This window comes from Gossypium raimondii, chromosome 7, assembly GCF_025698545.1.
Source record: "Gossypium raimondii isolate GPD5lz chromosome 7, ASM2569854v1, whole genome shotgun sequence".
Classification (NCBI taxonomy): Eukaryota; Viridiplantae; Streptophyta; class Magnoliopsida; order Malvales; family Malvaceae; genus Gossypium; species Gossypium raimondii.
This window is the reverse complement of record NC_068571.1, coordinates 46,370,437-46,473,261: the sequence shown is the minus strand read 5'-3', so window position 1 is coordinate 46,473,261 and position 102,825 is coordinate 46,370,437. Positions and strand designations below refer to the sequence as shown.

At 32.6% G+C, this 102,825-nt stretch overlaps 8 protein-coding genes across 9 annotated transcripts; 2 read left to right on the top strand and 6 right to left on the bottom strand.

Annotated features, from left to right (window-relative positions):
* Positions 1 to 1,851: 1,851 nt before the first annotated feature.
* Positions 1,852 to 5,086, top strand: LOC105787310 (protein REVEILLE 7). Of its 2 annotated transcripts, none has more exons than XM_012613695.2 (7): positions 1,852 to 2,033; positions 2,293 to 2,358; positions 2,872 to 2,988; positions 3,114 to 3,225; positions 3,315 to 3,376; positions 3,561 to 3,980; positions 4,076 to 5,086. In XM_012613695.2, the coding sequence occupies exons 2-7, from the start codon at positions 2,347 to 2,349 to the stop codon at positions 4,724 to 4,726; spliced, it is 1,374 nt and encodes a 457-aa protein (XP_012469149.1). In that variant the 5' UTR covers positions 1,852 to 2,033; positions 2,293 to 2,346; the 3' UTR covers positions 4,727 to 5,086. The 2 variants fall into 2 exon arrangements, with proteins under 2 accessions (XP_012469149.1, XP_012469140.1); XM_012613686.2 differs by having other exon boundaries at positions 1,852 to 2,057.
* A 10,579-nt stretch (positions 5,087 to 15,665) lies between these two features.
* On the top strand, positions 15,666 to 17,552 carry LOC105787352 (guanine nucleotide-binding protein subunit beta-like protein). Its single transcript, XM_012613712.2, has 2 exons — positions 15,666 to 16,634; positions 17,286 to 17,552. The coding sequence occupies exons 1-2, from the start codon at positions 15,753 to 15,755 to the stop codon at positions 17,385 to 17,387; spliced, it is 984 nt and encodes a 327-aa protein (XP_012469166.1). The 5' UTR covers positions 15,666 to 15,752; the 3' UTR covers positions 17,388 to 17,552.
* A 3,292-nt stretch (positions 17,553 to 20,844) lies between these two features.
* LOC105787364 (protein C2-DOMAIN ABA-RELATED 4) lies at positions 20,845 to 21,965 on the bottom strand. The gene is made up of 4 exons (XM_012613719.2): positions 21,819 to 21,965; positions 21,495 to 21,733; positions 21,317 to 21,412; positions 20,845 to 21,236 (listed from the first exon to the last, which is right to left on the bottom strand). Exons 1-4 carry the CDS (start codon positions 21,820 to 21,822, stop codon positions 20,937 to 20,939), a joined length of 639 nt encoding a protein of 212 aa, XP_012469173.1. The 5' UTR covers positions 21,823 to 21,965; the 3' UTR covers positions 20,845 to 20,936.
* A 7,177-nt stretch (positions 21,966 to 29,142) lies between these two features.
* On the bottom strand, positions 29,143 to 34,279 carry LOC105787370 (uncharacterized). The gene is made up of 7 exons (XM_012613724.2): positions 33,855 to 34,279; positions 33,582 to 33,667; positions 33,160 to 33,222; positions 32,970 to 33,071; positions 32,668 to 32,733; positions 30,060 to 30,135; positions 29,143 to 29,825 (listed from the first exon to the last, which is right to left on the bottom strand). The coding sequence occupies exons 1-7, from the start codon at positions 34,225 to 34,227 to the stop codon at positions 29,320 to 29,322; spliced, it is 1,272 nt and encodes a 423-aa protein (XP_012469178.1). The 5' UTR covers positions 34,228 to 34,279; the 3' UTR covers positions 29,143 to 29,319.
* Positions 34,280 to 41,022: 6,743 nt separating this feature from the next.
* On the bottom strand, positions 41,023 to 43,775 carry LOC105803507 (probable inactive receptor kinase At2g26730). The gene is made up of 2 exons (XM_012635733.1): positions 42,482 to 43,775; positions 41,023 to 41,594 (listed from the first exon to the last, which is right to left on the bottom strand). The coding sequence occupies exons 1-2, from the start codon at positions 43,773 to 43,775 to the stop codon at positions 41,023 to 41,025; spliced, it is 1,866 nt and encodes a 621-aa protein (XP_012491187.1).
* A 6,881-nt stretch (positions 43,776 to 50,656) lies between these two features.
* LOC105787371 (ubiquitin-conjugating enzyme E2-23 kDa) lies at positions 50,657 to 55,206 on the bottom strand. The gene is made up of 7 exons (XM_012613725.2): positions 55,059 to 55,206; positions 53,772 to 53,862; positions 52,315 to 52,394; positions 51,596 to 51,710; positions 51,417 to 51,469; positions 51,183 to 51,311; positions 50,657 to 51,023 (listed from the first exon to the last, which is right to left on the bottom strand). The coding sequence occupies exons 2-7, from the start codon at positions 53,813 to 53,815 to the stop codon at positions 50,887 to 50,889; spliced, it is 558 nt and encodes a 185-aa protein (XP_012469179.1). The 5' UTR covers positions 53,816 to 53,862; positions 55,059 to 55,206; the 3' UTR covers positions 50,657 to 50,886.
* A 6,952-nt stretch (positions 55,207 to 62,158) lies between these two features.
* LOC105787377 (protease Do-like 9) lies at positions 62,159 to 66,104 on the bottom strand. Its single transcript, XM_052633965.1, has 9 exons — positions 66,092 to 66,104; positions 65,674 to 66,009; positions 64,454 to 64,653; positions 64,183 to 64,363; positions 63,855 to 64,046; positions 62,755 to 63,269; positions 62,592 to 62,642; positions 62,399 to 62,503; positions 62,159 to 62,289 (listed from the first exon to the last, which is right to left on the bottom strand). Exons 1-9 carry the CDS (start codon positions 66,102 to 66,104, stop codon positions 62,176 to 62,178), a joined length of 1,707 nt encoding a protein of 568 aa, XP_052489925.1. The 3' UTR covers positions 62,159 to 62,175.
* A 5,249-nt stretch (positions 66,105 to 71,353) lies between these two features.
* LOC105787387 (protease Do-like 9) lies at positions 71,354 to 76,455 on the bottom strand. The gene is made up of 9 exons (XM_052633597.1): positions 75,700 to 76,455; positions 74,732 to 74,931; positions 74,462 to 74,642; positions 74,137 to 74,328; positions 73,220 to 73,452; positions 72,099 to 72,200; positions 71,938 to 71,988; positions 71,745 to 71,849; positions 71,354 to 71,647 (listed from the first exon to the last, which is right to left on the bottom strand). The coding sequence occupies exons 1-9, from the start codon at positions 76,274 to 76,276 to the stop codon at positions 71,549 to 71,551; spliced, it is 1,740 nt and encodes a 579-aa protein (XP_052489557.1). The 5' UTR covers positions 76,277 to 76,455; the 3' UTR covers positions 71,354 to 71,548.
* Between the last annotated feature and the right edge of the window lie 26,370 nt (positions 76,456 to 102,825).

Here is a 102,825-nt window from a genome sequence, read left to right as displayed (position 1 = left end):
ATTTAACAAACTATTAAGCTAACCACTATAATTCCTATTTTTAATTATATTATTGAATTTATCATTTTAAATAATTTTATAGTTTATAAGATTTATCACATTTATAATATTTTTAATTTTATTAAAATAAATACTTAAAAATTAGTTAATAAAAAAGTTATCATACTTATAAATAAGAATTTTGATTCTATTAAAAGATTGTTACTAAATAAATTTATATAATAAAAAATCAAATATTATATCGAATTAATTTATATTTAAATTGTTATGTTTTATAAACCAAAAAGAAAAAAAGATTATAATAGTTTTGTTTTAAATAGTAAATTTTAATTATTTATATAATAGCTAACTTTAGATTTTATATATACAATTTTATAAGTAATATTTTTAATAATATAAATTATATATTATCTACGAATTATTAAGAAAAATAAATAAAATTCGAATCAACATATCAAAAAAATATATAACTTTTACAAATGTTCTAATAATAATTAGAAAATTTTATTAGCATATATTTGAAATATCAAAATAATTGTATATGTTAATTATTTTAATTAGTTATTATTTTATTTTGGTGAAAATTAATTATTATTTTGAATAATGCTGTGTTGCATTAATCGCATGAAATAAAATTAAATGGTATATTGAATGTATTAAAATATTTAAAATTTTATTACAATATTTGAAAGATTAAATAAATTAATATATTTTGATTATATCCAACAATTAAATACGTAAAATTGTAATATTAGAAGTCATTTATTATTGTCTAAGTTTCTAATTAAGTTAGTGTTAAGTAATAAATAAATATAATTATGGGAATGTTTTGGGTAAAAGTATAGTGAGATCCATGTTTTGAGTAATAAAATGTACTTTACCCTCAATAAATGGGTAAATTAGTCTTTTTATATTAAAGCAAAGAGTAAATTAATTTTTTAAATTTAATTCATTTGTATAATTTAAAACTGACATAGTTAACGAGAATAGAATAGGTGCTATGTGTCCGTGATGCAAAAGTATATATAGATAAAATTTTTAACGAAAAAATCAACTTAGTAGAGAGAAAAAAATACAATCTACTGCTTTATTTTCGCGGAAGGATTTTGTTTTTATTTTTAACCTAACAGAATAATGACATGGGATTGAATAAAAAGCGGAGGAATCATTGATTTGAAAACTTTAATTAATTCACTTTCTACTGTCTGGAAACTGGAAAGAGACTACTAAAATCTAACAAATATATATATACATGGACGGTATTGGTTGTAGTTGGTACGCGTGGCGTTAGGGCAAAGGAGAGCTGATGTGGCAAAAAGCACAGAGGAGGTGTGGTGGACCCCAGTTCAGCTCATCAAAGACGCCCTTTATGTCACAAGCACTTGGCCAGCCGTCTTTGTCTCTCTCACTCTCTCTCTCCGTGATATTTTCCCCCCATTTCTTTTTGCCCCTTTATTCCTTCCCCCATTTTATCTCAAGCAAGTGCATCCCACGCGCTATCACTGGTGGGACAGAGAATCAGAGACAAGAAACAAGCGGGAACGTGAAACAATCGCGCGTGAAATTGAAAATCATAAAATATCTGGAAAATGCCTACATTTATCATTTATCCATTCATCATCACATCAATATCTTCCACAAAAAATATATTTTTAAAAAATAGAAAAGACAGTGTAAGTAAAAGATGCCGCGTGTCGAGGGACCCGAGCGTTCTCAGCCACAAGACTCTAAGCACTTCTCGAATTTTCCATGGAAATGAAAAAAATAAAGAAAATTCAAAAAAAATTGTATCTTACGTGTCACCTTTCCCTGCTTTTATACCCAATAAGACCAATAACTTGAAAAAAAAAAAAAACCTGTATTTCCCTTTCCTTTTTGCTTTCATTCTCTCTGTAATCTATCTTCTAATTTCGAGTCTTCCTTGAATTTTCTTTGCCCTTTTTTGCTTTTGAAGTACACCAGTACCACTCTTTATTTTTTTCCTTCATTTTCACTGGGAATTTCTCTGCCACAAGTCGAGATTTCATTTCCAAGTAATTTGTTTTCCTTCTTTACTGGTACGTTTGTGGATAATATTTCATTTGCCTTGATATTTTTTCACTGATTCATTGGCGAGAAGAGAAGTTCTTCTTCTTCTTCTTGTAAATTTCTTGTTAATTTTGAAAGAAAAATTCTGAGTGGTGGTTGTGCAAGTTGACTTCGTTGGATTATTAAAGGTTCTTATTGTTATTGTTATGTATAGAGAGATTATATGTACTAAAGAGTGGTTGTTTTGGTTTTGCGGAGTTGCAGGGGTTATTCTAGTGTTCACTTCGCAAGATTTGAAGCAAAATCCGTTTCCGTGTGATGGATACTCAGGTATATAGAAACAGAAACCTGTTTTGTTGTTTATCTGGCTTCTACTTGCCCAGTGTTTTGTATTATGGACTCTAGTTGATTAATTGGATAAGACGGTACAATTTGCAGTGTAAATCCTTAAGTATAATTTGGTTTGCAGGGTAAACTGAAATCGGTGGAATTTTCCTCTTTTATCTTTTCAATCCTAGATAGATTTGCATATTAAGACTTGTTTTTTATATTGGGAATGGGATGGTGGAGGATTCAAATCCATTGCTTTGAGCCAAATGCTCTTCTCAGGTGTAATTAGTTGTCATCAATGTGATTGCTTAACTTCGGTATGGATTATTGCAAGTTTTGGAATCACATGCTTTTCCTGTTCTTTTGAATGGTGTGTTTTCTTCTTATGCGTAAATATATCTTTGTGGAAGTGAATATGGTTTAATGTGAATTATCATAGGTTTTAGTACAAACAGTTGTTACTTGAAAGTGAGATCTTTCCTTGTTTAATTGCTATTGGAAATTCTGATGTAGGACCAAATTGAAGACAAAACATCGCCCAATGCTTTTAAATCTGGCATATGTCCCCAATCTAAGACATTGAACCAGTTGCAGGAGTTATACACATTTAATCATGATCACACACCCAAGGTTCCATTCTTCATGTTACCTGTTTAATTATACTTTCCTTTCAAGACTGCTTCCAACATATTATTGTTAATCTTTTCATGGCTATATGCTCATATCTCACGTTTATTTCTTTCCTGTTAAAATAGGCTAGAAAACCCTACACTATAACTAAACAGAGGGAGAAATGGACTGAGGAAGAGCATGAGAGGTTTCTTGAAGCTTTAAGGTTGTATGGTCGTGGCTGGCGTCAAATAGAAGGTAAGTGCACAATGAGTTGAACTGATTTACTTATCTTTGCCATGTTCACTATGGTTTGAACAGTTTAAGTTTCTCTTATTTTCATGCAGAGCATGTAGGCACTAAATCTGCAGTTCAAATTCGAAGCCATGCTCAAAAGTTTTTCTCTAAGGTTCATTGCTTTGAGTTCATTACAAGATTTCCTTGATTAAGTAAATGTATTATATCTTTTATTACCAAGATTTACTTCATTAAGAAAATGCATTGTATGTTTTATTACCTTGCAATGTGTATAGTCATAGGCAGGTTCTAGTCAGTCTGTTTCTCATATGCATACTTTCTGATTGTTGTTCTAGGTTGTCCGAGAGTCAAATGGTGGCTTTGATGGTTCCATTAAACCAATAGTGATACCGCCTCCTCGTCCTAAAAGAAAGCCAGTACATCCATATCCCCGCAAATCTGTCGATTTGGTCAAAGGAAAATCACCATCATCTCAACCAGAGAGATCTCCATCCCCTAACCAATTTTTCAGAGAGCAAGATAACAAATCACCAACCTCAGTTTTATCTGACGCAATGGGGTCTTCTGCCTTGGAGCAACAGAAAGGATGTTCTTCCCCAACTTCTTGTACTACAAATTTGCAGTCAATCAATACATCCCCTGTTGAAAAGGAAACTGACTATGCAACCTCTAACTTGGCTGCTGAGGAAGAGAAACGCTCTTTGTCATCTGTGAAAATATTTGGTCAATCAGATGCGGAGAACATTCTGTCCATGGTAAAATTATGGTGTTAAATCTCTGCCTTTATTTTGTAAACTACTATTGCTAACCTTTATGACTCTAATTTCTTTTTCTTTCATGTATGATCCAGAACCTCAATGCAGATTTCAAGGACTTTGTTTTTGGTGAAGGCAATGCAGCACCTGTTATACCTTCCACTAGTATTAAGCTTTTCGGGAAAACAGTTCAGGTGAAAGATTCCCCTAAACCTTCCATAAGTGCAGAAAATTTTGAGTCACAAACATCTAAGACCAGTCGAGATGATGTTGATGCTGTCAATAAAATGCTAGTTCAGGCATTTCCTTCAACACACTTAGACACGAGTTTGTCACACGGTACAGTTATTGATAATTGGAATGCAATGCCTTCTAGAGCTAACTTATCTACCAGTGATGCTCCTCTGCCATGGTGGGCCTTTTACCAAGGTGTACCCTTTTGTTACATTACTTCATTTAATCAAAACCGCTCGGATTCTAGTGTTGGAGAGAGGATGAAAGAGAAAGAAATTCTAAATGAAGGATCCTGTAGTGGTTCAAATACTGGTTCAGTTAGTCATGTAAGTAGGAGGGTTTCGGACTGCATTGATTCCGAAAGCCAACATCCTTGTCTTGAGGGAAAAATGTCTCCCCAAAGATGTACTAAGGGGTTTGTGCCATACAAAAGATGTTTAGCAGAAAGAGATATGACATCATCTGTTGTGTCTGAAGGGCAGGAGACACACAGAGCCCGAGTATGCTCATAGTAGCTGGCCAGCTATGTTGTTCCGATAGTGAAATGTCAAAAAGCTTTTAAGATAGTTTAGATAGTGGGAGGATGACAATTAATTATTTGAGATGTTCCTTTCCAAAGATAATATTTTTAGGCAAAAAGCTTGAATGGGTCGTAGACTATTTTTAACTGCTTCTGTATATAGGGGCCCTTCAGGTGACACATTTGAAGCGGAGGAGCTGCTGGCTTGATTCTATACGTCTATGTTTAGAGAGTTGAAACTGTGTTTTTTGCAACTTAGGCGTCATGTGTATATGCATGTCATGAATGCTAACTTGTTTTGCCGCAATTTTTGTATCTTTACATTATCAATGATTCCAGAATTATTCTTTCCCTTTCTGTCATCTTACAACAACATAAATGTTAATCCGTTCTTTATGCATGGTTCATAAATATTAATGATATGAGCTTTAGTCTATCATTTTTATCTCCCTTTTGAAGTTTGACGCAACTACTACCAGTCTACAACTATTCAAATTGTCCAATTCAAACCAACTTCCCTATTACTTCTTAAGCTTCTCGGTAGTTTCAACTTTACGAATTGAAAAGCGTAGTTTACCATGTTTGATGGACATGATCTCCAAGGCCACCTTGATGGCATCAAACTCGCTCCACTAAAACATGTTGAAGGCAATAAACCACCGAAACAAATCTTGTTTACCGCATTTGATTTTGTCAAGATCGATTCATCCCGCAAGCCATGATAGCTTCTGTTGATAGCCCAATTGCCTCGACAATTGTTGTTGCTTGATACTCTACAAAAAGCATGGGCTCTTTTATATACTCTATATGCAAACAAAAGTCGCATACGAATCTACAACTTCAGTGATCAACTTATTAAAGTTACAAAGTAAGCCAAGAGTGTTGTAGAATATCTATAAAAATTACGATCATCACAAATGAGTTAGCTCTTACCGATAATAGTGGTATAGGTCTAGAATATCGAAAAGTTTCTGCTAATATTTGAACCCATTCAACACCAATCAAATATGAATAACTTTTTCAAAAACTTCTTAATGATGAACTCTTCTCCAACAATAGGAGAAATAAATGTCTTCTCCTATCAGTGCCATCATTTTACAACACAATACCAATCCTTCTCAATATTCTCACAATACTCGTCGCAACAATTTGCTCAAACTTTTATCACCATAATTTTTTCATCCTCAACAAGTTCCTTGCCGCACACAAGTTCCCAATAATTTGTGATAAATATGGTCAAACTATATTGTGTATCGCTCCAAGCCTTATAATCATTAGGATGCCAAAGCCAATTTTGCATCTCACAATGCACAATGTGCTGCATCTTAGATTCTAGATATTGGCACTTCTCATCATCTCACTGCGGATCTTTAATCTCTTGACAATGCTAATGAATATAAAGGCAATGAAGAAAATACTATAAGAGATGATAATATTATTCCTATTCACCACATTGGTACTACTAATGTGCAACCATTAATTCTTCTTTTAAACTTAGCAACATATGCACCTTCAATTAAACAGTCTCTCGTTTTTGTTTCCTAATTTTGTAAGAAGAACCAAACATAAATTAATTTTTTTTTTCCATTTCATTTTTTGGTGAAGTATCTAATTTCAAGAATGCAATTGATGCCCATCCAAGTAACAATGGACACTATATGTAGCCTAACTTTACCCCTCCTAGGTAATATTTTGCTACAAACAAGAGCTCCATTTCCCTTTGGAATTAAAGACTGAGTGACCCAATTCTCACACTTTTTTTCATTTTAAATAAAAATTCTTTACACTTATCTACATAAAAAAGAATTATTTTTGTAATGTTTGCTCCTCAAATAAAAGTCATAAATTTACATTTTTATCAAAATACATTACAAAATGGTCAATCTCTCAAATGATTTTTTTGCGATTTATGGGACCATCTCCTGTGCTTTTTGGTTGATAAACAAATATATTTGGTTATAAACACTCAAAAATAAAAAATGAAGTTTAGTCAATTTTTTTACAAATTTCATCCTTCGGTAGAAAAAAAAATTCAAAACAAAAGTTTTATCTTTTTATACCGATGGTGAAAGGGAGTTTCAAAGTCTTGACCTTTATTTTTAGTCTCATGATGTAGAACATTTATTATCACCTCCATACATGCCACAAAGAGTTGCTATAGTTGAATGATAACATTGTCACATCCTAGAAACAACAAAAACCCTCTTAAAACCAAGTTTCTCTTCTGTCTGATTTTTGTAGTTTTACCTGTCATCATGTTGTATATTTGATTAATCATCTTCTTACCCCAAACCTTCAAAATGACTCACCATATAAAAAAAAACTATTTATAGAAGAACTCACTTTACACAAACTTACGAGTTTTATGGTGTCTTTGATATTCATGGCTAAAATCATACACAAAATAAATTACAACCACACAGAAAACCTTTTGTATATTTAGGTTTCTCCTGAACTTACCATTGTAATTATTGCTTTGACCCGGCCACCTCCAAAAATTGTCTCATGATGTTCAATTATTTGAAGATAATTTTTCTTTTGCAACTATTTTTTTTCCAATTTCAATCAAATATTGATTGGTGCACACTTTTAGCTACCAAAAGCACACCAAATCTTCCTCATATATCACTAGACTCTTTATATATCTAGCACTGATTATCATTGACAATCCACAACCATTAGCTTCCCCAACACTCATTGCACAAGGTTCTTCGTTGCCTACTAAACAATAGTTGTGTCAATCGACTTCAGGTACATCTTCTCCCTCTTACTTCAACCAACCACATCCACCTAACTTAACTCAACCTCTTCTCACTTATAGTCGACAACCTAAATTATCCAATTCATCTCAACTCAATTCTCACACGCAAGTCCCAAAAGTCACAAGATGATTTGAAGTTGTTTCGAGCTTTAGAAGACGGTTTTTTTTTTACTTGGGATGCTCTAGACCAAACCCTAAATTTGGGCAACAAGCTAGATGCTTAGAACTTGAAATATTTAACAAAAAAGATGATTAATTGAATGATAATGGACAAATGAAATAAAAACAATAAGTAAATAAAGGAAACAAAAACTAAAGGTAGAAAATGGAATAGATAAATCGATGGAGATGGATAGATAAATAAATATTCGATTGAGCCCTTCGAAAAATATTCTTGACAGATTTAATCAACAGTTTTAACTAACTCTCCAAAAACGAGTTCTTGGCAACCTGAAGTGTGAAAAACTTCCCCCAAAATATTGAATATGATTAAATAAAAAGAATATTTTAAATAAAAACAAAAATTGAATCTTGCAAAATAAAATACTCCAAAGAGTGCTTTATTAAAATAATCAAAATTGCCTTAACTAATGAATAGTTAAAAACAAACTTACAATTTAATTAAATTTCTAATCTGGCTAAACAAGAAGTATTTCTAGTTTAACTAAACTTTCTTGCTAACTAAGAAATATAAAACTTTTAAACAATTTAAAATACTTAAAATATCCTAAAATTTAGAATAAATAAATATAAAAATATAAAATTAATAAATACAATATTGGGTTAATACATAATCAAAATTAAGCCTTAAATTTGAAATCAATATGATTTAAACACGAATCAAAACAAAAAACTAGTAATTCTCGTAATAATTCTGTTCAAAAATTTTCGCTTGCGTAGTCTTCACTAAAATTGTCATAACTTGAGCTCTAAAACTTGAAATCGGGTGATTCAAAGTGCATTTTGAAGAGAAGAGATAGATCTTTCATCGGTCACAGGACATCTTGATCCAAAAATACTTGGATTCCATCCAAAAATGTGTCTCAATTCAACTAATTTTCTAGAGTAAAAAATTGGCAACTTTAGTGGATTGATTGAATTGAATTAATTTCTCCCTATTCACGCATGTTGAATCAATCATTGACGCTCAATAAATTATCCCAAGCATGTTAGCACCCACGATTTTCGATTTTTAACCAAGACTTCAAATAATTGAATTCGTGATTTTTTTAAGCTCGATCATGTCTCTTTTAAGCTTATTACATCCGTTTGTCACGAACTATTGTACAATCAAGTTCATTTTCTCTTGAATATGCTTCAATCTTGTGCAAGTGATTGAACCTTAACGTCGCATATCATCGTCGGATCACTGTCAACCTCTTGGTGCCGAACCACCGCCAGTTTCTTGCTGGTTTGGCCGGGTCGAATTTGCATCGTATCGATTGGTCTGGATGCATCATAGTTCTTCGAGTTCCGTCAAAAAATTATAGGTTACAAAAATCCTATGTTTATTTTTCGGCTTACATATTTTATTCTAAAATAATAAAATTAAGCTCTGCGTGGAGATGATAGTTCATGATCTAATTTATACATGCCCGAGAAATTAATAAAATTACATTTAATTTTCTAGGAATCACAATTTTAATAAAATTACTTTATCATACATAACAATAAAATAATATCATACGTTCATTCACATATATTCCCTAAACATGCATACAATAACAATAATATCACATCTTATCAAAATTAATCACACACGAAGAAGAGAGAATTTTGGTCTCAATTTATACTGTAAACATAGCAAAACTTAACACTCTGATACCAATTATTAGAAAAAATTCAATTTGAAAACGACTTTCTTATATAGCGAAAAATAAAATTTTTTAAAACCAAGCCGATTTGTGATATTTATAGCAATAAACATTTTACCGAAACCACACCTATGTTTTCGGCTAAACGGATCCTTGTTGTTTCCAAATTTCAACCGAATGACATTCTTTGTTATTCTTGTACTATGAACTACTTCGAGAATGGGCTCGAACGATTTGAATCAAACACAACCAAAAATAGTTTACTTTACTTTCAGTGTGAAAGCAAAACTTCTTTCAATAGAAACTGACAGAATTATTATTCCGAAAAATAGAATTTATACTTAGAGAATAAACTCTCACTATTTTTGGGCAGAATAACAATATCTCAAAGTTATGTGTTTAGCGCTACCAATATCATTTATTTATAGGGAGAAGAGCTAAAACCCTTGTTGAGTTGTAGAAGTCTATTTAAATAGAAAAATGAACTTTTAGTCTAACTAGGATTAGGTAGGGCGGAAACCCTAGTTAAACAAACTAGGGTTTGTCATCCCTCTCTTTAAACATAATAGGTTTTTGGGCCTCTCCAATATCAGGTCCAATTACAAGTACTTCCTGGAGTTTTAACCTAGTATTTTATAATTTGATCCAACCCGATATTTGTTTTTCTATTTCTCAAAATAAACAACTTAAATAAATTAGTTTCTCAATTAAATAATTTTCTCAACCCAATTTTAATTGCATTAAAATCATGACGATTTTACCGTAAAAGAATCTATGAAAAATATATTTAATATTTTTACATTCAATGGATTTACTACGACCAAATGATTTATTTCTATTTTCGAACTTCATTTAATTCAAAAACCATAAATTCATTTCCAAGTCATTTTCATTTTGGAGAAAACCATATTGATTTTCAAATGTTTCTCATTTCTCTATTTTTGTCATTTCTATCCATTTATGTTCATTTGATTAAACATGTAGCTCATTTCTAGTTTCAACGAAAGTAACTCGATTAGTGCTCGTCCAATGACCTTGTCATAAGTGTGTTACCTTCGTAGAATATCCTTAATCTCTTTGGGATAAATTCATTCTCCTAATATGATCTTATTTTATCTTATGGTAACCATTACAACTTCCTTCATGAAAAATAAATTACTATCAAATAGTAATCAAATCATTCATCACAAATACGAAAGATCCGTGGCCACATTTACTTTTCATCAACCATGTAATGCCAATGAGAGGATATCATTTACCCATGTCTCGGGCTATGAATTCCACTGTTGTGAATGATGTTACATACTGCAGAAGTCGCACACCCAACACACCAGCTTTTGGTTCCTTATCTATTCGAACTCAAGCTTGTACTTATATTAAAGTATGCGAGTCACACATACATAGTCTGTCATCCACTCAAGATTTAGGTATGTTACACCTTTAACGGAACAAGTGACTAAATCCATAAACGAATTCATGATCTATTCTTCTTGGGTCCAATCCAATTACTGTCAGTCTAGTCAATCACATCTATGTCTCTATTTTTTAGGAGTCATTTGCTCTGATGCCCAAGATAAGGTATGTACCCAATTGGACTTGATAGACGACATATTAATCTTTCAATCAGTTTGCTCATTTTCGATTAGATTAAGGACATGTTTAGGTTCGTCTACTAATATAAGCTTTCTTTCCATATTACAATCCGACCACGTAATATCGCTTAGTATTAGTTTAAACATTAGATGACAGTGAGCCAATTTTTGTTTCTATTTTGCTTTACATGCAAAAATCACATAAGGAAAATTATACAAAGTATATTAATGTAATCCATGAATTGTATTATTAACCAATTTGTTCGAAAAAATTACAAGTTTATAAACAAATATACTACACTCAAGGCACCAGATCCAACAATCCTTTAATATGTCTAATATCGCTTTGGCAGAATCACAACTCTCTGGTTGCTTATAAAGAGTATTGGTCATGTTTGCCAACATATAGTAACGAGCTATATCATTAGATTCTTTCCAGCAATTTCTAGCCTTAACTTGGTTGGTCGAAGGGCAATTATCATCAAGAACCGTATTGAGTTTCTCATAGCTTAGGACAATCACGAGGTTCATTTTCCACTCCTTATAGTTATTTCCATTCAAATTTGTTCTCAAAAAGGATATTCAATAAATGATTTGGTGTCATTTTTAATAGAAATTAAAAAAACGTTCATTTATTAATATCTTTGTGTTAAACAAATATTTTGAAAAACTTTTGCGACATTCAATATGCATTAAGATGATGCATGCGTCTTACATTACACCTTAAAAAACATTTATAAATCGTTGCAATGATAATTTCTACACCCATTGAATTAAGTAATCTTGGGGCAATATTAATCAACTAGTAAGAACATGGATTTTCATCCAATTAATTATTGGATATGGTTCCTTTAATGTAATATTTTGTCTATATACACTTGTATTTTTTGAACAAATTAATTTAATAAAATTATCTATGAATTACATTAATAACCTTTATATATTATCATTAATGATTTTTGCACGCAAAGCCAAATGGAAGTAAATATTGACTCACTAGTTATTTAATGTTTAATTAATACTAAGCGATATTATGTGGTCGGACCATAATACGAAAAGACAACTTATATAAGTAGATTAACCTAAACATGTCCTTAGTCTAATCGGAAATAAGAAAATAGATTGAAAGAATAATATTCTGTTTATCAGGTCCAATTGGGAAGATGTTTTTTTTGGGCGTCAGAGCAAATGACTCATAAAAGATAGAGACATATATGTGGTTGACTGGACTAGCAGTACATCGGACATGACCGAAGAAGAATAGATCCTGAATCCGTTTATGGATTTATTCACTTGTGATGTTTGTAAAGTGGCACATCTTAATCTTGAGTGGACGATGGACTATATATGTCTGACTCATATACTTTGATTTAAGTAAAAGTTTGAGTTCAAATAAATAAGGAACTGAAAGCTAGTGCGTTGGGTATATGACTTCTGCAATATGTAGTATCATTCACAATAGTGAAATTCATAACCCAAGAAATGGGTAAATGGTATCCTTTCATTGACATTACATGATAGATGAAAAGTAAATGTACTCATAGGTCGTTTATCTTTGTGATAAATGACTTAATTACTATTTGGTAGTAATTGATTTTTATGAAGGATGATGTAATGGTTATCATAAGATAAAATATAATCATATTAGGAGAATAGAATTATCTCAAAGAGATTAAAGATAACTTATGATGGTAACACACTTATGACATGGTCATTGGGCGAACACTGATCGAGTAGCTTTCGTAATGGTATGTAATTAAGGAGAGCTTAGTCATGATACTATAGTGGAATGACTTCGTGACTAAATGAGTTTATAATTAATAGGAAAAAAGTTGGAACTTAAGTATAAATCATTTGATCCCTAATTATATATGTTCAATCAGCCCCTTCGCTAGCTTGTTGAAACCAAAAATGAATTGCATGTAGAATCAAATGAACGTAAATGGATTGAAATGATAAAGTTGGAGAAATGAGTTACATTTGGAAATGAATGTGGTTTCTTACTAAGTATGGAAATTACCTAAGAATTAATTTAAGTTTTTCAAAATATTATTTAATTAAATAATTGAAGTTCGAAAATAGAATTAAATTAATTGGTCGTTGTGAATCTATTGAAAATTAAATATATTTTCTCATAGATTCTTTTACGATAAAATTGCCATGACTTTAATGTAATTAGAATTGGGTTGAGAAAATTACTTAATTGGAAAATTAATTTATCTAATTAAATTAATTTAATAAATAAAATTTATTTTGGGAAATAGAAAACATGTATTGTGTTAGATTAAATTATAAAGTGCTAGGTTAAAAATCCAAAAAGCAAATATAATTTGACCAAATACAAGAAAGGCCAGAAACCTCACTCCTAGTAGATCTAGGAGGCTAGTTTTTCTATTAGATAAATATTATTTCTTTCTACTAATTCAACCGAGATTCTTCTATCTCTCTATATAAATAGATGACATTGGTAGGGCTAAAAAAACACAACTTTGAGATATTGTTCGAAAATAGTGGGAATTTATTTTCTAAGTATAAATTTTATTTTCTAGGAATAACAATTCTACCAGTTTCTATTAAGAGAAATATTTGCTTTCCTACTCGAAGTAAGAAAATTGTTTTTGGTTATGTGTTTGATTCATAATTGTTCGAGCCCACACTTGAAGCGATTTGTGGTACGAAAATAGTGGAGAAGGTTGTTTGGTTAAAATTCGGGAAAGCCTAGGATTTGTTTCGTACAAAACACATGTACTTTTCTAGAAAAGTTTATCGCTATAAATATCACAAACCGGCTTGGATATCAAATTTTTAATTTTTCGCTGTAACAAAAAATTGTTTTTAAACTAAATTTTTTCCAGCATTAATACGTTAACATAATTCCTTAGGTATTCACATGTACTAGTAATCATTTCTCGTTTGGTCATCATTCTAACTTAAGTAGATCTTCGTGACAAAAAAAGAAAAAAACTTTCTTAGTGAATTCCACATGATAATACCTACCTTAAGACTTGACAAATTATCATATGCTATTACAATAGTTATCTCTTTTAAGGAAATCTCCTTGGAAATCTCCTCGGTGAAATCCACATGATAATACTTACTTCAGGACCGACAAATTATCATGTCATCACAAGAGACCATTGATGGAAGCCGGAGGTCTTGTTTAGAGACCTTCTCCCACACAATCTTTTAGAAAACATGCAAGGTTTTTATTTTTGGATTCAATCATGAATGATTAAAATGTCATGACAAGTATACGTGACATTCTTTTCCTCAACTATATGACATGCTTGTCATGCATATGCATGAACTCATTTTTTTAGTCACTTTAAATATCATCATGCTATCTTTGGGTCTTATGGTGAAAGCCAAATCTCTTGGTTTGGGTTTCTCAAAATCCAAAAGACTAGAAAAATAATCAAAAGGATCTACTATCGAATCGTCATAACCACCACGGGTCATTGTTGTCGCCACTGATGCCACCGTCACTGCCATCGATCAGTAGTGGTCAACCCACAATTAATCTTTTTCCTATTGGTTGGGTTGGGTTTGCGTTATCTTGATCGATTTTGGATATGTCTCGGTTCTCTGTGTTTCACCGAAAAATTAGATTAAAAAACCTTAAGTCCATTTCTGGCTCACATGAATAATTCTAAAAAATAAAATAAAACCTACGTAAAGTAAAGTTGATAATCCATGATCTAATTACATATCTCAAAATTTATTAAAACCTAAAATTACACCTAATCTAATATCTAGAAATCAGAACTTTGATTAAATTACTTTATCATATATATAATAAAATAATTAATTACATTCATTCACATACATACATAACCTAAAACATGCACAACCTAGTAGCACAAATGATGGAATTTTTAACATAAGAGCCAAGTTGCACTTTTTTATAACATACAATGACTAATTTGTTTATTTTTAAGTAAATGGGCGAAAGACAATCCAACTCGAATATAGGAACTTTCATGATTCTTTTATGGCAAGTTTCATATGTCGCATAGCCCAATCAAAATTTTAAATTAAAGTTTTTTTTATAGAATTCTTGCAATTTTAATAATTAGACTGATATTTTCAAATAAAAAAATGAGGATTGAATTTTTAATTTTAGAATACAAGAACCAAATATCAAATTTTGTCGAAGTATAAAAACTAAATGAAGAATTAGGATTGTTGCCGGTTCTAGATTCTTTTAAGTGCTAAAGTTTAAGTCCATTATACATCGTGGGTCTTGTGTTTTAGTTATATAGTGTTGTCATTAGACCTGTTTATGGGCTGGATTATCTGCTCAGGTCCGAAGATTCGCCCGAAATTTGGGAGGGTTTAGATAAAAATATTAAGTCCGAAAAATAGGCTTAGGCAAAAAAATTAGACTCGTTTAAAATATGGGTCGGGCTCGGGCTTGAACATTCAAGGCTTGAGTTCGGCCTGGCCCAACCCATTTTTAAGTTTATAATATTTTATATTATGTTAGTTTTATATATTATGTAATTTAGAACACATTAAAAAATAAATATACACTAAATATATAATACTATTATAATATAAACATTAAAATAATGTTAAGATTATTATATAAAAAATTATTAAATTATTAAATATTAAAATAATAGAAACCAACCTAAATGGGTTTAGATAATTCTTTTGTAAATGCTGTTGAGTTTTGAATCGAATTAGATAGAGTTAAAAAACCCATATTTCCAAAACCCTAAATCCCTATAAAGCGGAACTATATATACTTGTTATACCCACTCGTTTTCTCCTCTTGAGCTCTTCGGCCTCTCACTGTTTTCCTTCAAAACCCTAATAGCTGTCCTCTCCTCCTGAACGTGTTAGAAAATGGCTGGTTCTGAGGGATTGATTCTACGTGGCACCATGCGTGCCCACACCGACATGGTGACAGCCATTGCTACTCCCATCGATAACTCCGACATGATCGTCACTTCCTCCCGCGACAAATCCATCATCCTTTGGCACTTAACCAAGGACGAAAAGACCTACGGTGTCCCTCGTCGTCGTCTCACCGGTCACTCTCACTTCGTGCAAGACGTTGTCCTCTCTTCCGATTCTCAGTTCGCTCTCTCTGGTTCCTGGGATGGTGAGCTTCGTCTCTGGGACTTATCTGCCGGTACCTCAGCTCGCCGTTTTGTCGGCCACACCAAAGATGTTCTCTCTGTTGCCTTTTCAATTGACAACCGTCAAATTGTTTCGGCTTCTCGAGATCGAACTATCAGGCTTTGGAATACCCTTGGAGAATGTAAATACACAATCCAAGAAGGTGACGCTCATACCGACTGGGTTAGCTGCGTTCGTTTCAGCCCAAATACTGTCCAACCCACCATTGTTTCAGCTTCATGGGACAAGACTGTTAAAGTTTGGAACCTGACCAACTGTAAGATTCGTAACACCTTGGCCGGACACTCCGGTTATGTGAATACGGTGGCGGTTTCACCTGATGGGTCTTTGTGTGCCAGTGGAGGAAAAGATGGAGTGATTCTGTTGTGGGATTTGGCTGAAGGAAAGAAGCTTTATAGTCTTGATGCAGGTTCCGTCATTCACTCGCTTTGCTTTAGTCCTAATAGGTACTGGCTTTGCGCCGCCACCGAGCAGGGTATCAAGATCTGGGATCTGGAGAGTAAGAGCATAGTGGAGGACTTGAAGGTTGATCTTAAGGCAGAGGCTGAGAAGTCTGACGTCACTGACATCGGAAATAAGAAGAAGGTAATAATGCTTTCTCATCCTTTGCTATTCTGTATTATGGGTTTTCCTTTTTGGTTTCAAGATGATAAGTAATTTGAATGCTATGTTTTGGTTGGAAATTTTAGGTGCAACTTGATTTATTGTGAATAATTGGCTTTTGGATTTTATGATGATGGTATAGATTCCTTGTTTTTATGAACTGAACTTAACTTGTAGATGGAAATTAGGCTAGGCTGCTTGGTCAATTCCATTTTACCATGAGCTTGTTTATTAAGACAATCAAGTTAGATACCCTACTTGTTTTTATGAACTGTACTGAATCTGTTTCTTGAGTGCATAACTACTAGGTTTTATCATGTTTGTGAATTGTGAATTGTGAAATGTGAATATGGAGTTATTTGCTCGTCACATATTGCGGCATCTATTTTGCTAATCAGGTAAAAGTACTGTAGTAGTAGTCGGATTAAATTCACCTAAATGCTCATGTTTCTTTTGTTCAGTTTTTTGTTTCTAAGCATGCCATTGTTAGTATTTGTACTTTGACAAGCTTTTGCCCTGAAGTTGTGATGTAAAACTTTCTTTAAAATCATTTGTATAATTCTAGATTGGTATTTGGTTTAAGAGTTCATTAATTGTTAGGAAAATGATGGAATTATTTTCCATGTATTGCAGGTCATATACTGCACAAGCTTGAACTGGAGTGCCGATGGAAGCACCTTGTTTAGTGGGTACACTGATGGTGTAATCAGAGTTTGGGGGATTGGTCGTTACTAGATATGCTTGTCTTGAGTTAAGATTTTGTTTCAAATGTCGGAAGGTTTTTTGGTTTATTTTCTTAATATGGTTGGATATTGAGGCCTTGCCCACTTCTATTCTAATTTCGTTTGGTTTATTTAATTACTGGCTTAGGTTTGAATTGAATGGAGTATAATTTTCTCAGTTTTGCTTCCTTCCTTTTTTATATCATGATTCAATAATAAGATTAGTATTATGTGAAAAACTCGTTAAAGTGTAGTTTTTCTGACATCTGTGTTGCCTTTGGTCCGTCGACATGGTTGCTAGGCTGGATCCAACAGTGGTCCTCGATTAGAACGGGTTTCGTAGCCCACTCTCTCGCCTATGAGATCACCGAAAGGCATGAGCGCTCATTGTTGGGCATTTGGTTGGCCATTTAGGTTTACAATTTGGACATGAAGTCCATTTATGGAAAATGCCTCGTACGGCTTCACATGTCCGCTTGCACCCTTGACAATAATTGAAGGTCACAAACTCAACCACACACCATGGCTAACAATTTGCACAACTTAAGTTGATCCTTCACGAACTTGGGTATAAAAGAGGGGACTCTCCTTTCGGGATAAATGTTATCTCACAACACTACAACTCAGTATTGTAGATGGTTTTACCTTTTCTCTTTTTGAAATGAATAATATTATATTTTAGAAAATGGGAGTTAATTAATATGAGTAAATTAATTAATTAATTAATTATGTGGGGACGGTGAAAATTTTTGTTGGTAACTGTATGAATAGTGAAGAAGAGTTCACCCTATTTTTGGAAGAAGAGAAAACAGTTCATGTCACAAGAAACATCCCAAGAGTGAAGGGAAAAACTCTTTGGAACCCTACCATATTCCAGGGTTATTTTCACTTATATTTTTATGAAGCGGTACTATGTGAAAATCTTTAGGGAATGTCTCGAATAATGATTATTTTGACTTATTCTAAATGCGAGTTATTCTCAATGTAGAGATTATTTCGAATAAGAGTTGTTCTGTGGTGATGCGTTTTTTTGGTAGAGCTTGTTCTAAGTAAGGACTAGTCAAAAAAAAAAAATACAATTGGTTTAAATACAAGATGTTACAAACAATGATTGTTCTAAACATAGCTATTCTTGAAACGCCATTACTCTAAACATGATTTGTACTGAACTTTAGTTGTTCTCAACAAAAGTAGTTCTCAATTAATGACATTAGATGACAACTGTTCTAACTAAAGCCCTATTCTGAACATAATTATTCTTGAACAACTTTTCACAATAACTATTATTCTAAACAAGAATTGTTGCTCTAGAATAAATAATAGGTGAAACAACAATGCCAATTGTTCCACACTTGGTAGCATGATTTCCTAAAATATAATATTGTTTATCTTAAGGAAGAGATAAAATGTTAATAGCCAAAATTGAGTATCTATATTTTGCCCCTAGATGAGAATTCTTAAGAGAAGTTCTCATGCAAGAAGAGTGTAGAAAAAATAAATAAAACAATTTTATACTCGTAAAAAGTTCATGTTGTGTAGGAGAAGAAAAAAATTGTGTTTATCACTTTGTTGTGCCGTGCATGAATTTTTGTTTTGATGAGAGAAAAGAAGAAAAAAAAACATGCATAAAAGCAAGTGTAGGGGTGAGTGTTTGATTGAATCGAGTAAAAGTTTTCAAGTTAATTGAGTTGACGAATCCTATTTTATCATCCTCACTCAATTTTAAATTTTTTCGAATCGAGTAAAGTGAAACGAAACTCGAGTCGAATTGAGTGAAATTATTCGAGTTAAATTAAAAAATTAAATATGTGAAACTAAAATCTTGTTACAATATAACTAATTCCATGTTAGAGAACACATAAATTTTGAAACCATATATATTTGAAAACTTTTTAAAGCAAAATAAGAAAAAAATACTTGAATTGTTAATTAACTTATTTAGGTCCCAAAATTATTATTTTCGAATATTTTAAAATTTTAACTTTCCTTATATACTTTTTATATTTTTTAAAATATACATTTTGGAAATTTTATAAATATTTTGAAATATTTTGCAACTTTTTTTGAGGGAGACCAATTTGTTCATTTTCAAAATTGACAGGGATGAAAATGGTATTTACACCAATCTGTTATTCGAATTATTCGAGTTATTTGAGTTTTAAAATTCAACTTGACTCAAACTCGAAACTCAAATTTTACTAATTCAAGTTGACTCGTAAAAATCGAATAACTCGATTCGATTAACTCAAATTTTTCTTCGATTTTTTCAAACTGAATTAAATTCTGCTCACCCCTAAACAAGTGTATTATGGGAAAAAAATGATAATATTTTCTCTTAAAAAATGGAGAACATGCTAGAATGTTTCTCTAGAAATTTTAGAATAACAAGTTATATAAAAATATTAATAAAAAAATTGGAAAGAAAATGCAAGAATTGTTTTGAGAATTTTGAGAAGAGTAAGTTATAGTATTTTGGAAGAGCATGTCTTTTTTATTTATTTATTTAAATTTAGGAATAACTTGTTATTGCTTTTCCTAAAAAATGAGAACAACTAGGTAAATTATTTCCACTTAGTTATATAATTTTGCTAAATAAATAGGAATGTTTTCTTATAGCGCTTTCCTAAAAAAAATGGGAATGCGTCCAAAAGAATTAGTTATATTGCATCACTAAATAAATATGAGACATCTCATTATAGTGTTCTTGGACCAGAACTAGTCAAAATCGGCATGTATCATATGAAATAATGCACTAAAAAGTCTACAAATCGTTTTTGGACCAGAAGAGTGATGATAATGAAAGACCTCGAAACAATCTTTTCATCATTCCCGCTAACATCTAAGGGAGCATGATGACGGGCATTCTATTTGACACCGGAAGGTCCCATGACACCCTCTACCTTCAAACGATGGAAGAAATGAGAATATCACGAGTGGAGCTAACACCCGCACGCGTTCTCTTGGTGGGAGTAGGGAATGTGGAGATTCTCTCAATTGGAAACTTGGTTCTTCTACTCACCTTGGAAGAAAGCCCGTGGATAACAACTACCATGGTAAACTTTCTAGAAAGCAATTTCTAAGCAATACTGATGCTTTTAATGGAAACTATTAGATATTTAGGTATACCACAAATTTCCTTTTCCTACTCGTGTGTGAGGACTTTAGTCTATACCAAAGTTTTTAATAGATACCAATATTTCTAATGATATATTAAAATTTTAACTGTTTAATAAATATATATTAATATATAAAATATTTTAGATCGATATGATAAAGATATATCAGTTAAAAAATTTACATGTATGACAAATCCAATTATATCAATAAATTCAATAATTAAATCATTAAGCTAATAGAGTTTTAGCTCGATTGGCATTGATATTCTTGCTAGTACAAGAGGACGTAGGTTCGAGCACATTATCCTCCTATTTATAAGTGCTGGAAATTAACATGATAAAGTGGAAAGAAAATTATTGAATTACGAATATAATGAAATGAGATAAATAAGTGGACAAGTGTAGAAAGGTAGCGTAGAAATCAAACAAATAAACATATATAAAAATCAAAAGGTTTTAGAGCCAGGGTAATGAATCCACTGCAGTTGGATCTCCACTTCCCCACACTCCACATTTCTCAATCTAAGGAAGAGGTCTTGGATGATCTTCCCTTCATTATTCACGTATATGGCACTCTCATCCACCAGGCAGTTGTCGGTGTCCGGTTTCAACCTTGATAATACTGTTCCACTTGGTATTTCTTCCAAATTCGTATACGTTTTCAAAGCTTCTATGAATGACCTCACCTCGAACTCTGAATCTCCCATTTTGTCATCCTTGCTGAACGTGTCATGGTCGTAAACAGTCTACAATTTTGTTCAAAGGCTTAATATATGATGCATGGGTTTATGTTGAATGAATTGGTAATCTTTATTTGCGTACTTACCAGACTGACTGGAATATCAGGATCTGTTATTGAAAGAGTTAAATCATCATTCCACTCAGGGTTTACATCCTTCTTTACTATACGAGTCTTCAATCTCTGCAAACGAATATATACAAAACATATAATTAAAGGTGTGTGTATAACATCATCATCATCATAATAAGAAGAAGAAGAGAACCTGGTTGCCCATCTTAACAACTACATAAGGATCGCTGCTACGGACATCACGAACGGCAAGGTTAACGCCCCGTTTAACGTGAACCCGCAGCAAACCCATCAAGTTGTCCATCACAGACTCACTCGATTCTAGGTCTGCAGCTCTTGTTGCGCCTTCTATTAAACTGTGCATTTTCGCTCTTAATCTCCTCCTCCTTTGTACGGCCAACTGAAAGACGTTTCTCTTTTCTTTCTCTACCTCTATCCAACCAAAGCAGATCATTTAAATAAATAACTAAATCTTTTAATCGATAAGTAACAGAAGGAGAAAGGTATGAAGCATTACTCATTGTTTTTGGTTTTCTGGGATCCACCTGGGTTGTTTCTTTATTCAAGCACCTGATAGGCAGAGAATGAGATAATTTTATAGGAATGATCAAGGAGCTTGTCAGTTGGGAGGTATGGATGGTGGACCCAAATGCAGAATAGGGGATGTGGGGGGATAAATATCAATGGAGGATGACCCAGAGATCCGGATTAGTATGCTCTTGGAAGGGAATTGGTCCTCCTATTAGTCCGCTCCTTCAGTTTACCTCCGACAAACCATCACCAACGCCTAAATTACACTGTTTTTGCGGATCAATCTATCATTCTTCCAACTTTTTTTCTTTACTAGAACATTACATTATTGTTATGGTTAAAATGTGTCAATACTCCATGTATTTTTCAAAAATTGGAAATTTAGTTCATGTAATTATATTTTTAGGAATTTTATCTCTTTATTTTTTTAAATTTAGATTTAACTGTTAACATTATTAATTTTTTGTTAAATTGATTATTGTGACAAATAAAAAATCACTGGATAGCCATGTAATTAAAAAAATGTTACAATTAACTCAATTTAATAAAAAATTAGTAATATAAATAATTCAGCTCAAATTTTAAAATCTAAAAATAAATATAAATTTTAGAAAATATAGGGACTATAGGCATATTTTAACCTATTGTTAATAATAACCACCTCTCAACCACTAGGACCAACAAAAAGACTCACCTAGACATGTTTAAAGGTCCCATTATTCATTAAAATTCAAAGATTATCCTGAAATATAAAAGAGTTTCAACAAAATTATAAAGCTTAGAAGATGGACTTATGTAGAAATTTGGACTCATTTTTTATTGAGTCGAGCCGTGGATAAATTTTTTTATCTGATTTTAGATATAATCTCTATATTTTATTATAATCTTAGATAGATTCAAACCCCATCCTTAATAACTAAACCTAAAACCTAATTCTTATTCCAACACTCATTCAGCTCTCAAACTTATAATTTGTCCATCCCCTGTCACTGTATTTTTCACAATCACGATCATTTAGGGTTTCAAATTACCTTCTGTTTAATGGTCTTATTCCTTCATCCATTCCACCACTAGTCCGTCTATCATCCATTCGTCTGACCATCTCTTTTCGAGGTTTGTATTTTAGCCTCTCTCTTTTTTAATTGTAAATAAATGATGAAGAAGAAGGACTTAATTGGTTTTTTTTTTGTATTTTTTTTTCAAATTTTTGAAATGATTCTCTAAAATAAAAAATAATATTGTTATGAATAAGGGAAGAAGATGAAAATAGAATGAAGAGGAGGAGTATGAAGGTTGGAAGGAGATCGTGGTTTCTTGGAGAAAATTTAGAGATTTAGAACGAGAATGAAAATGAGAGATTATCTGGTTGTTTCATACTTTTATTTGCTGATGTGAATGACTAGCAATTAATTATTTCGGGTCTCCATAATGTTTTATGTGAGTAAAGTTGGTTGAATTGGGATAGACGAATTATCTAGATTCGAATATGTTCAATTTTTTAAAAAACATAATCAAGTTTGTAGAGTACGTTGTTGAGTCGGTAAGATAACACAAATATAAATTTATTTGTAATACCTGCTTTGCATCCTCGCAAAATATGATGTCTTTGTCCTTGGGAGAAGCTCAAAACCCTGAAAATCGAAGGTCTGATTTCTTTTGAATTATTGTAGGACTTCTCTTTCATTTTAATTTTTAGGTTACATTTAATCACAATTTCTCTAATTAGATTACAAAATTTGTTTAGAACTTAAGTATTTTTTCAAATTTAAAGATGTTTTAAATAAATTAATAAATTATTGATTGAGTCTTAACATGGGTATTGTTGTGCGCTGAAACGTATTATCCTTCTATTTATGGGTTGGAGAGGACTATGAATAGTTCTAAACACTATGTTAAAAAGAACAAATATGACCAGAACCTATATTGAAAATGTTAAAAAAACTAAAAAATCGAACATTTATGCCACACATCTTAATTACTATTTTATAACGATGTAATTAAATTCTTTAAACTGATTTAAGCTCAAATTAACTCCTTTACAATTGAGTTAGACTTAAATAAAATTTTAAATCCATATTTTTTATCAGATAAATCTGAATTAACACATTATTTCAATCCGAATAGACGTCTAAACCCAATTGAAGGCTTTTATATACATGCTACATAGACAATCATAGGATCATATCAATGTCCACACATCTAATATAACTTTATTGTTGACTCTACAGTGCAAAGTCATGTCATATCCCATCGCATGATAGTAAATCAGACAATGACCTAACTATCAACCCTATAAAGTAGACAATCTGTCCAGATCTACCCACCCAAATTCTCCCTCTATGAACTCTATATATATCGAAGAAGACTCTAAGCTATTACTACGCTGTCAAACTCTGCTCAAACAACACTATAACTCTTCAAACTTGGGTTTTAGGAAATGATCATTATGACCTTATTTACGAAGTCAAAATTTCATTTATAGCTCATGTACAATTTACCACATACCAAGTTTATAGATTGAACAAGATGCTGATAATAACATATTATTAATCTTTAAATTCTTTCATGGTGGCCTGTTAACAAATTCTTTTCATTTGAATCATGTGTCGACTTTATTGACAACTTTATAAAATTAACATATTATACACATATTTACTACATTAATACTATATTTTGTAAATTTACATAAATTTTAAATCACATGGCATTCTAAAGCAACTAAATTCTCATAACACAATATTAGGGATTTTGACACTTTATGATCAAGGGTCATTAAGTTATAACTTTTCAGATCACTTATTTTCAAACACTTTAATTCATAGAATTCACACACATAGATTTCAATATCATTTTCATATATTTTCCTAAGCATAATAGCTTAAGATAAGTACAGTATCTAAGAGTACTTACCTCTTGGATGCTTATTATCTCAAGATCAAAATTCTAAACACATGAATCCATCTTCAACAAACTTGGAATATTTTTCATTCTCAACATTTTCTCATTTTTCGTACACACAAAAATATAACCAAAATTAACACAAGAGCTTTCCAAGCTTTCACATGGTAACCAAACTCAAATATCAAGTTAAGAGAGGTGAAAAACATCATCTCTTACCTTATTAAAGATCTTTCTCTAGTTTAAAACTAGTTTTTATTCCCGTGTGATACATGGGTCAATTGTGTATATTACCTTTATAGTATTTTTATATATAACATTAGCTTTTGTTTAACAACATTAATGAATTTCCTCAAGAAAATCGAAAAGTAATGTAATTCAAAATATTTTAAAAACATATAACAAATTAGTAGTAGTTATATTAATGTCTTTTAATCTTAAAAATATTTAATATTAAAACAATATGGTTCGAGTAGTAATATTAATTTATTATTATAATTTAAATAATATTATTAAAATTTTTATAAGTCATTTATATTATATATTGTTAAATTTATTTTTTAATGTTAAAATTATTAGTATTCAAATTTTTATAATATATATTTATTTTGCTCTAGTTTAAACAATGAATGTAAATTAAATAAATATTATAGAATAAAATTGTAACTTAAATGAAAATTTGTGCAATCTTTAATTATGCCGGGCTGACTGTATTTTTTTACCTTTTATTTTAATAAATATTATAATCTTTAATTACCTTTGGCTAAATCTTAGATGGGCGACAAGAGATAGTTTTTCATCTGTAGAGACTTATAGAGGTATTCACTAGAGGTGCTCATGGTCCGGGCCGGGCTCAGAAAAAAATTTCGGCCCGGGTCCTAGGCCCGGGCCCGGCCCGGCCCGAAATATGGGCCTAGAATTTTGCCCAGGCCCGGCCCGGGAAAAAATTCATAAGCCCGGCCCGTTTTTTTAAATAAATACCAAAAAATTATTTTAAAAATTAAAATAAAAATTAAAAAAAGTATTTTAAAAATATTTTAAAATTAAAAAAATTTAAAAAGTATTTTAAAAAAATTTTAAAATTTAAAAAATTTAATAAAAGTATTTTAAAATTAAAAAATAAAAAATAATAAAAATATTTATTATATTCGGGCCGGGCCGGGCCCGGCCCAAAAAAGTTGTGCCCGAGGCCCGGCCCGTTTTTTAATCGGGGCTCGTTTTTTTGCCCAAGCCCATATTTCGGGCCTATATTTTTACCCAAACCCTCCCATATTTCGGACGGGCCGTCGGGCCGGGCCGCCCGGCCCATGAGCACCTCTAGTATTCACCAACTTGGCTCGATCGATAATTCTAGTTTTTGGAATTCAATTTGGAAAATCAAGGCGCCTCAAAGGGTTAGGGTGTTTATTTGAATCTTGTGGAAGAATAGATTAATGACTAATGGAGAGAGATTAAGGAGACATATGGCGAATGAAAGCCATTGTCTGAGATGTAGCAATGTATATGAATTGGGAATCCATGTTGTTCGAGATTGCACCTTTTCTAGGACTGTTTGGTGGTCAATTGAGCCAACTCATGCTTGGGTAAGATTTTTTTTCTTTGCCACTGGATGAATGGATCTTATGGAACTTGCAGAACATTGGAGATTGTGATAGTCAAGAGATAGAATGGCGATTTTTTTTCCCTATAATGTGGTAGCTTCTTTGGAAATATTGGAATATGTATGTGTTTTCTAGTAGTCACAGTTGTGCTCAAGAAATTGTGAATATAGGTGTTAGTTGGACGAAGAGTTACTTAAGGATGCTTGCACTTGTGTTACATGTTAATCTTATGGTTTCTGCTATGCAGTGGTCAACTCCGAATAAAGGTTGGAGTAAACTTAATACATACGGGGCAGTGTCGCTAAACAGATCTTATGTTGCCATTGGGGCAGTGATTAGAGATGCTGATGTTAATTGGTTATGGGGATTCTCAATGTTGCTAGGTAAAGACACAATTTTTAAGATTGAATAAAAAGCTATTCTAAAGGGTCTATGCTTAGCATGGGAAAATGGGATTCGACAGTTAAAGATTGAGTGTGATAATGCTCTTTTGGTGGAGACGATTGTGGGTGGTGGAAGCAAGATTACGCTCTATTCATTGAATGATAAATCTAAGTTAAGGTTTGTATATGCCATATTCCGAGAGCTCATGCTGACCATGGGGCTAAGGTTACGACTACAAGATTCACAAAGGTCCAAGTGTTTGAAGAACCACCTTGCTCTGTGTTGGATTTAGGGTGGGTTTAGATGGGTGATTGGGTGTAGTACGGTGTATTTAGTTTACTTTTTGTCTCACACTACAGCATCGCTATAGTATCTAATCTCATCGCCACCGCTATTTTTACACTAATTACAGGTAAACACACAGTCCATTTAAACTCACCCTTAATTCAGGCAAATTATATTGATTGTATAAGAAACTAATGTGTTTTCTTAGCAGTGTTGCTTAAAGCTGTTTTATTTTACCAAATAAAAATATATGAAAACTTGTGTTTATGATAATCTATAAGATTTTTTTAATGAAACATATTAATTACAGTTGTCATCATATTAATGTGCCAAATGGTAGCATATAAACTGTGACACATAAATTTTGTTTCTATTTTCTATAATCTCAAATTGATATAATATACATATATGATTTCTCTCTCAATACCCAACCATACACTTGCTGAAAAAGGAGAATTTAAAGGTGGAAATCTAACAAGGAGATTAGTTTCTAGGTGATTTTGACAAAAACTCAAAGTTAAAAGGTTGAGTTCTTGAGAAAATTGAAGAGAAAAGTAAGGAAAATGAAGAGAGAGAGAGAGAGAGAGAGATCCATGGGAAGATGAAGATTTGGCTAAGGGAATGAAAGGGATGAGTTTTCATCCTTCTTCGGCCAATTTTAAAAACCCCGAATTAAAAATATCCAAGTCAAAATACTGACATGCAATCTACATTCCATCTCTCTATTTCATTACACCCAATGGCTTACATTTAATCCAAATATCAAATATCATGTCAAAATAATAATTCCAATACCATGTAAAGGATTAAAATCTCATAATTCACAATTAGTTCTTAATATAAATTCTTGGATGGTGAAAATTACAGTTTCACCCTTCTTTCGATAAAATGAAAATTTTACAATTTAACTCCCGTACTTTCTAATCTTTTTAATTTAGTCTCAAAAGTGATTTTCCTCGCATCAATACACATTCTAATTTATTCCCATGCAAAAATAATCAATAATAATCCATATTTCTTTTTTATTATCAAAATTTTCACTTTAGTTCTCAAATTTATCCTTTCTGCCACATTTCTACATCCTTAATACTTTTCATGACTTCCATTTGAATATCAATTTCCCTCTCATGAATTTTCTTTATCTTACTTATTTTCCAAAATCCTCGGAATTTTCATTGTATTATCGAAATTTTGGGGTGTTGCAAAGGTTCTTAACTAGGATGATTATCCATATAAAGGCATCAACTAAATCGTTAACCATCACTACTTAAAGTTGGTGTATATAATATAATTGAACCTAACAGTTTGTGAAAATCTGAGCAAGGTTGGTAATTATTCAATTAGGTAGCTAGTGTCAACTCTGGTATCATCCCTAGAATTCTACTAACCTGACTTCATAAAGATTAGCAAATAAGTACGACTTGAATAAATAGTCCAGTCAAGATATTAACCAATCATTTACCTATTTCAGTTAATATGCCATTAACCTATAATTTCTTTAGTTTGCAAAAAGCTCTGGTCATAAGAAATCACCGAAATTAGTCAAATTGATCTTTAAGGGTCAACCTTATTTCCCTACTACCACATTTAATTTTGTTTTAGGCCTAAAATTTTTATTTTTGATGGTTTTGACATGTATCAATAGTGAAACTTTAGATAAAATGTTAAAAGTTAAAAACTTAAATCTCAATGTCAAGTTCAAAATCCATCGTTTACATATTTCAAGTTAAAATTTTCACTCATAAATTTTGTATAAATGTATAAAAATACAAAAAATGTATTTATTACTCTAAATATATATTTATTATTCACAAATTTTATCCTTTAGTTCTTTTTTAACCCTGTTGATGTAAAATTGACTAATAACATACACTTAAATAATAATAATATAGACACAGAACACAATCTCAATGATAAAGAAATTTTATGTAAATAATTCATATAAAATAATAAATTTGTTAAAATTGTAAAATCATAATTAAAATGGCATAGTTAAATATTTGAATGTTTAATGCGTTAGATTCAAAACTATAATAATATTTATTTATGATTTAAATTTTGAATTTTAGTACTTTCTCTAATATTATGTTAACTTATGATGCCAGGTCACACTTAAATATAATATAGATTATAGATTATAGATTATCGATAAATAATAATAATAATAAAACCACAACAGAATGTACAACCACCAAATTCGCAATCTATACACTGCAAAATTAGTATATGGTTACCAAACTCTGCATTCTATATACACTACAAAATTAGTATGATCCCATATTTATTATCAATACAATTTGGTCCTTCTTCAACACCAACTCAATCAAATGAACACAACTCATCTAATTGTTCATCAGTCCATTGCGGAAGTGAGCCTCTTGAAATTGGTATATCTCTTCGTTCCTTATCTGCATCAATAGTTACACTCTCTCGCTCGTTAGCAATGCCAAACAAATTTGGATCACCACTGCTTTGCTTGCTTTTCAGGTGATTGTCTCTCCCTACCACATTCTGTGAACCCGGCTGCTTCTTGACCACAACATTTTCCTCAAGGCCATTGATGCCGGCTAGCAATGCAGCTTTTTCCATTCCATTGGTGATAACCTGACTTGTTGAGGGTTCCTTTCCTGCAGAACCATTTTGACTTCTATTTCTTCCATTAACACAGCATCTGCTTCCCAATGTTGCGTCTGCTTCATTTCCATTATCATTCAGCACTCTCCTTCTCATATAACCAGTCTGTCCGAGGTTATCCATAACATTCGCATTTCTGTCTGGTGACAGACTGGACACTTTCTGTTGGTTCCAAGTCTCTTTGGTGTTTCCTGTAGCAACAAACATGGATTGACAAGTCAGTAACATTCGGGTTTACTTTTTAGAAAAAAACCAGTGGCCTTGTGGTCCATCCAAAGAGTCCCAGATTAAATTAGCTAAAGAATTTTTCCTTGTGTAACCTACTACTGAGTAGAGAAACCAAACCAAGAAATGATCTATTGTCCTCCAAGAAGGACAAAAACCAAACATTTCCCTGGTTAAACAGACAAAGAAATGTCACTGACCAATGCCATTAGCAGTAGATATGACCCTTGATGTATGATTCAGTTCTGACAGAGGCTCAGTATCCTTTGGTATTGCCTGCAAAATTAGTAAATTATATTAGCAAGTAGTAGTGTAAACATGCAGAGTTTCTTTTAATGCAAAATGTAGACTCAGATTTTTCTTCGGGCTTTAGATGTTTAAGAAGTCTACTTAATGTGTTTGGAGTTTTGAACGTCAATGGTAATGGAAAAATATAAGACCAGATATCATATTATAAACAGTTAAGTCAATGGCTGTGGCCTAAAGTAGTGTAGTTTAGGAGAGAACAGTACTAAATCAATAGAATTAAGGCTAAAAACAAGATAGAAGTTGGAACAGTTAAAAACATAGAGTATAAGAACCTCTAGTTTCTGTCTATAATTCGAAGAAAATAATAATTTTGTTGCTGTAAATATTTTCAGCTTATTTATGCTAGGGTTGCAATAAAGATCTAATACTAATCCTAGCTTGAAACCCTAGACAACTTATAATACTAGCCCTATATTTAAACCCTGAAGTTAACTTATATCCTGTCTATGATATGTCTAATAATTAAAAAATAAAGCTGAAATAATAAAACAATATAAAACAATTAGCAGCTCTTGCGTCACTCCCTTTGGATTTCTAAAGGTTGTTTGTTCAGTTTTAACACCTCGACAGCCCCAACCCCCTTTCTGCTACTCCATCAATCCTTCCAGACATAGGCTTTCTTGCAATCTATCACCAAACATGCTTTTCAGCCATTAAAGCATGCCCTCGTGCATTTTCAATGTTGAATAACCAATCACTTGTATCTCATCTTGATATATTGGTTCAACCCTGCTAGATAATAAGATGACATCTGTTCATTACTCTCATTCAACCTAAAATGGAAAGATTGTTAAAATTAGAATTATTCTCCTCAATAGACAATCCTTTTTGCTTAATGAGTGAAGCTTCTCATACAACTCCATTCCATAATCAGTTGGTAGAAATTGCCTGTGCAATTTCGCTTTCATTTGTTCCAACGTACTGACGTTAGGCATACCTTAGCGTGCATGTTGCTCAACTTCCTTCCACCATTGAAGCATAGTGCCTTTCAATTTTAGTTTCACAAATGTCAACTTCCTAGCCTCCACCAAAGGTTTCCACTCAAAATAATTCTCCAAGCTAGCTTCCCAATCAAAGTAATTTTCCACATGCATCTTACCAAGAAAATTAGCAACTTCGATCTTAAATCTGCTCCCATTTAATACAAAGGCATGTACAACCACTAATCCAATCCACTTAGTACAGCACGATTTGCGGTCCAACATCATGAAAGGGGTTTGCTTCCTCACCGATATCAAATTCATCAACAAGACTACCTTTTGGTACATTAAACTGGTTGTGGGCACCTCTCTTGTCCTAGCATAAATTTCACGAGACAATTCTTCGGTCCCACATCATATCTCACCCAATTTTGTTTCTTGACCCTGATTTCCTCTTCTCCAACCTCTACCACATCCAACCAGGTCTTAATAGCTAACCATAATATAACCTAGGATCTATTTAGGCTCTAATGCCAAAATTTAGTGTGGTTTAAGAGAAACAGCAGTAAATTAATAGAATTAAGGATGGAAAAGGAGTAAGACAGAAGTTGGAACTCTTGAAAATGTACAGTTACAAACAAAACGCTAGCTTTTGTCTATAATTCAAAGAAAATGATAATATTGTGGCCGTAAATATTTTACAACTTATTTATACTAGGGTTAAAATAAAGTTTTAATCCTAGCCCTAGATTTAAACCCTAAAGATAACTTTTAATCCTAATTAATAAATAAAACTGAAATAATAAAATAATATGAAACAATAGCAGCTCATGTGTTATAAAGATTTACAAACAATAAGAAACACAAAATTTTAATTAGTAATCACAAACATTGACTTCAAAACTATGCATAAAGTGGAAATTCTGGCACACTCTTCTTTGAACATATTATTACCTTACGTTACATCTGACAGTCAACTTATAAAGATCATACACCAAGAATCAAGCCAATTAGATATATCTGATAATATGATGGTTCAAGTTGATCAATAATGCAGTGTAACCACTGAATAATTTATACTAGTTAAAGTTCAGATGATTTAATCATCCTCACATAACTTTGAAACTAAAATGTTACAAGGAACCATGATTAAGTGCTGCACACATGTATTATTTGATCAAGTGTTGCACAAATATATTGCATCATAAATGACACGATTTCTTAACATAACCACAGAGTATGAACTATGTTCTAAAACCAGCTAGTATAGATACAAGCACGAAAATTCATAAGCATGTTGTGACAAGGACTACTTAAAGCACCCATATTCAGCACTTGCTGAAGGCCATAATTCTTATATGAATTCTTATCAGTTTATATTTTGCATTAGAGCTGGAATTATGGTTCACAACAATCTCGGCACATTAAATTTCAAGTATTACGAAACCTTGTAGAGCATTTTTTTCTCAATCAATAGAAAGTAGCAAGAAAAATGTGGGAATCATAGGATAAAGTCAAATGTTCTAATCTTAGTACTGAGAGTAAATATTCACTTTGAAGTGGCTAATTAGACAGGTACCTTGACGACATTGTTGAGCGTTATATTGAGATAACGTGCAGAGCACATAGGTGAGAAAACTGAAACCTGCAAGTACGGTTTTCAATCAAAGCCTTGTCACAAGTGACAACATTGCAGATCTCGAATCTAACACAAGAAGTTCCACAGGATGAAGGCCCACTACTAGAAACCATAAGGATTTCGGTATAATTATAGTTCTGATTCTAAGATATAGGTAGATAACACCATATTCTACAAACATTCACCATTCAGGATTAAAATTATGCTAATATTAGCCCTACAAGGCAAAAACTATGAAAAACCTTCTGCAGTATCAAAACCGTGCCAACAGTTATGTCCTTTGCAAAGTGTCCATCAACTAGGACTTTGCCATGGATGCTAGCATCAATTGTACCTGTAGGATCCTGAAATCAAATCACAGGCACATCAAATGTTCTTACAACATAGAGAGCATTGGACCCAAAAAAAGCATAATAAGTGAGTTACTTTTACCTTGAGAATCACCATAAGATCACCAAGACCATTTGCGGTACAGGATTTGATAATGGCAACAACCTAATTGATTATAAGTAGAAAGTGAGAAAAACATTTGTATTGAACAGACACAGTTTTTATTTTAAGCTCGGAAGCTTATATTTCTTCAGTTGCACTACCGATCGTGTCAAAAAGCATTGAGTACTTTGAAAAGATAGCAATATACATGGAAAACTCCGGATTCCTATGCACATGGTTAACACAAAGGTTCAAACGACCCAAATAGGGATTGTATCACGTCCTCTCTAGCACTAAGTCTAGGATTCCGCCTAGAAAGAGAAATAAACAAATTCTAGAATTCAAGACTTACGTAATGAACTCACTTGAAATACAAAGCAAAACAAAGGCGAACTCCGAAATCCAGATAAAAACGGCCATACCTGTGCTACTTTTCTATTGCCCAGTTTAGGTTCAGTTTTGATCCAACTCAAGGGAGTACCAATTGTCCCGCCATTATCAACCAAACCTTTCATAAAAGAAAACCATCCGTAAAATCTAAAAATCATAACTAAAGAAGTAATAGCTGCATTTTTCCCTTTAGTTTTGCCACTTGCTGTCTACTTTCTTAAAAGTTGCTATAAATGAACAAGTCGTTAAATTGCATCCTTATTAACACAGACGAAGGTTAGAAACAAGAAATACAAAAAAAAAACCTTCACGGCGTATGAATTCGAGGGCGAAAAGCCAGGGATCACGCGAGAAGTCATCGTCGGCGGCGGCGGCGGCGGCAGGATCCACGACGGCCCTCCTAATGTACTCCTGGGTAGGAACGGGGTCCTCACCGATGCAGGAGGAATTGTTATTGTAATGAAGTTTGCGAAGCATAGCGGCTTGAACGGCTCCAGCAGGGCCAGGGATGAGGTTCGGGGAAGAGGGCAGTGAAGAGTTTGAGGTGGGAGATAGTGATTGGGAGATGAGGGGGAAGGGCGGGGTAGATTTTAGGGGCTTGTGATTGCAGGGGCGGAGAAGGGAAGGGAGGCCACAATCGTCAATGTCTAGAGTTTCCCAGGGGTGGTCTGCTTCCATCTCTCAAACGCGGGAACGGATTTCAACTCTTTTTTTTCTGCTGCTCCACTTGAAGTGGTTATGGTGGAAGATTATATGAATTTTAAGGTAAAATTACCATTAAAGTCCTTTACTATAAGTCATATTACATTTTACCATGTACCTTTTATCAAATAACAAATTGGTCATTCTATTAAAATTCTATTCATTTTTCTGTTAAAAACTAGTCTAGTATGAGGTACACATGACACACTAAGTGTCACTATATAGTTATTCCATTAACTATGCTAGTTTTAACAAGTTCACATTTGGTTTAACAAGTTCAAGACCTCACCTAGATAATCCAAACGGCAAAAAGATTGGAGCTCGACCGAATGGTGACGAAGCCAGATTGGAGCCCTTCTTTTTTTTAACTTAGGTTTGAGTTTTCATAGTTTTAGGGCCGATTTTCTAGAGATTTGACTCAAAGAAAGGATGAACGAAGGAAGAGCTTTGGTTTGATTTTGTCCGTGATCGGGGCAGAAAACAGACAACATTGGAAGGAACAGCGAGTAGGGCAAGGACTGGAGAGAAGAAAATAAAGAGGAAAAGAAAGACAAGCATTCAGTGTAGTTTTGATATTAGGAGGTTTTAAGGTTTACTTTCAAGGTTAATATTACATGGAAATTAGGTGGCACATTTGTCTCCATACATAGAACAAGACAAAACTTAATTAGCTTCAATGTTTCTTTGTCTCGAGATAGAGATCACTCTGTCTCGAGACCTAAATGGAATTATCTCGAGACTATTTAGGCAATATTTCGAGATATTAAAAATATAACTAGACAATAAGGTACATTTTGTTTTTATGGTCTCGAGACATATTCATGTTGTCTCGAGACTCAATGACAAATTGACCATAAATACACATTTTCAATTGTTCAAACCTTACCAAAATATACCCTAAACATGCCTAAATTTTACCTTAATACAAGATCATTAGTTTAACACCTACAAACTCAACCAAACATCATCAAATTGTAAACATCAATGCATCATTGTCTAACCAACTAATTCACATATTCTAACACATATAATCTAACATAATTATCTGCTAATCTAGGAATGAAATTCACCTTTATAAAGCTTATATGCCAAGTATAAAATATACCAAAATGCAAATATAAACAACATGCCCAAAACAACTTAGGTACATGTAATTTCAACACAAACACATATGTACATACAAAAAAGGTAGCAAAATGACTTTCAAACTGAGTTGTTGAGATTGAATGCTTGAACACTTTTAATCTACGGAAATCCTTGTCCTTGACCTGCACACAAAAATAAGCATAACCCTATGTTAATTATTAAATACTCAGTGGTGCTGATATAATTCAAATTCAGATTCAAATATATTAGAACAAAAATTAAAGCATATACATAACTATAACTTCAGCTACTTTTTTTCTTTATCACAAAATCAAGAATCATATCATTCTCAAACTTAGTCATTCAATGTTTATCTCAATAAATCATAATTTCATGTCATCACATACTCAATGTCTTTTCCATTACTTACTCATTTCGACCCCTATTATCTAATGATAGACATTAGGGCGGATATTCAGATTTGTATAACGAATGAGTCCACGACCCTCTAGCAATTAAGACAATTTTATTCTGTCATCTTAAGTTGTCCGACAACGATGGCTTTAGTATTTATCTGGACTATTTTATTCTACCATCCCAGGTTGCCCAACAATGATGATTTTACTATTTGTTCACGACCCTCAAGGAATTGGAGCTAGTAAAATCACTATATTGATGACTAAGTCTAACATCATTTAACGGAGCATGATCATTATTATCACCATTATAACACGGTTCAACATGATATCAATATTTCAATATAACATATAAATACATATTTATCAAGCTTAGACCTGATCATGGGTCAGGCCGGACCATTGCAAAATTTAGGCTCGATTTCTAGGTCTAGGCTCGACTTGACCCGACAATAAGCTTAAAATTTTGTTCAAGTTCGGCTCGAATAAAAAATGCTAAACCCGAGCCCAGTCTGGCCTGCTCGTATTAAAAATTTTTATATTATTTTTTATATAAAACAAATTTAAAAATATAATACACCAATTACATTAAAAATATTAAAATAAACGTTTCCCAACAAATTGAAAACACATTAAACAAAGTTTTTATACTTAAATAACACTAAAATAGTTTCAACTTAGCGTGCAAATTCCATATAGTAGCAAAATTAATAATAACACAAGAGTTATACAATATCCAAACAATAAAATAGTAACAATATAATAGCAAAATGGCAACAAACAACAACAAAACAACAGTGAAAACAAAATTTAGGCAAATTCGAGCTAGGTAAGGCTCGAGCCAAAAAATCTTACTCGAGAACTGACTAGTTTAGAAAACACCCCTCACCCGGAATGAAGCAATACGTTCCGAGCAAGAGATATCACATTTGGACACTAAAACTAATTTAACTCAAACATCAATATCAAGACTTAACTTTAACATAATATACTCATTTGAAGATATGTAAGTCATTTTTAAGCTTATTTAAAGTTTGGTTACAATCTAGGGTCGTTTGGGGCTTAATCAGGGCAAAACAGGGTCAATGTCGCAACTCTAGAAATTGGGTGTCGCGACACTAGGCTTTGGATGTCACGGTGTCGAAAACAAAATGCTCCAATGACTCCAATGTCGCGACACTGAAGGGTGTCGCGACATTGATCAAATGTAGTGATATCGGAAATAGATTACTTGAAACATGTTTGAATCATCTAAAAACAAGTTCAAACTATCATTAACCTTCCTATAACACATCTAAATACTTTAGGAACTCAAAATATACTAGATTATCATTAAAAAGCTTTACCTAACACATAAATATACCCACAATTCCAAAGCACAAAATGATAATTAACATCCATGGCATAGTTTTAGAACCACATAACAATTTATAACAAAAGTTTATATGATTCTAACCCTAATGTACATGCCACTAGATAACCAAAATTTAAGTTTCATACTCTTCACTCCTTACTTGATGATGAGATGAAGATGGGGAGAGCCACTTCAAAATCTACCTTCAAAACTATTTTTACCTACGCGTTTTAAACCAACACATTAAGCTTATGGAAGCTTAGTAAGTGCTAAAGAATTCAAATTTTACCATTGAGTTTAATTAACTATTTTAATAAATAAATAAACATGTTAACATGATCACAATAATTAGCTCTAGTTAAAGAATAACAACGTCATTCTTCTTTTTCCCACTTACCATACATTTATCATTTACACATTGATAATGTACCATTCAATTTCGCTCATTTTAGACTTGAGTGAACAAGATAAATGGAATAAAATCACAAATACAAGAGAACATAAGTGCTAAATTAGGAGCACCGAAGTGCAAGTTTCAAGAGCACCGGAATGCTAAATTCATGAACGCGCTATGATATTCCTAATAGCATGCCATCTATATTCCACAAGTTCAAAACTTGTCTACAAAGGGTTTTATCATTATTATAAAATCATTATTCATCACAAGTACGATCAAATTTCATATTTTCAAAATCACACATAACTTTTCAACATTATACAATTTAGTCATTTTCTCTTCACACTTAAATCACATCCACAATATTCACATTCACTTACTACTTCCTTGAGTAGTTCACATATTTATTAAGTTAAGAATACTAAATTGCATGAAAATAACATGTTCATTAATTTTATTTTCCAAAAATCTAATTAGGTAAAGAAAATTCTAAAATAATTAAATTTTGCTAAATTAGACTTCCTTCAAGGTTTGTCTACTTGTTTCCCTTGCCTACACCCTTTCCATCTTCTTCCTTTTCTTTCTCTTCATTTTACATAAATATCATAAAATATGAAAAATCAATATCCTTTATCCACAACACTTCCATATTCAAATAATCAAAGTAAACATGCAACTATCACTAAAGCATGAAGATCTTACCTTAAAGCCTTAGTTAATCACTTTATCTAGATTTTCTCTCTCCTTAAGTATGAACACTTCACTTCTATTTAAAAAAATTAAGCTTGTTAGGTTGTGAGTAACTTGATTTAGCTAAGGTTTTCAATGAAAATTTGATAATTTTTAGCTTGGAATGACCTTAATGGTGATGAAGGATGAAATAGAAGAGAAAAGAAAACTCTCTTCTCCCCAACAATGGTGGCAAGGCGAGAGAGAAAAGAAAGATGGAGATATTTTAATAAAAAATAATTTAATTTAATATTATAATAGTAATAGTAATGACGATGAACAAATAAAATTTATTATAACTAAAAAAAATATTCAATTTTTCTATTCGTCACCAATAATTTAATTTAATATTATAATAGTAATAAATAAAATTTATTATAACTAAAAAATATTCGTCATCATTATCCACTAGATCTTGGTGAAATTGCTCTTCATGTCCTCACATATTCCACCAATAATTCAATTTAATCTTTTTTTACTTTTAATTTCAATTTGACCCAACACTTTGTAAAACCTACAATTTAGTCTATACCTCGTGTAATATTTAGAATAATTTTCTCCAATCTCCTATTTCCTTCTCCTTTAACACTTATTAATTTAATTTTATTTATTTAGAATAATTTAAACTCATAACGGCTTAAAATTATGTTACGGCCGAGGAGTTTTCAAGGATGTTATATTTCGGGCTTATATCTTTATCTAAACCTTCTCACTTTTCGAACGAGTAGCCCAATCCATGATTAATTCCAATCATGTTTATGTACTTTTTATTTGATTATAACGTCTTACTAGATTACGAACAAGTTATTGAAATTGAATTATAAAAGCACAAACCACAAAAGCTATAAAATGTTTGTCTTTTCCTTTCCTTTCGCCTTTGACGTTCCAACGTTGTCTTTGATTATGTTCGATAATACAATTACGAAAATATCGTTAATCACACAATTCAATAAAATCAAACATGAAAGCATTTAATTCAATTTATTTCTTTACAACCCTAATATTCGAAACATCCATATTACACAATCTATCTGATCGAATTTAGATCCAACTTAATAAATATAGTACAAGAACCTCTAGCTTTCAATTCATGAGATACTTTTCTAACACTTTCAATTTATTCAATTTACTCCCTAATGGTAAAATTAACTAGTAAGCTTAGTTGAATTTCTATTCAAATCCACTATCTTTTATCACTTTATAACATAATCTTCCTACTAATTAACTAGTAACGTCATGCATAAACTTAAATATTTAACAACCAATTTCTCTAAGCTTTTCAACCATGAAAATTCAACCAAAACATAAAAATTCATTGGTCTAAACATTGGGTTAGTTGAATCCAACTTATTAAAGCTTGAATCCATAAGAAATTATCAAAATAAATCTCAGACCTTAGTGAATTGTTGGACGGCAACAAAGGAATGGTAGAAGGAAATTTTCTTTTTCTTTCTAAAGTTTCGGTGGTGAAAAAAAGTTAAAATTAACTTAGAGAATAGATGATAATTATCATGTATGTTCTTTAAGGTTTATTTACTCTAGAGTCCTTAGTATAATATCTAACTAGGTCCTTTTCTATTTTTGCATTATAGTCATTTTAATTTTACTAAATATTTTACTTTTTACTATTGTAGACAACACATAAATTATACATCCAAATCTTTTAAGTATTTCGATCCAAAATTGAATTTTCCAATGCTACTGAAAATTAAATGGTTATAATTTTAACCATATTTGGCTCTATTCCTAATTCTGTCAATACAATTTTTGATGAATTTTTCAAGTTGTCATTTGCTAAACTATTTTGATCAATTAAATGGAAATTTTTACTAAATATTTTCTCAGATTAGTAATATTTATGACACAGAATTTTAAGTGCGTTACAAGCAGTCCAGGGGTTGCCTCCATCTACCAACTCACACTCCTCATTCTCATCCCCCAAATCAGCGATCGAATCAATTCTTGAGCCAAATTTCTTTCTACCAAGATTTTCGAAATTCTTACCATTCGTAATATCTTTCCATATTGGTCTTCTTTTCCTGTGCTTTGTCACGATCCGTGATGGGCCAAAGGCATCCTTTCCGATAGCACTGCTATCCTTCTTTGTGTTAACTTTCTCAAGAATGTGTTGCCCAAAATTTTCCACATTCGATTTCTCCAGCGAGCACACTTCGTTGAAATGGTCGTAGCGTCTAAAGCTAAAAGTATATTGTGGGTAAAGCCCTATATTCCACACGTTGAAGAGCATTCTCAATACAAACTCTCAAGATTAAAGGTTTGCTCAAATCTACAATCGCCTCCATGTGAGTAGAACGACCACTCATACCATTCTTCGTATTGTCATCAACTTTAACAACCTCACCAATGGTGCTACCAATGGCATTCAAAAGGCTTTTCTTATAAAACACACCAGATGAATCAGGAAGCTTGATCTAAGCTATAACCTTAAGCGAGAAAGATTGTAGCATTGAGAAAGAACTTGACCATGGGTACATAGTCAGGTGCTGTCCGAAAACAATCCACGGCCGCTCAAACAAGACTTCAGTGTAATCCCCATCATCCTTCAACTTAACCATTTTTCAAGTCTATCAGTTGGATTGAAGATGATGATTTCTATCCCCAAAGTTTAGAAATAATACTATTTTTGAAACGAAATTTTGTAGAATCAAAGTTACATAAATTGAATCAAATTTTTACTTTTAATTATTTCATGCAAAACATTCAACAAATCCCAAATTCAATCACCACATTTGCCAAGTATTTTTTTTAACACACATTTAATTGTCATGTCATGGATGTGAGCTTGATCTATCTTCTTCACCTTTTAACGTACTGATCATTACAGCAACTTGATTCATGTTAGGCCTTTCATACGGATTGGGATTTATGCATTTGAGTGCTATCTGCAAGAGGTTCAATAACCTCTCTTCACTTGCACCCTGGGAGATCAAGGCCTTGTCAAACACTTCTACAGTCCATTCTTCTGTAACCACTGAATGCACCCATTGAGCCAAATCGATCCCATTAGTGTGAACCGGCTTCCCTGTGAGAAGTTCTAGAAGAATCACCCCAAAACCATAGATGTCAGCTTTAAAGCTGCCATAGGTTGGGGCCGCATGATCCAAAGCATCCTTGCTAGATTGGAAATCGAATGATAGGTCTTGAGTCTGGAACACCATTAGCCCATACTCACTGATACAGGGATCCATGTTTTGATTGAAGAGTATGTTTGTGGATTTCAGGTTACCATGAGCTATTCTATCTTCACCAAGCTCCTCATGCATAAATGCCAATGCCTCACCAACAATGGCCGCAACATTTAATCTGCTTTCCCAGCCGAACGCCTGGCCACTTTGGGATCCTGAATCAACAATGAAACATTCATACGACATATATCTATATACCTATATATAAAAGAAAGGACATAGGCTCTTCCTACATTGACATGTGTCCCATCACCCCTATTTCGTTCTTTTATTATAATATTATTAACATAATTTGATACTATATTTTATAATATTATTAGTTAGTTCAAATATTTAATATTGTTATTTATTCTAATTTAATTTTTATGTACATTTTTATTAAAGAAATACTATTTTAATTTTTTTAAAATCAGCTTCATAAGTTAAAATAAGTGTTTTTTATTATTAAAAACAATATCAACTACTGGAAATTATTATGAGTATTGGAGTTATTAATGACACAAATTTCATTTTCAATTTTAGTCCTTATTTTAAAATTGCAGTTTCAATCTTTCTATTAAAATTACATTTGAGATTTAGTATTTATATTTTAATAACACATAATTTGGTTCTCTACTTTCACAATGGCGTCAATTAATCTAAATAATAAACATCTCAACTATTGTAATTTAAATGATTATATGAATTTCTCTTAATAGCACTTTTGTGGTACAACAAAAAGAAATTATCGTCAAGTCGGAAGGAGTATTTTAAAGAAATATTTAACCTCAACATTTTAACAAAAGTAGTTAAGGGTATCAATTATTTTGAATAAATAATGATATGATGTAGAAGAACTAAATTATATTAAATTAAAATATAAATACTAAATCCTAAGGTTGGTCTAAAATAAATTATGCCTAACATGATCGAATTTACTACAAATTGCTTCTTCATTTAATGTGTTAAAGTGTATGCTGGCTTGCATGGTTTAAGATTTTTTCATCCAAAATTCAAGTTATAAAATCAAAATCTGATGTAGAATTGGTGACAATGAAGTTACCGTGGAGGAGCCTGAAAAGACTGCCATTGGGTTGATATTCATAAACCAAGAGCTTCTCTTGCTGTGAACAATAAAATGCAACTGATGGCAATACACTGGGATGCCTGGTCTGGTCCAACCTCTTCATTCTCCTCTTGAACTCTTCACTATCAACACTCCAATCTTTTATCCTCTTCACTGCCAACGTTGTCACCCCATTATCAAGCATTACCTTGTAAAGGCTTCCATGTTTCCCTTTTCCAAGCAATTCAGCTGGTGCTCGAAGCAGGTCCTCGAATCTTAAACCTTGACCTGTTGGACTTGTAAGCACTACAAGTGATGATAAGGCCACTCCACTCTCCACAGAACTTATTGAATACTCTGATTTATTCTCAGCAATCTTCGATTCATTCGAAGTAGTAGTACTGGTCTTGTAGCTACGCCTGCTAGTGTTTGTTTCCACTGCTTCTTTGTCGTCCTTCGGCTTCATTTTACTCACTAGTTTGAAGGCAACGAATAATACGACAATAAGGCCGAGAACTGCGTAACCGGAGTAGATAAAAAAACGTTTGATCGACGAATGGTTGGATTTCCGTTTCGATGGCGGTGTTGGAGGGCATGGCTTTGAGACTAATTCTCCACAAAGTCCAGGATTACCTGAAAAACTATCAGCAGAGAATCTCCCTTTGACATCAGGAATTGGACCACTGAAGTTATTGTTAGATATGTTTAGCTGCAACAGATGGGAGAAATCAAGATTTGGTACCTCACCAGTAAGTTGATTGTTCTGAGCAAAGAAAGTAATTAGGCCCGAAATTTGAGAGATATCAGGAACTTCACCGGAGAAGTTATTGTTCGATATATCGAACCTCTTTAGATTACTCAACTGCTTTAGAGATTCTGGAAGGTGACCAGATATTTGGTTACCACTTACATAAAGGTGTGTCAAATGTTTGCAATTCCCTATTTCTTCTGATATTGATCCAACAACATTGTTGCTGTGTAGGCTAAGCACTGAAAGGGAACTTGCCTTACAGGCAAAACCAATATCAATAACACCAGTGAGATTTAACTCATCGAGAACGACTTTCTTGACGGATTTTAACAACGTATCGCAGGATACACCGATCCATTTGTCATTGCAAGGGTCTGAACTCATGTTCCAACCCCAACTTTGATCTCTTCCTACATTTCCAGCTGCAAGTTTGTCCATGAATCCCACAAGTGATCGTTTCACTTCTTCATCTTCCGATTTCGAGACATGAAAGAGGAGAAAGATCAAAACGGGTAGTATCCGGACCGAAACTAGGTTCATTCTTGATGAAGAAGCGATGGTTAACAAAAATGAACAGGATAATGTGGATTTGTGTCCTTTATACGAAAGGGTATGCTTCATCATGTGTTGCTGGTACGAACAAATAGAAAATAACAAGGCATTGACCACATTTGATTGCCAAATGGCTGAAATTTCAATGACCATTTGTTAGGTAATAGAAGTAAGTGTCAATAATGGCTGGGGAATGAGCCAAACGACCGAAGTGGCATTTTAAAAATTGACTGCCGGCAAAGTGAAATAGTCAAGAATTTCTGAAGATGCCATGTCTTGCTCAGTTGGCATTTTCAAGCCAATTCTTCTGGTTATTGAAAAGTATTCATCTTTCAACAATAGAATTTTTCAGTGGATAAAATATTGTTCTTTACACACTCAACCGACGCCAATACAAAAAGACTATAATTTGAGGATTAATTTTTATTTAAGTTATAACATGAACATGTGACATATTTAATTAAATAAAAATAAGGTAAATTAAGTTTTTTTTTGGGTACGTTAATAGAATATCATATCATATCATATTTATTTTCTTTGTATATAAAAAAACCTAAGGATCGACTTGTGCTGAAGATCAGACAAACAGACAAGGTTTAATTAAAGTAAACAATTAATGTGGTGATGTGCCCATTAAGAGCTGGTAAGGGAATTCAAAATTGGAAGATTGATTTGATGGCTTCCAAAGAAAGATGAGTGGGTTGATTTGATTAGAGTTTTCTGCAAAAGTTTCAGCCTTTAACACAATAAAGAATCCTTTCAAACATAGGTGAAATTTTAACAATGCTTGTGATATTGAATAAAGAAAAAAATTGAACCCAAATTGAGAAGCAGGATGGAGTCACATTGAAGTACTATAGTTACCTAATTGTTCATATTTCACAAATTACATTTTGTATATAAAATTTTCAAAACATCAACAATTATTTGCAAGTAAGTGAAAAATTGCATGTAAATTATAATTTAAACAAAGATTCTTGAAATTTTAAACAAAGAAGAAAAACCTCCTGGGATTTTTATTTTGGGGAAGAAGAATAGAGGAAGAAAGAAAAGAAGAAGAGAAAATTAATAAAGATATCACTTGTCATAATTCACATAATATAAGTGTTTTTTCTTTAAGCAAACGGTTGGGTTAATTTATGTAACGGAATTATAATTTAAGTATCACATGTCATCTTGTTTGTACGTCTTCTTCACTGGCTTCTCGATAACTTAGAAATAAGAGGTGAAGAAGACAGTGAAGAAGAAAGATGAAGAAGACAGTATGATGGCCAGGGTAGGAAAAAGAAGAAAAGAAAAGGAGAGAAAATGAAAATGAAAAAGAGGTACAAACAGGACAACATGCGGAGCCATGCGAGTGGTCAGCTCTGCCACGTCAACATAAAAGGTGACGGCATTAGGCTTGGGTACCAATATAGTTGATAGAAAAAAAGTTCGAATATCAATTTAGGATAATAAAAAAAATCATAAGTACCAATCTAAGAGAAATAGACAAATTTGAATACCAATTTTATATTTAACTCTAAAAAAAAACTATAATTTAAGGACGAATTTTTCATTTAGAAAAAAAATTGTTTCATTCGTTAGCTACTATTAATATATAATTAGTTTTATGTTATGAAAGAGATCTTATCTTCAACCAAATCTTTTATATAGTCATAAAGGAGAGAAAAGAAAATCCAATTGCTTAAAGTTAAATTTGATGATAAAAATAAGTTTTCCAATATATTAATGTTATATACAAATAAATTATAATAAAGCACTACATATATATAATAGGAGCTGAAGAAGATGTTAATAACTTTGATTCCCAAAAGAAAGCTACCTCAAACATCTATAAATTTTATAAATGAAGCGTATAAAATATGCACTAAGGCACAAATCAATCATCTCAAACCACTGTCTGAGCACACCATATCAAAGTGTCTTCATCCGATATAATGGACAAGATTTTTACTCAAGCAGACCAACAAAGGTATCTTGAGTGCTTTTAAAATAGATATGTGGGGTTTCCTGCTCGCAATTTTACAAAAGATAGGGTTCAATGACCGACAGAGGCAACTTATTATGACCTATCAGATTTTCATAAATGGTAGCTCGACTTAGACTTGGGGATCCCTATCTTTTCTTGTTATGCCAAGATGTGCTTTCCTTGATACTCCTCCACAGACGATTGCTATTTATTCTTTAATGTTGTTGTGGTGCAATTAAGTCCATACTAGCTCCTTTTTGTTTGCCCTCTGGCCTGTCAATTAATCACACAAAAGCCGAACTATTCTTCTGCAATGCAGGCGAAGCAAACAAGAGGCAATGGTTGTTGGACATTGTAGGAGTTAAACAGGTCCACATTCCAGGGAAGTATCTGGGAATTCAATTGGGGCTCGAATAATAAGAAGTTATGTTTCCAGCCGCTATTAGAAAAGTTGCAGAACAAACTTGCTTCTTAGAAATCACTTTGCCTTCCCAAGGTACGAGGCATACGTTATCTTCCTTACCAATTTATACATTTTCTTGTTTCAAGGCCCCGAAATATGTTGTTGAGAAAGTAGACCAATTACTGAGAAGCTTCTGGTGGGGACATGAGCTAAATCAGAAAAAGTTGCATATGGCATACTATTTGTAAACTGAAATGTGAGCATTTCAAAGCTTGAATTGTTGAACGATGCCTTGTTGTTTAAGCAAGCATGGAGAATGCTTATAGAAACCCTTCTAACCTGGCACAAAAAGTATTGTTAAATAAGTGTTCTCCAACAATAAACTCTTACAATGTTGTTCAGAAAGTGTCAGATTCCTAGGTTTGGAAAAGCTTATTAAGAAAGGCGACATATATGCGAAAAATGACTTCATGTCCCAGTAGGGAAAGGAGAGAGATAATTGTAATGCCCAAAATTTTTAATACAATTATTCATGACACTGTTTTGGAAATATGCACAAAAGAATTTTTGAGAAATTGGAATGAGCTTAATAAAGGATTTCTTTTAAAAGAATTAACTAGATACTGAGAAAGGAAATTAGTAAGGATAAATGTGAGTTTAATAATTATTATTTTTGTATAAAGGAGACATGAAGAATTGAAAATCAAGTTTGGATTAAATTGAATGTGTGGATTATTAAAAGGGTATTTTAGAATTTTCTACATGCAATTCGTTTTCACTGAGTGGATCATTTTCCGGTTCCTTATCTATTTGAACTATGACTTTAAGTACATCAATGTATACAAGTCATGCATATATAGTTTATTATCCACTTAGGATTAAGGTATATCATATTATGAACATCACAAGTGAATAAATCCATAAATGGATATAGGATAAATTCAACTTGGGTCTTGTTTGATGTATTATCAATCCAAATAATTATATCTATGTTTTTATCTTTTGGGACTCATCCACTCAAATACCGAAGACAATGTATCTCCCCATCGACTTAATAGATGACATAATAGTCTTTCAATCAGTTTACTCAAATTCGATTATATTACAGACTATTTAGATTATCTACTAATATAAGTTGTATTTTAGCATTATGATCCGACCACATAATGCAACTTAATATTAGTTAAATATTAGATGATCAATGAGCCAATATTTGTTTATATTTTGTTTTGCGTGCAAATACTGTTGAGAACATATACAAACAATATTAATGAATAATGAAATTTTATTTCACTCAATTTGTTTGAAAAATTACAAATACACTACACTTAAGGTATTAAATCTTAACAGTATCTGTGTGCAATGTAGATATGATATAATGCATTATGAAATAGCACATATGTTCACTTGGTTTTGTTTGGAGGGAATGCACTTTTAGTTCAATATATATATCTTGGTTGTGTTTGGCTAGGGCACCTACGGTGCAATATGTACATGGTAGTTTTGTATGAAAATCTCAAGTGTTGGAATCTTATTTTACTAAGTTCTAAAAGTATGAGCATTGGTAAAAGAAATATACAAGTAGATATGTATTGAAACAAGTACGATAATAGCAAGTTAAGAAAATAAGAATTTGATAGTAGGATGCCAGTAGTATGTTAAGAAAGAGGAACATAAATATTGAAATAGTAAGCCTTGTGAAATGAGAAGAAAATGTGAAATTATTGATGGTAACTGCATATAGATTGAAAATAAAATTAAGAATTGAATGGTATAAGAAAATTCTCGTTAAAGGAACAAAAGAGATTAATAGATGATAATCACTCTAATTAAGTTAAACGAATCGTACTTGAGTGTTTGAGTTTTAATAGATTTAAATGAAACAAGATTTTATGTCTATAAAAGACTCAACACTAACATGCTTGTAATCAGGGTGAAGACTTATAGGGATATGAAAATGAGTTCATATGCAATTGTGTTAGGGAATAATTGTTACATGCTTATAATATGTAATGACATTAGGTATGTGTGAGCTATATGGAAGTTTGTTGGTGAAAATTGTCTTTTAATTGGTTATATGAATAAGTAAGGCATAATATGAAGATATTCATTTTGTTTATTGATGATTTGTTGTTTCTAATTTATTGTTTAATAACATGCTTTTAATGTAGAAACATATGTGGTATTGTTGGACATTGATGTGCACCACAATGCTTTAAAAAAGCTCAATGTGCAAATGTTGTTCCGTCGCAAGTTATAGGGGTTTGAGTTTGGTTCTTCATGTAGAGCAACATCACACTCAGAGATCTCAGCTGATTGAATGATTTGTAATTCCTTTTCGGCCTTTTTAATAGTCATGACATGTACTTAGGCCTTAATTTTGTCTTTTGGGGGTGCTTGACTTGGATTTAAATGTTATTTTTGGTTATTTGGCATATTTAGTACATGTTTGACACTTCTGGTAATTTTGATGCACTAATTTTGATAATTTGTTAAGAGACTTTGATGTTATATGTGCATGTTGATTCAAGTTACTTTTTAATTACCATAGAGGTTAAAATTTGATTTAAAGTATGTTTGACCATGAATATGCATGTTATACACATGTTTTGATATGTCAATTTTGTTAGTATTAGTTTGGTCTATGTTATGTATGTTCAAGTATGGTTTAGAGTAAGCTTGGAAAACTTGAAATGATCAATTTTCTATATTTCTGGTGTGAAGTACTCAAGTAGCAGAATCACATAATTGGCTATAGGTACCCAAACCTCAAATTCCAATACTTGCAAAGTCAATAGCTAAACTTGTGAAATAGGGGTGACAAGTAGCATCAAGTATTGGTATGTGTACCAAGTTCTTGTTTAGTTCAGGCCCATCAGTCTCTATAATGTGCTATACAATGTGGTTGCTAAGACAGTGGTTAATAGATTGAGACCAGTTACGGTGAAACTCATACAGCCTAACCAAGTGAGTTTCATTGCTAGAAGGCACATTGCTAATAACATCCTTATTGCTCAGGAGATCATCTATGCCATGCGGACTTGTAAAGGTAAAAACAAATGGATGGCATTAAAGTCAACCTAGAGAAAGCTTACAACCGTATCCGGTGGGATTTTTTGAGGACACTTTTCTTGAAGCAGGACTTCCTAATTCTCTTACTTAAGTAATCATGCATTGTATTTCCACGACTTCTATGCAGATTATTTGGAACGAAAAGATTACGGATACTTTCAAACCTTCTAGGGGTGTGCGTCAAGGAGATACCATTCCTCTATATCTTCTTTTTCTTGGGATGGAGCAGTTAGGACATCTAATAGAGAAGGCGGTGACTATTTCTTTATGGACTCCCATTAAACTTTTTCGTCGAAACCCACCTATATCTCATTTTTGTTTTTGCAGATAACTTGGTTCTCTTCTGCAAGGCAAACTTGTTGCACGCAGAAGTCGTTAGTGACATATTGGGTGTCTTTTCCAAACATTCGGACCATAAAGCGAGTTCGTATCAAAATTCACATTTTTTCTCCAATAATGATGTTGGAATTGTGCCAATGTTATCAGTAAGAAGTTTGGTTTCACACAGGTTGAGGACCTGGCAGCCTCTTTTTAGTTCACTATTGAGAAACTGTACCGAGAGTTGAATGAATGAGATACTAGGACGTTGTCTATCATCAGACGAGTTACCTTAATGAAGGTGATTCTTTTGGCTATTCCCAATTATTTTATGAGCTTTGCATTAATCCCAATTTCAATTTGTAATGAGATTGGCAAAATAGATAGAGCTTTCATTTGGGGTTCTAGCTCGGACGGAAGGAAGTCGGCACTTAAGAGTTGGAGTAAATGGAAATGGCGGCCTAGGGATAAGAAGATTACGGGATCAAAATAAAACCATTTTGTTAAGACTTGGTTTTGACCTTTTAATCGAGGTGGATACCCTTTGGTTTTGGGTCCTGAGATGCAAATATAATGTACAAGGACTTCGCCCAGTTAGTATCTCTCGGAGTTCACATTTGGCCATCCTCTCGAATGTTAGGAGAAAGGTGATTCAAGGGGTTCATTGATTAGTTGGAAATGGTAATTTGATTACCTTATGGAATTATCCTTAGGTGACTGAAGTGGAATCTCTGATAGGTTGTGAACCTATGAGGGAGGACATGTTACTCAAGGATAGTCAGTTCTAATGGAGACTGGGATTGGCATTTTTGAACTTGGTGCTGCCGCATAACATTGTTACTAAGGTTGCTGGTATTTTACCTCCTAGTGATGCAGGGGAAGATCGTCTAGCTTGGTCTTGGTCTACGTATGGAGTTTTTTCGGCCTCAGCCACCTATAAAACCATGGCAAGGAGTCAACTGGGAGAGGAAGATTCAGTTTCGGACTTATTTGGAGGTGTACAGTACCAGAACGGGCAAGACATTTTCTATGGATGGTTTTCAAAGACCGTCTCCTAATTTTTATGCCGTTGGTAGAATTTATCTAAAAGCTTTGCTGATGATGGGAGAGAAAATTTCTCATAAAATATATTAAAATAATCTTCCAGTACATTATCTACCAGGAATAATAATAGTAATGTATCTGATTTTATGTACCAATTGTTGTTATGTCCATTGTCCTTTTGTAGGCACTAATGTTTTGAAAAATCACTTATCACTTCTAATTTTCTATTATGCTGCTGATAGCAATGAAGTGGGTTCATCTTTGCTTCCATTAGGACTTCCAAGGCATTTTTATGGATCTGCACGTCCATCAATTTCATCATCACTAGAACAGGTTTCCTCATCGGTTACATCTTCATCGTCATCGGTCTCCTCACCAGCTGTTGGTTTCATGATATCTTCCTTCTTCGCATATAGCTCACAGAATTCTGTTTTCCAAGAAGACAGAAGATAACATTGCTCAGCCCTGGAAAGGAATATTCAATGTACAACCACCCTACCTTTCTTACAAACATCTTGGGTACAAACGTCTTATGCTAAGGATGCATAACCAAAAAAAACCATATCACAAGTTCTAGAATCTTTACCTTTTACTTTCTGATCATATTGTTTTCGATCTTTCATCATCAATGATGCTGCATCCCTGTTTAGGGGGTGTGATGGGTTTGGATAAAGCAAGAGCTGTGGAAGAAAAACTTCAAAAATGTTTAAAAGATCTGCAAAAAAAAGGAAATCAATTCACAAGGGCATTCATCAATTAAGGAAATTAATAATGTGGAATGTCGCTTGTTAGTAACCGATAGAAGTAAACTGATGCATACCGAACATTGGACTCCACGACTGGTTAATAACATCCAAGCATACAGAACCAGACCTGAAATTCATTTAATATAGAAAAATTCAAGTTGCGTAAGAACTTTGAACAACAATTATCATGGTGAAATATTCAGTGAAATATTGCAATCCATGAGAATCAAGTTTGAAATTATAAATTGCTCACGTTTCATCGACATTTGGGTGAAGTATCTTATTCACGAATCTAATAGAAGGAGACTTGTAAGGATAGGCATCTGGAAGCTCAACCCGGATTTTCCAAACTCCACCTTCATACAGACCTATTGCAGTTGATGAAGTTAAGGATATTTAAGAAAGAAAAAAATGGATTCAGAACAAGGACATCCAAACTGTGTTGCTCAAATTTCTCACTTTCTGAAAGTGCCAGTGTTTGACACCCATGACATATACATATCGAGACATGAATATGGGAATATGACTTTTCAAGAACCCTCCATATGGAAATAACTTCTAAAAAATTGAACATGTCTTGACAAATACATACCCATATCTTACACATAGGCCCTAGTGCAAGCAACACAGTTTCCAAAGGAAACAATGTTTGACCAGACGATAAAAGAATAAGAGACAGAAAACTCACCAAGCACAAAAAGGTTTAGGAAATCAAATTCCTTCTACGTAAAAGGGAAAGAGTAAGAGAGAGAGAAGAGGTATATGTGTGTATGAAAGAGAAACAGCCCCTTATTGTATAATAGTTTAATCAAATTAACAATCTATTCTCAAATTGATAAGCATGTATAATGCTATGGAACAATCCCTTCAGTGCTGTCAGGCAGTAATTACATGAACATAAAAATATTATCAAGACGGATCATATCAAATGCATAACTGGAGAACCTATATTGAACAGATTAGAAAACATACTTTCTTTGGGACCATGAAATCCCACAATGAATTCGTTGAGTATATCATTTATTGTTTCCACAACATAATCATTCATCATCCTGGATAAAATGAATAGGAGAGAAGTGACAAAGAGATGGAAAACTCATTAGCAACTCAGATTAAAAATCCCAAAATTTCAGAAACAGTTGACAAATTCAGTAAAGCTTTCAGAGAAATGAAATGGGAAAAGTAGTAACATAGTTAAATAAAGTGGAAACAGGAACAGATCTCTCTCTTGAATCTGTTCATTAATGACCATGACACAATAGAGTAGCACATGAGAATTTAATGAATAATGGACATTAATGACCATGACCCTCTAATGCTCTAATATCCCTTCCTCTCTTCCCTTCTTTTGGATAAGTAAAATTTTATTTATCCGAAGTAAGCAAAGTTTTGCTTCAAAGTTTGACAATGGTTACATAACCACTCACAAAAGAGTACATTAGCTAATACATTACATTCAAATACCCATTATTCCCCAATCAACAATCAACAAGGCATTAAGTTGATCAGTAAATTTGCTGTGAGAAGGCAGCCTGTCTCTAACACTATAAGTGATCAATCAAAATAGCTCCATTGGTGATCAGGCCATTCCTCCCTTTCTCTCTCTCTCTCTAAGGGAGCAGTTGATTTTATAATAATTTTTTTCATAATTACTTTGCTTAAGCTTCCCTACTTGAAATGAGAGAATCTCACATCTCAAAGAATCTTGTGTCCTAAAATTGTCAGATAAACCACATCAAAGCAATCAACAGATTACTACAAAGTAAAAGTTGTGCTCTCCCTTGAAACTAAGGAGGTAAAATATGTCAACTAAAATAAACCATCAATGTACTCATTTCCCTTGAAAAACAAGTGCAGAAGTAATTTTATGCAGTTATGATGCAGTCTACAGACTTCTTCATGATAATCTTCAAACATGAATCGATACTGGCACCGCCTTTTAATAGTTGCCACCACTGCTGAAAGACCTTAATACAACCCACAACTTAAAAACATAACAAGATGAAAAGAGTTCATGTTAACCTATTCCAGCATTGTGTAGTCTGCCAGTCTCTTTATTAACCTATTCCACACACAGTCAAATCATCGGACAATAAATGTGTCAATTAAACAAATTCAATTAGTATTACCATCTTTGCTACAAACATCTAATCATGATGCAACCCTGTAAGGCTTATGGTTCAAAACATCCCATCTTATCCATATCACTTGTTATTTGATCAAGTCAGCTGGATAGTTCCTCAACGACACTAACCTCTAGCCCCTCCTAACGAAATTGAAAAGAATAATGCTAAAACCACCTTAATAAAGCCCCATTACCTAGGCAAAACATTTACAGACTATCCTCCACAACATGAAAAGAGAAAGAGATCAAATCATGTGAACAAAGGCAGCAACAAACAAGATGTAAACATGAAAGAGAAACTTACAACTTCATTACATCCATTTCTCTCCTCTTGCTTTGGGAAGACATTTTATCTGATATAATTAATCTAAAGTGCCTGCCAAACTTTCAACAGTCTGCAAAATAAAATTTAAGTTTAACACTTCTATTTTCTAGAATCTCTTATCTATAAATCTGTGTAGGACAAACTCAATAGATATGGGTGAAAAAAGCTAAAGTTTATGAAACCTCAGATTTTATGCAGTTCACCAAAAATAAATGTTAATGCACATTATAAAAAAAGTATAAATTTGAGAGAAGTAAAACCAACCAAATAAACCACATTACTGTTAGTGCAGACTATACATGGAAATTAACTTTTCTTAGTGTTCAATGTAGGATAGTGAGTTCGGATATTTGACCTATATAGCAATGCCTAGAAAGACCCACTAAAGACTTAAACAGATATTAGAAAAAGAAATTATCCAAATTTCTTTATTTGATGCTTATGTTCATTCAACCATTTCTCAGTTATGCAGGACCTCAACCTCTAGATATGACTAATTTAATTCACTTACTCTTAATCCTACTACTATTTCAGAAATAGCAAGCCCAAAGCATACTGAAATCAACATAAAAGCTGGAAGCTTGTCTTGTACATCAAAATTTTCACCTTTTCTACAAAGCACACCGCACCTATGAGAAGAAAAAATATATTTTCTATCATTCTATTTTTCTACTCTTCGAATTTTTCAATCTTTCCAATTTTCTTTCCACTTTACCGAGCAAAGCCTAAATGACTTCCTACTGACATACAACTTATTAAACCCACCTAATGCATCAACAACTTTACTATTCTTCTAACGTTGATTCATGAATTAATATAGAATCCTACAATGAATCATTACTTACATAACAAATACGAACTATTAACATAAAAGTAACTAAAATGGCTTAACTTGTACAATATTTGATTTGAAAAATTTTATGCATCAACCCTTACATCACACATTGTCATTGGAACACTACAAATAGGAATCTCTCTGATCCTTAATAAATACCACTCAATACACAGTCAAACAGAGACAAAAAGAAAATCTCAATGAAACTCCGTTATCAATGGTACTTTCTTAAAAAATATACGACCAAATCCATCATCCTTGAACCGTTTCATACTTAAAATCCTAAAAAAAACGTAATTAATCTAAGACCCATCTCCAAATGGGTCTCCGAAAATGAAACGACCAACAAAATGGTTTTCCATGTTTGATCACTTGAAGGAATAAAAGTAGAAGAAAACCGAGAAATGAAAAATGGAGCCAGGGTATGTTACGTTTTAGCAAAGGGTATGTTTATCCAGAAATATCTGAGGAAGAAGGTTGGGTTAAATGGTAATCGTCCTATAAACAGAGAAACCAACAGGAGGAAATAAGAAACAGAAACAAGAGAGAATGGAAAAAGAAGAAATACAAAGGGTGAATGTCATGTTTACGTGTTGGATTGAAGTTCTAATTACGTGGCATGCGTGTTTTGCGCTTCGCTAATTTATCAATGGCTTAAGCCTTACGGATTAAACCCCTCCTACTTTTTCAAAATTACTCAATTGATATTTGAATTACTCGAATGCATAAAAAAAATTCACCTTCAAAGAAAAATATTTAAATTTATTTAAAAAATCATAAAAAAATTACAAAATATTTAGAAATAAAGAAAAAATTTATATTTTTTATAAAATATTAAAAAAAATATTATAAATATTATAAATTCAAGTAGAGGAAAGATCAGTGAATGAATTGATAGAAGCTAACGAAGTTTTTTGCACTAGAACATTTGTAAGGGTGACTTATGTGAGGAGTGTTACATGCATGCATACATATATACACTATACATTATTACAAACAGTGACAAGGAAAAAACCAAGATGAATTAAATGATGCATGTTGTTGTTGTAACACCCGTCTCGATCGCCGAATCCGAGCAATAGGATGTCATATTCGTCGCCGGAGCAACTATGATAAATATATTTCAACTTTAAGCCATTGTAAGATTTAATTCAATCAAACAAACATTAATCACTATAATCAACCATTTACGGGATTTATACGCGTTCACAAAAGCTCCAAGAACCAATCCGAGGTTGAACATGAACCAAACATCCATCATATGATACCAAATTCAACAGGAGCGTTCACTTAAGAACAAACCAAATTAGACTCAACTAGGTACATGCCAACTTAGAATAAAAACAGAATATGCAAACGTTGACAAGTTCGAGATTGTTGACTGGATGTTAAAGTCGTAGTTCAAATGTCTTGAATTATACATAACCTGCGCACGAAAAACAAACCATATGTTGAGCAATGGAACTCGGTAATATTTTTATGATTCAAATAATAAAATTACAAGTTAAGAAAATTGTAACATCCAACTAGTATGTCATTCATATCAAGTGTCAAACCAATTCATTTAGCATTGCAATAGAAGTCATCAATTTCATTTACATGCCAACACCTATTATAAAGCCTTTTTAAAACTCAATACTGATCATGAATCAAACATTTATATCATTAACATTATAACAATCAATTCCATGTTCATTCCACAACAATAAACCATTTAAGTCTTTTTCTGGATTCAGTCAACTCATTCGTATTCATTTCAACCTCCCCAAAACTCGTTTCCAATTTATTCACACAAAAGTTCATGTATTTCCTTTATCATGATCCACATATATATATGTACAATTGCTTCCATAGCATTATACTATTTCATTTCGATATCTTTTTCAAGTCACTAACTCATATCAATTTCACATAACTCATTTCATTATCATATTTATTATCAATCTATTTCATTACATTGTTAAGTTTCTAATTCCAATTATAATATCAAGCCCGATAGAAACATTCCACATATCATATCCTAAATTTGATCGTATTTGCATACTGCACCACATACATTGTTCTTATTGTATGACAATGATTTCATCACAATTCTATGCAATACATATATTCACACTCAATTTCAAAATCACAATTCAATTAATCATCAACACATAATACCTCATTATAAATGTATCTTATGAATCATCTTAAATATGAACAAATAACTAGTTAGAAATATATCATATTAACATGTCATTTCACAAATTGAATCGTTGAATTCATCACAGTATCATACTAGCCTTTCGGACTTATTAATTCAGTTTACAAATTTCTTTCACATTAACAATTCTTTTCATTATAATTATAATTTTTTACATATTAAATCCTTATTAACTTGACTTGGACACGAACAGATACACAAATCCAACCAACACCCAATTTGGCACCCGGTGCCTCATCGGATAATTTCCAAAGAAAATAGATTGCGCCCAGCGCTTATCAGTATGACCGAAGTAAATATTGTGCCCAACACTCATCGACACGTAGTCAAAGTAACCATTTGGCACCCAGTGCCTCATCAGAAGATCCGAAGTAATTAGTTTGCGCCCAGCGCTAATTGAAACGTCCGAAGTAAAATGTGTCCAGCGCTAATCGACATATAGTCGAAATAACTCCACCCGGGCAATTAATAGGGTAATCATTTATTCAATTCCCTTATAAGTTCAATTCTCATTCTATTGATCTCAATATCATCAATTTATCACTCATGATTTCATTTCATACATAACATAGCATACCATTTCAATTCCAAACCAATTTCACTATTTCATTTAGTTTTAATATTTTCACTTTTATTCAATTTAAGCATCTACCTCAACAATAAATTAAATTTATACCAATATGATTTGATCAATCGTAATAAACTATTAATTCATTTTATAACTCTTCTATTATTTTTCTCCTCCTTCACTTCATTCCAGTTTCTTTATTTACAAGCATTTATACAAGAATCTTTAGCCTTAGTATGACACGCTTTTATGTAACATGAATTATCTTTTCACTATTTATACATACACTTTTAAAAATTTGTCTTCTTGAGTAGTAGTCACTAAAATATTTATATCTGGACCTACAAAATTCGAAATTAAGATCCGCTTTTTATTTTTGAAACTAGACCCCATGAACTTTTTACCATAAAGTTTCAGAATTTATTTCTTGGTAGATTAATACTAGTTTTTTTTTTAAACCTCCGTTGTTCTGCTGCTAGGTAGTTCCGACTCTTCTTCACTAAAAATTAAATATCTTTCAGTAAAAGTCTCAAATTATGTTGTCATTTGTTTGCTTTGAAAATAAACTCATTAAGGTTTTAGGCATATAAATTTCATCACCTAAAAATTTTTGTACAATTTATAATGATTTTTCAAGTTTAGAACAATTGAACCCGAAATCATTCTGACATTGTCTCATAAAAAGTATTATATCTCATAATCTACAATTTCATTACTTTTACCGTTGCTTTTGTGTAAAACTAGACTCAATAGGCTTTAATTTCATGTTTGATTCAACCTCTAACTCGCTTCTTACAATTTTTTGGTAATTTTTCCAAGTTGTAATATCATTGTTGTCCATAAAATGTTTAGTTAAACAATTTGCTCTTCCATGATTTGAGTAAGTTCTTCTCATTTTATTATTTAACATAATACATCCCAACCAAATTCAATGCCAATACATATAATCACTAAGTTACACAAATTTTCATTGCTGTTCAAATTAGTCCTCTAGTCCAATAATCAATCTCAAATATGACATTTTAAACTCAAATAATTATTTTCAATTTCCTCGATATCATACCTTGCATATTGCATAACAAATAAATATGTAACAAATATAATTATTCAATTTATAGAAATAAAAACATACATGAATTAACTTAGTAAATTCCATATGAACTTATCTGGTGAAATAGTAACCAAACGAGCTTTTAAGGACTATTCGACAATTTTTGTTTTTCTGCTATTAGCCTCGATTTGGTTCAATTCTTGATCTATATAATAATTGAGTTTAAGTTGTCAATTCCAAACATCTCATATCATCCTATTATAAGCATGCATCAGCTCAATTTTATTTTTCAAATATCCCTTAAATTTTTACATTTTATTTAATTTAGTCCCCAACACCAAAATAGTCATATCTTTCAAATTTGAGCTTCGTTTTCTAATCTAATTTCAATCTCGTCCTTTATAAACTCTCTACTATCTATTTTTGTCAAATTCTCATATCAGCGTTACAAATAATTCATTTTAGTCCTTATGTTACAAAACTAACATTTAAACTTTACAAACAAATTATTATTTTTATATCTAAGCTCAAAATCTAACAATTTAACACTGAAAACTTTAAGAAATCATCAATAACAACTATTGAAAACTTTAACTATTTTACAAAATAATACAGAAACTAACTAAATCAAACTTTCACGATATTAAAACATAAATTTTACAAAAAAAAACAGAAAATACCTTACCAATCGAAGGGTTATTTGAAACCTCCTCCTCCTCTTAAACATTCGGTCAAACAAAGAAAATTGAAAAAAATTATAAATATCATCTCTTTTCTTTTACTTTTATTTTTTCTTATATATTAAATTTATTAAAAAATACACCTGCCAATCGTCCATCATCATTAAAACCCACTTAGTAAACAAGAACAATGGTTTAATAACCATTGTGGTCCTCAAGCCTTTTATAAATTAGAGTTCTATAATATTTAAACTATTTACGATTTAGTCTCTGAACCTTAATTAATAACTAATTCGCCAAATTACAAATCTAAAATTCAATTCACTTATAAAATAATTCCGTAAATATTTAATAATAATATTTACGAGCTCGATTTATAGAAATAGAGTCTTGACACTATTTTTTTTTATATCACTAACTTTCGAGTTGTTACAGTTGCACTGCAGGTAATTTCTTCCAAACAATTAAGAAGAATAAAAGGCGTGTAATTTTCTCAGTTTGCATGTATAACATTAAGCATCTTCTCCACTGAAGTATATGAAGTCAATGACAAGGAGTATGAAGAGTATAAACATGACAAAGACAACGCATTTAAGCTCGGAAGGGAATTGCTATGGCAGCTACAATGACCCTCACTTTTTATAATATTTCTGAAGTTTGGGTACAATTTGGTTTGATATATAAAGTTAGTAAGAAAATATTAAATGTAAATCGGAGAAGAAAGATAAAGTAAAATTAAGGAAACATTGAGTTGATTATGATCGGCTTTGACGTATTAGAGAGATGCTGTAATAGGATATGATAATTTTATAAATTTTTTCAGGATTTTATAATTTTCTTTTACAAATTTTTATAATTTTTTAGGATATTTTATAATTTTTGCAATTTTATATTTCTTTCTATTTTTAAATACTTTTCCATAAACAATAAATTTTAATAGTTTTATAACTTTTATAACTTTATTTATTTTATTTTTTATCTTTTATCATATGTCATATGTCACACCGTGATTATAACACATAACAAAAAAATATTGGATGTTATTGAAAAACCTTAATTTACCGCTCAACCAAAATTTCATTTTCATGTTTTTCATTTTAACTTGCACAAATTTATTATCTTCATCCATCAGTTATATATTTATATTATGGATCTATGGTGCGAGCTCATCAGATTTCTTAACCCATCACGCTGATGGTGCTCGACAGCCCACTGTACTATGGAGAGATCATGCCTGATGATCCGTCATTGCCTATGGAGGCCACAGACGAAAAACCTTGCTACCTCAGACATGTCTTCCTCTTATATCCTTGCCTTGAGCATGTTATTCGAGTGTCAAGCACCTAAGTCTTAGGCTCCCTTAGGTAGCTTTCTCAAAACTCTGTTTTCATTATTTGCAAGAGATTCTTTGTTCATGTGGGTGCCATTGGAGGAGATTCCTTGATATTGGTCTAAACGAATTAAATGTGGACATACTTCTTGAGACGAAGCTTCCGTCCACATGCCCATCGAAGGGTTGCATGCTTTGAGGGCTGGTGCACATCTACTTTTCTTCCTTGCCTCATTATTCACATCCTCAAATCAAGTCTGCTTTCGAGTTCCTTGCTAACCATGTTCTAGTAATGTTGTTTAGGTGACAAACTGTGTTACGAAGTGTTTATGTTGGCTCCATGAAGACTAGTCTTAGGTTACTGCTAAACTCCTTAATTTGTTCTTGTGCTCCATAATCATTGTAGCATTAACATCTCTTAACTCCACTCGATCCCAACTCTCGGGAACTACGTGTCAAGTTGTATGCATCGTTCCTTCTATAGATGTTTTCTATTCTTTTTTTCATATTAAATCATGCAACGAGAGTTTTTTTTTTTTTTTTGTCTTTCTATGTTCACTTAGGCCACAAGATCTTTAATCACTCAAGATCATGCAAGTGAAGATAGAAGCACGACTTCTTTGCTATGTCGCCTCCCCTTCTATTCAAAAGGTCGGGACCTAGAGCATTTTTAAGCCTTTTCCCCTGCCCACTTTGTCTGATAAAGAGTGAGTACAAGATCTTGAAAGAAGTATATGTTGAAGACATGGAACACTTCGTTTGAGGAGGTGATAAATCCCATAGTCGTTGACGGCAAGATGGATAATTCCTTTACTCATTCTTTCTGTGAGTCACCATAATATTTTCTTTGTAATGTTTCTCCTTTGCTTATCCATATATATATATGTCTTATTTTAACCATTCTCAGAGGCAATGGACAAGAAATGTAGGAGAGAAAGTCACGATGTTTCAACATTATTATTTAATATTATTTATACGGTTTTTGTTTGTAAAGCAAAATGTATAAGTAAATATTGACTTATTGATTAAGTTTAACTAATATTAAATTACATTATATGGTCGGATTGTAATATGAAAAGATAATTAATATTAGTAGTTAATCTAAATTATCCGTAGTCCTCGGAATCTAATTAAGAAAATAAAATTGTTAATATTATTATATTGTTTATATGTTCAATTGGAGAGATAGTTTGTCTTGACTATTGAAGATGAATTGACTCGTAAAAGTAGTATTATATGTGATTTTTTGGAGTAACAATAGTTCCAACATGACCTAAGTTAAATCTATCATAGATCTTTATGAATGAATTCACTTGTAATCAACACGTCAAATAGATGATAATTTATCGTGAATTAATTTAATTGTGAAATTGAAAATTCCTTACTTAAATTCTCAACAAGTGAATAACCAATATAACAAACTTATTTTAATTATATTTTATAAAAAATATTAAACTGATTAATAATGTTAAAATTTGATAATATCACAACCAAAATATTAAACCTAAGTCATTGGTACGACTTACATGGGCAGCCTTGTTCGTAATGTGTGAGTCAACTGTATTAATCCCTCTAAAAATGAGATATCATTATTTCTATATAACGCTAGGCTAAAGAAGCTCCATTCTAAAAAATGTAATTACGTACAAAAAAAAGAAACAGGAATATATATATATATATATATATATATATAAAAAGGTACAAAAAATCAATAAATTAAGTCCATGGTCTCAATGCTTTGAGATCAGCAGACATTGCTGATGGTATACAGTGGGTTGCAAGAATGTCCGGAGTAGCTGCTTTTGCTGTCATTGTTCGAAGCACTACTATCTGCATCAAACCACAAACATCAATGTATGTCTAGTCGTGTACTGCAACAAGAGCCTGTGTCGGAAACTACATGCATGACGAGAGAGAGAGAGAGAGAGAGATAAAAAACCTGTTCATATTCCAAGTCAAATTTCAAAAACTCATCATCGCAGTTCTCTACCATCTCAGCCAATCTCCATAAATTCGCCACCGGCTTACCATTAAGGGCAAGGACCTGTATAGGATTAGGTGTTCGTCAATGATAAATGAAAGAACTGAACTACTGAAATCTAACGTAGTTGCCAATGACTGGTGATTCTAACCTGAGTGTTAACAATGTCCTCATATCCAATATTGATATCAGATACAAGAACCTTCAAAAAATTTCAAGAAAATGTCAGAACAGATCAGCAGAATATGCCCACTCTAGTAAGTAGGCATGCATATGTGCATGCAAAAACACACACAGGAGAAGAATGAAAGAACCTGAGACACCACAACAAGCTGTTCATCGGGTGACTGCAGCGTTGCATGATAGAGTTTGTCCAATAGATTCATTGGAGCTTCATATTCATAATTGTCCCCATACTGAGCAAAATTTACAAATACAGCATAGTTAATTTGGAAACTCCACAGATAAGCAATTTTGTCACTAACTTTTGAAAAATCAAATTGACTACTACCATGTAGTTGATGAAAATTCAAAGTTCTACACTTTTTATGATCTAAATAATCATAAAATCTCACTATAAAAAGAAAACAACATACCTCAGAACGTAAATAAGGAACAGATACAGTTGTAAACACAAATCCTGCAATTATATAATATGAAGGTGGTTTGCCCCTGTTGTGTGCCGGAATAACCCTTCTGGATGATGTAAGTTTGATGTTGAAATTTAGAATCTCAGAATTACGTAGAACTTCAATAGCTGAACTATCCCCAGTATATTTTTGTGACACTAGGTAACTAAAACCTATGCGTTCTCCATGCCTAAAAGGAACTGAGAAAACATTGAGAACAATATCAGATAAAATGTGTAGAAGGATTGAACAGATTAGACAAGAGAATACTTGAACAGTTATCAGTTTTCCTGGTAAAAATATTGATAGGATTGTTAGCTATCTGTTCTCAAGTTAATAGCGTCCTATGTATTACCACTTTTGACATAACTAACAACTTCCACTAGGATATATATTCAAGTTCAAAGTTGTGAAGATTGCAGCAGTAAATAGTAAGTAAATTCAAAATCAAGTTAATCCAGGAATTCATCTAAAAGGCATCCTCAGAAAAGTTCTCCTTTCAGTGCCACCCTCATTATTTTCCAGAGAATACACAGTTATTTAGTTCAAACTAGTAGTAACCAGTTGATTTTTACGAGTACGAGGAACTGCTCTTATGATAGAGTGAAAGTTGGGCCTTATGACAGCAAGGATTTGCTCTTATAATAGACAACGTATGAAGTTTGTGCATAATAATTTCAATTGGAAAACCATGGAATATGCAAATCGATTTTTCTGAAGGCTAAATAGTGTACAAGTTTGTGTGCGCAAATATTTATTTATTGTATATAAAAAGAACAACTTACCCGTTCCATCATTGGCAATATCAACCCCATCAAAGCTGAGCACAATATCTGATGACTTCAAAACCCCAGATTCTGGAGTTGTGGGATCAACTCTTCTGATTCGAACACCTTTCTGTTCAGGTTTCATGCCCATTGCTTTACGCAAATCAGGGTTTTCCATTTTTTGCCACTCAATCCCCAAAATAGGGAATCCTAGCATAAAAGTGCGACCATGAAACTTTAATCACAATGAAGCAAATAGTACATGCATCACACAATTCAAAAACAAAGAAGAAGAAATGAACACTACAAATAAAAAGTATTATTTAAAAGACCCAAACTAAATTACCAGTATAGGCTTCATTCTTCTCATAGTCTTGGATAAAATGCTGGATGACTGGTGTTGGTATCACATACCCTATATTTTCTGCTTCGTCTTGTCTGAGAGACTGAAATGCGATTCCCACACAATTGCCTTTATCATTGAAAGCAGGCCCACCAGAGTTTCCAAACTTTATAGCAGCATCTATCTGCAAATAATCATGCAGAATTGATAACATAAGAAATCTTTTATGGTTTGCAACACAGAGAAACAACTGCTAGAAAAGAAATCATGTAACCTGCAAGCCAAGGAGCTCTGTTGACAAGTGAATATAAGACAATATTTCTATACGTGATACAACTCCGCTTGTTATAGAAATCGTATCTCCCCCAATGGGGTAACCAGCAACAGTTACAGCATCTTGAAGAGCAGGTAATTCTCCAAATTCCACTGGTGACACACCTTCCCAGAACTCATTATCGTTAACTGTAAGCATTGCTGCTTCACCACATAAACCAAATCATGCATTCAACCAAATAAAGAATAAAAGCAATTATCTGAAATCATGAAGATGACCTCCAGAATGTCAATTATTTTCACATCATACTCTACTGACTAATGTCTAAGCACTTCTTTCTTCAACGTTAGTTCACACTACACCATGACTGGTTTGAACTTTCCTCTCCTTTTCTTGTACTATATAAGAATTCTTCATCAATCCTTTTCTCATTAACCAAGCATAACCTCCAAATCAATTTACATTAAGCACTCAGTAACCATAAGTCAGTTTTCTACTTTGTACCCTGCATATGTTGCCAACACTGACAGAATACTCGCAATCTTATCTGAAACAATAAACTCTACCTCTCAAAAATTAAGAAACAAATATAGAGTGAGAGATAACAGTCCTTTACACCCCAAGTAACCTACTTAGCAAACAGTCAATGTTACAAGCTTCACCGCTATGGGCAAAAGAGACCATTGCCACCCCTCTCCACTTGAAGAAATTAGCAATTTTCTTTCAACAGAATGCATGGCAATTACTCTTTAGTTTTAGCATGGCAAGATAACTTGAGGGCAGTGATACTAGTTAGCGATAATTCTAATCATTACATTATACACAGGGTATTCAATTTCAATATATGATTTGTGCGATTATTATAATTTTCTATTATGCCGACAGTCTAGCAGGCTGAGTTTGCAGAACAAGTTTGCATGATAATGGGTGCTTGTAGGAAGTACCTATATTCTCCTGTGAAGTCACACGTGAGATCGCGCATGGGATCCCATAAATAAATACGTGTTAAGTCTAGAATAGTATTCGTGTCTATATGCATGGAACCTAATTAATATGTCAGGAGGTGCATTGTCTTGCAAAGTCACACATGAGATCACACATGGCACCTATGCATGAAACCTAGCTAGTATGTATAGACATACACCACCATCTAAATAAAACACAGAAAAACACTCAACAATATGCATTATTAGAAATTTAATTGTAAGAACAGAACATACCAATATCACATTCGGTTCCAATAGAAAGGACAGTAGCCAAGTACTTGGTATCAGACCCACGTTTCTTAACTTTAACTTGAGTGTAATGCTCGACTGAATGCGCATTTGTTAAAACCCTTCTCCCGCTGATCACGAACCCACTACTGCTGGAACTATACTGTCTTTTTCTCTGCCAAGGCAACGAGAAGTTGGGCTCGGTGTGAATGCAAAACACCTTCACCACTGCATCCATTGCCGGTACCACTTGAGCACCAATAGGATCCACGGCCAACTCCAATGGCGGTGCCGTTGGAAACACGGCGACAAGGCCAGAGGATGGGGGGAAGAGGGCCGGGGCTATGTTGAAAATGGCCAACCATGCTGCTATTATGTTTTTGTTAAAATGTATGGTACTATGATGATTCTGTTGAATGCATACTGCTTGTATGCATGTTGCAGCATTTGTGCATGTTGCAGCAAAATATTTTCTGTTTTAGTTGCAATGTAATTTAGTTTGGTTGAGAATGAACTTTGATGTTGATGTTTTGATGGGTTGGTTGAGCTGATAAGTCAGCTTATCCATGTGTACAAGCAATGTTTTTAAAGTTACTAGGCTACTTAGTGGTATTAGGTAGTAATAACTGATGTAGTTGGCTATAAATGTATTGTTTTTATTATTGAAAAATCAAGCATATCAGTTGTGAAACTTAGATTGCTTCCTTGCTGCACGTTTGTGAGCAAGTAAATTGTTTTTGTTTCTTCCTCCTTTGTTTTCTGTTTTGTTCTTTTTCTAAGAGCTGCTGCCATTGTTCTTTCTTTTTCTTTTTTCTGCCTGTTAACCGAGGGCTTATGCTCTTGATGCTTTGTGTTTCTGCTTGCTGTTTGAAGAGCTTATGCTCTTAGTGTTTCATTGTTTGGTTGTTGCTGCCAAATGTTCCAACAGGCTATCGGGGAGTTTCTTAGTTCGACCAGGAGGGCGGGAAGTTAACTATTTATAGAATCGTTTTAGGCGTAAATCCAAAACTATACATAATTATAGTTTAATATGAGTTATAGTCTTTTAATTCAATTCGGGTTTAAATTATAAGTTTAGTTTAGTTAGTGTATGTAAAGATTTCTTCATTGATATTACGAGTTGGTTTTGTTATGCAAGATTTATTTCTTGTATTTCTCCTTCAATTTGTCAAAATTATTTATCCATTAATTAAGTTTGAAGAGATTTATATCTGAAATGGTTTAATTCAACATTCAATCAAGTTTTTACTTTAAAAAGCTTATGTATTTTGTTGTAAACCCCAAAATTTTCACTTACATTAATTCTAAAATAAAAATAAAGAAAATTAAAATGATAAAATGGTTTTTCCATGTAAGAACCTAGGTTTTTCCTCTTTATTGAAAAAAAACTAAAACAAATTCTAAAAATATAAAATAATTTAAAATGATAAAATGAGTGATCAAAATGAAAACTTATTAAATTTGGGTGACTAAAATGAGTATACAATAACATTGCCTAACCCCAAATTAACAAGAAAAATCATTTGTTAACAACAGTGCCCTTATTGCAAACTTTTATTTTCAATGTCCAAAATGAAATTTTATAAAAGTTTAGTGACCAATTGTATAATTTACATTTAACTTTTACACTCACGTTAAAAAAAAGTGCTGTATGTGTAAGTAAATCTACGTTAGTTTCTTTGATGAATGGATCAAGTATAATATATCAAATCATTTTATAACTTTTATAAATTTTAATAATATCATAAATCTATATTATTTATGAAGCTTTTACTAAGTTGGTGTCATCCATCAATCACATCTCAGCTCAATTACGAAAATTATAGAAATATTCTTCCGTAATTAAACCAAGTTATATTATTTGATAATACTTTAATCTTTTTATTTTAACACGAACAATAAAAATATATATGTGGTGATATTTGAGCCTACTCCAATTAAATTAAAAAATTAAATTTATCACCCAACCAAAACTTTATTTTAATTTTTTTCATACGTTTTTATTTTAATATGCACAAATTTATTATCCCCATCAATTGTATATCTATACTATTAATAAAAGCTTTGATTGTGTTGGTGTCACGGGTTAACTGGATACCAACTCAGTTAGGAAATGTCTAAAATACCCTTTTATTACATGCTTACAATTATTATTTTGATGGCCTTTTTGTCTTGTCATACTTTTATATAGTCTTTAAATAAAATAACTAAAATTAACATGCCTATGGGCTAAACTTATATTTACTGGATTTATAAACAAATTGTTTACCATTAGCCAATAATAATTCTTAAGTAAACTTAAAAAATAAACTTTTAATATAAAATATTTTTCTTGTGTATCTATACTATTTATTAGGTTTTTACTGAGTTGAATTAGCCCGTCAACGAGTCTCAACTCAATTAGGAAAATTATGGAAATATTCTTTGTAATTAAAATAAGATATTATTTGAGGTACTTTAGCCTTTTAATTTTAACAAAACCAATAAAAATATGCATATTGTGAGATTTGAACCCACATCAATTGAATTAGTAAAACATTAAATTTATCAATCAACCTAAGTTTCAGTTTCATGTTTTCATACTTTTTTTATTTAATGTGTACAACTTTTTATCTCTGTCGGTTGTGTATAATAATATTGGTGTTAATTGAGTTGATGTCGCAAGTCAACTTAATATTAACTCATAATTAATGACGACGTAATGATAAATAATTATAATGCATTTATTGTTACTATGATGTATTTATGTGTTTAAATTTCGTTTTATTCCCAATTTAATCTAATTTCTATTTTAATATCTTACATATTTTATGCGTTATTATGATTGATTAGTTTCAAATATACGTTTCATTGTTTATTGTATATTATTTTTAAACGTACACACACATATATATATATATATATATATATATTTTTAAATTTGTAGTTTCTACAAGCATTCACATGTATTAGGATTTCTAGTAAATATAATTTATTTTCTATTTTTATATATTTTCTTGTTAAGTACTTTAATTGATAATTATAATGTATTAAACTTTTATTAAATTATATATATATGATATTTTATATTAAGTATATATTAAAATGCAAACTTGAAATTAATAAATATGAGTTTATAAATCAACATGTGTAAAAATAATAAGGCATAATGCCAAATTTAGCATTCAACGTTTATATCTTTTGTCAATTTTGCCCTTATTCTTTTTTTTACCTAAATTTGACCTTCAAACTTTTAAAAAAGAAACAATTTGCTTTTTTTAAATGGAAATGCTGATTAATTTTTTTAACGATGTTGGCATGACAATCCATATGGCAGTCCTCTTGTACTTCATTCTGACATGACACTAATTTTCTTATATGTCATGTCAATAAATAATTTAAAATTTATAAAATATTAAAAATAAAAAAATTAAAATTCAAGAAAATTTATTAAAAGATTATAAAATTAAAAAGTAGTATGAAATATATGTAGATAGTCATGGGACTTTCATATTTAAAAATTTAACGTTTTAGTTAGTTTTATGTTAAAATAAAACAATAATTCAACTCTTTTGAAAAGATTGATGGTCAAATTTAACTCTATTTTTAAAAGGTTGGGGCCAATTTAATTAAAAATAATAAGAGCCAACTTATCAAAATATGTAAACATTGTGGACTAAATTTGACATTATGACAAATAATAAATGCCCTTTCCAAATTTATCGATATGTTAAAAGGAAAATTTTGGTTCACCAGGTGTAGTTAAAATATCCTTTCATTTTTTTGTATACGTCTTTTAAGTCCATAATTTATATATATAAGTCAATTTAAATTTATTATTAGAGTAAACTATCACTCGACTATTAATAAATTTATACTTTGGTCACTCAATTTCAAAAATTTATAAATTGATTACTAAACTGTTGTTGGTCACTATCTCGTTTACCTGCTAACATATGTGAAATGTAGGGATAAGTAAACTAATAGTAAGTTCACACTTTGATCTTTTAATTTCAAAAGGTTACAAGTTGGTCTTTGAACTATTAATAAGTTTACAAGTTAACACTTTGTTCACAGAATCTTTGCACCAATACCCCTAATGTGATAATCCAAACAGTATCAACAACTTAAGCCCCAAACACTAGCAATGCCATTGTCAGCCCTATGTCACCTCTAACCAACTCAACAACCCTTCATTCTTAATTCACTCGCCATTTCTCCTTCAATAAAAACCATAACCCTAAAAAACCAATAATTGAGTTATTTGAACCACAATCAAAACAAACATAAAAATGAAAAAAACAAAAAAAAAAGGAGAAGAAAGTCTCCTATTTCAACAAGCCTCAAACGTTACCTATAGAAGCAAAATGACAGAATAAAATCAGAGGAAAGAGAATCAAAATATCAACAAAAAAAAAGGAAACTAAAACTTACTAGATCCAATCAGGAGCTAGTTGGAGAGTTATAGGGGATGGAAGCTCAACCCAAAAGGTCAAGGAGAAAGTCTTGTTAAGAAAAGGAACATATTAGGGTCAAGCGACCATGGACAGAGATTGGAGAGTATCTCTGTTAGGACTTCAGGTTTAAATCAGTAGAGTTTCAAGTCATTTCAAGAAAAATTAAACCATAAAGTTGAAAAAGGAGGGAGAAAGATTTGGTTCAATGCCTTTCTTTGTCAAAAGAGGAGATCGAACAGTGGCAAAATTATTGGAATACAACTATGATGGAGGTCCCTAAAACCCTAAAACCTTCGAATAATTTAGTGGCTAACTTATAACTTATTTTAAATTGAGAGACCAAAGTGTAAAATTACTAATAGATGAGTGACCTTGGACGTAGTTAACGACCATAAGACAATTGTTAGCAACTAAACGGCTCTATGACTTAAACGGTAACTTTCGAATAATTCAATAATTAATTTGTAACTTTTTAAAATTAAGTGATCCAAGTATAATTCTACTAATGTTGATAACCCTGGATGTAGTTTACCTCATTATTATTATTGTTGTTATGCCCTTAGGTTAAGTTTGTATATTTTATATATGTGTAATACATATTATTTAACTGTCTATTTTATATTAAAGTTTTTGAAAAGTGATGATTATGTAATCCTCCAAATTGAATTTATCTATGAATTAATTTAATTGTGAGATTAATTTAGTTGTTAAAGTCACTTCCTTAAATCCCCAACAAGTGAATGACCAGTATAACAAACTTATTTTAATTATATTTTATAAAAATATTAAACTAATTTATAATGTTAAAATTTGATAATATCACACCCAAAATAAAAACGAAACACATGATATATCCATTTTTAGTGACATTTCGATTGGTGTCTTCCTTCCATAATCGAAGTGTTTTAATGACATTTCGAAAGATGCCGTTTTACATGGACTTCACTTTGGTCGACCTTCGTAAAGTCCTCTTTTATCTAATTTCCCAAGTCCAACATCGTCTCCATCGCATTGTGCTCAATTCTTACTTTCTAATGTTCTAAGAAAATTTATTTAGTAAAATCCCGAGTCTTTGCTACTGGGTCAGACTTCCATTGGGAGACGTGTCCTGCAAGCCTTTCGCTCAATGATTTTTAATCAAACCCCACCTCTTGGCCTCGCGGCACAAGCTGTTCACCTAAAAACCTAAGTCACTGGTACGAATTACATGGGCAGCCTTGTTTGTAATGTGTGAGTCAACTGTAAAAGTATTTTTTTAAAAAGCTTCTTTTTTAATCCCTCTAAAAATGAGATATCATTGTTTCTATAGATAGTCCATAACAAGACGCTATGAACGCTAGGCTAAAGAAGCTCCATTCTACAAAATGTAATTACGTACCCCCCAAAAAAAAGGAGAAAATAGAAATGAAAGGTAAAAAAAAATCAATTAATTAAGTCCCTGGTTTTCATGCCTTGAGATCAACAGACATTGCTGATGGTATACAGTGGGTTGCAAGAATGTCCGGAGTAGCTGCTTTTGCTGTCTTTGTTCTAAGCACTACTATCTGCATCAAACCACAAACATCAATGAATGTCTAGTCGTGTCCTGCAACAAGAGCATGAGTAGAAAACTACATGCATGAAGAGAGAGAGAGAGAGAACCTGTTCATATTCTAAGTCAAATTTCAGAAACTCATCATCACAGTTCTCTACCATCTCAGCCAATCTCCTTAAATTCTTCACTGGCTTACCATTAAGAGCAACGACCTGTATAGGATGAGGTGTTCATCAATGATAAATAAAAGAACTGAACTACTGAAATCTAACGTAGTTGCCAATGACTGGTTATTCTAACCTGAGTGTTAACAATGTCCTCATATCCAATATTGATATCAGATACAAGAACCTTCAAAAAATTTCAAGAAAATGTCAGAACAGATCAGCAGAATATGCCCACTCTAGTAAGTAGGCATGCATATGTGCATGCAAACACACACAGGAGAAGATTGAAAGAACCTGAGACACCACAACAAGCTGTTCATCGGGTGACTGCAGCATTGAATGCAAGAGTTTGTCCAATAGCTTCACTGGAGCTTCATATTCATAATCCTTCCCATACTGAGCAAAATTAACAAATACAGCATAGTTAATTTGGAAACTCCACAGATAAGCAATTTTGTCACTAACTTTTGAAAAATCAAATTGACTACTACCATGTAGTTGATAAAAATTCAAAGCTCTACACTTTTTATGATCTAAATAATCATAAAATCTCACTATAAAAAGAAAAGACTTGATAGAAACATAAAAGTTGTACTTGAAATCACAACTATATCATTTATCTTCAGATCCATTTATTGCATAATTTGAAAATAATTGTCTAGGGATGCACGCAACTGGAAAACTAGTACAGTTAGAACGTGGTAAAAGAAAAAGGTGTCGCTCAACAATTACACAAATTCCGGTTACAGATCCTAAAAAATGAAAAAAGATGATGTAGCAACTGATCCAATTAAGAACATTCTCTATACCAAGAAAATTGCAGCACAGAGCACTTATTTACAGCACAGACAAATTTAGCTTCAGCGGGAACAATAATTTAGGAAATCCTTTGGTGACCACACCTGGACACCAAAGAATTTAAACATTATCGGGAAATGTGAAATTGTTGCAGAAATCACACATCTAGAATGACGTAAACCCCCAATATCAAGAAGGGTCTAGAAATGTTTAGTTACGCTATTAAAAGGTGCAGAAACGATAAATTTGCAGATTTTAAGAGAATATTCAATCTGCTATGGAAGTAAACTAGCAGAACCCAATTCACATTGCAGACTGCTCAGCACTTCGAAAAGCAAAATCCAACAGAAACATTTCAAACATGCCCATGCTTTGTTGACCTTTGACACAAAAATCGAAATTACAGAAAATGTACAATCATACGAGCTATAGATAGTGCAACAAAAAAAAACAATATATTCATATTTTCTACTTTTTGAGAATGCCCAAAGAGGAACACAAAAATAACATAAAAATATCAATCTTTCATTTTATAGCATCTAAACTAGCTAAGTCTTTAACAGGCATTATTTTATTATTATTGTAACAGGCAATATATTTTGAAGTAAACAACATACCTCAGAACGTAAATATGGAACAGATACAGTTGTAAACACAAATCCTGCAATTATATAATATGAAGGAGGTCTGCCCTTGTTGTGTGCTGGAATAAGCCTTCTGTGTGATGTAAGTTTGATGTTGAAATTTAGAATCTCAGAATTACGTAGAACTTTAATAGCTGAACTATCCCCAGCATATTTTTGTGACACTAGGTAACTAAAACCTATGCGTTCTCCATGCCTAAAAGGAACTGAGAAAACATTGAGAACAATATCAGAAAAAATGTGTAGAAGGATTGAACAGATTAGAAAAGAGAATACATGAACAGTTCTCAGTTTTCCTGATAAAAATCTTGATAGGATTGTTAGCTATCTGTTCTCAAGATAATAGTGTTCTATGTATTACCACTTTTGACATAACTAACTACTTCCATTAGGATATTTATTCAAGTACTTAATCAAGTTCATAGTTGTGAAGATAGCAGCAGTTAGCCGTACATAGATTCATAATCAAGTTAATCCATGAATTCACCTAAAAGGCATCCTCAGAAAAGTTCTCCTTTCAATGCCACCCTCACTATTGTTGGGATAGAGCAGTTTAACTTTTAATTTTATAAAGCTCTACAAACACAAATGTGAAGCAATGATTAACATATTACAGGTATTTTCCAGGGAACATACATGGTTATTTAGTTCAAAGTAGTAGTAACCAGTTAATTTTTACGAGTAGGAGGAAATGCTCTTATGATAGAGTGAAAGTTGGGTCTTATGACAAGAAGGATTTGCTCTTATAATAGACAACGTATGAAGTTTGTGCATAATAATTTCAATTGGAAAAACCATGGAATATGCAAATAGATTTCTCTGAAGGCTAAATAGTGTACAAGTTTGTGTGCGCAAATATTTATTTATTGTATACAAAAAGAACAACTTACCCGTTCCATCATTGGCAATATCAACCCCATCAAAGCTGAGCACAATATCTGATGACTTCAAAACCCCAGATTCTGGAGCTGTGGGATCAACTCTTCTGATTCGAACACCTTTCTGTTCAGGTTTCATGCCCATTGCTTTACGCAAATCTGGGTTTTCCATTTTTTGCCACTCAATCCCCAAAATAGGGAACCCTAGCATAAAAGTGCGACCATGAAACTTTAATCACAATGAAGCAAATAGTACATGCATCACACAATTAAAAAAAAGAAGAAGAAATGAACAGTACGTATAAAAAATTTATTTAAAAGACCCAAACTAAATTACCAGTATAGGCTTCATTCTTCTCATAGTCTTGGATAAAATGCTGGATGACTGGTGTTGGTATTACATACCCTATATTTTCTGCATCTTCATGTTTGAGAGACTGAAATGCGATTCCCACACAATTGCCTTTATCATTGAAGGCAGGCCCACCAGAGTTCCCAGAGTTTATAGCAGCATCTATCTGCAAATAATCATGCAGAATACATAATATATGAAATCTTTTACGGTTGCAACACAGAGAAACAAATGCTAGAAAGGAAATCATGTAACCTGCAAGCCAAGGAGCTCTGTTGACCCGTGAACATAAGACAAGATTTCTATCCGTGATACAACTCCGCTTGTTACAGAAATCGTATCTCCCCCAATGGGGTAACCAACAACAGTTACAGCATCTTGAAGAGCAGGTAATTCTCCAAATTCCACTGGTGACACACCTTCCCAGAACTCATCATCGTTAACTGTAAGCATTGCTGCTTCACCACATAAACCAAATCATGCATTCAACCAAATAAAGAATAAAAGCAATTATCTGAAATCATGAAGATGACCTCCAGAATGTCAATTATTTTCACATCATACTCTACTGACTAATGTCTAAGCACTTCTTTCTTCAACGTTAGTTCACACTACACCATGACTGGTTTGAACTTTCCTCTCCTTTTCTCGTACTATATAAGAATTCTTCATCAATCCTTTTCTCATTAACCAAGCATAACCTCCAAATCAATTTACATCAGCACCCATTAGCCATAAGTCAATTTTCTACTTCCCTGCATATGTTGCCAACACTGACAGAATACTCGCAATCTTATCTGAAACAATAAACTCTACCTCTCAAAAATTGAGAAACAAAAATATATATATAGAGAGAGAGAGAGAGAGAAAGTCCTTACACCCCAATTAACCTACTTAGCAAACAGTCAATGTTACAAGCTTCACCGCTATGGGCAAAAGAAACCATTGGCAGCCCTCCCCACTTGAAGAAATTAGCAATTTTCTTTCCACAGAATGCATGGCAATTACTCGTTAGTTTGAGCATGGCAAGATAACTTGTGGGCAATGATACTAGTTAGCGATAATTCTAATCATTACATTATACACAGGGTATTCATTTTCAACATATGATTTGTGCGATTATTAAAATTTCCTATTATGCCGACAGTCTAGCACATTGAACTGAAGTATTAATAGTATTCCATATGCAGTATTAGAAATTTAATTGTAAGAACTGAACATACCAATATCACATTCGGTTCCAATAGAAAGGACAGTAGCCAAGTACTTAGTATCAGACCCACGTTTCTTAACTTTAACTTGAGTGTAATGTTCGACTGAATGCGCATTTGTTAAAACCCTTCTCCCGCTGATCACGAACCCACTACTGCTGGAACTATACTGTCTTTTTCTCTGCCAAGGCAACGAGAAGTTGGGCTCGGTGTGAACGCAAAACACCTTCACCACTGCATCCATTGCCGGCACCACTCGAGCACCAATAGGATCCACGGCCAACTCCCCTCCTCCACTTCCTCCTCCAACTCCAATGGCGGTGCCGTTGGAAACATGGCGGCAAGGAGATAGGATTGGGGGAGGGGGAAGAGGGTCGGGGTTATCGGGGAGTTTGGGGAGTTTCTTAGGGCGACCACGAGGGCGGGAAGCGGTGGTAGTGATTTCGACGGCGGAGGAGGTAGAAGGGATGATTTCGATGTTACTGAGAGAGAAGACATCGTCCGAAGGAGAGGAAGGAGGCGATTGTAAGGGTTGGGAGGGGGTAGGGTTTTTGGGTTTTCGGCCTCTTTTTCTTTTGGTATCCCCCATTTTTAGTAATTACGAAATTAGTAAGGAAGGAAGACGAATCGATTAACGGGATAACCTTCTTCTAAGGGATCAATGTAGGGAAATATCCAAGAAGAAGAAGAAGAAAGAAACGGTTGAGTTTTCTTTCCTTCTATTCATCAAACTATTCAGTTGATGTTGGACAGCTTTTCGTTTGTATGCAAATTATTCGGGCTTTGCATCGCATTGCATTTGATTGGCTTCAGCTAGGGTGAACATTCCATCGAATCGAACCGAATCGAATTGAAAATTTTTGAGTTAATCGAGTTTTCGAATCTCATTTTATCATCCTAACTTTATTTGAAGTTTTCTCAAATCGAGTCGAGTGAGATGGAATTCGAATCGAATCGAATCGAATATATTTGTTCGAATTAAATTTTAAAAAATTTTTGGGAATAAAAGTTTGAGGGAAAGTAAATAGGGGAGAGTAAAATTTTGGAGAGAAAATATTAAAAAAATTGGAGGGGGAAGGGTTTGGGATAGATGGAGGTGGGATGGGAAGGGAATAAAAGTTTTAGGGGAAAAATGGGAGAGAGTAAAAATTTTGGGGGAAAATAAAAGGTTTTGAGGGTTTTTGGGAGTAAAATTTTGATAAAAAATAAATGGGAGAGTAAAATTTTGGTGAGAAATGGATTTTTGGTAGATTGGGGGGTTGGGAGGGGAGGGGAGTAAAAGTTTTAGGGGGAAAGTGGGAAGGAGTAAAAGTTTTGAGGGAAAAGTAAAAAGGTTTGGGAGCTGGGGGTAAAAATGTAAAATATTATAGTTTGATATTCGAATTATTCGAGTTATTTGAATTCGAAAACTCAACTCGATTCGAACTCGAAATTTGAAAAAAAAATTCGAGTTGATTCGAATAACTCGATTCGTTTAACTCGAAATTCAAATTTTTTTTCGATTTTTCGAGTCGAATCGAGTTTTGCTCACCCCTAGCTGCAGCTACGCTTTAGCCATTCGAATCCGTCGGAATTTTTTAATTTTTTTAAGGGTAAATTATAAAAATAATTATTTTGTTTGCCTCAAATTATATTTTAGTTATTTATGTTTAAAATGTTATGTTTTAGTCACTTACATTATTGTTTTGTTACGAGATGATCACTCTTCCATTAAGCTACTAACAATATTCCTACATGGCAGTTTAAGTGGATTTTAAATGCCAACTTGAATGTCCAATTAGGACGAGAATAGATTTTAATAAAATAAAATCAATTAATTGAAAATTTTGAATTAATTACATATTGAACTGTAAAAGAAAATTCATTCTTCTTTTTCTTTTAGTTTTTTTTCCTATTTTGACTGAAAAACATTCGACTTGATCTAAAAGTAACTATAATTTTTTAACTTGTATTTCATAAATTATCCAAACATCTCGATTTAATTCATATACGTAATTTAACCTAACTAAATAATAACAAACTTATCTCGTTAAAGGTAAACAACTTATATGCTTAATAAATAGGTTATTGAAGCCCAAGCCACCAAGACCCTAGAGGGACTCTCCCTCATAAGAGCATCAATGCTCTACTTAGCATCCTCTTCCACATATTTAAGAAACTTCTATAGACTCTATGTTTAGCTCAGTCAAAGAAACACAAAATGTATGAAGAATTCAACAACCTTGAAAATGTGAGAGGGGTCAACAACAAAACGTTAGATCCAATTACTTGCTCGATCAACCTTAGGCAAAGGCCAAATTCCTATACATGGTCGAGTATGTGAATCCTTTGGCCTAAACCCATTCTTTCCAGTTAGAGTTGTGTGACCAAAATTCTAAGAGATTGCTTGCAAGTCAAGTTAAATAAAATATATCTTCTTTCTAGAAGATTTAGTATTTATGAGTATAATATATTTAGCATTTATTAGCATAATATATTTGACTTTGATTAGAATTAGGTTTTTTCAACCTATAAATAGATGTAATCGAAACTCTTCTTGTAATCATTCAAATTCGACATAGTGAATTTTTTTCTTCTCTGTCCGTGGTTTTTTTCCCGAAAGGGTTTCCATGTAAAAAATTTGTGTTCTTTATTTTTATTTCTCTTTTATTTGCAATATATTATCATTACCGACGTTCTATTTTCTCAAATTGGTATCAGAGCTTTCGGGTTGTTCATCTCGATCACGGTAATGGTATCTTTGAAGTATGAAATTTTGCTGTTGGATCGCAACACCAGATTCGCGTTGTGGTAGATTAAGATGCAAGCAGTTCTTGCGCAGATCGATCTGGAGGATGCCCTACTAGGGATAAATAAGATGCATCTGACATTAACAGATGAAGAGAAGAAGCATAAGGATCGAAAAACGTTAACACAATTACATCTACATTTGTCTAATGAATTTTTGCAGGATGTGATGAAATAGAAGACCACCGCTGCATTATGGAAGAGGCTGGAACAAATATGTATGTCGAAAACTCTAACCAGCAAGTTGCATATGAAGCAGCGTCTTTATACTCATCATTTGGAGGAAGGTGCGTCTGTGCACGAACACTTAACAGTGTTTAAAGAAATTCTCTCAAACTTGGAGGTCATGGAGGTTCAGTGTAACACCCCTAACCCGTCTCCGTCGCCGAATTTAGGGTTACGAGGCATTACCGAACAAACACAACCATTTTTAAAACCAATCTGATCACAACACGAAAATTTAATTACTTTCGCATAGCTATTATAATTTACAATCAAAATGTAGTTAACATCGTACTCAAACCTATACATGCCATAAGATTAAGTTCAAATATTTAACAAAATACCCAAAAGAAGTCGATAGTGTGATGGACTATACTGATGATCCCCGAGCTCATAACGCGTCTCCAAAATCTATAAAATCAAATGAACGAAAACAACCAAAGTAAGCTTTTATAGCTTAGTAAGTCTATAGCATAACAACAAAAATATACATATATATTAACAATTACTTATAGACAAATGCATACATAATTATCAACAATTAAAACCGAATGTATATACACTTTATTACTTGCACACTTTCGAATTCACATATGTACTTATCATGTGCATAAAATTGATCATACTCATATATACCAATCATCTATTATATTCGTTTGTATATATATAGACTCATTTGAATTTATACTGAATACATAGCTAATACATACATTCGAATATATATATATATATATATATACATATTCATCATATACATTTAAATGAGTACATTTATATATATATATATATATATATATCCCAATTGCATACATAAGTAATTATCAAACACATAGGCTCAACTTATATGTATTTAACAACCGCATATACCTAATGTACATATGCCTTTATTATTTGTATACACCAAATGCATACAACTATGTTTAACCACAACAAAAACCGAAATGTTGATGTATACTCACCAAGCGTATAAAAACCTAATGTTTATGTATTCATCGATTTCATATAACCAAAATCATAGATATAACAATTGCATATTTTCACATAATTTAAATAGATTCACCCAAGCACTTAGCACGCTAGGTTTTAAAACTCGATTCAAGACAAACTTTTAGCACCTTTAGACCTATAGTCCGAAATGTATCACCAGCATTAAGCCTGCTAGACTTAAAGTCTGGATTATTTCACCGGCATCAAGCCTGCTAGACGTAAAGTCTGTATTACATTCGATCACTTTATAATGATCCAAATTAATAAATTCATATATTCATTTCCATTTAAAAACTTTTTACATGAACATACATACATAATCAAATCTTTCACATACATTTATAAATTTCATACTTAATTTCATTACAATAACATATACACATACTCTTGTACAATCAAACTTCATATAAGCTTATATAAATGTCCTACCTAAATTCAATAAAAGGACATATATATATATGTAAACATGCTCATTCGAGTACAACATATACGAATAAATTGTAACTTATATATATATATATATATGTATATACCTATTCAAAACTATACATATACAATTATAAGTTACATATTTTAATCCAATCCAAGAGTTTATACTTGTATATACGTATATATATATATTCATGCTTATTCAAAATCACCTATTCTTGATTACATTTCCTATCTTCATTTCAAACCATGAATTTATACAAGATCATACTTGTATATTGAATATTATATATATATATAAAATCTACACTTCAAAATCTATTCTACTAATATACTTTCAATTATAACTTAACATAAAATACAATTAGTATGCATGTATAGATATTAGCTTAATAATTTTTTTTTTTAGTTGCTAATAGACTTACCTCGGATATCAGCAGACACGATCGACTATTCGATTACTTTCGTTTTCCCGATCCAAATTCGTTTTCTTCGTTTCTTGATCTAAACATAATCAAATTTAACCTTTTATTCATAAAACATTCAATTAAGTCCAAAAATTCATAAATGGGAAAATTACCATTTTGCCCTAACATTTGCACTTTTGCAATTTAGCCCTTTTGCACAAAACACAAAATACACAAAATTTGCCCATACTACACAAGGGCGAATATTCATGGTTCTCATACAAGTCCACACATTGCATTTATTTCACATTTTAGTCCCTCAAAAATTTATTTTCACAATTTAGCCCTAAACACTCAAATTCATCAAAAATCCCAAGACAAAACATGTTAATCTAAGACATATCTTCCATTATTCATCATCAAACATCACAAAACACAAATATTCATCAATGGCATAACTCAAAATATTCATTAAAATCAGAAATTCAAGCATGGGTCGGGTAGTATTCAAAGCAACGATATCAAAAACGTAAAAATCATCAAAAACCGAAGCAAAAACATACCTTAATTAGACCTAAAGATAGCGAACTTTGTTGTTCTATTTCCTTTTCTTTTCTTTTCTATATTCGCCAAGATGAAGAACATGGCCCTTTTAATTTGTTATATTAAACATATATTAGCTTTATTTTAATTTACTATATTAACCTTTACATATATATATAACATATATAATAAGGTTACATTAGTCCTTTTCCACCCACTAACTTACATAGTGGATTATTTGCATAATAAAACCTCTAAGTTATAAAGACAACAACAATTAAGTGCTTTTATAATTAACCCCTAAATTTTCATTTTACGCGATTAAGCCCTTTTATTAAATCGGACACTTAAACGACGAAATTAAAACACGAAAATTTCACACAATCAAATGCACACAAAATAAACACGCAAAATAATATTAATAATATTTTTCTAATTCGGATTTGTGGTCCCGAAACCACTGTTCTGATTAGGGTTAAAATCGAGTTGTTACATTCAGTGTGATAAGGAAGATCAAGGGTTGATTCTATTTTATTGTTGTCCCCGTCTTATTCAACCTTTAGAGAAACGATTTTATATAGCAGCAAGTCTCTCACAATTGATGAGATTTATGATTCTTTGACCTCGTATGATAAGATGAAGCATCTTGTGGTTAAACCCGACTCTAAGGGAGAGAGTCTCATAGTTCATGGGAGAAAAAAATGGAATGCTGATAATGATCGTAGAAGGACACAAGAACAGAATCCTTGCGGTAAATCTAAGGGTAGATCGAAGTCTTCAAATAGAAGTAAAACTTGTAACTTCTACAAAAAGAAATGGCACATTAAATCTGAGTGCTATAAGCTACAAAATAAGATCAAAAGGGAGGCTATGAATCAAAAGGGAAAACAACTATAAAATTCTGGTAAAGTTGATGTTGTAGAAGACTACATCGATGGTGAACTTCTAGTCACTTTTGTCAACAATTCTAAAGTAAGCGAGGAGTGGATCATTGATTTGGGCTGCACTTTTCACATGAATCCCAATCGCGATTGGTTTACAACTTAAGAAACATTGTCTGAATGTGTTGTTTTGATGGGAAATAATGCTTCGTGTAAAATTGCAGGTGTTGGAACGATTAAAGTTAAGATGTTTGACGGAGTTGTCAGAACACTTAGTGACATGCGACATGTTAAGAGAAATTTAATTTTGTTGACTACTTTTGATTCAAAAGGGTACAGATACACAACTGAAAGTGGGGTTTTAAATATTTCTAAAGGTTCCCTCATTGTGATGAAATGGTAGAGAAAGATTGTCAAGTTATATGTTTTGTAGGGATCTACTGTTACTAGTGATGCATCTGTCTCTTCCTCTTCCTTGTCAGATGATGATATTACTAAACTTTGGCATATACGCCTAGGGCATATGAGCGAGAATTGCATGGCAGAATTGAGCAAAAGAGGACTTCTTGATGGGCAAGGAATTTGCAAACTAAAGTTCTGTGAGCACTGCGTTTTTGGAAAGCAAAAGAGAGTTCGATTCACTAGAGGAATCCATAACACAAAGGGAATGTTGAAGTATATTCATTCTGATTTGTGGGGGCCATCCAAAGTTCCTTCGAGAGGTGGAGCTAATTACTTGCTAACTTTTATTGATAATTTTTTCAGAAAAGTTTGGGCATTCTTCCTGAAGTAGAAAAGCGATGTGTTTTCCTCATTTAAGTCTTGGAAAACTATGATTGAAAAATAGATGGGAAAACAAATAAAATACCTCCTCATAGACAATGGCTTAAAGTTTTGTTTTGATGAGTTTAATAAAATGTGCAAGTCAAAAGGGATCGTGAGACATTTGACAGTTCCTCATACTCCATAGAAAACAGCGTTGTAGAACGAATGAATAAAATGATCATGGAGAACGTTCGTGTATGTTGTCAAACGCCAACTTACCAAAGTCGTTTTGGGCTGAAGCAGCCTCTACTGCATGTTTTTTGATCAACCGATCTCCATCCGTTGCCATTGAGAAAAAGACTCCACAAGAGGTATGGTCTGGTAATCCTGCTGACTATTCTGATTTAAAAATCTGTGGGTGTCTTGCGTATGCTTATGTTGATAATAGAAAATTGGAATTGAGATATATTAAATGTGTTTTTCTTGGTTATAAAGCTGGTGTAAAATGGTATAAGTTATGGTGTCCTGAAAATAGAAAAGTTGTGATTAGAAAAGATGTTATTTATGATGAAACTGCTATACTACCTAACTTATCTCTTAAAGATTCTTCCAATAAAGAAAATCAAAAGTAGGTGGAGCATCAGATTAATCCAAAATCTACAACAGAGTCGACTCCTCAAGCCAGTACAAAAATTCATAATAGAGTTGCTTCTTTACAATAATACTCTATTACTAAAAACAGAGCTAGAAGAGAAATTAAACCTCCAAAGAAGTATATCGAGGCTGATCTAGTTGCTTATTGTAACATCCTGATTTTGGGCCTAGTCGGAACAGTGGTTTCGGGACCACAAATCTGATGAGGAAAAATTTATTTTTACTATATTTTTATGGCCTACAATTTCACAGGATGAATTCGTGAATATTTCGTTCAAAAATTTCGACGTATGGGCACTCAATTTAGTCAAAAGGACTAAATTGTAAAAGGTGCAAAAGTTGAGTTTTACATGTTAGAGGTGTCCTTATGAAATTTTAAATTGGAGGTCTTTATATGGTAATTAGAACATTGGTTAAGTTATGGACAAAAATGGACGTGAGATAAGTGAAATAGGAAAATTTTAAGTTAGGGGCATTTTTGTAATTTGGTAATTAAAATGAATTAAAAGGGAAAAAGATGGCAAATTGTGCTCATCTTCTTCATTTAGCCAAAATTAGCAAGGGGGAAGCCATAGTTAGGGTTTTCAAGCTTTCAAGCTCCATAGTAAGTGATTCCAAGCCTCGTTTTTAATGTTCTTTACGTTTTTAGAGTCTCGGTAACTTGATTTAGCTTATTCTAGCAATAATTTAACCTAGGGTTTATATTTGGAAAAATAATCATAGGTGAAATGTGTTTATTTTGATGTTTTATGGTAGAATATGAAGCTTGAAATTATGTTAAACAACTTTTGCTAAGCGATTTTAAATGAAAACGAGTAAAATGACATAATGGTAAAAATACATAATGTTCATAAGTAAGTGTTAGAGTGGGAATTCGATGTTGCCAAAGAAGGGAAAAATGTTCAGCATGTTATAAAATATAAGAATATGGGATAAAGTTTAATTTCTGAGCTTTGGGGCAAAAGTGTAAATATGTAAAATTTAGGGGCAAAATTGTAATTTTTCCAAAGTTAGAGTCGAGGGCTGTTTTGATAAATGTGAGTATTAAATAAACTAAATTTGATATTATAGATCAAGAAGAATGAAATCCGAGGTTAGACCGAGGAAAGAAAAAGATTGAAGACTGAGTTGATATTTTGTACCGAGGTAAGTTTACGGTAAATAAATATAATATTTTAATAATTATTATAAATTTTGCTGTTTTCCAGCAATTATTTATTTATTTCATGAAATTATTTAATGTTGACTCAAGTGTGAGATGATAGAGAATCAGTGTTAAAAAGTTCCGTTGCAACATAAGGAATGTATTGGATACAAATGTCATGACATTTGGGTAAAGAGATCCCATGTAAGACCATGTCTGGGACATGACATTGGCATCATTGAGATTATGAGAGGTTTCATGTAAGACCATGTCTAGGACATGGTGTTGGCACCGAGATGAGAGGTCCCCCGTAAGACCATGTCTGTGACATGGCATGGGCACCGATATGAGAACTCCCATGTAAGACCATATCTGGGATATGATATTGGCAGTACAAGAAACATCCCATGTAAGACCATATCTGGGATATGATATTGGCAGTACAAGAAACATCCCATGTAAGACCATATCTGGGACATGGCTTTGGCATGTTATTACCAGAAAAGAGACCCAAGTATCCTTATTATTCCAATGTGGCTCAATGGGCTAGTAAACAAATTATGTTCCATGAAAGTTCAGGTAAAAGCATAAATAGCAAATTCAGGTGAGTTATAAGAGTTAAGAACATATTATGTTATCAATTGAGAACCAACATTTCAGCAAGAGAAGAGTAAGTTATAATCATGAGTTATCTCAGTAAACAAGTAAGTGAACGAGTAAGAGATTAAGTAAAGAGGAAATTAAAGATAATGACACTTGAGTATATTTATTTGTGTTAAATGTTGTTATTTATTTACTTGTAAACTTACTAAGCTTTATGCTTACTTCCTTTATTTTCCTTCTTTTATAGTATTACAAGCAAATTCGGGAATCTTAAAGATGTTAGAGAGCGCTCACACTATCAACAGCAACAACTCGGTATTTTATGATGATCAATGTTTGAGCTATGGCATGTATAGGGACTTAGTCATTTGGAATGTATGTCCTTATGATATTGCTAAAGGATGACGCGTAAATATGTGATAATGTTTAGCTATTAAAATGGCTAAGTAAGAATATGTTTGGTATTATGAATGCCTAGGTGAAAGTTTATACCTAGATATTATGAAAGAGTAAAAATTTTCAATGAAACAGTTTTGGGACAGCAGCAGTGACGTGACTTTGAAAAATCACCAAGGATAGTATAAAATTAATTAGAGAGTGAATGATATATAGAATTAAAGCTTATAGAGTCTATTTTCATAGAAAAACAACGGTGTGGGTAAAGGAATTTTATATTCTGAGATATTTGAATTTCGGTTAGACAGGGTCAGAATGGTTTTTGAAGTCTCCTGTTCTGACTTTAGAAAATCATTAAAAATTATACAAAAACAATTATGAGTTATAATTTATATTTCTAGACTCCTTAGTGATTCTATTTTCTGTAGAAACAAGTGAGAACACCATATGAAAATCATACGATGATAAAATTTATTTTTAGTGAATAAAGGTTAGAACCGTCAGGCAGTAAAACAGGGGAGACTTTAATGAATAAACTGTACTAATTGGCTAAACCAAAAATTCTGAAAATTTAATGGGAAGATAATATATGAGTCTAGTTTGAGGGAAAATTTACGGATCTAAATTTCGAGTTTCATAACTTGAGTTATAATTAATTAGTGACTATTGCGCAGGTGCACAGCATTATGGTGAACAGTGAAATAAATTTTAAAAGCAAGTTTTTATGCCCCGAACTAATAAGTTAAGTCAAGTAACGCCCCATGCTCAACTCCGGAAATGGTCTCGGGTAAGGGGTGTTACACTTATGCTTTAAATGTGGCTGAAGATATAAATGCAAACCAAGAGCAATCTAATTATTCTGAGGCGGTTAGCTGTGAAGACTCAGAAAAGTGGATCTTTGTTATGCAAGAGGAGATGTAATCACTCCACAAAAACAAAACTTGGGATTCTGTGAAACTTCCTAAAGGTAAAAAAATTGTTCGTTGTAAATGGGTGTTTAAAAAGAAAGAAAGGACTCCAGAAGTTGAAGAACCCAGATATAAAACAAGACTTGTTACAAAGGGTTACATTCAAATTCAAGGAGTGGACTTCACAGATGTGTTTTCCCCAGTTGTGAAGCATAGTTCGATTTGAGCTTTGCTTGGTATTGTGGTCATGCATGATTTGGAGTTTGAGCAGTTAGATGTAAAAATTGCATTTTTACATGGAGAACTTGAGGAGGATATTTATATGCAACAACTAGAGGGTTTTACAATCTCAGAAAAATAGGACTATGCTTGCTTGCTAAAAAAGTCCCTTTACGGTTTGAAATAGTCACCAAGACAGTGGTACAAGAGGTTTGATTCCTTGATGACTTCTCATGATTTCAAAAGAAGTAGTTTTGACAGTTATGTTTACTTTAAGAAAAATAGTGATGGTTCTTTTATGTATCGACTCTTTTATGTTGATGACATGTTGATAGCAGCAAAAGATAAATGAGAGATAAGAAAGGTTAAAGCCCAACTAAGTGAAGAATTTGAGATGAAAGATTTAGGACCAGCAAAGAAGATACTTGGTATGAAGATTCTTAGAGATAGAAAAGCAAGTAAATTGTGCCTAAGTCAGAAGGGGTACATTGAGAAAGTTCTTTGTAGGTTCAATATGCAAAGTGCTAATTCAGACTTTTATCGGCTTTGTCTCCACAGTCAAATGATGAGATTGAGTACATGTCACATGTTCCATACTCTAGTGCAGTGGGATCTCTCATGTATGCTATGGTTTGTTCATGTCCAGATTTATCATATGCAGTCAGTGCAGTTAGCAGATACATGGTAAATGTAATATCCCAAAAATTACTACAGTAAGAAAGTAAGTATACTTGATATAGTAAAATAAGGAAATAAAGTGACAAAAAGCAAAATTTTGATTTATGTCAACATTGGGAAGTATATTATGACATATTAATGCAAGAAAGGACTAATTCGCAAAAGTGAGAAAAGTTTTGTTGCCCAAGAGTAAATATTTAAAATTTGAGGGGTTAAAGTGTAAATATGAAAAATTTGAAGGATTAATTGCGCAAATATTTTAAGGGTGGAATGATCTAGAAACTAAGGAAAATGGATAAATTAGGACCAAATTGAATAAGTGAAGAATTATGAGGGATTAAATCGTAATTTTACCAAATTGAGTGATGACTCAAGGATAGAATTTTAAAAAATCATGAAGGGAAAAATGGTCAATTAGAAGGAGAGAGAAATCTAAAAGGCAATGGTGATGTTGGAAATATTTTAGATAAATAAATAAATATTAGTTTATAATATTTGATTTAATTTTTTAATGATATTTTATTATTTTATTTAGTATATATGTGTGGAAAGAAAGAAAAAAAAAAGCACCATCCCACCATTTTTCCTATGCACCAACATGAGAAGAAGAGAGAAAGAAAAAAAAGTTTTGCTTTCTTTACAATTTGGTCCTTTCACCAAATACTCACCATTTTCACTTAGAAATCAAAAGAATTTCCATATCCATCAAGAGAGAAAGATAATAAGGAGACTATGGGGAGCTAAAATATCAAGTTAGATTCAAGAAGTAGAAGCTGGAGGAGAGAGAAAATCAAGTTAAAGTTTGAAACTAATAGAACAAGTTAAAAACATCAAGATTTCAATACATTTTAAGTTTGATATTATTGAAAAAGTATGGAAATGATGTTATAGCAGAGTTTTCTTATATAAGGTCTTATGTTTTTGATATATTAGAGAAAGAAAATAAGTGAAAGTGATGGGAAATATTATACAGAAAGGGAATAAGGGAGTTATAAACTTAGTAAGCAACATATTGCACTAAAATAGTTTTGGACAGCAGCAGTAGGTTAACTTTGAAAAATCACCATAAATTGTGAAAATCAAATTAGAGGATGAAAAACTATGAAAATAAAACTTATTGAGTCTAGTTTCTCATAGAGAAACGGTGTAAGTAATGGGACTGTAAATCATGAGATATAATAAATTTTGTGAGACAAGATCAGAATGATTTCGGGTTCTCCTGTTCTGACTTTGGAAAATCATCAAAAATTTGAGAAAAATAATTAGAGTCTTAAATATATATTTTAAATCCTTAATGAGTCTATTTTAAATAGAAACAAACGGTAACATCATCTGAATCTCGTACGAGGAGATAATAATTTTTAGTGAAGAAGGGCCGAAACTGTAAGATAGCAAAATAGGGATGACTTTAAAGAAAAAACTGTACTTATTGGCTAAACAAAAAATTCTGAAAATTTTATGGTAATAAGATATGTGAGTCTAGTTTTAGATAAAATTAACGGATCTCAATTAGGAGTTCTGTAGCTTAAGATATAATTAATTTAGTGACAATGACTCAAGTGAACGACTTGTTATGAGTAAACAAGTAAATAGTGGTATTATGTATATACCAAGGATGTGGAATGGAGAGGAGGAGGAGGAAAATATATATGAATATTCAGCTAATATGAGATTATTTTAAAAATAACTAATTTACATGCTTTAAGTTTAGGGACTAAATTGAACAAATGTGAAACTTTAAGGGTAAATTTGTAAAAATTTCAAAAAGTGAACAAATTGCATGAAATGAATTGTTTTATTATTTAAATTAATAAATTGAATAAATTATTAATTTAGATCAAGATTGGGTGGAAATTGAGAAAATAAAAATTACCAAAATATCCCCAATTTTGGTATTTACTAATTTAGCTTGGTAAGTTCGTATGAACTATATTCATATAATTTTAATTAAAGTGAATGTTATTTGGTGATGAATATTATATAAATATGTGTTTTATTATTGGAATTGAATTATTATTGGTAATATGTATAATTATTAGATGTATTGATTATCGGAAGCTCAATTGGGTTGGAAGCTTATCGGAGATATATCACACTATCCATTGGTTCTATCAGTAATTTTGGATGATTTGATTCTGGTTATAATGGCATGTATAAGTTAAATTGGCCAACGTTAGCTCATTAATGTTTTGATTTTGATTGGTTATAAATATGAATGCTTGATGAAATGAAATGTTTGTAAATTAATTTGTAAACTCCGGTAATGCTCTATAACCTAATTCTAGCGATGGATATGGGTTAGGGGTGTTACAACAAATTTCGATAAAGAATATTGGAAAGCAGTTCAGTGGATTTTAAGATACTTACGAGGTACTACTGATGTTTGGTTACAGTTTGGAATAACTAGAGATAGAGTCATTGGGTATGTTGATGCTAATTTTGCTGGAGACCTTGATAGAAGAAGATCTCTCACAGGTTATGTCTTTACAATCAGAGGTTGTGCAATCAGTTGGAAAGCCACTTTACAAACTACAGTCACTTTGTCTACCACTGAAGTTGAGTACACGGCGATTACTGAGGCTTGTAAAGAAGCTATTTGGTTGAAAGGACTCTTTAGTGAACTCAATGAAGACCTTCAAATCAGTACAGTATTTTGTGACAGTCAGAGTGTCATCTTCCTTACAAAATATCAAATGTTTCATGAGAGAACAAAATACATTGATGTTCGGTATCATTTTGTTCGTGATATTATTGCTCGTGGTGATATTGTTGTGAGCAAAATTAGTATTCATGAAAATCCTGCAGATATGATGACTAAGTCACTTCCTATAACCAAGTTTGAGCATTGCTTAGACTTGGTTGGTGTTCATTGTTGAAGTTAAACCCTTAAGGGGTTTTATGGAAGAGGTGAAAAACTTGTTCGTTGAGAATTCGTGTCAAGGTGGAGATTGTTAAAGTTGTGTAACCCAAATTCTAAGAGGTTGCTTGCAAGTCAAGTTAAACAAAATATATCTTTTGTTTAGAAGATTTAGTATTTATGAGTATAATATATTTAGCATTTATTAGCATAATATATTTGACTTTGGTTAAGGAGTTTTATGGAAGAGGTGAAAAACTTGTTCGTTGAGAATTCGTGTTGTTGACACCATTTCTTGGATGAAAAACGGGGTCGACTTGGATTTTGAAAATGAAAACGAAAAAAAGGGGAGTCGCCACCAATCCTTTTTGATAAGGTGTGATCGGGTCACCTTGAAAAGTGGTTGTTTTTAATAAACAATTTAATTTTATTAAAACAACGAGTTTGGTCCACGAAATTCAGAAAACGGGTTCGGGAGTTGGTTACGTACAAGGAAGGATTAGCACCCTCGTAACGCCCAAAAATTGATACCTAATTGATTAGCTAATGTCTTGATGTCGAAAATAGAAAACTTGGAAGAATTAAAAATGCGATCATTGTATTAAAATGAAAATTTTTGGGAAAAGAAGCATATTTCACGTTAATCGAGAAAGAGAATCATATCCAGTAAGTTAGGACACAATGTCTCGAATTCTCGATACGTAAAAAATGCTTGTTTAAAAGATATTTTCGCAACCTCGGATTTAAAAAAGAGAGATCACGACCATTAAGTTAGGACGCGATTTTCTTTTAAATCCCGAGATCATTTAAAACTTGAGTTTGAAAAGATTCGTGCAATTAGATTTATTGTGAAAATTGAAACCCAGTAAGTTAGGGTACAATCCTCTCGAATCTAAACACGAAATGTTATTTATTCTAAACAAATATTGTTATATCGAGTAAAATAAAACACGAAGTCGTAATAAAGAATGTGAAAGCAAATTACATTGTTGTTATGCATGGCTAAACCATAATGAATACAAAAGTATAAAAGCGATACGAGCAATTGCAACAATATAAAATAAATAAAAGGTCAAACCTACAACATACAAAATAACAACGTATATAAACGAATAAAATTAAAACATTTATTCAAAATAATAATGAAAATGAAATAAATAAATAGTGAATACAATTTGATATGTGAAGAGATATATATATGTATATAGACATAAATTAAAATATGTGTGTATATGTAAATTAAAAATATATAAAATATATTTTAAAACATGAAGAATAAATAAATATGTTTATATACAAAATATGTACGTATATATGTAGGTATATAAAATTATGGAATATGAAGATAATGAAATACGTGTAAAAAGTAGGTGCATATGTATATATTTACAAAGGTTAAAATGTGTACATATATATTATAAGAAAGGTATGCATAAATATTACAAAAATATATGTACGTAGAAGAAAATATATACGTATGTGAATTATAAAAATAAAATAAGATAAAAATGAAATAAAATAAAATATATATATACTATACATATTTTAATATATATAAAACATATATATATGAGTATGTATATACACATTCGTGAGAAAAATATAGATATACGTATATATGTAGATATGTATATAAAATGAGTATTTATATATTAAATAAGTTAGAAAAATATATACGTATATATATATATATATAAACAATTATATAATAATATAATAAAACACATATATCTAAAATTTCCATAAGTAAATATAAATAAAAACATAACAATAATAACAATAATATTAATAATAATACTAATAATAATAGTAAAGATAATAAAAACAATAATAATAAAATATGATAATACATTAAAATAATGAAGAAAATAATAAAAATGGTAAAAAGGGGACCAAATCGAAGTAGAAGCCAAAAATACGGGGCGAAATCGAAATAAAAAAGACAAAAGGAACTAAATTGTGACGCTCGCTGAAAGAGGGGGATCGAAATGGAAATTATCCCTTTTCTCCAAAACGGCGTCATTCATGGGAAGCGCATATGCATGGTCTGGGGACCAAATCAAAACAGAAGAAAAAATCGATGCCTAAATTGCAAATATAAAAAAAACTGCATTGGATACGCCGCAAAGGTGGAGGGGCTTCCTGCGCAAATATCCCCATCAAGACCGAACACGCGGATCCCCAGCGGTCGGGTCGGGTCAACACGCGGATCCCCTTACCCAAAACGGCGCCGTTTCATTTTGTTATAAAGCCCAAATTTTTTGATGATTTTTCATTTTTTCTTCTTCAAAAAAAAAAAAGTTCCAAAATTCTCTCTCAACTCTCCTCCCCCTCTCCAGCATTGCCCAGAATCCGGCGAGGGAAACCATCGTCGACGCCGTTGGCCGCCGTTGAGTCGGCCACCGTGAAAGGTAAATTTTTTTTAAAAATTTCTATATGTTATATATATATAGTTTTTTAAAAATAAAAGAAAAACAAAAATAAAAATAAAGAATACAAACAGTTTCGAAAGGAAGAAAAATAAAGAGAAAAATAAAAATAAAAAGGAAGATAGAGCTTATACCAAAAAAATTTCTTGAATCTGTTTTTCTTTTGCTTTTTTTATTTCTTCAAATCGTGTAAGGAGGGGGGGCACCCCATTACAGATCTTTGAATGGCTTTATATAGCCATTGTTACAACTTGTTTCTATTATTATTTTTCTTTTTTTTTCCCTTCTGCTATTGGTACTGTTATTCCTTTATTGTTTGCAAGTACAAGTTGCGACGATTGAAGCAGATGGCTGAGGTGACGTTGCGGCATGGCGGTGGCGGCACTGGCAGAAGAGATGTGCAGCGACAGTACTAGGGTTTCAGAAAAGCTGAAACCCTAGTTTGACAAAATGGTTTTGGGCCTGTGCATTTTGGGCTTAGATTTATTTGTTGGGCTGTATTTGGGTTAGTTTTAAGTGGGTTTGGGTTTCTGTTTGGATTTGGGTTTGGTTGTGTTTGGGTAGCTGAGGTTGGGCTTAGGTAGGTTTAGTTTGGGCTGGGCAAAATTGGGCTTGTACACGTGTCAAGGTGGAGATTGTTAGAGTTGTGTGACCCAAATTCTAATAGATTGCTTGCAAGTCAAGTTAAACAAAATATATCTTTTGTTTAGAAGATTTAGTATTTATGAGTAAAATATATTTAGCATTTATTAGCATAATATATTTGACTTTGGCTAGAATTAGGTTTTTTTCAACCTATAAATAGATGTAATCGAAACTCCTCTTGTAATCATTCGAATTCGACATAGTGAATTTTCTTCTTCTCTGCCCGTAGTTTTTTTTCCAAAAGGGTTTCCATGTAAAAAATTTGTGTGTTCTTTATTTTTATTTCTCTTTTCTTAGCGATATATTGTCATTACCGACGTTCTATTTTCTCACTTCGAACTTCATTATATGTATCATTATTGATTTAAGCATCGAAGGATGTTTTGGAGGTGAAACTCTAGTGCCCTTTCACTTTTTTCTTTCTTTTTGTAGACTTATCCAACCCATCTACAAGCTAAAAATGACATTAACATTTAACACCATTTGTGGGAAACTTGTACACGAAAGTCATGGATTTTCTGACCAAACAGCCAACCTTACCCGCAACCGAAGCTCAAATCCAACAGTCTTCTCTCGTAATTACTAATCCAACGATCCCCAAAGTGAGCAACCTGCTGGTCACATCAGGACCACTTGACACCAATAGTATGTCGTGAACATTCTCGCAATTAGCAACAACTAACACCACACCTCAATCTCTTGGCACCTGAGCTTTATTCCCAGTGTGCATCACAATTAACAAACAACTAAAACACGACCTACAAGACATGTCATCCTTGATAAAAGTTCAGCCTCCGCCATTAAGCCCTTACAAGGAAAGCTACATAAAGCGTACTACAACATACCTAAAAGCATAGGACAGAAGGGTGTCAACCTGAAGCAATGGATATGGCTGAACAGGTTGCAGCATTGAAGTAGAAGTTGCAGAACTTGAAGCAGCCTGCACATAATGATTTTGAGTAGATGCTGCTCATATTCCGCTGTTAGAATTGTGTGACCCAAATTCTAAGAGATTGCTTGCAAGTCAAGTTAAACAAAAATATATTTTCTTTCTAGAAGATTTAGTATTTATTAGTATAATATATTTAGCATTTATTAGTATAGTTTATTTGACTTACTAATTTAGCCTATAAATAGGCTCTTCACAATCTTAGAATTAAAAGACACACCCATTAGATTAGAACTCATAACACGTTCAGAGAATTTTGTGTTTACGTTTTCGGGTTCTTTGTTTTTCGGGTTTTCGGGTTTAGTTTTTATCTCCATCTTTTGTACTCTTCATTCTTTTGCCATTATAGTAAAATTATCTTTGCCCGTGGTTTTTTATCCTCTTTAGAGGGGTTTTTCCACGTTAAATTTGTGTGTTCATCTTCTCAATTTCTTACGCTATTTTTACTTGTTTGTTGCTTAATCGGACGATCCTAACAAGTGGTATCGAGCTAGTTTAACTTTCATAGATCGGCCGTTCGAGATGGCGATAACAAGGTTTGAAATTGAGAAGTTCGATGGTGAGACAAATTTCAATCGTGGCAAGTTCGGATGATGGCAATTCTAGTCCAAAATGGCTTGAAAAAGGTTATTACTGAGGAAAAAGCCCGAGAATCTAAATCAAATAGAATGGGAAGAGCTTGATGAAAAGGCCTTGTCTCAATCCGGTTGTGCCTCATGAATCTGATGTTGCGGGAGGTATTGATGGAGAAGACCTCATTCGCCTTGTGAAAAAGGTTAGAAACTCTTTATGCGACTAAGTCTCTGGCTAACCGTTTAGTGTTGAAACAACGTCTATTTACGTTTCGCATGAACGAATGTGAGCTTCTTAAAGATCACATCAGTCAATTCATTACTCTTTTAAATGATTTAAAGAACGTTGAGGTTCATATTGACGATGAAGATCAAGCTATGCTATTATTGTGAAGGGTTATTTGTTGAGTAGAGACAAACTCTCGTTCGAAGATGTGAAGGGTTATTTGTTGAGTAGAGACAAACTCGACAATGAGTTTGGTTTGAATAGCAAAGTAGATAGGCAAGCTTCCGTTTTGGTAGCATCAAAGAAACAAGACAAAAGGTGTCGCTATTGTAAAAAGTTAGGTCACATCAAAGCAGATTGTTATAAACTGCGAAATAAAAGAGCTGCTGAGAGTAACGAGGAAGATGTAGCTGGTGCTAATTTGGTCGATGAAGGCGATGATGATTTCTTGTTAGTGTCAACGAGCGATAATTCCAAGCTTACATTTGAGTGGATCCTAGATTCAGAATGTTCTTTCCACATGTGTCCCAATAGAGAATGATTCTCCACATACAGTTCAGTTGAAGGTGGAGTTGTGCACATGGGAAACGATTCATCTAGTAAAATAATCGGTATTGGTACTGTTAAAATTAGGATACACGATGGGACGATTAGGACACTCTCAGATGTCAGGTATGTACCTGATTTACGAAAGAATCTTATCTCCTTGAGTATTTTAGACTTGAAAGGATGCAGAATCAACATCGAGTCGAGCGACATTAAAGTATCTCGTGGAGCTCTCATTTTGTTAAAAGGTAAAAGAACCGGCAGTCTTTATATTCTGGAAGGTTCTACAGTGACCGGTGAAATCGGACGTCCCTCGTCCGTTATGGAGTCAAAGTCAACTCATTTGAAGCAGAGGCAACTTGGTCATAGGAGGGAAAAAGGTATGACCATTTCGTTGAAGAGAGGTTCTCTTTTGGATGCAGGTTTTGAAAAGTTAGGGCACTATATTCGTGAAAATCAGACCCGGGTTAGTTTTGATTTGGCAGTGCACAAGTCGAAAGCTAGAAGTCTTCCAGCTTCTAAGCATAGATTCGACTCAGTTAATTCCCTGCATAGTTCAAGATAGGCCCGTGGCGGGTTTTGGCAAAGATGGCATTGAAAGAATTCGTGTCAAGGTAGAGATTGTTAGAATTGTGTGACCCAAATTCTAAGAGATTGCTTGCAAGTCAAGTTAAACAAAAATATATTTTCTTTCTAGAAGATTTAGTATTTATTAGTATAATATATTTAGCATTTATTAGTATAGTTTATTTGACTTACTAATTTAGCTTATAAATAGGCTCTTTACAATCTTAAAATTAAAAGACACACCCATTAGATTAGAACTCATAACACATTCAGAGAATTTTGTGTTTACGTTTTTGGGTTCTTTGTTTTTCGGGTTTTCGGGTTTAGTTTTTATCTCCATCTTTTGTACTCTTCATTCTTTTGCCATTATAGGTAAATTATCTTTTCCCGTGGTTTTTTATCCTCTTTAGAGGGGTTTTTCCACGTTAAATTTGTGTGTTCATCTTCTCAATTTCTTCTGCTATTTTTACTTGTTTGTTGCTTAATCAGGACGATCCTAACATCCGCTATCTTTAGTAACCCACTAGATTCATGTACTGGCCAAAGTAAACTTATATGTAGAAGTTTGTGATAGATTTGCGGACCCTACAGATCACTTAAACCATTTCCGGGTCTTTCATAACATGAGAAACATCCTGGATGTTGTCTAGTGTAGAATATTTCCAGCCACACTTAAGGGCCAACGAGGCAGTGATGGTACTTGTTAGCACCTGGTTCTATCATAAACTTCATTCAACTCAAGTGGAACTTTATGGCACACTTTGGTAGTTGTAGAGTTGCTTTAAGAACATCGGCTAGTTGAATGCCAGCTACGCAAAACCAGGAGGAAACCTTAAGAAAATACATTTGAAAATTCCACAATGCCACATTGGAAGTCAAAGAATTAAATGATGAATGGCAAGCTAGGCCTTCATTTTTAGAGTTAGGCACAGGCCCTTACGGTATGCCTTAACAGACAACCAACTAGGTTATATCAGTTGTATGAAAAGGAGATGAGTTATGCTGAAGTGGAATGGGTTGAACTAGCCAAGAGAAATGTGGAATGAGTAGATACAAGCTAAAAAAAGGACAAAGCCTTCAGGTTTGACAGAAAAACTAACAGAATTCAATGCAAAAATGATAGCAAACCCACAAAGGATTTGATGTTTGTGAATCAATTTAAAATACAAGTCATAGTTTGAGAACACCTCATGGAATTAACCCATTAGTAAAAGTCTCAATGTTTAATTTTTTATATAACTCTTAGAACTACTTATAACCCCTCCCAACCCTTAAATAAAAAGAAAACACAAGCTCGAACTCACATCCTCCTACAATGATAAAAATACCAATGGCAACTGATCTAAGTTTAATTAAAAAATATATCTACAAGTAAAAAATGAGAAATTCGAGAATAGAAAGTAAATAAATTGAAGTCATCCAAATGATATTACATCATTAATCCACCAAATAATAGGGATGCATTTTCTAATGCCAATAAAGTTGTAAGAAAATAAAACAAGACTAAAAAGTTAGTGGTTTACATCATATTGATGAAAGTTGACTACATGAGAATAAACCGATTTAAAATACCTAATGGCTAAACTTCTTCAAAAGTTGGGCCACCAGTTCTAATTGAGACAACCAATTTTATTTGGAGTGATAAAATGAGACATTTAACTCATAAAATAAGAAATGCATGTAAGAGGAAATAAACACCTAGAAAGCAAAGTATAAAATAGAAATGGAGAATATCACATATAAGAGGAAAATGCATACCAAGAAGAAAATTGACATACCTAATTATGTTCGCCTCCGAGCCTTCAACAAAATCTAGCTATTAATGTATGCCTTACATAGCCTTTTATATGCAAGTTGCACTCTGCTTGATTTCTTCAAATTAATTATCCAGATAGACTTTATTAAGAAATTTTAATGAAATAGATATTATTTTAACCTATTAGGGAATCTAATTAATTTCTTTTGAGAAATGTACAAAAACGTGTTTGTTTAACTTGTTTTAGTGATAGGCTTGTTCTAGTTTGAAATGTACAAGTGTTAGCACTTATATTTTGTTCAATAAAGAACTTGTTTGAGAGAGTAATATTTGTAAATAAAACAAGTGAGTCACTTGATTTTACGACTAAATTTTCAGAGAAAAACTTAGAAGAGACTAATCTAGTTTTTAATATGAATGCAAGATTACTACTTGGTGAGTTGTAAGACTCAAATCATCATTTATATGTGTTTGAAGATGGTGGAATAGCTCTTTAGGCAAAACCCTATGCAAGTGAAAGCCTAAGTGCATAACCAATATCTTTTGGTATTTTTATTGTTTGGTGTTCTTCAACAATAAAATTGCAACTTATCCAAATCTAACATTATATCTGCTTGCAAAAATCAACTATTTTCACACCTAAGGAGAAGACGAAAAACTAAGTGACTTTCACTTAGACCTGTCCATGAGCGAAGTCGGGCCTTGTCAAAATTTTAGACCTATATTACCAGGCTCGAGTCAAAAAATAAATTTAAAATTTTGCTTAAGTTCGACCCAAAAAAATGCTAAAACCCAAACCCAGGCCTGGCCCGTCCGAAATAATTTTTTTATATATAAAAATTTAAAAATATAATACATCAAAAATACTAAAAATATTAAAATAAATATTTATACTTAAATAAGACTCACATATATGTAAATTAACAAACAAATGACTCTAAAATAGTAACAAAATTAACAATAAAATAAGAGATATACAATATTCAAATAACAATAACGAAATAATAATAACATAATAGTGAATGGTAGCAAAACGTGAGAAAACAACAACAAAAATAGCAACAAAACAACAAGAAAAGAACAAATCTTTTTTGTCTTTTTGCTAATTTGAGTCAAGTCCAAACTAAAAAACCTTATTTTAGGCTTGACTCATTTTTTAATCGAGTCTACATTTTTATCCAAACCATTTCATTTTTCGTTCAGACGTACCAACCATGAACAAATTTACGGTTTCACTCAATTACATCTCATGCAAGAATGAAAACTAGTTGGCTTTTTACTCTCACTTACCACCCTTAATTCTTAAAATCTTTAACACCTCGTTATTCGTTAGTTTTCAACCCATCCTTAATAAATTTTGAGTAATTCCCACCTTTCTCTTTTTCTCATCCTTCCACTCCACTGTATGCTTCCCATCCATGGTGGGATTTTTGTCACTGCAAGACATCTCATGCTTCATTACTTGTCAATTTTCATGCTTGACACCTAACCATCTATGTGGTATTTCTTCCTGCCAAAATCACCCATCATTACTGGTTACAATCTTGCATGAAATACACCACTTGGCAACTCACTTAATTGCCATTTAACCTTACTATTTCCGCCCTTTTAGCCCTAACTCATACCACTTTACTTGAATATCTCATTCAATCCGAATATAACTAGACTTAGATAGTAAAGAAAATAAAAACACTTATAATTATAAAATAAAAAAAATCAATGGTGAATAGAGGTGATTATGGGCCGGGCTGAGTTCGGGCCGAGCCCAGACAAAATTTTAAGCCTATTTTCTAGGCCCGAGCCTAGTTCGGCCCGAAATATGGATCTAAAAATTTATCCAAGCTCGACCCGAAAAAAAATTGCTAAGCCTGAGCTCGAGCCCGACCCGACCCATATTAAATTGTCCAACACCAAAATAGCATATTTTAAAAAGAAAATAGCATATTAAATTTTAAAAAGTATATTTGATTAAAAATAAAATATATATTTAATATATAATTCGGGCTGAGTCGGGCTAAAAAAGTTTTACCTGAGGCCCTACTCGTTTTCTAAACGAACCTCGTTTTTTGCCCAAACCTATATTTCAGGCCTATATTTTTACTCGAACCCTCTCATTTTTCGGGCGGACCATTGGGCTGGGCCAAATAGTCCAACCCATGATCACCTCCAATGGTGAACATTGATTTCGTAATAAAATAAAACCAAAATGGCTTTTCTCTCAAATCATGGGTGCCCATTTGCAAGAGTATTTTTCGTAGATTGAAAATTGAAGACACTTGCCTCAAGGAAACATCCAACCAAACAATATTCATTGGTTTCTGTAATGGCCTCCTCCCTCAAATCGATATGCCATTACACCAAAACAGGCTTTTAGCGGCCTTTTTTTAGGCCTTTAGCGGCACTTTTTAGCGCCGCAAATACTTTTAGCGGCGCTTATCAAAGCGCCGCAAAAGATGCCGCTAAAGATAGCGCCGCTACCTTTAGCGGCGTTTTCACAAAAAAACGCCGCTAAAGGTGTTGGTCTATAGCGGCGTTTCTATCACAAACGCCGTTGAAGACTAAGAGCTTTAGCAGCGTTTTTAATATAACCGCCGCTATAGATTGGTGTCTTTAGCGGCGTTTTTGTTGAAAGCGCCGCTATAGATCAGGGTCTTTAGCGGCGTTTTTATATAAGCGCGCTATAGATCATAACCTTTAGCGCTTTTCCCAAAACGCCGCAATAGACCTCGATCTATAGCGCGCTTATCCCAAAAACGCCGTAATAGACCCTGATCTATAGCGGCGCTTATCCAGAAAACGCCGCTAAATACTCTTTATCTATATAGCGGCGCTTCGCGCAAAAACGCCGCTAAAGACCCTAATCTATAGCGGCGCTTTTACCAAAAATGCCGCTAAATTTGGCAGATTTGTAAAAAAATTTTATATTTTCTGCCCTCCTGTAAAAAACAAATCAAAAGAAATCATATCTAAACCAGCCAAAAGTAACAAATCTATGGATTAAACAAATAATATAATAAATATCAATAAATATAAACAAATTCGTATTATTCTTACAAAAATGTTAAAAGTTAAAATGATAATTGAAAGTCAAAATTGAAGTATATTTACACGATAGTCTAAGGCGGTACATTGCTATGCATCTTTGAAACATCTTCATCATACTCTGGAGTCATTCTTTGGAGTTCATCGAACTTTTGACGCTCTCTGCTTCCCTCGCTGCACCTCTCGCTTCCTCGCTTTAGCCTCTGCTTCCCTTCTGCAGCTGTTATTCTCTCGCCTCCGCTTCTCTTCTCTTCTCTTTGCATCGCTCTAAGTCTTCTGGAGTTCTTCATACTTTCGTTGAACTCAGCTTCTCTTGCTGCTACATCTGCTTTAAGTTGTAGCTGGAGTTCTTCATATCTTTTTTGAACATCAGCTTCTCTCGATGTTGCCTTCGCTTTAAATTGTGTAATTTGCTCAGTTGTTGTCGCTTGCATCAGAGCAATCTGGTCTCTTAACCTCTGAACTTCAGCTTCAGCTCGACTCCCCCAAGGCATATACTGTTGCGAGCTAGATCCAAAATATTGGGACGGGTTAACAAAAGATCCTTAGAATCGAACCCGACCATACCTTTCAAGACCCAAAACTTCAGTGATAATCCGGTTATCAATGTCGTCAATATGAACAGAACTATCACTGGATGCAATCGCGTCGTACTCGCCTTTTTATTCTTTAATTTTTCCTAAAAATAAATCACACATAGATAGGAGCATAATATATATTAAAAATAAGAATGCAACATAACTTAGCAATATTTGCATTATAATAAATGAAATAAATCATTAGAAAGTAAACACTATATAAATAATTAAAACAAGTGAAATTGTATTAAGCAAGCGTACCATAATTTACTGCGACTTGAGAGTCATAGGGTTTCCATCTTTCTTCCTATGTGTAATGTCAAAAAGTTGAAGTCGTCCAACTTTTTGACCGGACGACAGTTCCTACAATACAATAGTAAAAATATTAATTGATAGAAAGTAATAAATATCTGCCAATATTAAAAGCATTTCAAAATACCTCTGCATGAGCTACACACGCAAAACTTTTCGACCCAATTTGTGTGAGTGAATTTTTGTTCTTGCCTACTGCTTTTCCAACTTGCTCACGATCCTACATTATGAAATTATTAGTATGTTAATCAGGAAATACTATACACCAAAATAATTACAAAATTTTATAAGTTACACATACCTCTCCTTTCTTCAAAGTCCAAAATCTAACGACCTCTTCCCACTGGTACCTCAGCATTCCCGGCGGGACATTTTGTAATCTCTCTTCGAGTGTTGTTTTTGTTTTAAAATATTCTTTCTTTAAAGTGCTCTTATGGTCTCTCCATCTTTTTCCCAATGCCTTCTTTACATAAGCATCGGAGACCTCTAGAGCAAATCTCGCCTACAAAAAACACAACTTAAGAAAGTAAATGTAAACGAAACTTAAACCCAAGTATTATAAATGACATACACGTTTTGTTACCTTAATGTTATCGAGAGCTTGGTTCTTGTTACTCTCGGGCACTTTATGCCATGACTCGAAGTTAATTGGTAACATATTTGCATTCCGTGCTAGAATGCCCATGTATCCTGCTAAAAGGCGGGCTTCCGATCCAAGAGGCTGACCAAAGCTATTACTGGATACTTGGACACGCTCGACTGGATCTAGGTCGTATAAATTACTCAGTACTGTACGTCCGCGAACTCTCCGCGTCTCACCAGTTTCATCTGAAAAATAAAAGTATTGTAATATACGAAATTTAAAAAAATAAACAAGAAGTCAGCACACATGAAAATTAAATGTTAAATTACTTTGAACTTCTATATGTTCCTCGTGTAACCTAACATTCAAGATCAATTGCGATCTGTTGTTCGGTCTTTGTTTGTTTCATGAGTTTGGAGTACCTTGAACAATGCGGTGCGATCGCACTTTTCT

Coding starts and splice junctions, on each gene's coding strand:
- LOC105787371 (XM_012613725.2), bottom strand. CDS start 53,815: ATGTCTTCCCAAAGCAAGAGGAGAGAAATGGATGTAATGAAGTT. Junction 51,470..51,595: donor CACCCAAATGTCGATGAAAC/GTGAGCAATTTA, acceptor AATGAATTTCAG/GTCTGGTTCTGTATGCTTGG. Junction 51,312..51,416: donor GTCGTGGAGTCCAATGTTCG/GTATGCATCAGT, acceptor TTTTTTTTGCAG/ATCTTTTAAACATTTTTGAA.
- LOC105803507 (XM_012635733.1), bottom strand. CDS start 43,775: ATGAACCTAGTTTCGGTCCGGATACTACCCGTTTTGATCTTTCTCCTC. Junction 41,595..42,481: donor TCTTTTCAGGCTCCTCCACG/GTAACTTCATTG, acceptor TTGTTGATTCAG/GATCCCAAAGTGGCCAGGCG.
- LOC105787352 (XM_012613712.2), top strand. CDS start 15,753: ATGGCTGGTTCTGAGGGATTGATTCTACGTGGCACCATGCGTGCCCAC. Junction 16,635..17,285: donor ACATCGGAAATAAGAAGAAG/GTAATAATGCTT, acceptor CATGTATTGCAG/GTCATATACTGCACAAGCTT.
- LOC105787387 (XM_052633597.1), bottom strand. CDS start 76,276: ATGGGGGATACCAAAAGAAAAAGAGGCCGAAAACCCAAAAACCCTACC. Junction 74,643..74,731: donor CAGAGCTCCTTGGCTTGCAG/GTTACATGATTT, acceptor GATTATTTGCAG/ATAGATGCTGCTATAAACTC. Junction 71,989..72,098: donor AGCTTGTTGTGGTGTCTCAG/GTTCTTTCAATC, acceptor AATTTTTTGAAG/GTTCTTGTATCTGATATCAA.
- LOC105787310 (XM_012613695.2), top strand. Junction 2,989..3,113: donor ATCATGATCACACACCCAAG/GTTCCATTCTTC, acceptor CTGTTAAAATAG/GCTAGAAAACCCTACACTAT. Junction 3,377..3,560: donor CTCAAAAGTTTTTCTCTAAG/GTTCATTGCTTT, acceptor TTGTTGTTCTAG/GTTGTCCGAGAGTCAAATGG.
- LOC105787364 (XM_012613719.2), bottom strand. Junction 21,413..21,494: donor TTGTTAAGATGGGCAACCAG/GTTCTCTTCTTC, acceptor ATTCGTTTGCAG/AGATTGAAGACTCGTATAGT. Junction 21,237..21,316: donor CTGATATTCCAGTCAGTCTG/GTAAGTACGCAA, acceptor ACAAAATTGTAG/ACTGTTTACGACCATGACAC.
- LOC105787370 (XM_012613724.2), bottom strand. CDS start 34,227: ATGGAAGCAGACCACCCCTGGGAAACTCTAGACATTGACGATTGTGGC. Junction 33,223..33,581: donor GCAATAGAAAAGTAGCACAG/GTATGGCCGTTT, acceptor ATAATCAATTAG/GTTGTTGCCATTATCAAATC. Junction 32,734..32,969: donor CGGTTTTGATACTGCAGAAG/GTTTTTCATAGT, acceptor CCGTACTTGCAG/GTTTCAGTTTTCTCACCTAT.
- LOC105787377 (XM_052633965.1), bottom strand. Junction 64,364..64,453: donor CAGAGCTCCTTGGCTTGCAG/GTTACATGATTT, acceptor GATTATTTGCAG/ATAGATGCTGCTATAAAGTT. Junction 62,504..62,591: donor AGGACATTGTTAACACTCAG/GTTAGAATCACC, acceptor AATCCTATACAG/GTCCTTGCCCTTAATGGTAA.